Raw genomic sequence first — 125,496 nt, 5'->3', positions numbered from 1 at the left:
GTACTTTCTTTGTGCAATTAGGAGTTGTATATCAGCTCCCATAATCTTTTGCTTAGTAAGGCTCTCTGGGCATTACATAATTCCAAACAATGTTGCAGAGCGATAGATGAAAAATAAATGTTTATAGGATTAACACAAGTTGATTATAAATGGATGGCAAATCCACAATAATCAGCTTCCTAAATGCTGAATAATTATTACATTAGGAGTGTTTTTTATTGAAGGAAAATATGCAGAGAGCATTTCAATATACACAAAATTAAACCGCTACTATGAGTGCCCTGCACACTATACAGATTTAAAATCAAATTTATTTGAACATCAGCATGACTTAACAACAGCATCTTGTGGAAGTTTATATTGTAAAGACATTACAGTATTAGAGACAAGATAATTTGGTATGAGCAAGCGTTTGGTAACAGTGGAGAGGAAGAACTCCATTTTAACAGGAAGACTTCCACCAAAACCTTGCTCAGGGAGGCGCAGCCATCCGCCATAACCGGTTGGAGGTAACAGGAAAGAGAAGACACAAAAGAGGAGTGTGTAAAGAGACCAGAAAAAACAAACAGGACCAAAAAACTATGGGTGAAAGAAGACAAAGGTTATTGACATGCAATTAATGGTATACATACATATATGGAGCATGAAAAAAGGGGTGTGGAGAAGAAGCAAAAAATAAATCATGGGAAGTCTTCCAGCAGTCTGAGCCTGTAGTAGCATTAAGCAGTGGTTTAGGGTCACATGACCAAGCCCTGAGTATTATCTTTTTTCAAAAGGAAAAATTTTAAGTCTAATATTAAAAGTAGAGATGGTGTCTGTCTCATGAACTTAAAAAAGGAGCTGGTTCCACAGGAGAGGATACTGATAGCTGAAGGCTCTGCCTCCCATTCTACTTTTAGAAACTCAGGAACTATAAGTAAGCTGCAGTCTGAGAGCAAAGTGCTCTATTGGTTTGATGAGGTCTTTAAGATATGATGGGGCATGATCACTCAAAACTTTGTGTGCGACTTTGCACATGCCTAAGGGAAGCATATATAAGAAGTACCAGCCCTAGCACAGAACTTTGTGGCATGCTGTGCTTATATCAGATAGATACAATTCAAACCAATGCACTGCTTTTCCACTAATTCCAGTGGTATGTCCTTGTCTCACTAGTAATTTGCTGCACTTAGATTTTGCAGGACAAATACAGGTCTAAGTCCAGTATCTGAGGCTATGAGGAAATTAGTAGTAGTGCTTCATGCAGTGAAAATAATCACATTGTTTCTTTCCAACAACATCTTTTGAGACATTTGGAAATAAAATGAGGGTTGTGAATCGGTCTGTAATTGTCTAAAAGATCTAAACAGTATATAAGAGGTCTTAAATATGTACTGAGAAAACAGTCAGCACCTTTTTGGGGGGTGCAGCTTGAAGGTTAAATTGCTGTATCATGCAGCATGTTAATTATTTGAATAGTTTGTCCTTGGTTAGTGTCTAAAGCCAACCTTGATGAAATAATTACCCCCACCCTTACTTTTTGGTATGTAAATTATGCACTGGTGTCATATGTCTCTGTGCAAAGCTGGCTAATCACATATTTTACACCTGAGAAACCACCACTGAGAAGGAAGTGGCAGTTTCAGTGCACATAAAACATGTCTGTGTGAGGTGTGGGGAGCGAAGGGAAACGAAAGGTCCATCATCAGCATATCCAAATAGGAAGGAGCCACGACATGGAACTCTTTAAATGGAAGCTTTGACAGAAGCCTGCAATCCTTTCTCACCACACTGCCCCTGCTAATCCCCTCCATTCAACCACATCACTATGGAAACTGTCTGGATGTTTCACCCTTGCCGCCTAACTTGTGCCATGCAGCCATGTCGGCCACTGACATGGAGGTTGTGCAGCAAAATGCTGGCTGTTCACTGTTTCCCTACACGCCACAGGTCTCTATGTGACATTACATGCTGCTAGACTTATAGTGATTTTTTTTTTACCCAGGAAAAAGAAAAATGCTCAAGAAGAGACAGCAAATGCAAGTTCAAAGCAGCGCAAGAATAAGCACTTCAGCCTTTAAGAGAAAGACAAAAAAACCTTGGCTGTATGGTGCAGAGTTCAAGGTGGTTGGAGCAAATTTTCATATTGCTTGCTCCCGATACCTATTTCATTTCTTTGACTTCCTCTGGCAAAATTGCAGGAGAATATTTGTCATGGTTTTAAAAGGTTTATCAGCTTCAAAGCTGAGGGAGCTGGTCGTCCAACCCATCAGCGAGACTACGCAATCCTTCCAGCGCTGACAAGAATGGGTTAGAGCATGTGGACAAAATTTCCCTGCTAAGCCCCCAATTCAGAGCTTTTACATAAAGCTAGAAGAAGCACATTTGCATTTGCCATTGACGTCAGCTTTAATCCATCCCAAACCACTTCTCCAGCCCCCTCAACATCTCGGAGAAGAGCTTCGGTAATTGCTAATTACAGGAAAAAAGACGGTTATAATCACAAGCACCAACGGTCTGGTCAGTGCCAACGCCTGTGACCTAAAATCTGCTGAAATCAGCTGTAACATAGAGCTCATAGGTGAGCACAATCTTAAACATAGGGAAGTATGGTTAAGGCTGTGCTTCTTGTTTAGTTAAAGCAGCAATTCAGCTAAATCTCACATTCATGTATCTTGTGTGTTGCTGTCTTCTTACCTCTTTTTATAAAAGTGCCAAAAGCATACCCCGGACATGAATTACCTGCTTGGGTGATTTTATTTTTCCCCTGAGCAGTCGCTGATGGTATAGCACAGCATTGCATGGTATTTAATTGGATGCTTTTCTGGCATCTTATCAGGGCTACACTGTTTTTTATGTATTCATCATTTATTAATGATATATAAAACCTACAATGTCTATGTGTAATCTAAGTATAAATTTAAATTGTCTGTTTTGTCAAACCTGACTCTCCTTTAGGAGAAACGGATCCAGCTGGCACTGCTATCAAGCTTTAAGTGATGTCAGATTTTTAAAAAGGTATTTGACAAGTTTTGACACCCTATCTATGATATCTAAATACAAATCAATTATTCCCTATGATATATAAAGACTATAGACATACTTACTTGGCAGTACTTAATCTGAATTTTTCCTAACATTTTCATTTAAATGCTTTTTAGCAATAAACCTATTGGAATAAATGTACAATCTGTACAATCAAACAAGAAAAAATGTAAAGCCATATTTTCTTTTCTTTTTTTTATCACTTTCCACAAATTCATTGTCTTGTGTGTAGCGCTTCAGTATATTGTGAACTACACAATGAATAAGTGATGTACTTACTAAATCATTTATAGATCATTTGGTCTTACGAGTTCATGTCTACCATTGCCATAACCTGCAACGTTTCAAAATTCACGAGGGTGTATTATGATTAAGTCATTTGTTGTTAAAACACATGTTGTCTCAGTTTTGTCACAGAGAAGAGATCATGCTGGAGCTAAAACAATTGCAACAATACAGTTTCTTTGCACCCCCTCCCCCCTTACACCACCCGATCAGTGTGTTGATATTCCGCAGATTAAAGTACATCTTTGTACTGCTGGGGGTACTAGATGAAAGTCAGGTAACACACTAATGTTTGGTCATATCTGACTGTATATAAAAGATGGCTGCAGCCCCATCGGTAAAATGAAGCCAGAAGTTTCTGAGTTCTTTATGATCATTAGGAGGGGGCGACATGTCTGGTTGCAAAAAGATTTGCAGTTGTATCGAAGTCTATGGGTAAAGGACTTGATAGATGACCTCACAAAACACTTTCATGATTAGTTTATGGTCTCATTTGATAGTTTCAGCAACTATAACTTTATAACAAACTGTGTGCTGCTGTGCACAAACATAGCTTAATCAAGAACAACTGGGCTTTCCAATATTTCTAATGTTTGTTCTTTTACGTCATTGTCTACAAATATCTTGGAAACCTATGCACCTGGCTGTGCAACCAGGCTAGTCGGCCAGCAAAATATGCCCCCTAAGTGATGCGGGAGACTCACATTTTAGCCTTTGCCAATGATGCTGTGTGGATTGTGATTGATCAAAGAAGTTGTTTTGCAATCCCAGTGGAATTTTATTTTATCAGTTATTTAATAATTTAATAATATGCTATAAGTGACTTTTTATATGCATAATTTGTAATCCACCATAATTAAACTAATAGAGACAGTTAGACATAGAAATGAACCAAACCAATACAGATTAATGAACTCCATATTCTTTCATGCAGAACTACCTTTTGATTGACTAATAACTTTTATATAAGTGAGCAGTGTCCTTGATTTTCCCAGCCAGATCCAACACTTGCGCCAAAGACTAACCAACCACCCACCATTGCTAACCATAAAACTAATACTAAGTCCCTCTCCTCTGATTATACTGTAAGGTGCATTTCTGCGCCACTTGAAACCCCCAGTGTACTGCCTGTCTCTCAGTAGAGATGTTACCTGCCTTTATTTGGAAGTTTGACATGACAGATTACTTTAAAGCTTTGTGCACAAATCCCAGACTTGTTAGATTCATCACCACTCAGCTTACACAGAGGGAGAGCCACAATCTGCCAGTCTTGCTCGTGTGCTTTGGCCGATAGTTTTGTTACTTATTTCCTCCCTGATTTCCCATATCTCCCCAAGGCACGGTAAACTGAACAAAGTAAACCACATTTTATTCAGAGAGACCAGTTGCACACTGAAAAATGGATTTTAATTTGCCCAGTGAATTTGTGCGATGAGTGTTTTAGGACATGGGAGGGATATTTCATTAGTGGCTTTTCCACTGGGGCGTTGGAGAGTTTCAGGGGTTTTGGACACACATAGGCACTTATTTCCTTTTTACTTTAAAACATCTACTAGTTACGGTGTTGTATTTCTTTGCAGCAGACTACCTGATATTCCACTTTCCTTTGCAGATTTTTGAACACTGTGTTCCTATTTTTTGTCTGATGATGCAAGATATTTTTGTGGTACTAGAACTTTCCACACAGGTACTCATTCATTAACAGTAAGAGGCACAAAAAGATGTAACACCATGTTAGGAGAGACATGCAAATTCACAGAAAAGCTGATTTTCATTCTTTTATATAATGGTTTAAGTTTAAATGAGGTTATTTAACCTTTTGCACAGAGCTGGTATAAAGGCGTTGCATCATAATTTGCTTTATCAGAGAAGCTGTGGAGACGTGTTAATATACTGCTGTCACTTTCACAGATGACATGCATGAGGACGCGTATGTGTGTGTGTGTGCATGCTTTTTGTGTGTACTGCCAGAAATGTATGTAGAAATGATTGTAGTGGTGTCTGCACAAAATGATGCAGCAACTCAAATGTATCCATCTCCTAAAATGGGAGAAATGCATGAGCAAGAGATGAAGTCACTTAATTTAGTTGTTGGCAATGGCATCAGAAAACATTGACCTTTCGTTGGTTCCTTGAGGCCATTAAATGAGTCACATGACAGCTGGATATTTACAGTGCCTCTCGTCACTGGCCTTGTCAAATCACAGCACACTTCACTGAAGCCTAGGAGGCCCTAGGCTGGACTTCAGCTATGCAGACAGACATAGGTGTTTTTTACCCTTCTTTTAGCTCAAGCTCATGGCAATTCCATGAAACACCAAAGAACACAAGGGCGTGAGGGTATGTGTGTGTTTGTGAGCTTGTTCGAGTGTTGCTGCTAAAAAACAGGAAGGAGAGAGTGAGACATACATACAGAAGCACAGACAGTCTGCAAGACCAATGAATTTCAGGCCAATTTATCTTATGAATGAGCCTCTGGAGGGCATTCACTCCCAGACAGTTCCATGAATTGTACAACAAATAAAACTGTACTTCTGGACCCATATCTCACAGGAGACAAACTGAGTCTTTTTTTTCTGTAGCTGTTTCATTTGAACCAAGAAATAAACAGATCAAATCTATAATGTTTCAATGTTGTGATGAATTTCACTCCTTTTTAAAAAAATTCTAATATTAACATCTGTGTAAAGCTTCTGTGCTTTAGCCTTGTCTCAATCTTATATATACATGCCTCATGTAGCAGCCTGACATGCTTGCAAGCAAGGCTCAACTACACAGTTGTCAGTTATGCTTCCAATACCAGTGTAAGGAGCTGTAAAACCAAGAATTTTTATGTCCTCTTCTAGCAAAAGTAATGTCCAAATGTCCAAAAAAAAGAAAGAAAGGGAAAGGAAAGAAAAGGTAAAAAGTAAAACTGCTGATTTGACAGGTGCTATTGTCTGTTACATCCCTGCATAGTGATGTAGTGAAGTGGAGCCATAGCTCAGGTAGAGTGGTCTACTACCTGTCTACAAAATGCAGGGTTGTCAGGTTGATCCCTGGCACATCCATGTGTTACAGTGTCTCAGGCAAGGCATTGAATCACTGGTTGGTCCCAATCACAGCTCCACCGCCACCAGTGTAGAGGAATGTGTATGTAAATGGGTAAATAGGAAAGTACAGTGTTATGTGGTTTGTAGAATCTAGCACAATGTCCTACAGATAGATAGATAGATAGATAGATAGATAGATAGATAGATAGATAGATAGATAGATAGATAGATAGATAGATAGATAGATAGATAGATAGATAGATAGATAGATAGATAGATAGATAGATAGATAGATTCATAAATGTAAGACTCAAAGAGCCACCACATGCCCTAATTATACTGAAACATCCCATTGTACCTAAAAACATTCCTTTAGTTTGTGATTTTTACCTCCTCAGAACAGAAACCTTTCAAAGATTTGCACTACACAAATATATATTTTGTTTTAATCCCACCCAGCCTGTTAATGCTGCCTAGTAGTCAAGCAGGCCTGTAAAAATAAATAAATAAATAAAAATAAAAACATTTCTTGTCCTGCAGTCTGGTAATTCAAAACCGTACAATGGAAAAGAATATACTGATTATAAATCTCCATTATGGGATTTTTGTATTCTCTTTTTCACATTGCAGTAATGATAACAAGTGAGACTACAACATGCGTTCGACTCTACACAGTAAACAAAGCAAAAGCATGCAGGATGTTAAAAATGTGTAACTCCTTACAATTTGGTTACACTTTTTAAAATGTTATTTCATTGGATCTGGGTTTAAATATCAAGTAAAAGCAGTTGTCACATTATAGATACAATATGCATGCAATGAACTTCACTCTAACCATCAGCTGGTTTTAAAAAGTGCAATAAATGTTACATGCGGCAATTATGATGTTTACAATTATTCCATTGAAAAGCAATACATTTATAATATTGTTTTTTTGCTATTTAGGTCTTTTCATCCACAATCGCCAGCATTTCACTGCATATCTATGGTGCTCGAGCTGACAGTCTAAAAGCAGGGTGATAACAACTTGGAATAGTAGAAATTGTGACCCGCTTTGCCTCAATACATTCTCATTGGAGCTAACTTTTAGATTTAATAATGCCGAGGTTACACCGCTGTCCATTTTACTTAGAAATGTTTGAAACATTGTCAGAAACCCTGAGGGCCCTTGGATTCCATTTCAGAGAGCAGCTATTTGAGGCGAAGGGTAGAAGGCAGTGACACTGACAAATCCAAAATGGGTGTGTGTGTCTGCACACAGTGAGCATTTCTACAAAGACAGGCAACTCGTTTGATTTGCTACATTTATAAAGGCTCATAAATAAGTTTTGCTGGATTCATTTATTGTATTTACGCCACACATTTAGCCCTTGTGTTTAACCCAGAATTACAATCAGACAGTTAATGTGTTGCAAGGAATTTGACTTTGTATTTGGTATTTTCTGTTTGTTGAAGCCAGCTCTTGTTATTTGGAGTTCAACAGCATAAAAAGTGGTAAACTCTAGTCATTTATACAAATCAAAGGAAAGGCAGCTGTATTTAAGCTAAGGTATTTACTACACATAAAATTTAACAGATAAAAACTTTACTTTGCATTATTAATATTTCACTCGACAGATCTGCCATTTATTTATTATTTTTTTTCACCATTGCCAGAGTGGAGCTTGTTCGATGATTTATTTCGAGACAAAATTCTGAAAACACATTTTGTCCTTTCCTTGAAGGGAACTTCATGTGCCATATATCTCACATGAAATCTTTTCTGGGTGCCTCCTACGTTATAGAGGTTAGGAGGGGAAGCGCGGGGTATGAAGAGTGGTAGGAGGCGCCGTGGTGGTCCAGTGGACTGGAAAACGCTGCCCCCTGGCAGAAAGTTAGTGTGTGGCTGTATCTGTGGTGGAGCTAATATGGCCACTGGTTCATTAGAGCGCTGATGTAAGGAGTACTACGTGACACCAAGTTTCTAAGCGCAAAGACTTTCAGAAAGGAACCACTGAATGCAGTGAAGCAAAGTGAAGACTTCCCTCTCTCCTGCATCAACCGAAGAGAAATCCCTCCATTTGGGTTCAAATGAGAAACTGATGAGAAATTGAGCAGCTTCTTAAACACTGGGCAGGACAGACAGAAATGCTTTCATACAGAAAAAAGAAGGCTGTGCACCTCATTCACTCACATGCAGAGCATCCACTTTCTACCACAACAGGAGCTGCTGACAGGTTGGTCATCAATGAAAGGGGGCAGAGAGAGCGGGGGGGAAAATAGACACAGAGGAAGGCAGGAAATAATAGAGAGAAAGAAAGAGATGCTGACAGGCTCAGCTCCCCTCCTCCTCTTGACAATCTGGGAGGCGAGGACACACAGACAAGAAGGAGAGAGCACAGGACCCATGCTTCAAGCTCAGCTGCACGTCAACCCAATCATTATGTCGAATGACTATTTAAACTCACATGAAGTATGCTATGTATAGTAGTAGCTCCAGCTGATTCAGAACTGCCAGCGCAAGATGTCACACCATGTCCACTTCAACATATTGCACACTGGAAATCTTCAATGTTGTTCTGCTGTAAGAGATTTTGGTTGAGTCTCAAAAAAGCCAGTGAGATGACTATTATTATGTTAAGTAGGATTCACAAGTCCACTGTGCATGTTTGAATCTTTAAAACATGTCTTAAACCTGCTTAAATACAAATATAAATGGAAGGGAAGCATTGCATTCCACTCTTAATCCACAGACATGAAACACAATCATTTGGAATTACCAAATTTGCATGAATGAATGGTTCCCGTGCACAAGTTGCGACTGTTTACCCTAATTGTGACACGGCGCATGTATATGCAGTTTTGCTGTGTTCATGTATGCAAATAGAAGCCAAGGAATAGAAAAATAAAATAGTCGCTCTGAGGACAAAATGTGGTGGCAGGGAGGCAGAGAGGAAGGTGGTGGTGGGGGGAAATAGCCCCGCTCATCTCCTCTCATTTTCTGCCCGCTACTACCCAGCAGAGTTTCTATGGCAACCCCTCAAAAAGCGGTGTGCGCTGAATTGTGGATTTGAGATGCGCTGTCTGATTGCGCTGTGTGGAGGAGATGGCTGGCTCTTTCGTCAGTCTTCCTCTGTAAGAGGAAATTGGTGGAGAGCTCCAATGAAACAGCACTCCATATGCTTTCTTTGATGTGCGTGCCAGCCTTTGGTCCTAGAGCATGTGTGTGTGTGTGTGTGTGGGTGTGCGTGTGCGTGCACGCTCAAGGAAGCTTTACATTAGAAGCTAGTGCCCCCTGCAGAGCTGCTCGTCACTCTTGGCACCCACCAGGCTGCACTCAGCTTTCCAAATGAATCTGTCTGGCTGACCATGTAGACTCATCAGTATGCTTTGGGTTTCAGCTGATTGACTCGATGCCACTGATGACGGTTCATTTCTGTTCTGAGTTCCAACAGCCGTGTACGACACAGTGCACGGCGTCTTGATTATGAAATTTTGACGTACACACACAGAATGTGTTTTGCCACATGCCTCCTCCCAAACCTCCACACCTCCTCCCCACCCACCCTGCCTTTCTTATTAAATAAAAGCTCAAACTTTTCCGTGTGGCTGGCTTTCACTGACGTTAGGAGAGCTGTGTCTTTATCCATGTTAAGAGTGGGACATGTATGCTGTGCGATGTGAGCTCTCTCTCTCCCTCTCTCCATCTGAGTATCTGTATGATGCTTGCAAGCTGTGCCAGTCTCCATTAGCATCCCATTATAAACCAGCATGATCACTCGTCACTTAGAATGCCTGCCACAGCGTGCTCTGTGTATGTGTGTGTGAGAGAGTGTGAGAGAGTGTGAGAGAGAGCTTGTTGTGAGGGCACGTGTGTGAACGTGTGTAAATCACACAGTCAAGTGATTGAGATGGCCTTGTTTCAAAAGAACACAGGGGGAAAAAAGCTTCCAAAGACTTGTGCCGCAAACATTTCAATTTAAATGTGTCTGAATGTGTCTGGTTTGTTTGACCCAGATTTCTCACCTACCCCTCTATTGATAAATTGGATATCTGGAGGCAGCCTTGTGCTACAATTTAATTTAGTTGATATGTAGTGAACAGCACCCTCTGCTGACTTAATCTGTAAGCTAAAAATTGGTTAGTGCTTACAACTGAGCATCTTGAAGAACTCATCAGAAATTATGCCTTAAAGCATAATATAATGAGCAATAAAGCAGCAAATGAACGTTTTACTTTTCCATAAATAACAAAGTTAGTGAGTATTTTCTTTTCAGAGAGGTTAGCAAACCTGTTTGTGTCTGATTGTAATGCGGTCAAACAAAAATGTGCACACATAAATCACAACTGGCTAAATTGTACTTCAAACAATGGCCTATACGCTGCATAATAAATACAAGCATATTGCAAGTGGTCAAATATGCGGAGGTTGTGATTAACATTGAAAATTTGCTTCAGACAGAATCCAACAGATAGTCTTTTTTCACTTTAATGTGTATGGAGATAATGCTTAAAATATTCAGAGCTGTCAAAATAATGTTCTGTACCTTTAACCCAACACAGCAGGCGTGAATGCAATTTTGTTTCTGGCGCTTACATCGCTGAAAATGTGGCATTTAATTTAACAATGTTGTATCAAATTCTTTTTCTAGGCACAATGATCCTTTTATTCTGGCTAATCCACGCAGGACACTGTCAACAGTTTAACTGGGGATTTTTTTTCTTCAAGAAAGTAGTTCCAGTTGAGCCTTTTTACATTAATGTCAGACAGAGAGAGAGATTAAAGAGAAACAGGGACACCGTTTCTGGAAAGAGACGTGGTCATTGAAGTTTTTAATGTCATCTTCAGTCTTGTGAACATCAGAAACAAGATCCCAGTCACTTTGATTGTATTTTGATGGAGGCAGAAACCCAAAGACCTCCAGAAATGATAGAATTCTCTTTTCTTCACAGGGAAAATACAGCCTTTAATTTTTCCTGCTAACATTAAAAGTTCTTCCTATCTTCAGCATAAAAGGTTATTCGTCTTAACCACTGGTACAACCAATGATTGCTATCCTTTTGGGGACTCCAGGTCCACCTTCATAGTGTTGCACAATAGAATAGCTTCCTAGAAGTTGGTGCTTTAAATTATGTATCTATTTCCCGTTACTTTTTAAAACTACAACAACTCAAATTGTCCACTGTTGAAAAACAAAAGGATTATCTATGGTCAGGACTTTAAGAAACACAAGAACACCCCTTTGACCTTGGTCTTCTCTGACTTCTTAGAACTGCCTTCTTTCTCTTCTTGTTACCTCCTTGGTCTTCTGATTGTAGATGTTTCCCAGCTTGGCTTTCCTCCATGCACACACGCAGACACATACACACATATATATTCTGTGGTCCAGGTCTAGAGGAATGTTGAGTGTCCCTACAGCCCCCCCCCCCCCCCTCTCAGGAGATTAGGCTTCACCACACTTGCCCCCCTCACTTCATTCCATTCCAAAGTGTGCCCCCTAAGAGCTGCCACATTTTTATCTGAGCCTGGTGATTGTGACAGATTTGCCAAATGACACACATACACAAACACACACATTTATGGACACACAAGGGGACACAAACAGAGGGGAGGTTGCTCTGCCCAGGGAGGGACCAGAGAGCGCTGGACTCCAGCTATAAAACCCTCGGAGGATGAGGCCAGAGTCCTGCCCTGAACTGGACAGTACTTCCTTCCTTTGTGCCAGGACGCTGTCAGGACAGGCAGCAAGAGAGCCTCTGACATGAACGACATCTACAAGGCAGCGGTATGATCCCACTCAAAACACAGCTGAAAGAGTGCAGTTGACTTCCTCTGGTGAAGTATTTTGATTTGTTGGGTGCTCACCAGAACACTGTGAGAACTAATCTAGTGTGGGAGTGATGTTTTTATGGATGTAAAACCATTATCCTTAACATTTCTTAATAGTGCTAAATGTAATCAGTAGTTAAGAGTGAAAGAGTGTAATTTCCCCATTTAAAGCTGCACTTTAATGTTTATTTGTTGCATGAAAAAATGCCACCCATCATTTTTTAAGCCTTTTTAAGCTCACATTATTAAAATAGTTGTAAAATACCTATGTTGCCTTCATTAGTGCTACATCGTCTCGGGGGAGCCTTAACACCAAGTATGTCTCTAGATTTCCTCCTACTTCAGCCCTATCAGAACTGATAAGAGCCACTCATAAGGTCACTGACAGGACATGTCCCTGGACCACAATCTGCTGCTTCATTCATGACTTCAAATGGAACGGTCTCACTTCACGTGGCTAATTTTGGCCAGTTGCTCAGATGCTTCTGTTTCAGTGGTTCTCTGGTGCCAGAGAAGAGCTTCAGGTTTAGATAAACCGCCCCATGGCTGAATTCCAGCATTATCTGTGAGCCTGAGAGCCGTGTGGCTATTTATCCACCTTTGCACAGATAGTCCTCTGGCTCTCCTATTTGCTCACAGTCCAACGGGGAGATAATAAAAACACACTGGAATGTATATTACATCTGTTTCAGGTTTTTTTTTTCTTTTGCAGTATCATCAGCAGTGGAATTTAAATGTGAAAGTCTGTATACTGTATGTATGTGGTTAATTTACAGTGGACAACAGTCAATAACTCTTACATAAGCAGCTGTCTCCCTCTTTCATTCTTGGTAGCTTTTCCAGGATTACTGTTCCATTGTTGGGACAGATCCACAGCTATGCTAATTTAGAGCACTGTGTATTGTGTCCTTTATCTGTCGTTCCTGAGCCTCTCTTCTGACTGTTTATTTTTAACTCCTCCTCTTACCAGCTCTCATGTATGATATGTAGGTGCTGTGTAATGTCAGGGATGTCCCGGAGCTTTGTTAACTGAAAAGTTATCAAAACAAACAGAAATAATCTAGTCTAGATTTCCAGATATCTTAACCGAGATATATTTGGAGCTTTGGAAAATGCAATCAAACCCATAAATATGTTGTTACAGAGAAATTCCAGAATATATCCCAGAAAGCTGATGTTTTCTCTCTCAATTCCTTCTCTTTGGCAGGTTGAGCAGCTGACAGATGAACAGAAAAATGGTGCGTGAAACGATTTTCAACTGAAGGCGTAAAGGCTTTGAGCATGCCATCGAGTCCCTTTAAAAGATGATTTAGTTATAGTTGTTGGTAGAAAAAATCTATACCTCAACAGGACTGCAACTATTAGTTGCACCAACACTTAAGACAAATAGCCTTTTGTGCTGATGCCCAGGAATTAATCTTAACCCTGTCCTAAACCAGACGTGCTTCAGTAGATATTTTTGTGTGTGTGCTGCTTTGTTGCTGCAGAGTTTAAGGCCGCCTTTGACATCTTCGTACAGGATGCAGAGGACGGCTGCATCAGCACCAAAGAGCTGGGGAAGGTAATGAGGATGTTAGGTCAGAACCCCACACCGGAGGAGCTGCAGGAGATGATTGACGAGGTGGATGAAGATGGTAAATCGAAACCGCTACTGGGCTATGGATAAGAAAAAAAAAAGAACAAAATAATTGGTTGTGTTTGACTCTCATTCTCACAGGTCAGCTGCCAAATGCATCACAAGCATGTTATGCAGACAAGCATTGTTCGAGCCCTCTGACCTTAAATGCTAGTCAGGGATCTTAAATACAACTTGATGTGTCAGGTTGAATTAAAGGGAAATGTGTGTCAGATGTTGCACTTGTCATCTTGGATTTTCCATGTGATTTAATGTTGAAATATGAAAACAGCATCTTGGTTTTGTTTGATAAAGCTAAAGCTGATAATTGAGTTCTGTATAGTTAGACCACACACACTTTAATTCACAGGTATGCCTGTTATAAATATAATAAATAAGACAATTATAGGCTTCAAATCAAATACATTTGTAACATCAGTTGAGATGCTATAACATCACTGCAGTGATCCATTGGTGAACAGACTGTACTTTTAAGCTGATCATCTGGTTAAACTGGGATAATATAAAATCCCAGTTTAAGGATGTGATGAAGTGTGTTGTGTGTGCAGGGAGTGGCACGGTGGACTTTGATGAGTTCTTAGTCATGATGGTGAGATGCATGAAGGACGACAGCAAAGGGAAGTCAGAGGAAGAACTGGCAGAGCTGTTTCGGATGTTTGACAAGTACGTTTCATATTTAAACCTGTAGCTACTTTATCCTGCACTCAGAGCGGTTTATTAGCAAAATCTCACCACAAAAGAAATACTGTGCTACATGCTTACTGACAGACTTGGGGGGGGGGGGGGGGGGGGGGGGGGGGAATATCTATGGCAAGAGGATGCTATCATTGGAGCATTTCCACAGTCTATTGAACAAATTGCTCTTCTTCATTGTGTGGTTCCAGCAAAGTATGCTTCCAATGTGCAATTATGAGTACTGACAAAATGCCAAGCAGCTCTGCAGAGTACAGCATGTAGTTTGCTCCATAATCCTTTTTGACAGCTCCGAATATTTTAAACACCCACTCGATGTAAGCCAGACACCTCGTCTGAGCATCAAAGAACAAACTCGCTGTGCTTTTTTTCCCTTTCTCACCGTGGTGGTTCCCAGACACTTAAATTCTAGATATGACCAGTCACACATCAAATACAAGTTTGCTTCTTCCCCCAATGCCAGCTGTAAAGCTTAATTAAAGTTTGTTACGCATTAACGACATTTCACACCTTTGATTCTACAGAAACACAGATGGTTATATTGACCTGGATGAGCTGAAAATGATGCTGGAGTCCACGGGAGAGGCCATTACAGAGGATGACATCGAGGAATTGATGAAGGATGGGGACAAAAATAACGATGGCAAAATTGACTACGATGGTGAGGACTTTGGACCAGTTGTGTTTACTTTTTAAGACACATTCACAATGAGACATTTGCTTGATAAAGACATGTTCTGGTTTCGTAGTAGTTTGTCTGAAGCTCAGCTGTTTGTAACACTGACTTCTTTTTTGCAGAGTTCTTGGAGTTCATGAAAGGAGTGGAGTAAGCCTGTAGACGAGAGGGTGGTGTTTTTGTATTTTTTTGCAACTCCTCTGCCATCTTGTGAAGCTGGAAGCCAAATTGGATGTAGTTGATAAAAACAATTGGACGACTTTGTAAGATTAAGTCAAATATCATCTTTAAAACTTTCTGTATTTTTCTATCATGTCTCTTGCATTGTTATAAATGCAGTTGTGACTTTTGGTGCCCATGTATACCGATTTTTTTGTAAATGTATCCAAATTACTTGTGTCTTTGGGTTTTTTTTTTTTTTTACAGAGGCCAGATACCACCCTCCTTTTGGCTGTGTGAAATATGAATGCCATGTTTGTCTCCAGCTAAATTCTTTATCTCGAAAGTGCCCCATTGAGCTTACAAATCCTTTTACTAAGAGGCTACTGTTTACTTGGGCAGAAAATATGCAAAAAAGCAAAACATATCTCTGAGTAAACACAGTTTTATAGCAATCTCTGCTAGACCAATCATATTATAAAAATAATGTGCTGGGTACAGCTCATTTCATGGATACATTTCTGGATGTGGAAAATGTCTTCAGGACTTTTTATTCCCTTATATTACCCCTGGAACATCTGCAAGGTCGGCTTGAAATTTGCACTCATATAATAAACAAGATGTATTTGTCAGTATGGTCAATTCGTCAGTTTCTCTCTTTGAATAAATTCATTCAGTCTTATCTGTACTCACTTTAAGGACATGGTCTACATACTTCAGTCAGTGCTTTTGCTGTTTGTTGAGTGTTTCTAGCGTGCTAGACAGAGTTACACCGGTTATACTGGGGGACAAAGCACTGTTATTTATACCATTTTGCCTAAATGTACTCCAGATTTTACAGGCTGATCACATGCTTGCCTCTCTGGCCTGCTCTGCTTTTCACAGATGAACAAGTAAAAACAAGCAAAGGAGGCCTGAAATGTTACTTGTCTTACCAAGATAACAGTGGATTTTGTGTGAGACTGTCTATCATAAATTTTGAGTTATCTGTTACATTTTTACTCCATAGTGGTTCGTGCCTCTGGTATGCAAACTATCCACATGGTCGCTTTGGAGGTATCTAGTTACACAGACTATTGAGACAGGAGCTATTTATGTCTAATCATGTTAGTGCCCATGTTAGGGGACGTGCATTGACAGACACCAGTTGACAATCAAATGCCTGTGACCATAAAAAGCATGCTGTTAGACTACAAAGAGATAACAGATCTTTTAAAAATCCAGCTTGATTTCTTGAAATATCGGAAATAATAAAGCCCAGAGATTAATTTTACATAATAAAGAATTCTTTTTTTCCTTCTTTTTTTCCTTTCCATTTTTATTTATGTTAGTAATTTTCAATTTCAGCTTCAGCCAGGTTCTGTGGATCTCACCAAGCATTCCTTAAAAATGGCCATTGTCTAGCGTTTTAAACCATCCAGTCCACAAAAGCAGGACACAGGCTTAGCAGCACAGGAGTCATGTAGTTATCACTGTGGCCACTTGATGTCAGCAGGAAAACACATTCTTATCTTTTTGCTTGGCTCAGATACAGCAAGCTAAAGATGAGAGATTTCACGGCACAGCAACAGCCTTCCCAAAGTAAGATAATGGTTGACCGTTGATGGAATCCGCAGACCGATTTGTTTGGTTATAAAATAGGGTTAGCATCCAGAGTAAACTGCTTCGTGTTTCTAGTGGTTGAAATTGTAATGTCAAAAATAAAAACAGTATTCACATAGCAGTAGGTTACTACAAGATCTGAAAAAATGTTCTTGTGTTTTGATACCAACTGATAAGTAAAATGTTCATTTGATCTATGTCCAAAATCAATATGTTGCATTTTTATTCATTTTTTGCCTATGAAAGAGACCTTTTCTATAATTTGGATTTTGGAAATGGGATCAAGTGCATTTTGTGCGAGCGCGTGACGTCAGTGGCCTGATTGATGACAGCCCTCCTACCTCCCTCTGTCTCTTTCTGCTTCCCTGGGGGTCCTGTTAACTCCATTCTGCCCCCCCCCCCCCATGGTCGTGTGATACTTATCGGATTATAAACCCCAACCAACAGCAAACCGCAACTGCCCTTCTAGATCAGTGTCAACAGCCTGACAAAGACACGGAATAATCTACAGTTTTATACATTCCTGCTGCACTGGCCAAAAAAATACTGCATTAAAACTAAAGCGATGATCTCGAGTGAAAAGATGTCACGTTAAAATCTGAGGTGCTACTTTTTGATCACACTGATTAGGCTGCTCTGCGGCCTGAGCATTTTCGTTTAAACTGACATTTGCAGCGTGGAAAAGATGAGTAGTGCACTCTTCGGCATCAATGGGAGGCTGGGCAGCAGCAGAGCAGTGTGTGAATGAATCTGGGGTGTGGTGCACTGTAGCAGTAAGCTGGGTGGAGAAGAGAAGCACTTACGTAAGACAGGCCTGATGATGACTCATGCCTGCTTTTATTAACACACACTGCAGTTATGAACTACCTTTGTTATTGTCGCCACATAAGCCATCTCTGTTTCCTCATTGGTGAAATATCGAAACACCTGTAAGAACGACTATTGAATGTGACTGAGACGGAGGATTTGCATAGGTAATGGTAAGCTTAGTTTATTATATAACTGACTTCATTCATTCATAGAAAACAAAGTGGGTTTATTCCATTGCCTGAGAGTGAGTCAGACAGTCAGACACAAAGCTTTATATAGTAAATTCTCAGGGAAACACGCTGCTTTGCTGTTTTACTGATTTATAAAAACAGTTCTTCAAACCATTAGATCACATAAAAGTAATACTTCACCAGGAAAATGCCCTAAAATGGCAATACCAAGCTATACCAACTTAGCTCACTGTGATTAATACATGTACAAACTGTCCGGAAGAGCGAGCAATACCCCGGACACAGTTAACGTGCTGTCTTCCTGATACCCACACATGTAGACCTCATTTAAAGCCAGCAGGCGTTTGGGTTTAGGATTCCTGTTTTTCTTGCTTGTCTACATCACATGGCCTTGGAAGCTGTCCAGTGCCAAATATTAAAGATTAATCTCTGGAAATTTCTGTTATTCACCATTCACAATAGCAGAAAATACATGAATATAAGCTCCCAGATTCTCTGACCCATTTCCAGCCGTTGTTCCTTTTTAGGTCATGTGACAGTGACTTTTTGTTTGTTTGTTTTGGCCGTGTAAAATGACGTGCTCGTTGTAAATGATTACATAAATACGATAAATACATAAAGACAGTTTTAAATGAATGTCAGTATGAGAGCGAATGCTAGGTTGTTTTCGTTGCCATAAATACACAATGAGGAAGTGGAACACTTTAGACAAAGAGAGAGTGGAGAATGGAAGGACTGCAAATCAAACTGGAACAGACGGAATATTGTATCATGACGCTCCATCCCACTTCTGGTGCTGAGAACACTAAAGTACTGTTTCTGGACTGCCTTGCCATAATGGCCCATAGAACAGCAAGACTACAAGACACAGAATTCTCAGATTCCACAATAACTATTCATGGAATCAAATGAATAACAGCTATTGTTTTGTTTTAATGCACCACTGGAGGGTTTATCTATTTTTACTTCTAGTTATGCATGTAAAATGAAGAATACACACTGCACACTTAAGTTATAGAGCTGAACAACAATACTGAAATTCTCCAAGTCCTGCAATAAAATGTTAGCCTAGATAACTTGAATTATTGCTTATTTATTAGCATTTTAAAACTTAATTTAATTACTTATGCTATTGACAGTGTATTTGACAAAAAAAGTGCATGAAGTAAGTTTTAAAAGCTGATCACAAAGGTGAGCCTGCATTTGGCACTATGGCATCATGTTTAATATACACTCGCCAGTCACTTCATTAGTTACACCTTGCAGGTACTGTGTTGGACCCCTTGCCTTCAGAACTGCCTTCAACACAGTGCTGGAAACCAGACAGATGATTTGAGCTTTGTGACATGAAGCAGTAATCACAAGGTGTGTACACTGTGATCATAAAGGGACAGGCATGGTCAGCAACAATACTCAGGTAGGCTGTGGTGGTTAAATAGTGCTCATTTGGTACTAACGGACCCAAAGTGTGCCAAGAAAATATCCCCCACACCATTACATCACCACCACCATCCTGATCTGTTGATACAAAGCTGGGTGGATCCATGTTTTCATGTTGTTTTTGTGCCAGATTCTGACCCTACCATTCAAATGTGGCAGGAGAAATTGAGACTCGTGGGACCAGGGAAGGTTTTTCAAATTCAATTCAAAGGTTTTTCTGTTTTCAAAATTTTCCTGAACCTGTATGAACTATTTACTCATTTCCCTGTTCTTAGCTGATAGAAGAGCCATCCAGTGTGTTTGTCTGCGGCTTCGAGCTTCATGTGGTGTTTGTTTTCAGAGATGCTCTTCTGCATGGCCACAAGCAGTGTGGTCATTCTCCTCTGACTTCATCAGCAAAGCATTTTCAACCAGACAGCGTTAGCTTACTGGATATTTTCCCTTTTCAGACCATCCTTCTTAAACTCTAGAGATGGTTGTGTGGGAAAATTCCAGTGGATCAGAAGTTTCTGAAATACTCGGACCAGCCCGCCTGGCACCAGAAACCATGACACATTCAAAGTCATTTAAATCACCTTTTTCCTCATTCCGATGTTCGTTTTAAACCTCAGCCATGTCTACATGCCAAAATGCATTGAGATGCTTTTGCCTTGCTTACCCAATAAAGCTGCCATTTACTGTACTAACTATGTAGTAAAGTAAGAAGCTGCAATATTTAGTACATGGATGGCAGCTTTAAGCTCCTCTTGGCTTGGTGCTGTTAGCTGTTAGTGTGGGGTTTTTTTTGTGAAAACAGTTTTCTCTTACAGCTAAAGGCAACTCAAGAAGACGTGTGAGACTAAATCAAAGAGGAAAATTGTGGGCAGGGAAATTAGAGAGCTGAATGGGTCAAAACCTGTGCAGAGCGTTCTCATTTACATATTATATAATTTGAGTCATTGTTCATTTTAAAATATTAATCAAAACTGCTTCAAGGCTGGTGCTTGAGTAATATGCGTTTTTTAAGTTTTGCTACAGTGTAAATAGTTCAGTTGGAGATGTTTAAAGGGGCTTACTTTTGTTGGTTTGTTTGTGGGTTTGTTTTGAGTGACACGTGGAGATTCCTGCTATTGGCACTACGACATCAATATTTCAGGCACCGATGACGTAGAAGTACATCCCGTAGCACAGACATGCTTTTCATCTCACTCAGCAGTCCCGTACTATGAGCAACATATGGCCTTGTATGAATGGCATACCAGACAGCAAGACATTTCCAGCACGGCCTCCCGTGTAGCTCCTGAACGGGGGCGCAAAATAGACAGATGACCTTTACTTTGTGTTAGGTCTGCACAAGGAATGTTTTCTTTCACTGACTTAGCTGCAGATTAAAACTGCAAATAACTATCACTCTGTTCTTGTGCTTGGTGAGCGCAGGCTACTGTATATTACTGGATGGTGAATTTGGCTATGAAATGAGAGACTTCTGGTGTTAACAGATGGCCGCTTCGGCCTGCCACTCGGATTCCGTGGGGCTCTGCTTTACACATGACCCAGTATTCTCTTGGCCAAAACTTACACTTCTCTTCCTCCTCAGATAACATACATGTCTCCCAGAACAGACTGATGTGACTTAGAAAGGTTTTGAGTTCAAATTAAGTTTACCGAACCATAATATTTGTTTTGATTTTGTCGTTATGTTGTTAATTTTTGCAATATGGTAACAAATCACAAAGTTGAGCTTTTTGGCATCTTAAATCTAACTTTAAAAATCTTTTTTCCCTTGAAAACAAATGTGGGAAAATAGGAAGGATTAAAAATGGCTTTGCTGTGACTCCAAGTATCTGGGAATCAAATGGCAATCTCCCAAACGGGAAATTGGCATGATAACACATACCATTCCTCTGTAGTTATACATGGCAATAGGAAATTTCCATGTTTCAGTGCACTTATGAACTGACTAAGAAGAATTAAACACTTCTATGATCATCATGAGTGCTGGTAAAAAACAAACAAACAAAAGAATAGCAGGTATTCGTATCATAAAATATGACACAACCTTTTAGATATAACAAAGACAGCAAGGCTCAAGGGACAGAGCAGAACTGCATCTATGATGTCATCACCTACTCAGGGACAGCATTCGCCCAAATACTGAGATTAGGATTATTCTCATTTCCTCTGAACATCTGCTGTACACAAACAGAATGAGACCAGCAGGAGTAAAAATCCCTGCACTAACGATGGCAGTTATTTAGATAAGAATGGCTTTTATAGCAGGAGGGCCAAACACTCATAGGATCGTGGTCACCCCTTTCGCAATGTACGAATGAACTCTTATTTTATGGAAATAGCGTAAATAGTCCTCTGTGAATACCGTGGCTCTGTGTTCAGTGAGGGTGAACTGAATAAATGAGCTAATGCTGTTAGTGTGCATCAGAAGCAGAAGCAGCTGTGAAATTATTGTCAGTCATGCAGTATGTTAAGTATGTTCTTATAACCACAGCAGGTGTGAACCAGCTCTGGCTGGCTTTTGCTTAGCCCCAGCAGCAGAGGCACACACACACACACACACACACACACACACACACACACACACACACACACACACACACACACACACACACACACACACAAATACAACATAAGCATAAGCTTGCAAACAGGCATAGGCCCCTTCCAACCCCCACCCAGAGCTAAAATCAAGTCAGTCTCATGCACATCTGCTTCACCAGCAGTGGCTGCTGAGTAAGCACTACATTAGCCTCTGCTTCCCTTCATAAATGATCATAACAGGACAGAAAAAGTCCCCTTATATCTCACAAAAAATTAAAAACAAAAAACTACTTGGTGGGAAAAAAAAAGAAAGAAAATGACATGCACGGGCATCCATTTCCTGTAAATGGAAGTCAATCACCTTTCTTTATCAAAGGTTTGCTTAAAAAGTTCTGCCAGACTTCAGAATGAACTCTGTAATTTCACATGTTTCTTGAGTGAGCAAGTGATGGGGAATACACCGTCTGCTCAGACCTCACACCCAGCTTTGAAGCTGGCAGCAAAACACAAAGTGATTCATAACTGCAGAATGCAAAAAGCTATTTTTAAATCTCAGGTGAGGCATTCCACAAATAACAGGTGTCAGGAGTGCTGAATGGTAGATGCATGGGAATCTCACTTCTGAACACCAGTTTGTACATTCTACCTGAAGATAAGTGTTTGATAGACACTAGTGTGCGATGGCAATAAAATCAGGTATTTAAAGGTGTGTAACCATTTACATCACTCTTCTTCACTTGTGTAGAGCACTGACGATACGTTGTGGGTCTACGGTGCCGTTTACAGATAAGTTCACTATGATTGTTCTCACTCCATTATCCCCAGGCACCGAACACTAGTTTTCCAATGCGCTGCAGCAACCCATTACCTTTGCCTTAGAGTGGGTGTCTTTTCAGACCTAATCATAGCTTTAGCCTGCAGGTATGTGGCTTGCCAGGTTCAGTCATCCTGGAAAACCCATCATTCAACAACTTTTATCGTCACAACTGCGAGGTGTTGCTAGGCACGTCTTTTCATGTGCTATATTGCTGCTCAGAGAGCTGTAAGGTTTTATATCTAACCCGCCAAAATATTCTCATTTGTCTTTGTCTCAAAGCTGGAACTAAAAGAGTTTTAATGTAGTATTTAATTCATTAAATGCCATACGGTGACAGTTATTGGACAATGAACGGCTGTATGGATAGGGGGGCAATACAAAGCATTTCCCCCCATCTCTACTTTTTTTGTCTGACTTAGAAAGCTTGGCTTTGGTTCGTGAAACAATTTCTTTGGGAATTTATTACACCATCTTTCTGTCATCTGGAAAAGAACATTTGAATAAATCTCCCTGACAAGGTAGAAACAATACGAGACCTACTGAGCATTCAGGGAGCTGTAATGACACATCAAACGGAGAAAACAAAGAACTGCTTACCAATTCAGAAACTTCCAGACAAAACTCAAGACGTCTAATTATTGTTTTAAGGGATATGAGATAGAGTATATTGTTTGCATGGTATTATGAAATATACTTAATGTACTTTCTTTTCTTTTTTTTTTACCAGAAAGTAAACACTTTCTTGTAAACTTTGTGTGTGAATGACTTCTTTTTAATTGGTAGCGTGAGAAAAGCAAAATGACGTGTTAATTTCCCTCTAAATGGTAGCAAGAGTGTTAAAGAGTTCTCAGTTCTTCTTTGTAAATAAACAAATTTCATTAATGGCTTTATAGGATATTGCCCTTTCCTCACCCCCTTCAGGAAATGTGCAAATCTTAATAAACAACAAACAAAAAAAGGTAATTTCACTAGGAATAACAGCTATTGTGCAGCACTGTTATTAAATTTTATCACTCTAGAGGAGTGAAGTTGCAGAGGGGAGCTGTCCGAAGTCTTGTATCTGTGGTGGAGTACATGCTGTGTCATCTTCCTCTTCCTTTAAGCAATATATGAGTGACTGGTGGGTGTGCCTGCACTGTGGTATTGACAGATCTGGCCCTGTCACTTGTCTTGTGTCAAGAAAGCCTGTGGGAGACAGGAAGTCGGGCTTCAGAGTGGACAGAAAACAGACATCTGACCACAGTGGCAACCTTGATCCCAGAAAACACTGAACAACTGCTTGCAACTCTCTCTGGATCTCTTAGAGCCCTGTTTGTTACTGACTCAACCACGTAACCACCTTTGTTTTGAATGTTATTGACTCTCAGTAAAAAGAAAGCAAAAGTCTAAGCAAAGACAAACAAATCGTATTCAAGTAAAAATATACAATATATTTGAACTATAAACTTTTACAGAATGTCTTGGACATTTAGCTTTACACATACTATACATAAGGGTCCAACAAGGGTCACTTTCATATTCTTGTTGATTTAAAAAAAAAATGTTCCCATGGCAACCACATTTTATGTACATCTTTATAAACATACCAAACAAAACAGCCCTTGGGAGCACTTTAAGAGGCCATGATGAGATACAGATGCCTTGTATAAAAATCCCTGAAAATGTCTCACTGTGAGGTAAGAATACACTGGTCAATCTCATTTCCTTTTATGCCCTTTCATTCATCAAACTCATTCATTTGTTCTGAGATGAGACAGGCGACAAAGCACAGCTAATTACACGTCATCTTTCTCGAAACATTACGTTTTCGTCAGAAGTAGCTGCAGACTGAAGAAGGTTGGATTAAAAAACAAGGTGGACGTGTACTTGTTCATAAACTGAATACTTACATACTTGTTCCTTTCAACTGACTAAAAGGATACTCCTACACGTTATACCTATAATTTCATGTTAAGGTATGGTCAAGGCCTCACCAACAACAGGTTATATGATGTAAAGGTTACAAGAAAAAACCTTGATAGAACAAAGTCCCATGCAAATAATGCAGCTTTGAGCAACAAGACGTACAGGGAGCGTTTTTGAAGGATAACATATTCAAACTTTGATATTTTGCGATAAAAAATATCACAGTTAAAATATATATATACACAGAACAGGCTGCCAGAACTTACGTGTAAAGTCTAATAATGTTTAGCAGAAATTTGTGAAAGTGGAAGAAGAAAATATTTATAATGTATTTAAATACTTATATAAGAAAAACTGGACAGTAATTCAAGGTGGGATTGCCGCAGTAGCCATTTCCCCCCCCATCAGCTTAGGTAACCCCCCAAAATATCTCATATCGGTTCAAAGAAAACATTCTAATTGGCCAAAGACTTTTTTTTTAGACCATCAAGGCAATATTGATGACTGATACAAATACAGGAACATCCATTGTACAGCTGGTGAATAGCAAATAACAGTCAAAGAGCAATGCTAGAGAAATGTCCTGTTATTATGGCTGTACATGACCATTCATTAATACCATGTATGTCACATACCAAAAGTCATCATTGTGTTAGATATTAAGGCATTGAGACTGGATCTAACAGAGTATGTTTTCTGCATATAGGAGTAGTTCCTTTTGGTGCAGAAAAACTGTAACTGACGTACTATAAATATCAGCCATCTGAAAGGCTCAGAAACCTCAGAGTCACCTCAGGAAACCACAAAAAAAAGGCTGTTCTATCACATCTCATGTCGACTCCAGCGTATCTAGCTGAAAGACATTGTGATTGGTTGGTGTGGTGAAAAAGAGCTGCTCCTGGTTGGTAGAACAGTTGTCACAGGGACTGTGCAGCCCCAGAGTTCTCTCAAAGTCCAAGAGCTGACCCATGAAGTTGAAGTTTGGCGAAATGTTAGACTTCTTCCTCTTGACAAAGTCGTAAGCATCATTCAGAGAGAGGTGGAGTCTCTGCATCAGGTAGGCCACAGTGACGGTGACTGAGCGGCTGATGCCGGCCAGGCAGTGGACCAGGATGCCACATTGCTTTGACCTAGCCTCGTCTGTGAGAGAAAAGGTAGACTAAGGTCAGCATAACTCTTTGGTTATTTTAGTTATCAATGCCGTGTCTGCTTTTAACAAAACAAACACAGCATACCTAAGACCCGGTTACTTGCCAAAATTAGCAAGCAACCTCAATCTAAACAACACAACAAAGCTTGGCAACCCAGCAACCTGAAATCCAGACAAAGCGTGTAATAGACACGCCGGTCCACTGTATCCAATTCATGCTTTGCCTCTCCAAAAACTGAAATGTAGTTGTCGCAATCTGCAGTAACAGCAGAGGCAGATATTTTATATCAAGCCAACATGAAAATAATCACCAGAAAATGTTTAGACAGACATTAATAACACATTAACATCCATATAGATATTAGCTTAAACGACTCTAAAGATTAAGGGAATGTACTTGATACGTTTTTTGCTCACTAACTAAATATATTATCTCCCCCAACTGGTAATGCAATGTCTACATGTAGTAATGCAACTTCTGCCATTGTCTCAATTTCATGTTTTGGAAAGGCAAAGCGTGAAATTGACACGATGTCTGTTTTACACATTGGCATGATACTGGGTTGAACCCTTTCATCAAACACAGGACAGGGTGGAAACAACTTTTCCTTCCTCATTCTGGTTCATGATGCAGAACCGCAGCCACCAAACAAACAAGCGAAAAGCTGCGGTTTCAGGTGCAGTGACGGGAAGAGACGCAAAAGCAAAATTAAAACAGCGTTGTGATGCTGCTAGAAACAAAACAAAAAAAGGAGGACGTTCTCTTCCAAGGTTGCTATCCTGTATAAATGTGATAATACTGTCTAACACCTGAGAGCATCATCTTTAATCACCCACTAAACTCCCACCTGTCCAACAAGCACATTTGAGAACCAACTGAGCTAACTAATGGCTCATTTGTTATTTTATTATTAATAATAAAAGAAACAAAAGAAATAAAAGTAAATCCCTCATTTGTTTGTGTTTAATCCCACGAACAAAAGCTGCCAAGCCTACTTGAACTTACAACCTACTCTCACATGACACGCCTTGTAGCAAAACAAACTAAACTTTCTGAAAAGTGAGTCTCCGAGTTTTTTTTTCCAACAAAACCAATATCTGAGTTACTCACCTATAAATGATATTGCCTCTGGAAAGAACTGGGACAGGTTCTGACTCCAGTGGTCCGAAATGGGGATCTGTTTGTACCTGAAGTGTCCATCATGCTCAAACATGTTGGGGAGATTGGGTGTGACATTCAAGATGTACTTGATGTTGTACTGGCCCAGCACATCTAGGTTAGTGGAGTCTTTGGCACAGCCCAGAAAAAGGTAGGGTAGGATTTGGACAGGGAAGGCAGGCTGATTACTCGGAATGGGGCTCTCCTCGGACTCTGTGGCACTGGTAGGCTCGCGATCAGACTCCCCGTCAGAACAATCGGAGCTGATTCTGAGATTTCCGAAGCCCAGAACAGACACTGGTGGTGAGGAGCTGGGACAGGAGCTGTCCAAGAGGGTCTCACAGTGCTCTGGGTACTCCGTGTGGAACTTTACAAACCCACCTGGACAAGAGCCAAAGACACAAACAAGTCACATATACACATTTAAATCATTTTTTTTTCTTAAAGTGCAACCTTATATAAAAGTTTATTTAAACCACATATCAATGGAAAATCGCTGCAGGGTGTTGAGACTGGCAGTACTGTAAAGACCCCCCAAAGAGGCCATTCATGAAATGCATGCCTGTTCCTGCTAGAGCAAAACATGGCGCAGCCATTTTGGAATTTTAATTGAGAATCTCAGTAGTGACACACAAACTTCTGAACAAGCTTCAAACCGCAAACACACAGCACAGGATGAACATCTGCGCAGGACTAACATTTACGTTTGTATAGCGCAATAAACATTTACAGTTTCGTTTTAAACCCCAGAAGCTAAAAAAGGAAACCTCACAGTTAAAAAAAAACCTCACAGTGTCCCAACTTCTGCTCCACCGAGGGAAAAAAATCATTTCTTTGCCTTTACCTCTTATAATAAAGTTTTGCTACTGTTGGGCCAAATCTTACTTTACAAATTTACCTTAAAGGAAACTTATGCGCCGTGAGGCATTTTTTATCCTTATGAACTCAATTACAAGTACAGAACATTTGCATACACAGTTCTCTGTTTGTTGTTTGTTTATTTTAACGGCAAAACTATTTACCTTCCAGATAATACGCTGTACAGCCGTCTTCCCACAGTTTCTGAAGAAGCAGACCCAGAACCGACGTCGGAGTCCCGCTGTCCTGCCAGCCCACGGAGCACTCATCGTACAGAAGGACCGTGCCCGTCTTGCACCGTCTCATGAACTTCTCCTTATCCTCGTGGTTGGGAATGATAGCCCGGATAGGTATGTTTCCCTTTCTGAACCTCCGGAGCATCAGCCCCGGAATGGCCAGGTTTATGGCGGTCTCTATATGGGATGATTCATAAAGCTCATGTGAACGGCAGTCCAGCAGGAGGAGAGAAGTGCCCCCGGACTCTAACTCGAGTTGCAGCCATTCCACGCTTTTACTCGGCGTCACATTAGACATATCGGAGTCAATAGCATACTACTCGCAAGTGCAAACACTAACTACATAGTCCACCGATCGACGAAAAAAAACAAAAACAAACAAAAAACAAAATAAAAGAATAGAAAAAAAGCCCTACATATCACCCGGAAAAAAAGACGTTAAATGTTGCCCCGCCAGTTCGTGGTGCTTCTGCTTGAGCGAAGAGATTTCCCCTTTTTCCTCTTCTCTATTTCCATCAGTCAGTGAGTCTGGTCTGCCCCCAACAAAGCAAAGACTCATTGGAGACCTATTTGCACTTTAATTTACGAGACACACGTTTAAATGTGGACGCTTTGTGGCCAATAATTTCTTCATCAACTTCAACTGCTCCACATCGTATCCGGGGCATCCATGCGCATTCTCTTCTTACCATTCCGATGCATGCATGGGAGGTTGTTTTTTTTTTAGTTGACAGTAGAGCAACTCAAGAGGGAGGAGTTTTATCCTTACGATTTAAAGTCATAGCGGAAATATAGCAAAGTTTGTTACGACCAAGTCTCAATGAAACCACTTTTTATCAATCGCCGTATCATGAGCGAAACATTTCTTTGCGATTTTGTAACATTATAGCGAGTTTTTATTTAGAAGGGAGCTGTTGGCACTCGGTATTATTACATTTTAGTAACACTGGGCGATTTTTATTATTTTCTAAAGTATATTTCCCCCCACCCTTTGAGAACATGTAGGTTAGTATAACAGATATATTTGCGCATTTGTACCTTGAGGTCTAACTTATCCTTTGAGATGCTTAGAACTGAGGTGGAACTGCAGTGGTCCATATAATGCATTATTATTGTAGCATTATCTCTTGGTCACAGCCACGTTCCCCTGACCAGTGTGGAATTTTCTGTGGGACCTTCATGATACCCCTTTGAAACCGAAATCCAATGATATACTGCACTGTAGCTGTCACTATGCAGTACAGTCCAGTTCATTACATAGACTGTAGTGTGTGGTGCAGTATTTAAGATTAAAATCACACCCTTCAGGAGGAAAAAAACAAAAATGAGATTAATTCAGACACTTTTAGCTGGTGATTCATGTAGTTACATAATATTTGTGTTATCTTTCATGATGATAATATTCATAATCAGATTGGACACACCCCTGAAGGTGGAAATAGAAAAAAATTCACACCTCTTCCCTTTAAACTAATTTCCTTAAATTTAAATATCACGGGGACTGCTAAGTGTGCTGTCGTGCTTTACTAAAAAGCACAACAGCACGGTCCTCCAAGACATTGCCATAGTACATCACTGGTGTATAATAATGCAGGCGGATTGGGAGAAATAAGAGAAGGGAAAGGAGAGAGGGAGAGGGTGATGCGTGCAGTGGGAACCCAGCCATGCAGCTCATCCGTCTGCACACGTGAGTGGGGGGACACACAGATGTGCAGGGCATCGGGATTAACACAGTATGAGAAATGGAGCTAAATACACTCACATTCACACACAAACGCTCGCAGCCACAAACTGATCAGACACTCCGCAGCACGTATCGTATCACTGCCATTCTACACCTTACTGCCGTTTCAGCACCTGCAGCCAGCAGCAAACTTCCTCATCATTTCAAGGGGTCTGAAAACCAACGCGCACACACACACACACACACACACACACACACACACACACACACACACACACACACACACACACACACACACTGCCTGTGGGCCTTCATGCCAGCATGATTTCTGCTCCAGTTCAGCTATCTTACAGGAAGTGTAGAAAAGTTGGACCTCCCCTAAAACTTTCCAATAAGGAACTGAACAGCCCGTATCTACAAAGAACAGTGATGGGAAGGGAAGTAATGTGTGATAATGAGGTCAAACAATGCACAAGACCCTAAATGCCAAATTATAGCCTCTGTATCATACGTCTCGTGTGATAATATCTATGCGTAATGTAATAAATCAAACTCTACTAAGTCAACTCAATGCATAACAAGGATGTGTGCTCTGAGCTAGCAAGACTTGCATCATATTGGTGGTCTACTCCACTTCCACCGACACGGTTACATAACGGGCTCTAAACGTGAGCTCATGGTAATTCTCCCAGAGCAAAGAGGGGAAACGTCTCTGCTGCAGAATCCCACGTCTTTCATGTCAAGTGCTGCTTCAAGGGCTTCCACGCAAACACGGTGGATGCACAAGCACCCTCCTTTAATGTCCGGATGCAGTTAGATGAATTAAGAAATGAGCAATAAAGCAAGTGCTTCCTCTTCATTGATTTCTGTCTTTGCGTTGGAGTATGTTAAGCATAGAGCACCACTATCATGTAAGAAAAAAATACTGATAATACTGCTGTTACAGTTATAGCAGATTAAGTCAGTAGTTCATTTAATTGAAATTAGTATCTAAAATCTCTGATTTTACAGTTGTGCCATGCTGTGAGCTGTGTGGAAGTGTGTTTGTCGGATTTTAATACAACCAATGTGATCTCACGTGTTATCTAGATGGGAAACACAATATCCTGTTTTCTGCTGATACCCTCTAGTGGTTCATTACAAAAGCTGCTGCACCAGTTATGAGTCATCTGCAAAGGGAGGTGGTGTCTGATGTCACTGCCTCACAGCTGCAAAGAGAAGGCCCAGTGTGCCTCCATGTGGTGAAGCCATGAATGTCACAAAGGGCATTTCATGAATGAAAAACCAGATGACCACAAATCTGCCCTTAAGATCATTTTGCATGCAGAAGACTACTAAATTGAACATCTGTATCTGTTGTTTCATATGTTTCGCATTAAAAATGAAAACAGAAGAATATTTTAACAGTAAACATTTTTTTGCTTATGCTATTTATTTTATTTCCTAATCTGTAAAACGGAATTGCAATCACCCTTTAGCATGCCTTAGTTGCAACAGATATATCTCTGTCAGGAGTAAAGCATGTAATAAAATTCCTCATATATCAGTACAGCACATATGCACCACAGATACCCTAACTGTCATATAAATGTATGAAAATAAAACTGGATGAGCCCACGAAGACATAAAACAGGATCTGATCGGAGATCATTTTGGGCTGCTGGATAACTGTGTATCAGAGTTCAGGATATTTCATACCATGGGGTTGATATATGTAACAAACCCAGCACCAGCACACAGCAACCTTACTTACTGGAATAAATGAAAAATGAAAATGTGAGCCTTTGGAAATATGGAACAATACAGAAGACCATTAGTAGGCTACTGAATTTAAGCTGAAACAGAAGGTCAGCCACAGTAAAAGAAGATGTGTTAGAAAGCATAGTGGCCACCTTGGATTAAAAAAAGTCACACCATGCACAATTTGTGTTGGAAATTGTGCATACCTTGCACTGAAAGCAGACGTATGCTTTTTGTTTAGCACAAGAGGCTGAATGTCTGAAGAACACAGTATGAAGTAGTCCTTTGAATACAATGTCCAAGAAAAACAATGATTTTTAAATGGCACAAAATTATAAGATTAAACGTAACCAAAGAAAAAGATTTGAAGCTTGAGAAATATCGGCAGCAAATCATTGGCCAGATAAAATGAAAACAAATTTGTTAGGATGACATGAGATTGACATGGCCATGGACTACACTGCCTGCATACAGCTGAATCTGATGTGCACAATGTATGTATGAGTGAAAACAGTAGATGGAAGTAGGGGTAAAGGTTTCTACACTCCAAGAATGACAGAAGATTTGAAAACTATGGCCTGGTCATAATTGGATTCACAGTTCAAGACTGAAGTGAAAGGTAGAGTAACAAAACTCTTCCAACAAACAGCAGCTGAAAAGATTAATCTGAGAAGAACGCAAGAACATCTGTCCACATATTTGTCCACTGCTGTCATCCTTTTCCCAGAATACTCAAATATATTATTAAAAAAGAAATACAATTAAAAATATTAGAAAATCAAAGAAATCCAGTAGACTAGGAACACGGATCATTTATTTAAATATATGTGAACATAAAAACCTCTGATGGAAACTATGTTCAGTATTTTTAAAGTTTAAGTTCAGTACCTCTGAAACAAAAAAAAGGACATTTTGCACATACATGTAACAGCTAATTCATGTAAAAGCTGTAGTTTTTAAAAAATGTAAAAGAGTTCATTCATGCTTTAACCACACACAGACCGCATGTTTATTTAAAATAAAATAAAAACCCAATACAGCTTTAATATCATGAGAATTCAGTGCTTTTGGTGATGTCAGGCAACTGCTGATATCATGGGACTGAGGCCTTTGCAGTAAGACTTCTCTCTCACACTCATCTTTCAAAGTGAACAAGTTGCTGGCAGAAGTTGCACTCTGCTAAGGCGGGCGACCTCAGGTCCAAACCCACTTCCTTTCATGTTTCATCAGCCGATCTGTGAAGACAAAGCAACACAACAGATGCACTGACGACTGAGAATTACAGATGTTGGATAACCTTAACGGCTTAAATACTGACCAAATAATCCTATCATAAGCGAGTTTTTTAAACCATTAGCTGGTTCACTATCTGATGAAGCTATAAAGTAATGCCTTTCATCATCTTTGTTACTTAATGGCCAGGCATATTATTGAGCATAAAAGTCAACTTTTCTGCATTTTACACTTCAATATGGTGAGGAGAACTCAACAAAAACAGGATTGGCAACTGAATTGTTAAACTGACACTAAAAAAGTAGTCCATCATCTGGGGAGTGTGGTCTGGCAATGCGCAGCAGCTCCTCTCCTTTACCCACGGCGGGGTAGTCAATCGCCTGAACGTTGATGTTGTCACAAGACATCATAGTGTCACAAACCACAGTGTTCTTCTCTGCATTTCCCACAGTCTTAGTCTCAAATTGAATTTTGAGTGTAAGATGGAACTCATTCTATAAGAGAGATTTACAGAATCTCTCATGGCCCGTTTATTAGGTACACCTTTTGAACTACTTGTAAATGCAAATATGAAATATAATCATATAAGTATAAAAAAAAAATCAAAAGCGAGTCCAACTTGTTACTAGCAAAGTGGGCCTAAGTGTTTAGTGAGTATACGGTAAAAAAACATTATCCAGGCATCAAATGCCTGTTTCAGAACCAACTGTCCTGTCAGCTAAAGATTCCAACAGCATAATGTGCATGAATTTTCTTACTTGGACAAGAATAATGTGGTTTGGACAGTGAACCACAGGAAAGCCAGAATCCATCAGCATCTGTCGAAGCAGCTTGACAGTCGTCTGATGTTTCCTTCTGAGCATCTGGCCTTCTTCACTTTTCAGGATCTTAATGTATTCCCCTGCCAACAGCATGAGGGGCAGAGACTTGGTAGAGAAGAAACCTGCAGCACAACAGGGCACTGTGTCCACCAGGGGCTGGTGCTGGCAATATAGCCACCTAAACAGCTGATTGCCATAGCTGGATATTAAATCCTCTATAAAACCTATGCAGCAGTTGTCAGAAAATGTTTGCTCTCACTGATGAAGTGTCCACTTACAAAGTGTACCAGAGATGATATCCATTTTTTTCATGACTTTATCTGTCTTCAATCCCTCCTCCTCTGGGGCCTTATAATCCTCTAGCATGCAATTCATCCACAAATGTAATAGCACCAAACTTGTGAGCAACGTTGCACATCCCTTCAAGTAGGCACACCGCTCCTGCAGAGAGCACGGCATTGAAAATTAAAATATTTTTATTCATACAAATCAACAGTTTGCATTTATTTATTCATTGCTGACCCTGACGTGTATTAGATGTGTGATTTCACTGAATCCACTTACACAGAGAGTAATAGAAACTTCTAGAAATCCTGTACATTCTAATTAAAAAGAATAGCTGAACATTTTAAAAGCCCAATTAAAGACATTCACACTAAAAGGAGGACCACGTACTTACCATCCATTGAACGGATGGCAACGATTTTTGAAGTGGAGGAGTCCGATTTCTCAAGTAGCTCTTGTAGGCAGTTGGCGTCATTGTGACGATATAAACTTTTTAGCCCAGCTGTTTCTTAAACCCTGAATCACTGACGCATGGTTTCCGGCTTTCGAGTAAATTTCACAACCTTGCAGAATAAACAAAAGAAAGAAAAAAATCTCTCCAATACATTTCAATCAAAATAAGAAAACGTGTAACCATTCAAAGACATTCAACTTTAGGTCACTTATTACATTAGTTTAAGCCAAAATTGAAGCAGCTGGTAGCATCTTTGACAGGGTAAACTATGTAGAGTCATTGGCTACAAAGCAGAGAGTGAACAGCTCTGCTACATCCTTCCAAGGGAGGTCAGGTAGTACATAATGAAGATCCACATGGAAGTTGCTTGTTATTGAAATGTTTGGTGCTCCTCCTGCACTAGCACCATGCTTTTGTACAGCATATCTTCAGAACAGAAGCAGAGAGAGTTTACTGTCCTGAACCCTGAATTATTTTTCTCCATCATATTTGGTCTAAACAAAATTAACAAGAGCTACAGATGATCAGCGTGAATACTCACATGATAGCCTTGATGATTTTGGGGTGATGGCTCATGCCTAGGTAGTTGTTGCTGCACCACACAGGAACATCTCTCTTTGTGTGAAAAAACTTTGAGTAGTTTTCTGCTATAGGAAACGAGGAGGGAGATCAGTTCATCTTCTTAAAAACTCTATATGTGTGGTCTGGTTTTTTTTGCTTTATATCTTCTTTTTAAAAAACTTGTCATACTGGAATGCAACAGGCGAAAACAAATTGTGGAAGAAGGGTTTTAAACTTCAGATCAGTTTTATTCCCTTTGAAAATAATTGTGCAATAGAAGAATCAGCTTACATCCAGGTAGTGTCAGGTGTGACACTGGAAGATAATGGTTTTTCTGGCTCCACTGCATTGGCCTTGTGTGCCCTGATAAGATCCACAACTGATAACTTCATGTTCGTTTTTATTATTCAAGTATGGCCCATTCAGCAGTCTTCAAATGCATGACATTCCTCAGGTATGCACATGAACTGTCACTAAACTGTGCATACTCAAAACAATGACCTTTCACCTATTGTTTTTCTGCACCATCTCTGCAGTCAGAAAAGGGTATTTAGAGCCCACAGCCTGAACAGCTGGGGGAGTAAAGTGTCCTGTGGGCAACTTCAATTTACATTTCGGATCTGGAGTCAAAATTTTTTATTACAATCAGATCACTGAACACACACAAAGCTGAAGAGGGCAAGGCTCTGGACAGAGGACTGGAGGCCATGTCAGTCATCACTGGGCACTTTAGTGCATAACTCACCAGTGATGACCTCCCACACAAGTAGAAGATACAAAAAAAAAATGTTCATGCCTTTTTAATTTGTCATTTATTAAATTTTCATGGCACATTCTGCACCACATCTCTGTGCGTTCATCATTTGTTTGAAGCCAGCTCACCTCCTGCAACTACCTTTTCGAGAATACGCGCTTCTTTTGTGGTTCGCACTCCTGACATTTCTTTGGAGGTGGAGGAACATCACAGTAATTGCTTAAAGGAGCTTGCTTCTTCGACATCTTTAAGAGTTCTAAACAAATGTCTGTCCTCCTCCTGAAAATCTTATGTACGCAAACACTCGTTGCAACTTCTTATCTTGTGCGCGTTTTTTATTTTGACAGCGAATGCGCACCTGCGGACCACTTATGTGCACCCCTGGTTATATAGCTCGTCATATTGCAGCCACAGAAATTCTTTTGTCCATGAAACCATAAAGCTGCACTTTCTTTTTGCCTTTCAGTCTGATTTGTCATAACGTTTTGTGGTAAGCTTTTCTTTGGCTGTCACTTCTTCACCCTGACCTGTCTTATTTGGCTCAGCAGAACTAAAATATATATCCTGCTGATTTTACACACACACACATAACGGTCAGCGATTCTCTGCGCGATCAACCTCTCACATGTTTAAGCTTGCTGCGGGAGATTTCACTTGTCATGTTTGCATAGTAAGCTAACGATTGATAAGACCATGTCAGAGGAATTGGTGCGCAAATTATCATCACTCACAGATCAGTGCTGTCGCTCTCTATACACAGTTCGCGCGATTGCAAAGTGAAAGCAAAAAACAAGCGCAAATTCAAACGCGATTTCAATATGTCACATATTGACAGTGGCTCATCGATGCCAATGACATAATTACCCAGCTACATTTCTGAAAGAATGCAAAAGCATTGACATATATTTTGATTCCTACAATAGCCCGACGGGCAGGGCAGAGATAGATTTTGGTAGCCCGACTGGAAAAATCGCTAGCCCCGGGACGTCGGGCTAGCGATTTTGCGAGCCCTGCGAGGAATCACTCATCTTTGGAAAAGAGAGTTTATTACAGAGAAATGGCTCTTTCCAAAATAAAAGCTATACTATACGCTTCTTCTGGGCTATATTCTCAGCAGCATATTGTAGCGGGTCAGGGCTGTTCGGGGTTCTGTTTGTACAGTTATGTTTTGTTTATGTTGCCATAGTGATGGGTGACGCCCTCTCGCTGCGAAGTGTGTCCTTCCGGGGTCAGAGGGCGCACTGTGTGTTGTTGCTGTGCGGTTGCCGCGCTGAGCAGTTAGCTAGCCAGTGTTGTTCTGCAGATGTCAATAAACGGCTGTGCTCCCTGGCTAGCTCACGGGAAGCAAGACCAAACGACACCTCCGTCTCCTCCTTGTCTGAGCTCGCCACATTGGTGTCAGAAGTGGGATGATGGTGGCACCCCATGTTCTGACCCGAGTGACTTTTCCCCCGCCGGTCGTGACCGGCCGATGCGCCAAAAGAAGGCACCTGGACATTTGCAGGACTTTGTGTGGGGTAATGGGGTTGTCGGGGACGACTGACCCCTTAGGTGGGGGCTATGTAGAGGGTCAGGGCTGTTCGGGGTTCTGTTTGTACAGTTATGTTTTGTTTATGTTGCCATAGTGATGGGTGACGCCCTCTCGCTGCGAGGTGTGTCCTTCCGGGGTCAGAGGGCGCACTGTGTGTTGTTGCTGTGCGGTTGCCGCGCTGAGCAGTTAGCTAGCGGCAGTGTTCTTCTGCAGATGTCAATAAACGGCTGTGCTCCCTGGCTAGCTCACGGGAAGCAAGCCCAAACGACACCTCCGTCTCCTCCTTGTCTGAGCTCGCCACAATATTAAACATATTAGGTCCCCATAAGGAGAATCATGTGCTAACGGCTGTCTAAATGACTCGGGTAAAGTTTGTAGCATGCATGTTAGTTGTATTTGTCTACTTCCACTTGTCTTTGCACTAGGATGATGTCGGCGTAAATGTGCAGTCATATTCGTTGTGTTCCCACTAGTGCTGTCAGCGTTAATATCGTTGAAATGACGTTAACGCCACAACACGGCAAATCTCCGTTAACGAGCTACCCCTGATCGCGCCGTGCGTGGGGCTAGACGGCCAACACGTTAACGAGCTAACTGCGCTAACACACTAGTTCCCACACATGTAATTGAGCATTGCGTGGCACATCCAACATACTGTTTTACTTTAGTCCATGACGCGCTTACCTTCAGGGTTATATCGTTATCGGGACAATATAACGATATATTGTTCAGATGAATGCAGATACATATCTGCAACAGCCGGAGTTTCCCACAAAACAGGGTCAAGGCAGGGTCTTTCATATTGTAAGAGCCATAAAAGGCTCTAGGCTTTAGGCAAATTTTAAAGTTGACTAAAACTGAAAGTAGCTACTGATAAAAACTCCCGTTATCCCACCTTTCAGTTACTTTGATCTTACAAAAATCTGGTTTATCCTGTTGAATTAAAATGGTGTTCTACCAAAATCCAACCACTGACATTACAGGTTAGGTAGCTACAGTGTGTGTGTGGCAAAAGCATGCCCTCTAACAGTCACTCAACAAGTGGAAGATAGTCCTGCAGCCCAATCAGAGGACGTTACGTTTACTGACGTTTTTTTTTAAAGAACGAATAATAGCACACCACAAAAAAACGTGGAAAATAATTACGAAAAAATAAGGCAACAGTGTAATATATTCAGAAGAGTTTCAGATATTTTGCTATTTACATTTCTTAACGACAGCACATAGACGCAGCCATATTGGTGCTGGAAAGTCTTGTCTCTAGATGGCCTGGGAATGCAAAGACAGGATTCCATGTGTTATTAAAGCACTCATAATATTTTCATCTGTTTGGTTCGTTTAACAGAACACTTTGTAGGCACTATGAATGATACTTTGTCAAATTAAAAATATGTTCATTACAAAATATGTACGTATCTTTATTTTTTGTTAATTGCTTTTTTTTTCTATTGGTCTAACATAAGACTATACTTGTTTTAGTAAACTAGTATAATATTTTGTTTAAATTTGTGGAAATAGAGAGCTGAATACATACACACATGACTGTAACGAACACCAAAAACCACATAAAACTTTAGGAAGTCTCGCGGTTCCACATTTCAAGCAAAATCGCCTCGTTGCTTGCACTGAACGTAGATCAGCAGTTGTAAAAATCACACACATACGTCAGCAGAATTACATCAGCAGCTGCGCATGTAAATATAAACAAATACTCCAGATTTTGTACAGTATGTATTAGCATAACGGAAAATAATGTTTGCCACTTCATGAAACCTGCAACACTGTGCAGGCTAGAAATATTATTTCTAATTGTCGAAATTAAAACACAGACGGTTAAATATTGTAAGATAAGTACCTACATGATAAATGTTACCGTCTCTGGTCATCCAGTTTGAATTTGCTCAGAAACACCGCTGCAATATGGCGGCGACGAACTCGCGTCTCATAAGGGTGTAGTGATTCGTAGTGCCAGCAGGTGGGGCTATTGCCTTTGGCTTCAATTTACGTCTGTTAAACCAAACGCACTTTTACTAGATTTTGGGTATGAATACTTTTTGTGTGCCTTGAATTAATGTCGTCCTTGAATTCTCACATTTTTCTTTTTTTATATTTTATTTTATTTTGTCATAACCCTAATAATTTTGAGTTTATGCAAATATGACACACTTCTATGTATCAATCTAAATGTACACAAAGTTACTGTTAGACACAGACCTCACCAAATGGTGTTTCTCTATACGAGATACTCTGCCAGGTCTTTACTGCTGCTTGTTTCGCAGTCTTGCTGTGTTCACTTTGTGTCTTCAATAACTGAAATGCATCCTTTGTTAGGTTGAGATGAAGTGACTGACTTGGTCATTTAAAAACATCACACTTCTTTGGTAGCTTTTGGGTTTCTTTTGTAGTATGCTTCGGATCATTATCTGTTTGCACTGCTCACAGGGTCAGTGTGATCAGCTTTGCAGCATTCGACTGAATCTGAACAGAGTAAAGCCGTGAACAATTGAGAATTCATGCCGCTCCTATCAGCGGTCACATCATCAATAAACAGTGTAGGCCCAATTCTATCACCAGCCATGCCATAAAACTGTCCACCACAGCAAACGTATGATATGGTATGCTTCAGATCTCTTCTAATCATTCGTAGTTGGTTTCATCTATTCACTTTTTTTCCCCAAACTGCAGTTTCTTTTAGTGTCTTTTTTTCCTGGTAAAATCTATTCTGGCCTTGTTTTTGAGTGGAGCCATGAGTTTGCACCTTGTTGTAAACCATTTTTATTTACATTCATGAAGGTCTCTCTCGTAGACATCAACAATGGCTCGGCTACATCCTCATTAGCGTCACTTGGCAAAATGCTGTGACGTTGTTTTTCTTAACCAAGCAAATGATTCAGGGTCATCCACTTTAGTTTTTTTCTGTGGCACTTTTTTTGTTGTTGTGGAGTTCGTCAGTCCATTCATTTTTAATGCATCAGATTGGTCCGCCCTGCATTTTACTTGTATTTAACTTTGTGCTTTTTCAGTTTCATGATTCACATAGATCAACATGTCTTTGAATCTAAGTTCTAGTGAACAGCTACCAAATGAGAGTTCAACCCTTGGAAAAAAAATATCCAGACCTTTTATCTGATAAATTTGCCAGTGGATAATGAAAACAAACAGGCCTTGCCTGGCTGTGAAACTGCTCACCAGTTAATTTTCTAATTACCCTGAAAACAGGGGACTATGTATAAAAGATGGCTGTAATCCATAAACAGCTAATGCATTGCTGTTTTTGAACATCATGAATTAAAGTCTGCACTTTAATCACATCTTGATGGTTAAAAGTCACTGTATTGGTGTAGAGGGAAAGTTACAAAAATAACAATGTTATTGACCACTTACAGAGCTAACTACCAGTTACTACCTCTCAGCAAGAAATCATATCCTTCACAAAAAAAAAAAGAAGAAAAGAAAAGTAGTGTGTCTGTGAAACTGATTGACCAAAGTCAAGCAGAGAACTGCAAGTTTATTTACATCTTCTTTCTCTGGTGAAGCTCATGACATGAGTGGATTTGAATTTTAATGCACACCATCTACAACAGCTGGAAAGCAGATTATAGGGCAGCAGCATGATTTGCTGTGCCTTTATGAATGAACATCCTCAGATACTGTGCTGCAATTACAAACCACCAAATTGTTTTGAGCACACTTGTTGTTTTTGCATCAGAAGCCTAAGACGTCAGTGGCTATGACGTCCGCAAAGCCTTGCTGGAGGGAGGAGGGGGGGGGGGGGAATCTACTGTACCACAGTGTGGTTTCACTTTGGAAGTACACACAAACATCTTGGGAATATCAGCAATGCTAATGAAGACAAAGTGGAAACACTCATCAGTGGGATCATGGAGGTTTTAATTACACTTCTCAAACAACTGCATCCAATATACACAAAGAAAGGTGAATAACTATCCAAACACTACAAACTAACAAACTGAAGTTAATACTTTCATTTGTCTGACAATTTACATCTAATACCACTCTTCAGGCTTCAAAGCAACTTCAGCAGTTCACTTACTCATCCACTAAGTGGCAGCATTGAGCTCATATCCAGCCTCCATAGCGCAGCTTGTTGGGCAGGTAGATTTGTGTGAGGAAGTCAGGAGCTATAGCTGTCAAAGACTGTATTTCAGCCTTTACTTTACTTTGCTGCATCAGTTTCATCTACAAAAACAGCAACACACAGTTTTAGTGGGATCAGACAGGAAGCTGTGCAAACAGACAAATCATAGATGCATAACAGACACTCAGCAATGGAAAATAGCTGTTACAAACTTCCAGGAAGCTAACAGTCCTCTCACAAACATTCCTCTACTGTGCGGCACAATATCAAAATGTTCAGTGCGACAGGTTTGCTCTGTGCTTATGGAGAAAATTCAAGGCCTGACCTTTTTATTTATTTATTTTTTAAATTAACAAGTTATATTCATTCATCCAATCAACTTTTTTCTTATTGCTACAACAGAACTGCCAAAAAACATCTCACAGGGTTGGATGAATGTACTGAGGGAGACAAGAGGCAAAGCTTTGAGTTTTGTGGTCAAAGTGGGACAATTTTGTTTGACCAGATCCGGATTCTTGCTCACCAAATTCCGCTTTGCCCTGTCAAAGTTAATCTTTGGTAAGTTGGCTTTCCAAGGTTGAGTTCCACTTAAATTTGCTAGTGTATTTTTTTTTTTTTTTTTTACACACACACACACACACACACACACACACACACACACACACACACACACACACACACACACAGTTATAAGTTGGATGCTGTAGGATCCTAAGGCCATGGGCACTGATCTGAACACTTGGAAAGTTGTAGTATCACAACAATCAGCTTATAGAAACTTCAGCTCATAAAAGCATCCAAATGTGTGCAAAGAATTTCAGGAGAAAGATCTCAACAGTTGCAGAGACCAGCGTCAGACTACACTTGGGTTCACAGTGAGAAAGACCGCCACTCCCGTATCTGCCTGTCCAGTTGCAGTACCGCCACAAAGAGTGCAGCTCCACAGTCTCGCAAGACACACAGCGATAACAAACCTGTATTGTGCTCAACTGCTTCTTATTTGTTATGTTTTTATTTTTTTTTTTTGTTGCTCATTTTGTTGTCTGATAAAATAATCAGGCTGCCCACGTGCTCAGTGACCTTGTGGTTTCCCTTAAATGTTTGGGCTCAGTAACACGTAGAGGATCTTGTGGGAATTGTAAGGTGCCATTACGTAAATGCTCATTTGGATAAACAGCTTTTTTTTTTTCTCCATTCAGCTAATCAACATGTGGAATTCCTTAGCTGCAGAACTCAAACAGGAACCCTAAAACTGAAGCAGTTATTTAAAAGTATATCAGTCCTGCAGTCACGAAGAATTGTCTGCTTCTTGTCTTACAGTGCTTTATTGTTCTAAAATTGATTACTTTTTAGTTTAACTCTCATGCATGTGTTGCTCAGTATTCTGTGTTTTAAAGAGCGTTTTAGGGACGGGGATTGCAAATTAACTTAACTATAAATGCTGTGGTGTGTGGCATGGTTCATGTTACATTCTTTCAAATAAACAATAAGCAAACTAAACCCAGAGACTGTAACTAACTGCACCGAAATGTTGTTCTAATTGGGAGAGGAAATGTTTCAGACTTTGGACTGCTTCAGCTTGCTTCTCCCACAAATTAGACCTCTCATTCCTCCAGATTCCTCCAGTCTAAAAATGAGATTTTGTAATATTTTTTTATTTAATGTCATTAATTCTTTTAGTAGTACCATGAGCTTTGGAAGCTTTTGTATATTTGGCTCTTGACAGGCAAGAAACCCCCCCCCTAGAAAAAACTGGTTTCTTAAAGAGAATAAAATGTATTGGATGTCACACAGGACCATATCTAGATAGAAAAATCCTTCAAAGCTCAGTACCTTTCAGATACCTTTCCTTCCCATCCCACAAATTTCTACAAACAGTTTCATCTATCCTCCTACATAAACTGCAGCACTTTCCTCTTTGGCGTCCTCTTTCACTCACCTCTTTCTGCCACTCTGGTTGGCTGGTTAAATACGGCCTTTCAAGGAGGCTGCAGAGTTTGCTTTCATCTCTCTTGGTAAGTGGGATCAGAGCGTCCTTGGGAACCCGCAACCTAAAAAATAAAATTTAGATTTAAAAACATATATATATATATATAAGAGACTTCAGTTCATGGATGTTATCCCTGAAGAATGTTTCGTTCCCTTTTTTTAAACAGACTCCCAGAAAGGAGGTTATGTGTAGGTTCAGCCAAGTAAAAAAAAGAAGAAAACAAAAAGAAAGAAAAACCGAATAGACTACAATTTAATGTATGTCAGAAATTTTCTTTCGGCCCAAATTTGTTCAAGGGGGTGTATACTTAAAACTCAATATGTTTTTGCAAAGAGCTCCATGAAGGGGGGAAAAAAAAGTGATGGCAACAGCAACAGAAACCAAAACAAACATCTAAACTTCCCCAGAATATAATCCCAATTAGAGGCAGGAGGAGGAAGTAGGAAGTAGCGAATGCTCAGTCCAAACCTCTGTAGGTCAGAGGGGAGGAGGCCTAGCCACATAACGCTGGGGACGGTCAGACTGTGGGCCTCAAACGACATTGCCTGCGGATAAACCGACGCATACACACCCAGTCACATACACACACATCAAATACACATAGCATGCTTATACAGAAAACAAACACACTGTTAATCAGTGCTGTACTCTCATACCACAGCAAACCCCAACACATGTTTACAATGAAGTTAATGAAACAAGAATGACTACAAAAGCCTCACAAAGGTCAAAAGTGATGCGATTGTCACACAATCGCATAACAGTTTCACTTCATAGCGTGTCTGTTTAATTTTCTAACATGCATGACTGATTCTTTTTATGTAAAGAGGTGCATGATTATAATGTGCTAACACAGAGACACTCAACAGGCTACAGTGGATAATGCAGAGTACAGGAATAACGGCATAACAGGACTCACCACTGATCCATACTTGTAGATGCACATGATTTCAATGCCTGGGAAAATCAGAGGGAGGGACAGAGAGACGCTGCAATCACTTGCATACCAGAGCAATTATCCTCTGTGATGTGATCTTAGAACAAAGTAAAGCATTACATATGTGTCTCGCCACGCAGCGCCAAAAAACTTAGTGGTATGGAGGCTGATGGAAACCGAGCCAACTCCCCCTGGACGACATCACACCAACGGGAATAATAGCTAGACTAGGCACCATGACACAGTGGACAGGTGCTAACTTTTGTTGGCTTAGCGAGACATGCAACCCAGCTGTGTGTGTGTCTGTGTGTGGATCTGAAATGCTGTTAAATGTGTGGGAAAATGCAAAGTATGTCTGACAGCTTAAGTATTCAAGCAGATGAATTATACCATGAGGATCAGCATCCACGAGGGCAAAGATGGGGATGTGCAGCTCATCCCAAAGCCTTTTCACCATCAGCCTGCTGTTCACATCTGGCACACCTTTACCCTGATTCACACAAACACAATGATTAAGTACACAGATTACTAAGACTGCTCTTTCTGAAAGAAGACAACATTCAGATCAAAAGCAGACACAGAAAAATACTGTGATAATGATGCAAGGGGAGATCTTTGTGCAGAAGTCATCATCCAGAAGTCTCTGGAACGTCGCATCCTTCTCGATGATCATGACAAATTTTGCAGATGATACAATATCTGAAAAAGGACAAGGATGACAGCTGCAATGATAGACTTACAATCATGGGACAAAACATGAAAGTAGATTCTTAAATAGATTACAAAGCATACTTTTAATTCCACTGATGTTCGATGAAACTGAGACAGCCTGAAAGCAAAAAAAAAGATAAAAAAGAAAATAAATAAATAAAAAAAATTGCACTACTACATGGCATTTAAAAAAAAAAAGTTTGAGTTTTTCCCCTGCAAAGCAGTCTAAGTGCTTTGTATTGCTAGCTGAATTTACTGTTCATCTTTTTCTTGGAAGAAAACGGTTGTCGTTATGCTGTCTACAATGAAAATTAACCCTTTGGATCTACTGATGGGAATCACATACAGGTTATCTATATTATGGATTTATATTTAGAATTTATTTTAGATTAAATCTTTTAATACTAATAAATGCTAGACAGTGATGTGCAACACTGGGCTTCAGTAGATCAGCTGAAATGTTTTTTTGTGGGACAATGGTTGCCTGTGCCTCTGTGATGCCCATCTCTCATTCAGTGACATTATTGACATAGTGGCTCTAGCTGCTCACAACCCTAGCAGAATAGCGGCAAACAAAGTGTTGACTATCAGTCTGTGGTGCACGTGGCAGGCTTGAGTCATTACTCAATGAGATAATTTCCTGTAATTACTGGCTTTACATTCTATCACTGTAATAAAAAGTTTTAACCCAGTGAGCACGAGGTCGTTAGGATGGCTTTGCTAAATAAGCCAAATGTTTCTCACATTTCCAAAGCTGTAACGTCGAACTAAGCATAGTCCATTTCATGCCTGTCCATCGAGCAACCAGAACCTCATCTTAGTCCTAGTTTAATGAAGGCTTTTAGCCGTATCAAGCATCTATGGCAACATTTCATCCTCGGAGGGCCAGACTATTTTAGAAAAAAGGAAGAGGCTACTATGATTAAATTACATTTTTCTTTGACACACAAATGCAAAGCATTACTGTACTAAATTCCGTAATCACATTACTCTTAAAATTATATTATTGCCTACATTATACAGCTTCTTCAATTATGTGCACAATGGGTGGATAGAAATTAAAACAATGATAGATCAATAAACATTTTTCCTGTGCACTGCAATCAGCTGAGATCAGTTATTAAGCAGAGAGGAGAAAAACAAAATTAAATACAGAGCAGAGAAGGACAGACATTTAGCCATCAGTAAAACAGTAAAAGTCTGTTTGCACGTACAGTATAAACTGAACGCCCTCTGTTGGAATCGACTTAAATAGCAGCTCAGATTTAGTACAGATTCATTAACATAATGCTGCCTTTTACTGACATTTGAGGGGTTATTTAGATTTCACTTTTAAGGGCTGGTTCTGTTCCCTGAGCTGTATTTTGACTATATTTGGTGTATGGTCAGATAATGTCAATATTTTAAAGGCCCCTGGAGAAATTTCATGTATGGTGGTATTAACCTATATAAATAAAAAAGGACGCCTGGCTTCCGTAGCTCAGACTTACAGTTACTTTCTTGGGGAGTACAGTAAACCAAAAATCCAGCTATAAATGATGTACTGTTTCTTGTTGCAGTGTCATTTAAAAACAAAAAAACAAAACTGTGGTGTGAATGGCTCAAATCGTAGGTTTGAGCCATTTTATTCAATATTTTATTCAATATTTGTCACACCACAACCCACCAACCCCTGAGTCCCCGTCTTTTTAACTAGGCGGGCGTGATTAAGGATGCCGTGCAGGTGCGTCCGCCCTCCCTGCACGGCACCACAGACCATGCCCCATGACAAAAACAAACACGAAATCAGGCGAAGAAGCATTAAAGTGGTGCTTACAGTTGAGCTGGAGTGGCAGTCAATCCTCGTGCCGTCCTCCTCCATATAACACAGGTCACCTGAGATCAATCCCTTGGATGTGGCCAACTAGCAACAAAGTTACAGATAAGTTACAGAATTTAGCACAAGCCCATATTATCACACACATACAAGGGACGAGCTATTTCAAGCACTGGGCCCTGAATTCAACTTTAATTTTATTTCTCTTTGATCAAAAGAGCTGTTTGTTTTCCACAGGTGTTTCCTGGGACAAGAAGCAGAACAAAAATAAAATACCATCCTAAACTAACATACTTCATCTGTGGGAGCTGAACTAATATCCAAAGGAATTTTTCTACAAGTTTTCAATATCAGGGGTTTGTATTTTCTACCACACAATCATATGAACCGCATCGCCTGCTAACGCAGACATGCACACTCACCACATGTAGTGATCTGCGAGGAACCTTTAGCATGCAGGAGATGTCATCTACGATACTATCAACAGCTTTCTGTGAACCAAAGAGCTTTGTGTTGTTGTAATAGATGTCTCTGTGGAGACAAACACTGTTATGTGAAAAAAAATAAATAAACTGAAATTCAAGCATTCCTATGAAAACCAAGGGTATCTATATGTTGGCTTTAGTAAAGTATGGATTATTTATAAAGAACCTTTTTGTAGCATATGAGTTGCTCTGGACAAGCCTGTAGATGACTGAGAGAATCTTGAGAATCTGGGCTTTGAAGAGAAACACAGATTTGGGGAAAAAAAAACAAACAACTAATTAAACCTTAAACACTACATCAACATATCAGAGATTTAAACAACACATTCTGTATCCATGCCGTAAAACTGATCCCAAAAAGGCAACATGTTACGTCTCTGCCAATTTGTCACCTAAAACTACCTCTGACTTTTACTGACATTTGTGCAGTTTATGCATATGTTCACAACGAATACAAATGAAATCCATATGCACCATACAACTGTGTTAAAGAACTTCAAAAACAGATGTTGCATAACAAATAAAATGAAAAAAACAAACAAACAAACATAACAGTTCATCTTCTCACCAAATTTAGTGACAGATGAAGGGCAGTCGGCCCTAATGGTGGTGACAGACTGTCTTGAACTCATCTGAAGCCCAATGGCACTGTCAAAGCTTCAGTGGGAAGCAATCAAAAAAAGATTTATGATTTCATGATGTAAACAAAGTAACAAAAGAGCCCATTTAAAAAAAAAAAAAAAAAGCATCTGCACAGACTGTGTGCTCCGTTTACAGTAAGTGCTTTCAAACATTAGCTCCCACCTGCAAATTATCTAAAATTCCCCACACCCCGAGGGCTACCTGTAGCACTGTTCCATTTAAAATGGCTGAGCCAGAATGTGATTTAAGCTGTAGCAAGGTTTGATCTATTTGAGATCAGACAGTCCTCTTTGTTCTAAGCATAAGGTCTCCCCATCCTAGTCACATTAAAGCCTCTTGACAAATGCTGTGCTTTTCAATTCCTTATCAGTGTGTCATCTTTTTAGCAGCAGGAAGTTCTTTTAGGTTTTCTCTGAATCAAAGCAGAAGATTTTCATTTCCACCACCTGGTTGACCCCATGGTCAGCTTGGAAAAACCCCATCTAAAAATTCAAACAGAGCAAAAGTCTGCGTTTATCTCTTTAAGGGAAATTAAATAACAATGAAATAATCCTGTGTGGCTTTACACACGATTCCTTTTGGCTTGTGCTATCTCCCAAAGGTCATGTGGCTTAAAATGAATGAGCAATTATATGTGTGGAGGGAAACTTGCCATGCTACAGCATGTTTAAATCAAAATACCTTATGTTGGCCCAGCTGGATCTGTTGGGCAGCGCCAGGACAGGGGCCTCAGCTTTGGACAGACTGGTGACTATTTCCAGGATTATGCTTTCAATTCGGTTTAAAATTTCCTGGCTGGAAATAGAAATACTAAATGAAGTTATAATATCACAAGAAAACTTTTTCCAAACAGACAACCAATTCTACAATTAATGTCAAAGACCAATTGTAATCTAGGACTGTGATTCTCTTTTATAATAATCTGCAACCAGCAGAATTTAGGAAAATCAAAGAAACTGTTTCTGATTTAAATAAATACCTAAATTAGAAGCTACATCACACTGCTGTCAAATGATATAATACCATCTGGCAATGCTGTTCATTGTGAGTACCCTTGGCACCCAGCTTTGAATCACTGTAATTTCTAACCAGATTATTCTAATTGTTACTTCAACCAACTGTGTGTTTAATAATAAATCTTTAGAGGCTAAAAATTCAACTTTCTAAATTCATCATTATTACAAAATTTTACCTATAATGTGAAATGGATAAAAGAAATGTATTTATAAATGGCTAACAAATTAGAGGATAAAGCAACTTAAATTGTCTTATAGAGCCCAATATATCAATGGGGTCGATATAATTACTAATATATTGATTTTGGAATTTTAAATGACCAACTAATAAAAATGTAAAAAGGAAAGAAGAGACAGGAGAAACACCCTTCAGCCATATTATTTCTGTTGATGTTACATATTTTGTTCACCAGAGGGCACTCAGCAGCCTCCCTATTGGCAAAAACTTGTTTGGAAAGAAACAAACCACCACCAGCTGTGCTGAGGAATTTTTGTGACAATAAAACAAGATTAATTTTAAAACACACTATCATTATTTTAGTAAGAACTATTATTATTATTATTAACTAGACATGACAACTGCTAGGAAAATCTGTTTGCTTTAAGTTTCTGAAAGGGGAAAAATATATACTTTTTTAAAATCACTAAATACCTTATTGGTGTTAAAAGTCCTCTAAAGTCCTTTTAAGTGCTTTGGCACTGATTCTATAACTGAACCATCATCGTAAAGTTATTCCCTCATTTGGTATTATGATGATGGTGCTGGAAATCACAATAAGCCAGATTGGTCTAAAATTTCTAGCTCTTCCATTAAGTTGAGCTCTTGTGACTGCAAAGGCCATAGTTAAGTTTGAAATCATTTTCATATTATCAAATCATTCACTGTCATTTTCAGGCTGTAAGAAACGACTCTTATCAAGATGGAAATGTTTCATCACAGGATAAAGGTGATCCCATGGGAGACTTTGGAGGCCATCCGAGTACAGAGAACTTATTGTCTTGTTCAAGCAACTAGTGTGAGATAACTGGAATGTTGTGAGATGGTGTGTTATCCTGCTCGAATCAGCCATTACAAGATAGGGACACTGTAGTCATAAAGGGATGCACATGGTCAGCAAAAATACACACTAAACATTGCTCAGTTGGTACTAACAGCCCTAAAATGTGCCAACAAGTTTTCTCCCACACTATTGCACAACCATCAGTCTGAACCACTGAAACAAGGCAAGAGGAGCGTGTGCCAGTAGCCCCAGCTTCCTCTTCTTAGCTGACAGGAGTGGCGCCCAATCTGGTCTTCTGCTGCTGTTGCCCATCAGCTTCAAGGTTGTGACATGTTGCATATACTGAGCTCCTCTTCTGCACACTTTGGTAGTAACAAGTAGTTAACTGAATTATCCCATTGGTTCAAAGCAGTTCAAAGGCTCTGACTTCTGGCATTAACAAGGTATTTACCCACAGAACTGCTGCTCACTGGATATTTACTTTTTTCAGCACCACTCTCTTTAAACCCTAAAGATGATTGTGTGAAAATATCTCAGACCTACAGACCAGCCTGTCTGACACCAACAACTACACCACATTTAAAGTCACATAATATTCTCTGCATATCCTGATGCTTGACCATGTCTCCGTGCACCACGTTGCTGCCATATCATTGGCCAACTACACATTTTCTTTAATTAGCAGTTGAACAGGTGCACCTAATAAAAGGGCAACTCAGTGTATGATTTTAATCTTGCTAGTTCAACATATTTTGTGCAAAATCTTTTTCTAACGACCACATTTTTAAATACTTCCCGGACACATAATTGTTTCTACAGTAAAGTGTTTCAAGTAGAGTACATGATAAAATCAAATTAACTAACACTACCCATGATTGGCAGACATTTTTACATGTGACTGATTACACTGGGATAATAACAGGGCATAATGACAGGCTATGGTGAATTGGTAAAGTACATAGCTAGCCAACTACGAAACACAATGTCGAGTAAACCCTAGATAAACTGCTCTTTGTGAATATATACACATCAATATGAGTTTAAATATTAAATAGAACCGCAATACCAGTTACATTAAACCGCTTTGGCTCCTCAAAACATCCACAGTCTCTGTGAATACTGTTGCACTACACAGAGAATAAGCTAACCTAGCGTAACTGGCTATTAGCCGGTTGGAGTAGATCGGTGTGAACTTACTGGTTGATTTCTTTTTCAGCACGCTGCCAGTCTGTCGTGACTCCCACGTTGATCAACAGTTTTGCATGGAGCTTATCAATTTCAGAACAAAAATGAGCCGCACGGGATTCCATCACGTTACCTGTTACTAGATGTCATTTTATCTACCTGCAAGAAATTCCCGCGTAAGGATGTTTTACGGAAATCTCGCGCGTTTTTGTGTCGATCACGCAGTTCAGACCTGTAGTATTTGTTTTGAATAAATTAATTTGCAACAATTATTCTGCCCTAAGAATTTCTACATGGTATTCAAGCAAAACCGAGCTAATAAATAGATACATTGCTTAAGTAGTAACAAATAGTAATGATAAAGTGATCAATAATAATAAAAGTTTTAAATTAATATGATTTTTGAAAGTAAAATAAAGAAAGAGGTGTCTCCTAACACTGTCACGCCGTTTTTAATGACCGATACTAAAGGTTAAATAAATAAATAAAAGTGGTGCTGCTTCAGACTAATGTGATTTTGATAAACAGGCAACACTAACATTCTTCAGACTTTTTTTAAAAAAAAGTTATTTTTAAAGTGGTCTTAAGCAATAGTTCCCCAGGCTTTCTGAAGGCCTGTTTTTTGTTAGGTCACTTAACAGTGACTTATGAATCATTCAAGCATAAAAACTCACTTATGTCAAGAGGTAGAACAGTGTTGTGCTGACACCTAACAGACATCTTGGCAAAGAGACAATTTTAAACTGTATCTTTAGACACTTTAGATACTTCACACATTGTGAAGTAAATACTTTTCAATTTCTTCTGTTACATTTAGGGAAAATCCAAAAGACAACACGGTTTGAGAGACAGAAAGTACCATTTTTGGACGAACAAGGTGATTTCCAAAGAGCTATTAACTGAAAACATAGAATATCTCAGTACTGCGCGCATTGTGACCTTAATAAATCTGAAGAAACTGGACAAGTGGTGGACAAAAGAAGTGGCAGATCTAAAAATGATCTAGAGCAGAGGAACGGCATGGAGCCATATTCTTAACAAATAGGAAGAAAATAAGATAAGATAAGTCACAGCAGGAGTGGACAGTGCAAAAGTTACATAGCAAAAATTAGAATACAATAAGAATAAAATACTGTACACAAATGTACAGAATAGAATAAAATAAAATACTATATACAGTAGAATAAATAGAATAAAATATACAATAGGATAAAAATAGAATACAAATGCTGTATACAAATGCTGTAGTAAAAATACAACTTTGTCAGTTTCAACTTCTGAAAACTAATGAATCCAATTTATTTATTTATTTTTTTAAAGATGGTTCAACTCATCATCAATATGTATGGAAGAGTTGAAGTCAGAGGTGCCACAGCACATGTCTGAAGCCATCTGCAAAACAAGGTGTTGGATATCCTGTCAAAATCAATGAAATTATGAATGCAGAAAAGTGTTGTGAGATGTTAATCAACAAGGTAATCTGATCTGGAAATTGCATGACACACAAGAACTTTCTTTTTTCCACATGGCAATGATCCCAAACACTGCCAATGCAGTAAAAGCATACCTGGATAGAGAAACACACAGTGGAACACTATGAGTCATGCATTGGCCTCCCCAGAGCCTGGACCTCATCATTATTGAAGCAGTGTGGAAAAAAGGCATCATTTTGATAGAGAACAGAGCAAAAGGCAGCCAACGACCAAAAGGAGCTTCAAGAAGGTCCGTCAAGAAGCCAGAGAACTATTCCTGAATACTATAAATATCATAAGAAAGCTTGCCTAAGAGAGTTCAGGCTGTGTTGAAGAATAAAGGGGGTTGTACCAAATGTTGACTTTCACCTGGTTAGAATTGGGCAAACTGTTTTTGCTTTGTAAACTGTATCTCCGTATATGTTTGCACGTTTCAATTAATCCCTTCACCTGTTTCCCATTTTCCTGCCAAAACAAAAAGAAATGAGGGGTGGCTCAGGTCTTTTTGCACATCACTACATAAGCTTAAAACTTATTCCTACCAGTCTTCCCGTTGAAGATAAAGACCAGTGATCCAGTGTGTGTGGGCCAGTTAACACCTCAGTGGTGTAAATTAGGAGGCATATCCTGGTAATCTAGAAAAATCCACATCAGCACCCTATGTGACATTCATAAAGCCGTGTCGCTGAGCTTGCAGCTTTTTGTCCAAAGGTGTGTCGTGTGTGTTTCCGTAGGGTGGGTGCAAGTTTAATTGGTTGTGGTTAGCGTCTGTGAGAAGCCAAATATATATTGTTTCTGTTAGCCATGTGGAAGTGATTTTTAAATGTAATTTTGATGATGGCTGTGTGCGTAACGATAATACTGGCCAACATGTGTTTTAAGGCTCTCTTAAATGGTACAAATGCTGCTCATTCTTTTGTTAGGAGCTCAGTTTACTATATCAGACAGTTATTGCCTATTTGCAGCTGTTTTAAGCTACAAACATTAAAAAGACATTAAATAAATACGACACCCTGAGGAAATTACACATTTTGCTTCATAAACAACCTTTCAGAACCTGTTTCTGTCTCTTGGTTGCATTGTGCTGCAGTCAAGTCGCTTCATTAAAGCAGAAAAATGTGCTTGGATTTTACAACTATTAGGTCATCAAGAGTCCCCACCTTTCAGAATTGCTGGCAGGCATGCTGCGTGTGTTTGGAGAGGCGCTGTGGTCTTTTTTTTCCACAGTGTGAAGGCCTGCTCAGAGCGTGTGGGAGCCAGGATCTAAAGAGAAGAGGTCCGTGCCCCTGACCTGACCCTGAATATTTTCTAATGTGCAGCTTTACCAATGGTCCCTCTTTCCCCTGAGTGACTTTGACAAGCTGCTTCCGTAGTAATGTCTCTTAATTTCAAAGTAATTGCTATCTCTTAGTGATGAGGAACAACCCCTCACCCAAGCTGAAAAAATGTTAATATGTGGAAGACCACAGGTTGCCGTGGTCCTTTTTCTTCTGTTCCAGAAAGCCTGAGACCCCTGCTGTTCCTTTGGCCCAAGAGAGATTTGTGTCGAGTGTGAGGCCCTAACCTGAGGAGACAGAGTACAACGAGTCATGTGCTTGTCTCGGGATGAGTGTTTGTGCTGGGCAGGAGGGGGAACATGGGGGAAGTAAGGGGCTGCAGGATCAGAGGAAAGAAAGGGGGGGCGGCCGCTGCAGGTGAGGGGGATTAGCTGCAGCTAGAGGCCCAAAGAAACTAAATACAGATCTGTCAACCTAATCCTCACAAATAGAAAACAGAACCACCCTCCCTTCACAATCCACATTCAGCTCATCCACCTCTTGCTCTTCTACCCCCCACTACACGCCAATCCTCCCACCTCCCCTCCACTTACTACCTCAGGCTCTGCTGCTCCTCTGTTTCTCATCAATTTTTGGCCAGTCTGTCTATGCTGCCTGCTCTCTAATGGCTCCTCAGACCAGCATCCCCTAAAGAGGGGCTGACTGATCACCCAGGGTCCTCTCTGATTGACAGACCAACATAGCCTTACGGAGTGATGAAAGCAAGAGTCAAAGGGGCAAGGCCTCTCGCTACACAGACAGGAATCTTAATGGGACCTCTGTCGAGAGTTGCTGAAACTGGGTGGACATTTATCAGGCCCACACACCTCAGTAACGGATGCCGATAAGTGTGTGGCTGGATGAGGAAACCAGTGTCAAGCCTGGACTCTATGCTGATGACACAAGTGACAGGGCGCCTGAGTGATAACATCCTATAAAGGATAAGCTCTACTAAGCTGGGTGTTATAGAAGGCTTAACTAAAACGGTATCTCTGATTGTCAGCAACACCAACTATAACTGATGGGTCTGGCTGGACTGCTGAGAGCTATAAATCAGGTTCAAGCTGCTCTGGTGATCCCAAGTGTGATATCAGCTTGCAGACAAACATGGGGTGGCAGGACATACCAGGTTGAAAGAAAGCAGTGAGTGATGGAGAGGAAAGCTGCAAGGTGCACTATTTCAAATAAGATAATCACATATTCCTCAGTGGAAAATATCTGCAGATCATTTGGACGTGTCACAGTATCATGAAGCTCATTTATACCAAATTAAAGAACGACATAAGGGTTGGGTTGCAATTGCCAGTTCCAAAGTATATGTAACCTATTTGTTATTGCTCAAGTCTAATAAAAGTCCTCTTGAATTTTTATCGCCGTCCTTTTTCATGATTTTTGTACCTGGCAAAACATTACGTTTAGTTGTTAAACATTGAGTTTTGGTTCTTTGGTTGTTGAGCTTTACAATGTGAACTAGTTTGAAGCTGTTTCATATACCCACCCCCCTCTTTTCTTCTGCCTGTCTCACAGCTGTGTCTCATATGTTCATGAGGCCCCTGGAAGTGTGAGACACCAGAAGGGGAACATTTGCAATAGCTCAGCTCCACCTGGTTAGGCTGTTTTAACAGGCCGTCGGTTTGTGCAGCGCACACAGTGGGGTTACGCCAAAAACATAGACGAAGGAGGACAGGACCAGCAGAAGAGGGAGGGGGCATGAGCAAAAAATGTGCCTCCGCCCTCTTGTGTCCTGGCACCCCAGCCCTACACTTCTTTATTTGAAGGTCAGTTTATCTTGAAAAAAAGTTTTACTGTATCGTCTGTTGGTCAACTTGGTCAGACCCCGCCCCTCTTCCACCAAACCTCATCCGCCTCACTGCATGCACAAGTCTTCAAAGGACTACTGCCTGCTGCTCTCTGAGGCAACACATGAAATAAATATTAATCTGACCTCTGACCGCATGCTTTGAGCTCCTAAGCAGTGTTAACCGGGCAGACAGAAAGAGCATCAACTCTTGTCATAGCTAAAAAGAAGTAAAAAGAAAGAAGCACAATATTTTGAAGTGTTACCTGGATGTGAAAGCATTTCCAGGTATATTTCAGTGCACCGCTGTGTGGTCTTCTTTGGAGCTTTGCATCATGCTCCAACCTGTTGGAGTGTAGTGGGGAGGTGTTTATTTGCTCAGATCCCCAAAGATCATAATGGAAAGAGCGCATGTGTGTGCAGTCAAAATGCTCCAGGCCAAATGCTGGGTTTTAAAAGAAAAGACCTTTTGAGTTTACCATTATGAGCTCTAATAGAATAAGCCTTGTCATCATGGCTGCACAGCTGTTCAACTCAGCAGAGTTTTCTTCCTGAAAAGACTTACTCAGGTACACTGCATGTCTACGTTTTTCAGCAGCTAAGCAGAAATAATCTGTGTATGTTTTATTTTATTCATTTATTTTTAACATTTTCTTTTACAGGCCCAAACAGATTGTCTCACCATTTGTCCGGCTTGTGTATTTTAGCCAAAATATTCAATTTAGTGGGACACACTTGAGACAAGTTGTGGCTATTCTTTTGGAAGTTTGTATGTGTGTGTGCATTACTGACAGGATATTCAAACACTGTTTGTTCTACTTTTCTACTAGTCCCCCTTGTCAAAGGCCCCTTAGTGCAGCTTACCCTGCCTGGCCTCTGCCTGTGCCCACTGTTTACTGGGACTGTCACCAGACTCATGGAGGCCGAAACAAAGGGGGGTCTGTTCTTATTGTCCTGTCCAGGATTGTCAGCCCTTCTCTGGGCACAAACCGAACTGAGGGCTGGGGGTTGTTTGAAGAGCACTGGGGGCATCTGACCTCACCAGACTTACAGAAAGGGCATGAGAATGAGACAATGAGAAAGTCAAAAGAAAGTGAGAAAGAGAGGAAGATGTATAGCTATAACCCAGAACCTTTCAAGTCCTCTGTCGGAAACTGCTGTTATGTAAACACCTGCAGCCATTAGCTGATTCTATCTGAGGCACCGGATAGAAATGTTTATATGTTACATACTACTGAAAGGCGAGTTAAAAGCAAATAGAGTATTAGATATACAAAATGAGTAGTGGCAGGGTATGTAAGCTTTAATGCTTTAAGCAATGTTGAATTGTCATTGGAAAAAAGAGGAGTGGAACGCCTTTGAAGACAAGAACAACCACATTAAATGGGCAGGAAGGTGAGCTAAGACCCCAAGACATGCTCTACCTCCTTTCCTCCCTTTCCTCTGTTTGCAATCATAGCTTAAGCTGTCTGGCAGCCTCTCTTGCTGTGCCATTGAAGTCTAATTTTATTGTCATAAAAATCACCTGGCAGGCTGTAGCCTGAAGACCCTTTGAAACTCCTCTCTCTGTGCAGTGAGTACTCTCTAGATAAAGCAGTCATTCTCGGGCCATCTGAAGTCCCTCCGCCTGTGTCAGTGAGAGCAAAGCGCACATGAGGGTCAGGAGCGTTCTATTAAAGTGTGGTGTTTAAGAGGTGCTGGTGCCAGGGGGGCAGATGGAGGAATGAAGCAGCTGCCGAACATCTGCACCCCTCCTTTGCAGTCTGAGCCCTGTGCACTGCTGCTTTTGTCACAAACTTCCTGCTCTAGCTTTGGGGATGGAAAACTAGGATATCTTCAGAAATGCAGCGTGAAATGGCAGTTGTGAGGCTGCAGTACAGCCTCTTTGACATCAAAAGATAACAGGCTTTAGAGTCTCAGAGCCACATGACCCAAGGCATTCAGAGAGTGCACCTGCGGATCAGCCAATTAACTATTGTAATGGCAGGACTGCAACTACATGTTGCGACCTCTCCTACAGTACTGAAGTACTCACTTGCAAAGTCAAATAAGAACTCAATGATTTGAAATCAGCCTTCCATATGTACACTCACCATGAACGGTCTGTTGTGGTTGTCTTAACATCAGTCGTTAGTGAATTATCACGAGCCTACAGGTACTAGGAAATGTGGAAAGCATTGACGAAATGTGGTGTATAATAAACTGAAGCGTCATAATACAAACCCAGTCCTAATCCTTTTCTTATTTGCACATGTAGCCTCAAGGCGTTCTCCTACTGGCAACAAAGCCAGGCTAGCTCTGCTCAATAAGGCAACCATAACATTCTCGCTCTCTCTCCCCCTCCCTCTCTCTCTCTCCCTCTACTCCTCTTTGCAAATAGCGCCTCCTCAAAACTTGTTCTCGTCTCTCCTAGTGAAACCTGTCTGCCTGCAGCCTTCTCTCTGCAGTTGCAGGCTGCACTACAGCTGGTAGAGCTTGACCGCAGGTTGCGCATGAGGTCCACGCGTCCAGGAAAGCAGTCAATAAAAGGACTTTGAAGTGAAGTTGATGTTTCACTCGGCAGCACGTCCCTCAACATGAGGGACCGTAACTGATTTTGGATATTAAACACAGAGTGTCTGCTGCTAAAAGTTTACTAACCATTTTTTTTTAGAGTTTCAGTGATCCGAATTGGGCGCAATTACGCACTGCGAGCATTATGGCACAGATTTTGGATAAGCGTGCTCCCGTTTTGCTCTTGGTTTGGAGCTACTGCGTCCTGGCAAACACTGCCTTTACGAACTTTACGTTGGACAACGAGTTTCACTCCAGTTTCATCCACCGTCGGCTGAAGAGCCAGGAGCGCAGAGAGATGCAGCGGGAGATCCTGTCGATCTTGGGGCTGCCGCACCGGCCGCGACCCCACCTCCATGGAAAACACAATGCTGCCCCGATGTTCATGCTGGACTTATACAACGCCATGTCTACAGACGGAGACGAGGACAGATACTCCTATCCTTACAAACCCGTCTTCACCACACAGGGTCCACCGATAGCCAGCCTGCAAGACAACAACTTCTTAAACGATGCAGACATGGTCATGAGCTTTGTGAATTTAGGTAGGCACTTTATTTTCTTAAGTCTCCCATCACATTCAATTTTATATAAATCCCCTCCCAGAAAAACAAGACGGTGGAGAATAATAAACACGTCGAAATATTATCAATGTAATCGTTGCTATGCGCGTCACAATAACCCAGGTCTTTTATTTGATTATTAAAATGTAGTACTAGTATGACTGTCTTTATATATTAATTATCAAACACATAGCAAGGACTTTGAAAAAAAGCTTTTTTTAAGGACACATATCTTTGGCTTGACGATTATAAGTGTTGAGAATTTTCATATGTTAATTCGCGTCGGTGTTCTTTTTTTAACAAGGAGATTTAGCACTTTTATTATTGCACTCTGCTTACATCTTACACATTGTTTTTGGGACAAATCAGGCTTTTAGTCATATGATATGTAAGTGTCAAAGGTGGAAGAGCAGAATGACTGTGGTGGTATTTTATCTTCTTACAGCGCTTCACGTAAAGAAACAGCACAAGTATTTTTCTGATGGTACACCTGTGTCCACACAAAGGAGACCAGCACAATAACCACGTTTACATACTGCAGTTATCTAGCTAATACCAGGAGTGGCACATTCCAGTGTCCCTCTCTGTTAAACAGCTGTGCAACCAGCTAATGTTCAGGTGCTGTTCTGTGGATGATGGACCAGCAGCAGCTAACTTGTCAGCCATGTGTTATCTAAAGAATGAGTAAGTCAACAGCAGAATGAGTTCAAAGTGCACTGGGTCCTCCCTTAACTCTAATCTGGAGACATCCCTCACATCACAAATAATGCCAGCCAGTGATGTTAGTGTAGTCACAGTGTGGTTTAATTAGATTCAGTTGTTCACAAAGTGAATAACAATCGCACAGGACATACTTCACATCAATAAAACTGCTTTGTTGAAAGTTGTTTTCTGGCCCAATGTGCTTATCTAATCAAATATGTTTATTGACCTTTTATTGCTGCCAGCAACAGTCAGAGGTTGTAAAGTGTAAATAATCAAAACATTAGCATGTGTTATCAGATTTATGGATTGATAAAAGCATCATTATTATTCAATTTACTTAACAAATTATGTAGTCACAGCAACAGCTCCATTTAGGTTCCAGAAGAGTAGCTTTTACATATCAATCTGGTACCAGACAGACATAGAAATAAATCAAATCTGTAGCAGGCATACGGGTGGTTACGGTTTTTGTCAGCCAATAGATTTTGTTTCTTGACTTTCTGCAAGCAGTGAGACATTTACATTCAATCCTGGAAAGCTCATTGTTGGAGTGTCTTGGCAAGAGAGAGGGAGGTGACACTGGCTCCTCCACTGCACTGTGTAATTACTGTGGGAGCTGCTGCATTGTGACTATTTTTGACAGGCTGTGACACAGATGGATCTGACCACAGAGACTCAAGACACAAGTCAAGGGCCTCACAAAGTCAAGGGCCAAGACGGCACTAAGATGGCGAAAAAGGAGGGAGAAGGGAGCCTTTGGCAGAGTGATAAAGTTGGTCTGTCTATTTTGCAAACATCTTTTTAGCAAAAACCTTTTGCAAGATGGCTTACATCAACTAGGGAGAACTTTTTTTATTTCCTATGTTAACAACAACAAAGTCACACTGCCCTCTTGAAATCTTGTGGCTAATGTAATCACTAATGGCATCTGCTCAGGTTGAGTCTTCCTCACAGCACATATTTAGTGTTCCCTCAAATGACACTCATTTGGATATAAACAGCGCATTCGTGATTTAATCTGCCACGTGTTAAATCTATCAGTAGGGCCTATTGTTAGGCTGGTTCCGTACTCTCATGTGATACCATCAAATAGACATCCTGGTGGCTTTATTCAAAACAGCAGATAATATGCAATTTCGTTACCCTTTACACGAGAGGGAGGGAGGGAGGGAGAGGGAATTCACAGAGAAGAAAGTGATGGCTTTCAAATGGATTGACTATTTCCTCTCCAAATTCCTTCCTTTCCACATTTGCTCGTTGTGGTTTTTGTTTTCTTATTTAGGTTGTCTGAGAGCAAAATGAGTGTAGCTTTTATTTAAAAATTGTCCCTCAAAACTGCATGTCTCCATAGCTACTGAGCCAAGGTACATTAGTCAGACTTTGTACCCTAGGCGCTGCTTCCTGAAAGGCCCGTTTTCATGCACTGTTTGCATTTAAATTTAAGGTCAAATATGTGAAAATGGATCTGATTTTAGAATTGCCATCAAAATCAAAGATCCCTGAGCCACTAGAATAGTCCATATTATGTAGAATGTAAAATAATTGTTCTAGCTCTCGCTCTTCCTTACTGATTGCCACTCAACAGAGCTGATACACTTTGTTGTCAGCTTGTTTGAGTATATGCAGAGACCAATGCAGCCAGCTAGGGTGGGTGTGGGCTTTGGGACAGACCTCAGGCCAGGGAAGTCCTCTCTCTGAGTCACTTCAGTTTAAAAGGCCAGCTGTGTAAATGACTTACAGCATGCATTCAGAATGCATACTGCTGCATGGAGCGCAGCTCACCCAGGTCCTGGGTGTGTGCCGCATATGTACATGTAGCACACCAGAAAATTAGCACACTCACACTGCTGTCATAGCTAAGTAACAATAATGAATTTTACCTGAAATGCCCATTTTCACATTCCCAACCACAGGAAAGGGCCATGACTTGGCTGTCTGCTATTTGCATCCTGGATGACTTAAAGAGAAGCAACATCGTCACCTGTGCTGTGTGTGTGCGCGTGTGTATGTGTGTGTGTGTGAAGAGGGAGGTGAGGGCATAGTCTATTACTGCAAGATGTTTTCATGAGGTGTGTTAGTCACAGCGTTTTTCCTGTTCTCATGCAATCACGGATTAATGTATTCTTATGGGGCTGTGAGTCAATCACAGTGCTACACTAAGGCAATCATTTAGTGGAAGCTACATTTAGCAAATTCATAAGGTTATGATATGGTAGTGTCATGTTATTACTCCAAGTTAAGACCAATTTTATCCTTTGTTTTTCTAATTGCCAGCAATTCTTAAAGTTCTGGCATGTCTCACTGAAATAGGATTTTTTGTTTCACATTTAATAGGTTATGTACCGATACCCTTGAGCTCCACACTATTAACGGGCCATAATCCTTTAATGACTACTTGAAGCCACAGATGGCGCTGTTACCATTTTACAGTTGAAGTTGCGGTAAAAGTTCCTATAATCCTTTTTTGTTTCTGCCTGTAGGGCCTCCCTTTCTCTGATCACATTTTGTTTTCCTCTACCTTCTCTTGCTCTCTCATCCCGGTCCTGTGGATCTGAGACACTTCTGCGACACCTCAGGCTTCGGAGCGGCAGCGGACAGATCTGACGGCTCGCATTAGCCCAAGTGCCTGTTCGGCACCCTCACACCCCTCAGTCCTGCTTTGCGCGCTTCCGCTACTCTGCAGGGGGTATCTCACCCCGGCACCACTCTCCCTAGAGTTAACTACCACTATTTGCACCTCCTTTAGATCCCTATAGAGCTCATTAACTCTAATAACACACCTGGTACCTAAAACCAGATATGCGTAGTCAGTCAAAAGGGGCTGAACAAACAAGACTGGAACACTGCACTAAATTATACAAATTGATACCCTGTAATGATCTGTCTTTTTCTTTATTTTTCGGTTGCTCTCACTCTAACAGTGTTTTAAACACAGAACTGGGAACAAGTAAGTCATACTTTCCGTATGCTAAAAGGAGACTGGTGATGAAAAGTGGAGTGCAAGGGAAGTGTAGCTTGCTCAAGATGTTTATCCTATAAAGAGCAAAGAGAGTTTGATCTCTTGGGTACAGAGTGACTATCCACAGTAGAGCGATTACCACGTTAGGAAACATCCTGCCCACTGGCAGCTACTGATGACATCATGCCTGCGTGATGCATTTATACTGCTGTAGGGTCTGACAGCACTGACTCTCTGGGAAAGGGTCAGCAAAGTTTCATGCTATAACTTACTCACACTTAACGATCATTAACTTGCCACAGCAGGAGTGTGTGCACGGTCACGAACACATGCCTTTGAGCCTTTGCACAAGAAGAAACAGTAACCACAGGAAGAAGAGTCTTTACATTTAAGACTTGTGGTCAAACCAGACGTCTTTTGCTTGAAGGCCATGGAGAGGTTTGAGATTATACTAACAGCAGCTTTGCTGACCTCTTACTCTCACTGCAGCCATAAAACATGTTTGCCCTCTGCACCCATAAACCTTACTTCTGGGTTCTACCTCATGCTTCACTGAGGATCACAAATCTGAGATTTATACAGAATATGTGAGAACCTCGAAGAAACACTGACTGTAAAGACTTTCTTGGTATCTTGATGCATGCTCAATCATCCAGGTAAGACAATCCCAAAAAGCCGAAGCACTACAAAGTGATAAAGTCAGTCTCCAAAGAGGCCGAAGAAGTCACTTGGATGAGTGACGAAACAGTTCTCTCACTGAAAACGTTGCGACCCATTTCCGCCAGAATAAAGTTTTTGGGACTTTCTTGGTACAGTCATTCTCACTTGCTTCTGCTGGTATAGAGCCATGCAGATGTTTTTGTTTTAAAGCAATAATTTGGCTGTTCAGTGAACATGCTTTATCACTTTGTAGTGGACTGTTGGGTAAAAAGATCAATAGCTCGCTGTGAAACATGAAGCAGCAGGGCAGCTGAGACTTGCACTAATTACACCCTGTTTGTTTAATTAATGAAAACAGTGAAGTGTAAAAGCAACATTTTGCCGAGGTTTATTTGCCAATCTATTTCTTCATTGCTCCAGTAGCTTACTGTATACTGTCATCCTCTATCTGACACAACTCCTCCTTAAAACCCTAAAGCTGTCATTTTTACATTTCTGTTTTTGTATGAATAAAACAGCTGGTGAACTTCAGAGATGCTTGTAGTTTTGATGTAGCCAGGCTAAGATGCTGCCCCGTGCTTTAAATCTTTGTACAAAGCTAATTTAGCTCTGCCATGGATGTATTTTTTTGATCTTTTTATCAAAATAAAGATGAGACAGCAAACAAATCCAGTTTTAAAAAAAAAGATTCCTTCAATTTGGCTTTGAAATACCCTATATTGAGATTTTTTTTCTGTATGATGTATAATAGAGGTTAACTGAAATCTTTTTATGTTGCTCACTACATCAAATCACAGTTCATTTTTCAACTACTCATTAACTAAGGAGTGAATCTGAAGAACCTACTCGACAGTGACGGTTCTGAATATTGGAACGTGCAACTTGCATCAGCTCCCTTGTCAAAGGCAATCAGACATTATTGAAAGGTGACTGTGACTATAAAGCAGCCACATCCTAAATCTACAGCAGTCTTTGTTTTGATATAATGTGCTGGAAGACAGGGATAAACTGTAGGGATTAACTATAGGATAAAACAACTCAGAGATGTGGAATTGCAGCCATTCAGTTTCCCCCACTCACCCACTCTTCCCCTCATCCCCCTGTTTTTATGTTCTCTAATTTTGTGACCACAGGAGCCACACCCTCCTCATCCAGCCAAGCCACCCCTTATTATAGACCTCAGGAAAATTCACATACAATACTCATGTTGGCAGAAGGAGAAACTTCTTAAAATTGTCTCCTGCATCACAGTGCAGTGTCTTACGCACGTGCGATGGCCACATTGACACCCTGTTTTTATCAGCTTGTTGTTCATTTGGTGGAATCACAGCCCATTCCTTCTTGAAATAAATAAAATAGCTGTGAGGAAACTCAAGGGAAACTCAGCTGCTTGCCTGAAGAAATAGAAACCTGTGACAGCCAGTTCATGTTCCATGCTTCACAGGCACAATATTTCAGCACTTATCATAAAACCACTTGCGTACATTTGTTGCTTGGCTTTTACAAGCTTTGATTTGGCTGTCGGAGCCTGGTGAGGAATCTGGTCAGTATTATGGGCTTCCGCTAACGCAATCTTCTGCTAGGAGAACTAACACACATTACACAATGCAGCTGGTGACTGGGCAGGGTAGGTGGCTCTAAAATAGTGTTTGAGTTCGCACTCCCGTCACGGCTCCAACATGAAAATTCACAAGCACAAGATGTTCACACAAGGAAAGACAATAAGGAATGAAATGTGTGGCATCTATTTGCGATCAGCCTTTATCCTCATGTTTCTTCTTTCATTTCATTCCTTCTCTCTCTTTCTCTCCCCTCTGCCCTGTCAGTGCCTCAGTGCCATGCAAAGAGCGGTGCATTTGTTTTTGCATCAACAGAGCTATTGGTCCCAGGATCTTTGACTTTGCTCTCGCCCCATCTGCCCTCTCAGCTTCACTGTTTGGTACCTGCTGTCATGGAAGTGCAGGGGAGTGCAGATGCTGCTGCGCACTGATAAGGCAAGGCCAAAGTAACGCAGACGATAGAAAAGTAGGAAAATGTGTGGAAATATTTTTTATTCAGTGGATCCGGTTTTTGCATTTCAATATGCATATTGGGGTTTTAGCCAAAAAGCAAATTATTTCAGTTACTGCAGAATTAGAGCCACATATGGACAAAAGAAATATGCAAGGAAGGAGAGTAAAATTATTAGAAACACTAAAATGAGTGCAGCATTCCTGGCAATGAAGGAGGTCCGTCTATCATTGAGGCAGAGCTAGAACGCCCGCTGCTTAGTACATCTGGGCTTTTTGACCACTCGCCACATCGTCCCACCCGCAGATTGTTTCATCATCTCTCTCAGCGAGTGCCTTAGCCTGGCCAAATGCACAGAGGTTCTGTTATGTACATCCAGATATCATTTCGGACTCCTGGGTTCAACAGGTGAATTTCTTAGATAAGACATTGGGAAAAAAACATAATCTTCCTTGATCTTGTCAGCTGTGTACTCTGTGAAGCTGTTGGAAGCTTATGAGAAAAGAGATTAATTGTCTCCATTTGTGGTATTTATTTACACACTAGACCTTGGTGCAGTACATCAAATTGTGGAGTACATTAAGAGAAATTACCTGAGAGGAAGGCCGGGCTATCTGTACTAGCTATTACATTCCTTTGCTTCTGCTCACTCCCTGTCCAGCAGAAGGCAATAAAACGTGCACTCAATAACACTAATTAGCTCCAGAAACATTCTTTCTGAGCAGGAAAGTGAGCATACGTTGCTCTCCACACTTGTACACATGAAAGTAGATAAATATGCATGTACTTTTTCATTCACTGGGAGTGTACACAGAAGCGATTACATAAATCTAGAGGAGGAAGAAAGATGTGTTACAGTCACAGTGTCAAGGACAGGCTGCATGCAAAGAGGAAAGACTGGCCTTCAACGCATACTTTGTAGGCCAGACTTTATTCTGGCCCACATGTGAGAAGCCTCCTCAAACACAGCTGGGGAAGAAGCTGTAATAAAGAAAGACAGCGACAAACAAATTCAGCAACTCAAGAATAGATGAAAGGTGGAAATCTCTCTGCTTCTCTCTGCTGTGTTTAATAGAAAAGCATGGAGAAATTAAGGGAAGAGGAAGGGAATGCTATGTTTTGCATTCAGAGAAAGTGTGTGGATGTGTGTGAAAGAGAGATGGGGAGTAGAAAAACATACAAAAGAACTTGAGAAAGTGTTGAAATGTTTTATGTCTGGGAGCACAGGAGGCCTAAACCTCTGGAGATGAGGGGCAGAGTATGAGTTTGGAGACTAAATACCACGCAGCACCTCTGGGACCATAAAACAACAAGTTAATTAATACTAGGAGGCCAGTGGTGATAATCAATACTGTTGATTCAGGAGAATAGGCAGGGAAATTTGGTATCATATGGCCCTGTGTGTAGGACATACTAAAAACTGGGCCAGACGTGATGGTGGAGGTTTAGTTCAGGGGACTTGTTGGACGCCGAAAAGATAAAGTTTCTCTGCACAGCTGCTTTGGCCTGCAGACAGCGGGAAACATCTGTATTAGCCTCAGCACCACGGGCAGCCCACTGTGAAGAGGAATGCAAGGAGCAATAGAGAGAAGGGCGGGGAGGGAATGAATGTGACATATGAGTGTGTATTTAAAAAAGAAATATTGGAGTTCTTCACTTGCTATTACCTGACTTGGCTACTAGCTATAAAACTAGAGCTGCGTGCCTCTGGTGTGACTATAGCGTGACACAACTGCTTCTGAGCGCACAAGTGTGTGACACAGTGTTGTCTGCAAGCCAGAGCCTCTTATATGTCTAAACTAATTCACCAGTTAGTCATTCCTTCCCTTCTCTGGTCTCCATTATCTTGCTCTTAACACACAATATGTGGAGAAGGAACTGTGGCAGCTCCTATGGGAACAGACAGAGGGGCATGAATGGTGCAGGGCCCGGTGGTCCCATATCAAGTCATCGAGGCAACACAGAGGAATATGTACATGGAAGTGCAGGTCTGTGTGGTACTTCTCCATCTCCACAATGAGAGAAAAATTTGTTCGTTTAGTTCTTTTCACATCTGTTTAGTGAGATGTATCACATCTGGTGCTGATTAGCAGCACTAGAGCACTTAAAAATTAATATAATTTTTCATTGGCTTGGTATTTATTCACTTTGTAGATGTTTTTGCTACAGCCTCCCTTGTGACTTAGAATAAGAGCTGATTACCATTACTGCTGCTGCTTACATGTCCCGTGATCTATCAGGTTTAGTTCCCACAAAAGCAAGAGAAGAACCCAGCTAATCATATATAAGCATAAAGAATAGGACACAAGTACAGAGAAGGAAGGACAACATACACTCTAGACCTGTGTATTACTGTTCATCTCCATAATATGATAATAACAAGAGAGGTCTGAGAGTACATATTTGCACCCAGGCTGAAAATTCCCTCCACATCATGCATGAGATCAGTCCCCGGATCCAGAGATGTATCTGGATCCAGATTAGTTTATAATACTTTCTTGAGAACAAAAACAAGACAGTATTTCCCACATTTTCTTCAGTTTCATATGTACTATTTGTTGAAATATGATGCAACATGTCCTGTTTTGCAAAGAACAAAACAAACAAACAAAAAAGGATCTGAATGAAATTCAATCATTGCTAAATCTTTGGCAAAAAAATTCCAGGCAAATTTATTTATTATATTTGAGTAATCCTACTAACAATCAGACAAGGCTAAACTCTTTATTTGTGTTGAAAAGTAACTTTTGTGTATTAATCTTTGACTTATTAATGGACATATGTGGGTTACCCATTTTTAATGGTCAATAAATACTCCTAGTAAGCCAGTTAATATTACTTCCTAATTCAGTTGCATGAGTGCCAGGTTGACATCAGTGCTGAGCTCTCACTATTCAGACTTAAAGCAAGCCAAAGATTTACTCTTGTCCTGCCTCTTGCACAAGACTTTTCCCCCCTGCTTAGAGTTCTTAGTCAGCGTCCTCTTTGGTCTTCTTCAAGCTGTCACAAAGCTCATATTTGGTGGTTTGTGACATAGTGCCTTTGAGCAGTAAGCAGCATGCTTCTTGTGGAAAAATTGTGTCCAATCAGGCAAAGTTACGTAATGCATTTGAGGCCAGAGTGGAAATGAAAAGGGGAGTCACTCTCTTTGACATGTGTTAATGTGGCAGGTACTCATTTTGAAATTGTTATTTTATGGTTAAAAAAGTTATTGAAGTGTAAATCAACAGTGGTCGTGTCTGTTTTTGCTGTTATTAAATATGTAGGTTTTAAATGTGAGTGGGCTTTTTTAAATCCCTTTTTTCTAATGGATAAAAGTCCTTGAGCCCTATGATTTCACAGAGCAGTAATTTACTCAAATGTTAGTCTAACACAAGTAAATTAGTGAGTAAGTGCACTTTCTGGGGACTATTTCAGTTTGATTTATTTATGCAACCAGAAAGGTGTATGTGACATTAAAGCCGTGGCTTTATACAAAGTGCTGAAATAACATATTGTCCTTTTCTTGTGAGCTGGTGGTGGTGGTGGTGGTAGGGGGGCATGTAAATCTATCTCAAAAAGTGTTATAGGAGTCTATGTCTATACACACAATATCTGTTTTAACACAAAGACATGTTGGATTTTTTTTGGTTTTTTTGATAATTCAAAAAATGTGTTCAGAATGATCCTTTTTTACATTTGATTCTTCTCTCGAGAAAGAATTGCGGTTTTGGCTTAGCACGGGCTAAGATGCTAATACAGTGTTCATGAAAAACCTTCTGGCTGCCAGGTGCATGGTAAACTGAGAGGATGGAGGACTCACTGTCCCTCTGATATCTGTGATGTGTGCTGCTGTGCACGTGTGTGGCCTGCTCTTGTTTCTTGTTAAATGATATGGGATAACCATGCATCATCAGCGTTTTTAGAAAAAGCAATCAGACGTCTTAAGACCAAATGATAAAAGCAGCTCGCTGTGTAAGAGTAAGTGCTTGTGTGTGTGTGTTTGCCTCTTTGCATTTGTGTGTTGTTGCGTCTCTAATTATGGATTACAAAAACCCATAATGATTGTGTTACCGTGCTGTGACGCACAAGACTGTTCACTTCACAGGCAATACTTTGTGATAGTTGTGCGTGTGCAATGGACTATTTTTCTGTTTGTGTGTGTGTGTGTGTCCGTGTTAAGGACTCCGACTGATTTGGACGTTGAAAACTCTGAATGAAGGGTTCACATGGCATCAGAGGGTGTGTTCGCCATGTTTGTGGTGTGTGTTTTTGCGACACAGGTGGGGTGAAGGCTACTCACTTCCTCCCAGAGGAAGTCATAAATGCACTCACTTGGCTTTAACTGTGCCTTGTCCCCTCATCTGACGACTGCTTCCTTTGGAGAGAATTAAAAGAGAGAAAACGGAAGAATTATAGCAGAGGCCTTAGCTGCACTCTGTACGCTGCGTTATATTTTTTTACACAAATTACACAAATACCAGCACTGAAGAGTGGACATTTGATGTGAGAGGAAAATATTTAGTGTGGGAGTTTTACAGCAGCAGCATCCAACTGCTCTCATAAGCAAAGATAAAGAGCTTTTACAGTAAAGGGGCGGGGTGGCTGCTCAGGGGGGGCTCAAGAACAGGTCTGGCTTTCTCCCCAGAGGGACTGCACCTGCACTGGGCTACAGAAGGAGGGAGAGTTCCCTGGGACAGTAGAAGAATAGGCAGGCTCTAAAATTGTGTGAGAAGGTTCCAGGGTAAATTAGTAACAAGAAGTAATTGTTTCCTGGAATAATAACATTAAAGTGGTAGTCCTTACTTGTTGCATTCCTCATAATATTGCGGGCATGTCCTGTTGTGTGGGGATGTGTCCTAGAAGGTCCTGGAAGATGATACATGATAGTGATGTAGGAATATGAAAGAGAATATATATTTCTTTTTCACACTTCTTTAGAGTTACATAGGAGTCTTTGAACCTCAAATGATCAGAAATGTTAAATTCTTTTACAGCATATGCCTGCAACAAAGGCCCCAAACAGACAGACTTTGCTTTAAGTGGTCAGAGGCCAAAAGTGAGCCATCACTGTGCTGTTATCCAGTGTGCAGTAGAGTCTGAGCTTGAGGTGACCTGCAGGTGGAGAGGTATAAGCAAGCTTGTATGCATGCATGTATTGTCAAAACACAGTATAATGTTGTAATGTTTGACTTCAGGGTGGGAGCTCAATGAAGGCTCTGATGAGAAGAGATAATAAACAAGTGGCACTGCCTAGATCCACTGGTGTTGAATTGATAAAAGCATGTGGTGAAATCCACAAAACCTTGAATTTAAAAAGCTGTACAGCTTTTGAAACCAGTTCAGTGTGTGCCCATAGATGGAGAACAATGGGAGCCTAAAGCTGTGCCTCACTGAAGAGTAATTAGATCCTTTCTTATACCGAATCATCTCACAGTGCTGCCATTGTACGTTGTCCTTCAGCAACAGGGTTTAATAAAGATAGAAATGAAAGGGGATGTAGGAAAGAGATCCTTGTACTTGTATTATCTATATCGACAGTGTTGGGAAGGTTATTTTTAAAATGTGTTCCACTACAGATTACAGAATACATGCCCCCAAATGTATTTTATAACGTATTCCGTTACGTTACTCAATGAGAGTAACGTATTCTGAATACTTTGGATTACTTAATATATTGTCATGCTTTTTACAGCTACATGAATGTACTATTGCTGTGTGATTTATTGAGGGTTACTCGCCATACCAATACCAACTGGATGTTTAAATCTTAATATAAAATGAGTAACAGTAGGGTGGACATTAGGTAAGGCTGCACTTTTTTGCAGCGATCTCGTATAGAAAACTATTCCGCGTGTATATAAAACAGGTCCGTGGCTCCGAACCGAGGTAAACGGACCTCTGACCAATACGTCGGGTTCCGTGTTGGGCTCGTAGCCAAAAACTAGCTTTACTTTGTTGTGTGGGTTAACTTTGCTAGCAAGAGACAGAGAGAGGTGTTGAAAGGCTGCAGTGGTTATTATTATTATATTTACATGCTTCTAGAGAGAGCATAGCCTAACATATGAAACAGGAAAAGACCGCCGTGTAATCCCTTTATTTCAACAACGTAACTGTATTCTGAATATCACCTTTTTAAACGGTAACTGTAACGGAATACAGTTACTCATATTTTGTATTTTAAATACGTAACGTCGGTACATGTACTCCGTTATGCCCCAACACTATCTATCTATCTATCTATCTATCTATCTATCTATCTATCTATCTATCTATCTATCTATCTATCTATCTATCTATCTATCTATCTATCTATCTATCTATCTATCTATCTATCTATCTATCTATCTATCTACATACTTGTGTATGTTACTTGTGACTTGTATAAGATTTTGGGCACCTTTCTGCTTTGTTGGCTGGAATAGCTGCCTAAAATTCTTGTGAGAAACTTACAGTTTTTCTCAGTCGCTTTGGTGCGTTTCTCAGAACACCATTAACATTTGCACAGCAGTTAGTGCATTTCCCAAAACAATTAGTGCAAACTGCAAAACCTAGTGGATAGCCTGCAAAAGCACGTCACATGCACAGAATTGATTATCCATACCTCAAAAGCAAGTATCCATGTCAATGAAACTGTCAGTGCCATCAAAATGAAAAGTCTTGACACCATCTTTATGAACAAGATAGTCAAATGGCATTGTCATGTTTCCACTATGACAGTTTATAATTTCAGTGTTTCCCATTGCAAAAACAATTGGTGACACCTGAAAATGCTGACAACAGCACTATGGCCTACCTGTACAGCCATCTGAAATGTGCAGTAAAGTCACTGTAGATGTTATGGGAGTCTTGGGAGTAACTAAGACACTGAATACGTACGTTTCACATTTCCATTGTGTAGAAGTGTTTGTAATCCTACAGAATTGTGCAAAAGAAAAATATGCTACAGTCACTTGTTCACTGTAGAATACATGTAAACATAAAATCACCCATTTGGTAGAGCCTCCTCATGAGTGACAGCTGTAATTCACCTGAGATCAATTGTTCAATTTCGGAGACATTTCCAAGAACAATGATACAGAAAGGTATAGGATTTGCTTGACAGATGGCCAATATTTGGCATGTGATAACTAGTTCAACAATTTTGTGTGTGATGACTTAAGCAATGGATGTATGACTATTAGTTTTATTGGGAATGACTATTCAGCATCCATAGGTATGATTACTTTTGACTGACATGACATAAGCAAATGGAAATGTCAGAAAGCAGCAGGGAAATGTATGGAAGCAACTGATTCATGTCCAAAATCATTTGCAGTTTGTTCAGAGAGAGGAGAAATTGCTACTATGATGTGCACAAATGACTGAGTGTTGTGGAGGTTGAACTAATAGTTATGAGAATTTCAATTCTGATCTGAGAAACGCACCAAAGCGACTGAGAAAAACTGTAATCCTAACCCTATATTTGAACTTTTGTTAACTATAGGTGACTGACCAAGGGGATACCTGTGTTCTACAAATCAATTTCTCCAAATGTAATGAAGTAATGTACTTAAAGGGGGTCTGTTGAAGCCTATAACAACACATATGAGCTGTTGGAAATTTATCTAACACATAAGTCATCAGAAGAAAGTGTCATTTCACCCACAATCCCACTTTATATCTCGACAGATGAGGACAAATCCTATAACTATGGCGATCCACTGACATTTCCTGTCACCCTCCTCTTTCATTTAAATTAAACACAAGCAAAAAAAAAGCTTTTTTAAAAAAAAAAGTTTCAATATCACTTGAGCCTGACTCAATAATGTATATTTATTATTTTCTTTGATTTCTTTTTGTACATTTGAGTGCATATTTTATATTTGTGTGTATATGCATACATACTTATATGGGTGGGGAACCTGTCTATCAGCTAATAAAGACAAAAGTGGCGGGTGCCTCAGGAGATGATGAGATAAGAAAGGCACTGACCCCTGGGATTTCCTGCTGGGACATGAGATGAGCAAGGTCAGGGAGGTACAGGAGGGGTTGGAAAGCTGGGATGTGAGGATGAGAGAGAACAAGGGGTGGGGAAGGGGTACACCGAACATCAAGCTCCAACTCATGAGAACCAGATGAAGGGCAGACTGGATGACTCTCTGGGGCTATGAAGGGAAGAGAGGGGGAAGAAAGAGGCTCATAAAGCTGTCAGAGTCCGCCCGCATCTCTCTATCACGGCTCAGTGTGTGCCAGATGCATTGCTTTTAGTGCTAGTTCTCATGAATGTTTCAATCATAAGCCAACATGTGTATTGAATAGCTATAGATGTGTTTAATTTGGGGCTGACCCCGAGTCTGACAAGCTATGTCATCTCCTCGCTAATAACTGAGGATGATGGATGGTTTAGGAAAAATGAATTGTAGAAAGTCTGAGCGTAAAAGACATTTGTTGTCTTCCTACTTTGCAAGCATATGTTTTGTTTCCCTGGAAGATGCAACTCAATACCACACGAAAAGCTTTTAAGTTTCATAAAAAAAGTCACATTAGCTCTTTGTGTCTGCCTGTAAAAATTTTGTATCACTGCTAAAGGGGAGAATGCAACATAACTCATGTGAATGGGAAACATTCTTTGAATACATACAGCCTCTTTAAAGATACATTTTTCATATTTTTTTTATGTTTATGTTTTGCAGTGGAGCACGATAAAGAATTCCTACCGGTGCGGCGGCATCATCGAGAGTTCAAATTCGATCTATCACGAATCCCTGAGGGTGAGGCAGTCACTGCTGCCGAATTCCGTATATATAAAGACTTCATCCATGAACGGTATGATAATGAGACCTTCCGTATCAGCATCTACCAGGTGTTGGAGGAACACTCAGACAGGTGAGCATTGGTTTGTGGCTATGTGTTTCAAAAGATTAGTTGGATGCTGAAAAGACAGTTTCAGGGGCTGGACCACACCTCACTTACTAACCTGCCGGTTGTACATTTATAAGCGTCTTCTCCCTACATGCTAGTATATTCTTGTTTCCTTGCCTCACCTTTTCTTTTCTTTTTATTAGTTCTCACCTCCTAGTCCATACAAGGGTTACCTACCCAGGCTTTACTGCTATTCTCTGTCATTGTCTCATCATAACTGGGGTGGGGTCCTTGCCAGTGGAAAAAAAACGACATGGCATCATGATATGTTAATATTTAGTTCAAATCGCTCATCTTCCCAAGAACAGACTTTTAGTCTGACGTTATTTATCAGTAAGAAATGCTTCCTTTTGTTGTAATGTATGTTTCCTGTAGCAAACACTTTGACTGATCTGGAAAAAAAATACAAATAGCAAGAACTATCGCCCTGTCTTATACAAATGTCCCAGTAAGTAACAGCTTAACAGAGGGGTAGGCCCAGAACCTGAAAACAAATTCAATAAATTCAAGGAAGTCTAGTCATCAATCATTTTATGTCATAGATCTATGCTTTTTCTATTGAGACATGGAAAAACTACCTAAAATTTATAAATGAATTAAAGTTTTAACAACTTATCTTGAAGGCTTTGATACACCTACCAGTAGTTATACATGTAACCCTGGAATGGCCCATATCCAGCTATCTTCAGCCCCTCCTAAAGGTTTCTATTATCCAAAGGGAACAACACCGTCATTTATCCCTTTGCCAAAGACAGGCCCAGGTACATGAATGAACCAGAGCTCTGTGACACATTATCTTCCCAGTCAGAAAATAGGTCGGGATACATGAATGGCCACATGAAGAACAAGGGATTTAGTCTCCAATGGTGAAAGGGCAGAAAGGGTCAGAGTTTACTGCTGAACAATAGGACCGACTTGGATATGCACTGTTTCTCTTTTCACACATTCTTGTCCTCTCTCACAGCTGTACTTTTTGCTCCCTTTCTCTCTTTGGCTTTTTGGCTCTCCCACAAAATTCCAGCCAGTGATGGACCGTGTGTAGTGTATGAAAGGACCCGTCGTTTATAAAGCCATTATTGTCAATTAAGAAAATGAAGTGTTCCCCTGGGCCTCACCAGCTGGAGCCCTCCCCGCCTCCCTTGCCTTACTGTCTGTCTTGCTTCATCTCTCTCTTTGGTTGACTCTGTCACACTCCCTCTCTCCCCTCAACAGCTCTGCTTTGGTCACTTAGCTGCACACGCTGCCACCTTGTCTCTACCTTTAAAAAAAAAAATAGTGCAAGTCAATATCTAATTTTAAGTGAGTTTTCTTGTCCCTTTCAGGGAGTCAGACCTATTTCTGCTGGACTCGAGAGTGATCTGGGCAGCGGAGGAGGGCTGGTTGGTGTTTGATGTAACAGCCACCAGTAACCACTGGGTCCTGAACCCTGGCAGAAATCTGGGTCTACAGCTGGCTCTGGACAGCACAAATGGTCAGGGCAATGAATGTCACAGAAATACACAGAGTGTGATCAAAATGTTTAGTGACTTGGCCCATAAAGAGCAAAAACCTGTCCAGCTTTAAATTTGGCAGCTTTTTCCTTGTGCGCTTGCACTGCTTCCAGTGCTCCTGCTACATTTGGCTCATTCCCCGGAAGTCCTGTTCTGTTCACTGCGAAACTCAAAATTGCGCAAAGAGCTAATATTGAACTTTTGTGTCATACTGACCCAGTCATTACTGGTAAGGAGACTTCAGTGCCTGGCTATGACTGAGAAACTACACAGCGGTCGAAGGGTTTTTTCAAGACGTTCACAGGATGTCATGAATGAGTTTTCCTGAGTCAGAATCTCAACTCAGAGTTTTACTGTAAAGTCCTGAGGTGACTGAGGAAGAACAAAAAACTGCCAATAGTATGAACTGTGGCATGAATCATTATCAGTCACCATAAAATGGAGTGAAAAAGCTGAGTTCAGAAAGAATAGTGTATCTGTTTTAATTTTCTAGAAAGAAAACGAGTTCAAGGGTCACTGATTTAACACAAAGAAAGAGATTCAGTTCAGTGGAAGCCATCAGTCCTGATACGTGCTTGTTCTGACACGTATCAGGACCACTTTAAGTGGTCCATGGATGTGCCCATAAAAAAACAAATGGGCAGGAAAAAATATTTTGATTGTAACTATATTTACTGTCTGATGGGTATGTGCCAGGTAACTGAGCTAGTGTACTTGTGTAATGTGATTTCCACAGAAATTAATAGCTGTCACTCACAAATTGCTACAGAAAAGGACATGAACAAAGGTACAGAGGCTAGCCAATAAAAAAAATATAAAAAATACTAGACTCTGTATATGCAAACTGTAAGATTTGCAAGGGTAAGATGGGTAAGTTTTCATTTATTTGGTCATTAACGCAAATGTCTACTTAGCCAACCACATGGCAGCAACTCAGTGCATTTAGGCATGCATCAGAATTTCCATGGGTCAATGGAAATTCAAATCAAGTATCAGAAGGGAGAAGTAAGGTGATTTAAGTAAGACTTTGAAAATGGCACGTCATTTGTGCCAGACACGCTGGTGTGAGTGTTTCAGAAACCTTTGAGCTACTGGAATTTTCCGCACAACCACCTCTACAGTTTACAGAGAATGAGAAAATACCTTTTTTTATGTCAGATGTCAGAGGTAACAGTAAATAACAGCTCAATACAACCAAAGTATGCAGAAGAACAGCTCTGAACACATAAACACATCAAAATTTGAAGCAGATGAACTACTACAGCAGAAGAGGGTGCACCTTAAAATGTCTTCAGAATACAGGTTTCTAATGCAAAAGAGTTTCAGCTATATTTAAGGGTAAACGTTACAAAATAACAAGCTTGCGTGAATAAACAGCATGAATCACAGTACTGTGCAGATGATTAAGGTAAGATGTTGAACACAAATGAAGGTCGGCATTGTATTGCAACAGACAAAGGCCTCCATCATCGCTGTAAAGGTTACAGTCAGATGATTTCTTCCTTGTGCGTGGAAAGATAAATCAAACCCTGCTTCTCATCATTCATCACCACTATCATCCGCCATACCCTCAGCATCATTAGCAGACATGCGGAAAATACAGTGTGCTAACCAAAGGATAACATCTCAGCAGGAGTTTGTCATCGAGAGCCTTAAATGTTTGTCAGCGAAAACTTTATCAACAAACAGTCAGCAGGGAGTGTTTGAGAATATCATCCATCAAAGGATGGCAGGATGTTACATGTTAGGCGAGGAAAACAGACACTATGTAGCCTTCGAGGCGTGCAGTGGGTGTGCTGGTGAGGCCATATCTATGAGTGTGTGTTTGTGTGTTGGATCAGGTATGAAGGGGTTATGGATGAGCGTGTACAGACAGGTTCCTGCGACTTCTCGTCGCCAGCAGCGGCCAGAAGCCTTGATTTACCACTGAACAGTGATCAGACACACATTCTTCCATGCGGGAACCAGATAGACACTACTGCAGTGCTTGTACACCCGCAAGCACAAACACACCCACGCAAACACAAGAAGGGAGGCTTTGATGTTCAGCGCTGCGTTTGTTCTTGCTATTTCAGAGGTGGAGAAGGGAGAGGAATTCAGAGAAGAAAGTCACATGTGTAAAACCAAATGCAGCGAAAGTGGTTTCAGTAAGAGCAGTTTATATGCAAAATAAAAACTTAAAAACAGCCACACTAAGCAGGGACATATTTATTTAAATTCAGGAGCTCAGCTTTTCTCATTTGCACACTGATCTGTCTGAACACCTGTTCCACTGTCCTCTCTGTCACCCCCTACAGGAGAGAGTATCAGTCCTCGTACGGCAGGCCTGGTTGGTCGCAGTGGGCCTCAGAATAAACAGCCCTTCATGGTGGCCTTCTTCAAAGCCACTGAGGTGCACCTGCGAAGCATCCGCTCAGCTACAGGAGGGGGCAAACAGCGTAACCCCAACCGCTCGAAAGGGGCAAAAAGCCAAGAGGCGCTTAGAGTGGCCAATGTTGCAGGTAAACACAAAATGTGTTTGTGTTTTATAAACATTCAGCTATGATTTACTCTGGCGTGTTGGGATAACCCCCGGATCCATTTGTCTTTTGTATCCTTAGTGAAGAATTCATGGAATGGGAAATAAATAACTGGTACTCTACAGTTTCATAATAAAAGGGCCAACTCATGCAGCATGCTTATTGAGGCGCTAACACACACACAAGCACGTGCATGTACCGAAATGCAAAAGTACATCCCTTTAATGGATGTGATTCCTGCGATGAATATTCAAGGCCTTTGTTTTGAAGGTGTGAGAGGGCTGTGTTTATGTGAAGCACTGAAACATTAGACTGTAATGCCTGAGCTTCAAATATGCCTCTGCTGTCTTTGTTTATTTACACAAGCATTACAGAGTACTTGGGGCCAAGTTCCCTGCATGGAGGTAAGGCAGCACGGGCTTTTATGGAAGAACACATCTGCAGCTTGCTGTGGGGCAACCCGGGCCACGACACATGGGCTAAATGGGCCTGTTTAGAACTCTGAATAGCAGTGGTCTTTAACTAGATGATGAGAACCAGTCGCTCATCATCATTTCCAATGTGAACCGCTTTCAGGAACTAATGCACCGCAGAGCCCCAGAGGTCACCAGGAGAAGCGAGAGATAGCATTTGATCGAAAACAGACTATTCTTTTCAACACATGGACCGAGTAAAAAGGAAAAAAAAAAACACATGTTGAAATAAGCGGGAGAAAGGGGAGAGAGAATAAATAAAGTCAAGAGTTGTGAAAATGTGGCTCGGCTACTCTGCGTGCACATCTGCTTCATCCAGTAGAAACTCAAAGCCCGACACAGTGACCTCTGTGCAGCATAGCCCATTCATTTAAGTCAATTAACCAAACTGCTGCTCTAGATGGAGGTGGTTTCTTTTAGTCGTTGTACAAGTGTTGATGTTTTGCATGAGAACATGGTGGCATGTTTAGGTCTGCTCTTTATCATTGCTGCCTAATTGGGGTCTGACGACAGCAAATAGTTACTCGTCTAGCTGAGAAGGATAAAAGCACTTGTGCTGAAGTATAAACTCTCTATTTTTCTTCCTGTTCTATAGAAAACAGCAGTACTGATCAGAAGCAGGCATGCAAGAAGCATGAGCTCTACGTCAGTTTCAGAGACTTGGGGTGGCAGGTACGGAAACCATTCCTCTTTCTTCGGTCGCCAGAATTGCTTGGCCCAACAGAAACCTAAACCAGACACTGCTGTTTGCTGCTCCTATCCCAGAATCTTAATCAGTGACACAATAAAAGCCCAGAAATACCTTTGTTAGATGAAGTTACTGCTTTATTTGTGTTCTCCCAACACATAGTACAAGATATGGCATAATTAGGCCATATGAAGACAATACTGAAGGGTAACAGAAAACACATTAAACTCCTGTATGCCTTTTATAGAAACAAAGGGTGAAAATATCCAACATATCGAAACAGTATAGCCAAACAAACCTGAATTTCTCCTCCACTCTCAGGACTGGATCATTGCTCCAGAAGGATATGCAGCATACTATTGCGAGGGAGAGTGTGCCTTCCCGTTGAACTCCTACATGAACGCCACAAACCATGCCATTGTGCAAACACTTGTGAGTAACCATAGAACGAGGGGAAAAAATGCAGCAGTCATGTTAAGAGTCTAATCATCTCATCAAATGTCAAGACAATGTAGCCACTGTTGGAACAACTGTGTTTAATTATCCAAAAAGGGCATCATTTTCAGCAGTATCCACGCAAATACCTTTTTTTTCTTCTTCTTCACAACTTCTTTTCCTCCTCCTCTTCCCAGGTTCATTTCATTAACCCAGAGACAGTTCCTAAACCCTGCTGTGCCCCCACGCAGCTCAATGCCATCTCTGTGCTCTACTTCGACGACAGCTCGAACGTCATTCTCAAGAAATACCGCAACATGGTGGTCAGAGCTTGTGGCTGCCACTAGACCATCACCATCCTCGCATGGACACATGCGTACGCACACACTCTTGGGAAAAAAAGGGCTTCCCCCTTGCTGTAATTTAAACATGTTGAGAGTTGGTTACAAAATATACTATGTGCTTTTTTTTTTTTTTTGAAGACTCTCTGTCATTCTCAGATGAACAGATAAACACACACACTCATGTTTGTGCTTTCTACTGTGTATACGATACATTTAAAACAGTGATTGTAATGTATATTCATTCACACCCAACAATCTTTTGTTTATTTCAGTAATTATTCTAATTATTGTAGTTTATACTTTTACTGAGCGAGGGAGGATGAATCTATATTTTTCTTCTATGTACAATACCATGTAAATATTTTGTTTTTTCAAAAACAAAGCAAGTGTATTTATTTTCTGTCACTTGGATTTGTGTTTTTTTTTCTTCCTTTATGTAAAGCTGCCTACTTCCTTTGTCAGTATGAGTGCACACAAACTCTGAAGAAATGAAAAGAAAACTACTTTTGGCATTAGCATTGAGTTCAAATACGGCACACGGCGCTCTGCCTCAGAAGCATGACACATTTATTTTGTAACAACAATCAGCTGAGCTGTCAGAGAGATGGGGGGAGGAAGAGAGTGGGATCTTTGTATGAAGCATCTTGTTCTGTGTGCTCGACATTTTCAGGTTTATATTTTTCTGCTGTAATACAATCTGTCATATTTAAAAGGTCTATTTATTGAGAGCCGGCTAAGTAACCATGTGCTCCAATGTCTCGACTATGTTTCACTGCTGAACTGGTACAACAATAAAGAGGAGAAAAGCAACAAAGCCACTTTGAGATTTATTGTTTAATCTGGACGGAGAGCAGAACTGTGTCCAAGTCTGAGGAGGACACACGCTGGTATTGAACTGTCTTACACGTTCCTGCACAAATATTTGCCCGGATTGTAGCCTCACCCTTCACCTGCTGACCTGAGATCTGTAAGAAGTTTTTTCCACATTCAAAAGCAAACTAAGAATTTCTCAGGCTTAGTTACTACGTGTGTGTGGGTTTGCATGCCTGTGTCTGTGGTTTACGTATATGAGGTGGATGTGGGTTGTTTTCTGTCGGCGAGTGTGCGTCGATGCTCCCACATGCATTCAAGTACAAAGCACACTGGGTTTACGTGTAAATATTTTGCAGTGGTTGCTGACAGAGGATTTGGGGAAAATGCAGAACGCTTGTGCGCATCGGTGTCAAGCACGCTGCACCGACTTTTACATTTAAACGATGCGATCCGTGACACGAGCTTTTGTTTTCAGATTTCAGATTCAGATTCATTAGGACAGCTGTTCATTTAACTACACAGCAGTTTCTGTTTCCAAAGCATTGGAGCTCTTACAGTATATTGAGAACTTTTACTGAAAGGGCTGATGAAAACAAATAAAGAGTTACGTTATGTGCAATTCCCTGCACACCTGAATGAGTGGAGGAAAATTGTTAAAAACAGCTGAGTGGAACTTCTGCACACTTGGTTAAGTGCTGGGTACTTTAAAGAAGTGTAAGGTGATTGTTATAACCCCAGTAGTAATCTGGCTGGATAACTGTATTATGGGATGGTTGAGGTAGCTTTTGTGTGTTCACATAACTACCTGCTGAAGGCTGGACAGTCTGGAAATTTCAGCTTATAATTCCGATATTTCATCTGTGAGAAATATTCTGTAAAATTGTGAATTTGTGTTGACAAGTAAAAATTCTAAAATTCATAAAGTATGTATAACTACAAATACTAACTTGCTGTGCTGGATTGGCTTCCTATTGGTGCAATTATCATCAAGGGTCAGTTCCTGCAGAGATGGTCAGAATGAGACAGACTTCTGGCTGTTTTCCTGTCAGACACATACCAGTAAGGAGAGTGTTAGGAGCCATATTATCAGCACAAGTTTGATTAAGATTTACTACATGTTTTTAAAAGCTGCATGCCCTCATATATTGCCAATTGATATCATGTTAATGTCTCCATTTGTCTTGGTGTTACCCCTTTGATGTGGAAATCTGAACAAACACTTAGGTACATCTTGCTAGTTCTGGGTTGGACCCGATTTGACTTTCAGAGTAAGGTCCTGGAAACATTCCGCAGAGATTTTAGTCCATACTGGCATGAAAGCATCTCATATTTGATGCAGATTTAATGTGAATCTCCTGTTCCAGCCTATGCCCAAGGTACTCTATTGACTGGGATCCAGTGGCTGTGGAGGGCTTTTTTTCCAGAGTATCTGTGATCGCATTTTCATGTTTACTAAACCAGTTTGACATAACTGGAGCTTCGTAACTGGAGGCATAATGTGTTCAGCTGGAAGCAGCCATAGGGGTTCATTCTAAAGGTATGGACATGGTCAACAACAATACTCCGGTAGGCTATGTTGTTTAAATGATGCTCACTTGGAAATACGGGTCCACCGTGTGCTAAGAAAATATCCCCTAAGCAATGTTTTTTCCCCATCTTCTCAGACAACTAAAATCAGTTTCCTGGTCTTAGCTGCCCAGTGTGATCTTCTGCTGTAGCCCGTCCTCTTCAAAGATTGCCCATCCTCTTCTGATGTATTTTCACACAAAGAACTTTTCGTGACTGGGTATTTTCACATATTTTAAACCATTTTCCCCCATACAGTCATCCAGGGGATGACTGTATGGGGGAAAATCCCAGCAGATCAGCAGTTACTGAAATACTCAAACCAGCCTGTCTGGCACCACCAACAATGCCATAAGACAGGTAACTTACCTTTCTTCCTCATTCTGCTGCTTATTTTGAACTTCAGCTGAACTTAATGCTGAAATGCACTTAGATATTTGTGTTAATGACCAACTGAACATGTATACCTAATGAAGTGGCAGGTAAGTGTTACCCCCCTCCCCTCTGCTATGCTTAGCTTAATAACTGTCAACCAATTTTCAAACTGTCCTGTCTTGCCAGGATCCTGAATTATATATATATTAGTTAATAAACATCTCATATCATTCCTCGGAAGACATTCTGTGTCAAGGTCACATCATCACATGGTTTCAGAGCCACTTCTACAACACTGCACTTCATATCTGCTCTTACAAAGGGGGAAGTATTGTGCTGAACTTTTTTTAACATAAAAATGTGACACTTTTAATCCTGCTTCGCTCCCATATGAACAAATTCTTGTGAATTAAATCTCACCAAGATCATAAGTCCACAAATGATTCACAACAGATTAGATCCTCTTACTGATAGAACTTTAGTGTCTTAGCTCTAGGCATTATAACTGCTTTTCATATACCCATCTTTATAGACCATAGTCATATTAATTTACTATGGCACAATCGTTTGGTTGATCAGGTTCACTCGAAGTTCACGTTGTCGGAACAGGCATTAACCAAGGTTTACAGTGCCCCCTGCTGGGCAAACTAAACAGTGCGTTTGCAAAACGGTGCCAAAAGTCTTCTTTAAAACACCTACGCACCTCACCTTTCATCCAAGTGAACTTTGAATTTTTAGTCTCCGCCCACTCAGTGTCGTTACCCGATGTGAAATAATATCGGTCTTAAGTAAGGAGCATTAAACCCCACATAATAGAGGAGGAGCTTCTGGTGAAAAGAAAAAAAATCCTTACGCCCACATGCTTTCATTTTCACAAGAACGTTTCGGTATGACGGGTACAAGTGTTTGTTAGTATCTCTCTCTCTCTCTCTCTCTCTCTCTCTCTCTCTCTCTCTCTGTGTGTGTGTGTGTGTGTGTGTGGTTATTACTCATGTTGTGAGGACCTAAATCCGTTTATACAGTCACATTGTGGCGACTTTTTATAGGGATAAAAGGAAGGCTTAGAGGTCCGACTGGGCTTCATGGGCGGTTATGAGTAAGGTTGGAGTGTATTTCCAATGTAATGTGTTTTAAAACCATGAAAGACACAGCTGTGTCTGTGTTCATTCCCCATTTAGACTCGGTTCTACACAAGTGCTCATTCAGATTCTCCCAGCTAATTAATGAACACCTGTAACTTTTTTTTAGTAGTTTTCTGGTTCTAGTTAGCTGTTTTTACACAATAATGTGTCCTTGGTTGGAGTTTTGTGATCAAACGCATATTTAAATAGTTTACTTTAAACGGTGACTACATATTGACTTCAAAAAGCGGTTTTAAATTTTTACAGTTTTACATTTAAGTCTTTTCCTGAATGCCGTCCGCGTGGCACAGTGAATTCACTCTCTTTCATTCACCTTCCTTTGAAACGAATCTACCTTCGTGGCAGCTCTGCAAGCGAGGGGGGAAACCGAAAGTATCAAATGAGTTAAAGCTTTCGCTTTCGCTTCCAAGAGCCCACTTAATTTTAGTTGCGACTTCTTCATTTAAGCTTGCGGTGAGATCCGTTTGTGTTAAATTGATAAACTTTTAGTCTGTTTTTGGTCTATTGTGCCGTACTTAACATCACATAAGAAGCTCGGACGGCAGCGAGATAAAAAATACTGGTATTTTTCCAGTTTGCAAGGTGGGAACGTGATTAAACTGTGCTGGGTCAACTGTGCACATGTCTCTGACATTTGAAAGTGGAATTTTGTTCTTCTAAGACACAGTATGTTCTGAAGATGGATGACGGGGCTAAGTTGCACCTGAAAGAGTGGCTCATAGTCCAGATAGAGAGTGGGGAATATGAAGGACTTTGCTGGGAGGATGAGAACAAAACTATGTTCAGGATACCGTGGAAGCACGCAGCCAAGAAGGACTACAAACAGACGGAAGATGCGGCGTTGTTCAAGGTCAACATTTTCTAAACTTTTATTTTCCAAAAATGTAAACGTAAAATTTGCCGAAAATACTGTTTGGGGGTGTTTTAAACTGCATAAATAATCGGATCCCAATTTGCCATTGCGTTGAAGTAATTTGGACGATACCCTTATTTCCTGCACTGGTTTGTTGTCATAAGAACTTAAACCATAGCAGATGCAAAGGAAATGAGAAAAGATTCATTTCACTGAACATTAGAAGTGGAGGGTGTTTATTTTCGCCAGATTGTTGGACGGTTGCAGATGGTCGCATTAATGAACTGCAAGTCTTTGTTAGGAAGTGTTTTTTTAAATTATTTTTTTTATTTATTTAACTTTAACTATGTGAGAGAAAAAAATTAGTCTACTGATAAAATCCGTTACTTTGCTGTGTTGGCCAGGCCACTATTAGGCCTGGCCAACACAGCAAAGTGCTTTTTAATGGTCACTAGGAGGCAGCCAAGTTTGACTGAACAGAGGCGATATGGACTAAGGTTATATAAACTAGAACTAGGTATAAAATAAATAACTGGAAAAAACAATAAAAAAAATCACTGAATAAAACTAAAACATAATTTTCAAGAAAGAGAAAAAACCAAGAAACGAAACCTAGTTTCTCACTAAAATACAAATATTCAGTAAAAGTTTGTGTTGAACCATTTTGTAATACAAAATATCCATGTTAAAATCTCAATAAACTAACAGTGTTTGTAACACAAAGTAAACAAAAACTCACAATTTTCAAAAATTAAAAACTGAAACTCAGCTTTGGAAGCAAAATGAAACTGAACAGATTTAAAAGCAAAAGCTGAAAACATAATGAAAAAGAAAAAACGATATTAATACAAAGCTATAATAACTAGACTATATAAGATAACGGTGACTTCACTGGATTTATTCATCTGAAAGTATGTGGTAAACAATATATTTTTATTTACGTATTTATAGCACATAAATAATTATTTTATATCTGTTTCAATAGATGTTTGGTTTATCACTTTATTAATGCAAGTCAACTCAAATTTATTTATATAGCACCAAATCACAACAGCAGTTGCCTCAAGGTGCTTTATATTGTAAGTTAGAGAGAGAGAGAAAATTGCAACAATCCAAGCCCTCCTATGAGCAAGAGCTCTGGCAACAGTGGAAAGGAAAAACTTCCTTTCAACAGGAAGAAACCTCCAGCTTACCCCGATTAAGGGACGGATGGCCATCTGCTGCGATGGGTTGGGGATCAGGGGAAGAAGATCGGAAAGACACGCTGTGGAAGAATGCCAGAGGTTAATAATAACTCATGATTAATTGCAGAGTGGTGTATTAACACATAGAGAGTAAAAAAGGTGAGTGAAAAAGAAAAATTGTGCATCATGGGAAGCTCCCAGTAGCCTAGACTTATTGCAATGCAACTAAGGGGGGATTCAGAGTCCCCTGATCCAGTCCTTACTATATTCTTTGTCAAAAAGGAAGGTTTTAAGTATTTTAAGCATATTTATGAAATAATAAACCCAAAAGTCTAAAACTGCTATTTGAAAATATCCCTACTTGTTTTTAAAGCAATTCATTTCAATTTTTCCTCAATGATGGTTTGATGAATTCACACTTTTAATAATTTAATGATAGAAAAGAAGATTAATCAGACACTTGCAGATGATGAAGTGCATCAAAACATGCTTTAAATATGTTGAAGTTTAGAGTTACATTCAGTTTTCTTTCATGCGACCACTTCTAAACATAGATTGTCTCATATTTTAATCTTTGTATTCAGGCTTGGGCTGTGTACAAGGGCAAATATAGGGAGGGCAGGGACAGAGCTGATCCCACCATGTGGAAGACTCGTCTACGCTGTGCACTTAACAAAAGCACAGACTTCCAGGAAGTCCCTGAACGCAACCAGCTAGATATCACGGAGCCATACAAGGTCTATCGCATCCAACATGATAACAGCCAATCCAGGCCAGCAGGTAAAAACCGAGTGTAAGAGTTTCTTATATATATCTTTGATCTATCTACAGTTTTTGAGCTTTTTTTAAAAATAAAAATTATCTTTACTTTACAGGGTATTGCTTTAACTATATAGTACAGTATATGTGAGTATTTTATTTGTGCTAACTTTATCTACTTGTTGCTCTTCTCAGAGTCTATTCAAATAAAGGATCAAGTGATGCACCATGCCAAGAGGTCTCCAAGGACCCCCGCTTATCTGGACAAATTGGTAAACTAACCCATACAGCCAATAATCCCTGGATTAGCAAAATATCTGATAGTGGATTATGCAGTGGACACACTGTAATAATCCTAAAGAAATGAAGAAAAAATCACTTTGCTTTTAAATGGGAATATTACTTCTATTATTTCTTGTTGGCACTTCATTGCAATCGAGTTTTGAACGGAGTTTAAAGAGTTATCGATTATACTATTTTGGATCTTTCCATTTATATTCTTTGCATGATTACGAGTTTAAAATAATCCTCATTTAATTAATCCGGGGTGTTGGTACAGGTACTCAATTTATCTCTGCAAGCTGTTTTATCTTATCTCCTTGTATGTGAACTTTCTTCTGATTGGTTGTCCCTCATAAACAGAAGGTGTGAAGAACACATGTAGGTGTTCTTTGCTCAAAGCCAGAACTGTGTGCTTGAGATAAGTCAGTGAAATATCTGCTTTCACTGACATAATACAGAGCAGTCAAACTGTCTGAAACCAAGAATTTAGAGCAATCTGAAACCTGATGACTACTGCATATGCTGGTCAACTTAATATAAGAAACATCCATGAATATAAATAGATAAAAATGTAAAAAAAAAAGTCCCCTTTAAATGTGTATGTGTTCACCACGGTACACAACAGTGTGCACCTCCAATAAGAAGCTTTTGCTGTTATGTTAAAAATGTTACTTACAGTGGGGCAAAAAAGTATTTAGTCAGCCACCGATTGTGCAAGTTCCCCCACTTAAAATGATGACAGAGGTCAGTAATTTGCACCAGAGGTACACTTCAACTGTGAGAGACAGAATGTGAAAAAAAAAATCCATGAATCCACATGGTAGGATTTGTAAAGAATTTATTCGTAAATCAGGGTGGAAAATAAGTATTTGGTCAATAACAAAAATACAACTCAATACTTTGTAACATAACCTTTGTTGGCAATAACAGAGGTCAAACGTTTACTATAGGTCTTTACCAGGTTTGCACACACAGTAGCTGGTATTTTGGCCCATTCCTCCATGCAGATCTTCTCGAGAGCAGTGATGTTTTGGGGCTGTCGCCGAGCAACACGGACTTTCAACTCCCGCCACAGATTTTCTATGGGGTTGAGGTCTGGAGACTGGCTAGGCCACTCCAGGACTTTCAAATGCTTCTTCGGAGCCACTCCTTTGTTGCCCGGGCGGTGTGTTTTGGATCATTGTCATGTTGGAAGACCCAGCCTCGTTTCATCTTCAAAGTTCTCACTGATGGAAGGAGGTTTTGGCTCAAAATCTCACGATACATGGCCCCATTCATTCTGTCCTTAACACGGATCAGTCGTCCTGTCCCCTTGGCAGAAAAACAGCCCCATAGCATGATGTTTCCATCCCCATGCTTCACAGTAGGTATGGTGTTCTTGGGATGCAACCCTCCAAACACGACGAGTTGAGTTTATACCAAAAAGTTCTACTTTGGTTTCATCTGACCACATGACATTCTCCCAATCCTCTGCTGTATCATCCATGTGCTCTCTGGCAAACTTCAGACGGGCCTGGACATGCACTGGCTTCAGCAGCGGAACACGTCTGGCACTGCGGGATTTGATTCCCTGCCGTTGTAGTGTGTTACTGATGGTGACCTTTGTTACTTTGGTCCCAGCTCTCTGCAGGTCATTCACCAGGTCCCCCCGTGTGGTTCTGGGATCTTTGCTCACCGTTCTCATGATCATTTTGACCCCACGGGATGAGATCTTGCGTGGAGCCCCAGATCGAGGGAGATTTTCAGTGGTCTTATATGTCTTCCATTTTCTGATGATTGCTCCCACAGTTGATTTTTTCACACCAAGCTGCTTGCCTATTGTAGATTCACTCTTCCCAGTCTGGTGCAGGTCTACAATACTTTTCCTGGTGTCCTTCGAAAGCTCTTTGGTCTTGGCCATGGCGGAGTTTGGAGTCTGACTGTTTGAGGCTGTGGACAGGTGTCTTTTATACAGATGATGAGTTCAAACAGGTGCCATTCATACAGGTAACGAGTGGGGGACAGAAAAGCTTCTTACAGAAGACGTTACAGGTCTGTGAGAGCCAGAGATTTTCCTTGTTTGAGGTGACCAAATACTTATTTTCCACCCTGATTTACGAATAAATTCTTTACAAATCCTACCATGTGAATTCATGGATTTTTTTTCACATTCTGACTCTCACAGTTGAAGTGTACCTCTGGTGCAAATTACTGACCTCTGTCATCATTTTAAGTGGGGGAACTTGCACAATCGGTGGCTGACTAAATACTTTTTTGCCCCACTGTATAAGCCTCATGCAATGTTTATCTAACCTCGGTTTCTTTTTTTGTAGCCCCCAAATAAAGAAGAATCCTTTCAAGGAGACAAAGAAGAAAAAATATTAACAGGTAAGACTTACATACACAAACTGGTACATCACTATAGAACCATTAAGGATAATCATGACCACAAAGATCAAACGTTTTTTGTAAAAGTGTGCATTTATCCTTGCTAGGTTTCACACGTGGGCATGAGATTGTTATGGCATTTGGTCACCTTTGAGCTATTTGAGTGCTTGTTCATTTTCCTATATATGAGTTGACTGCAGTGATACGTTGTCCATGGCCCCATATTGGCCCTTTTCTGTGTTCCCAAATGGTTTGTGAGATGCCGATTGGGTAAACATATGATTTGGGTGAGAAGCTGGCTTACATTGGGATACTGATGCTGTTAACACAGTTATATTTTTGCTGAAGGGGTTCCTGCTGGCTGCAAAAAAAAAGACGAAGCTCCATAAATCAGTCATTCTCTAAACTTCTTTAGACAGAATTAAATTCCATTTTGAACAGTTTTTTTTTTTGTAGTGCCAGAAGGAGTCTCATATTTCTTTTTGTCAGTGAAGTTGATCAACAACTGTTAGTTAGATTGCTGTCAAATAGTTTTTTCTTTATTTTTGGTCAAACTGGATTGGTAAGATAGTCACTCTTATGTCAAACTGTTTGTTGACATGGGAAAACTGTCTGTTGCAATCAGATGGTTTGATATGCCAACCCTTCTCAGAATTTTACTCAGCTTAAAAATAAAAGCAGCAACGTCGTTTTATGTGTGTTTTTTCTGCTTTAGAAAACCTGATGAGGGAGCACATGTACTGTGAGTTAGTGGAAAAACATCAAAACCCGGCCCCTGCACCTATAGCCTTCTTTCCTACACTTGCTATATCAGGTAAGAGCATTTTTAGGATTATGCACAGACAGGTGAACGTGTTGTTGGCTTTTTCAGCATATGGTCTGGAACACATACTATCTTTTGTGTGTATTTTTTAAAATAGAACTATTTTGTTATATTTTGTAACTCTGTAATTTGTTGTATTATTTAGTTTACTCTAGTTATTGTTCTGGCTTTCTTGGAGCAACTGTGACCACAGAATTTCCTCTGGGATTAATAAAGTATTCTGATTCTTATTCTTATCTTAAAGACTTCCGTATGCAGGTGATGTTGGTGTATCAGGGCCAGATAGTGACGAAAGTGACCACCAGGAGTCCAGATGGGTGTTTTATCCTGCAGGGACATGTTCCTTTGGGAAATGAGAAGATTTACGGACCCTGCACTGCCCAACAGCTTTCTTTCCCTTCCCCGGGCTCTGTATGCCAGCCACCCACTATGGCTGAAGCAATGAATCGCCTTCTTTGTCACCTGGAAAGAGGTGTTCTATTATGGGTGGCCCCAGATGGAGTGTTTATCAAGAGATTCTGCCAGGGCAGAGTGTACTGGAACGGCCCCATGGCCCAACACACCGACAAACCCAACAAACTGGAGCGAGAAAAAACCTTCAAACTGCTTGATATACCCACATTTCTCAATGGTAAGGCAGCTCATGCATACATCACAAATCTTTCCTCCATGCAAACAGGTGTTGTGTTTTTATCATCGATCTGAATATACCAATTATCATCTGCGCAGGTCTCCAGAACTGTCTACAGGGGAGGGGGCCTACACCCTCTTATGAGATTGAGCTCTGCTTTGGAGAGGAATATCCAGACCCCAATGTACCTAAAACCAAGAAGCTGATCATGGCTCAGGTGGGTGGAAAAACTTTACAGATTTACTTACACATTGTCACTGTTTAGCATCTGGTTGTAAATAAAATATCAAATATCCTTTTAATTTTTATTTGATTTGCTCATAAAAACAGGGGATTTAATTAAAAAACGGTTTTCAGTTTCAAATTAAGATTCATATTCTATAAATCTTCTACGCTATGAGTTAAAATGGTGGTCAAATGGCTCCTCCTGTCCATGTGTTGAATCATCCTTGGTCAAGGTATCAAACACCAAGTTACCCCCAGTGCATCCATCAGAGCATAAATGTTAGATAAAAGCACTGGATGAATGAGACTCATAGTGAAAAAGTGCTACTCTATATAAATACCAGTCCAATCCAATCTATGTTCCTTTTACAGTTCAGTGATATGTGACAGTGCATCTGATTGGCTGTCATCACCTTGTATGTTTTTAAAATACCCCACCTGGTAAATATTAACTAAATTTTATGTCAAGCTGAAAAGTCTTTTCCCTTCCAAAGTCAAATCAGGACTTTGGAACATGAAAGCCCGCCATGCAGCAATAGTAATGTCAACCAGCAGAGGTCCCCATAAGCATATTAATTGTGTATCACAATGTCCTGTTGGTCAGGTGGTTCCCTTGTTTGCAGTGGAGCTATTGCAGAGGTTCAATTTGGCAGAAACTGAAGAGAAGCCTCTGACCATCACCTCCAACACAGCGGGAGAGAAGATGTAGGAGGATGAGGAAAGCTACCGTGCTTCAGGGTAGGCTTGGACAGTGTACAAGTGGATTACTGAAGGTGTGTTTCTTCCCTGTAAAGACACCCGCAGAGCATTACAGTGTTGTCAGCAGAGATGGAGATGTGTTTAAGAAACATATCATTGCAACACTGACCTGTTTGTAATGCATCAAAGTAATTTGCTTTTTATTTCTACCTTTTGTTGACTGTAAAGTGTTACCAAGTGCTCTGCAAACATATTGTTTAACCCAATAAAATGTGCTTCCAAAATACTGTAACATTAAATCTTTATCATGTATCCAATATTGATCTCATATATTTAGAGTAGTACTGCTAAGTAATTTAAATTCATAATGCTTTACAACAAATGGCATGAATAAAGTGACACTTGTAAATAAATCTATAAAGCTTTTTTTCCCTTTATTTCTAGCCAACATCATATAACATTCACAATTTTTAAAAATATACATTTTTTTGTAGCTATAACATTTAAAAAGAAAAATCAAATTTTTGAAAATAAAAAAAAACCACAAACTAAAGTGAGAGAGTGTGCTGAATCAGAGAATACCCGTATCTGAGTTTAAAATACTTTCATCATTTTCCCTGCCTTCAAACATATACAGTACATAAAAAATGAGATGGGAACAAAAGCGTACAGTACACAGGGGTCAAGAGTATTCACAAAGCATCATGTTCCAACGTGTTATTAGCACCATTACTCTTCAGCCATACTGCACTTTTTTACTCTTTCCATCATTCAGTTTTTAATGGAAAAACACCATGAGTGTCGAGGCGATGTGGCACAGACCTGTCTGTGTGGGTGGGATTGTCTGTTACGCAGTTTTCATTAGTGTTCTCCCTTTCTCAGAGATAATGTTAAGAACATATTGGAGAGTAATGCCTTGACGAACAACCGTTTGAAATGACTCCCAGTGATGAGAATAAAAAAAGGCTAAGAGTTGCTCGTACATTCACCTTGCCTGCCCAGGCCGACCCGTAGGCATCGGCTCAGAAGCAAGAAAAGAAGAAGAAAAAGAAAAGAAAAATGCATTGCAAAATTGACGGAGAGATTGCATTAAATCTGTTTAGCATATTTACTGTATATAACACCTGTAATGCAATATATATATAGTCAATTTTTGTTCATGTATATCTGCAATTCTTCAGTAGCATTAACTTTCATAACACTGATTGAAAATACCCTGCAGCAAACACTTTCGGTAAGTAGGTGTGGGGGACAACAACCATTACAAAAACAGAGTGAACACACAAGTGCTTGATTGTCTCACTAAATGTCATCAGTGTTTGTAAGCAGCCATCCAGAGAATCTTCAGCTGCTGCTCCTTTCAGGGCTGTGCTAAGTTAAATATGAGGGATGGAAAGGAAAGGAAAGGGAAGGGAAAAAGGGTAATGAAAGGAAAGAATGGTGGAGGAAGGGGCCTTAATAGAGTTGACTATCATTTGGGCAGCAGTATGGACACCTGCAAACTGTGTTTTCTGTTGTTTATATATATATATGTATTTTTTAAATTTCCTTCCCTGCAACCCTGCCTTGAGGTCTCTCCATTGTTTGTCTTCGTTGGTGCAACAGAGACAAGGAGGGTGTGTATGTGTGCCTGTGTATGTGTAAGTATGCATGTGAGTTCTACTGCCACTTCATTAGCTTGGAGCCATGAGGTAAATCCAGGAGGCTTTCATCAGTTCTGGTTGAGGGAAGGGTGTCTGGGGCAGACCAGCGCCGTTTGCGTGGGCGCTGCTGGTCCTTAGCCAAGGGCTCTCGGGCCAGAGCGCTTGGAGGGGCCGGCACGGTTGGGTGTGGGTGTTGAGGCAGAGGGGGAGGAGGAGGTGGTGGTGGCATCTCCTCCCTGTGCGAACTGCTGGATTCTGCTGCAGCCCTCGAGGGTAGTTGCGTGCGATGGGTCCTGGAGCTGGTACGAGTGTGTGTCCGATGGGTCGGGGTGGGGGTGAGGGCCAAGCAGACATCACCCTCTGTGAGCTGGCGGCAGGGCAGGCTGTACAGCTGTGTGGTTCTCTGGGGACAGCAAGAAGACCAGCCTCTGTCTTGCACAAAGAACGGATACTCCACCAAGACCTTCAGTAACTCCTACACAAAACCACAACATTGTTATAAACTCAAAGAAAAGACAGTGCATGTCTGGCACTTATTATCAATACAGTGACACGTTGGTGTTTAGCGAAATGTATAAACCAACCTATAAAATGCAGCTTTTGACCAGGGAATATCAAAGAAATAGCAACCTACACTATGAATAATCACTAAGTTTGTCCTTTAATATTTTGGCTATCTACTTGAGGATTTATATCTATCAATGTGTGTGTGTGTGTGTGTGTGTGTGTGTGTGTGTGTGTGTGTGTGTGTGTGTAAGAACATATGTCAAAGCAAAGCTGACCTGAGTGTTGCGGTCTGTGAGATGGACATGCAGGTGACTGAAGCCTTGTGTACTACTGGGGGAAATCTGCAGGACGGTGCAGGTGCTGAGGTGGAATTCTGGGGAGCTATCTGCACTCCTCAGGAAGTCCTCAGTCCTCAGCTCCTCCACCCGCTTCAGTCGCCCGCTGGCTAGCTCAATCAAAGAACCCTTGGTGAAGTGAGGTAGGAGTGCAGGGGGAGATGGGTGATGATGGGAAGGAGACAAATCTCTCCCTCTGTCTCTTTCTCTGTCCCGTTGTCTCTCACGCTCACTGTCTCTTTCTTGGTCTTTGTCATACTGTGATTGCTTCTGTTTTTCTTTATCTGTACTGCGCTCCCTCTCCCTTTGTGTGACCTTGTCTCTTTCTTGGTCTCTGTCCTGGTCTCTTTGTGGCCTGTCATGGCTGTTAGGTAGACCCAGTGGTGAGTGTGGTGAGTTCCTATAGTTGTGCTGTCTGGGGCCTGGCTCCCTGTGCAGGCTGTAAAGACTTGTTCCTGAGGAGCTGTAGAGTGGATAGGTTTGAGCCTGAGGGCTGGAGGGACATGCCGATCCCAAGGAGTAGATGATTTGGGTTTCAGCTGGTGTGGCCCCTAGGTGATCCAATAGTCCCCCTCTACTTGCCCTGGAGTCTGGTCCAAGAGGATGGGGACTGAGAGAAAGCAAATTGGAGCTGGTCTTAACTATTCCAGGCAGATGTCTATCCTGCAGTGAGGAATGTGGCTCAGCGGCCCCCTGAGCTTGAGAGTCTGACAAAAATGGCCCTCCAGAATGGATACGTGTTGTTAGATCCTCCTGCTGTCGCCGTCCACCATTGGCATGGGAGCTGTGTGGACTAATATCAAGCTGGGCTCTGCTGCTATCATTCCCATAGTCTCCTGTGAGCAGAGGCCTAGAGGCTGAGGCAGTCCTGCTGCCTGACCCATCCAGGCCATTGGGCCGCTTTCCCAAGTACCTGGGTCTCACTTCAACTAAGCTTGGTTCTTGGGAGTAGAGAGGGTGGTGGCCAAACAGGTATGATGGGGAAAAGAGAGAGGAGCTATAGTCCCGCCGACCGCTGTTAATATAGGACCACATCTCTCTGGGACTGGCTGGGAAGGGAGTCTTAAAGGATGAAGTAGAGGAGGATGATGGAGAAGGTGGCAGAGAAAGGGGAACCTCCCCTCTGAGCCACCTGGAGTGATGGGGCAGGGATGAGGAAAGAGGATCATCTCTCCAAGCGGGTGATCCTGAGCCCCTCCTTTCGCTGACCTGCCCTGTGAAGAGCGGAAGAGAAACAGTGGGTGAATAGCTTAGGGTCCATGGTATGGGCACAGGGAGGCCTGGTATTGGAGCAGGAAGGGGTGGTGGAGTATGTAGGAGATGCGGGTTCGGATTTGCCTGGACACGGTCCCTTTCACTGGCTTCTCCTCTCCCTATACTGGACCGACTCCGCAGAGGTACAGGGGGTTTAAACTCATCCAGGGGGATGTGGTGTTCTGCTGATCCTTGGCGAGACTCCCTCTTCTTCGGAGGGAGGCACTCTTTGCCGCGGTCAGGGCTGGGATTCATGGGTGGGCTCCAGCGGCAGTGGGGGCCCCCTGTTTATGGGTGTAGGCTAGGTCACATGGGCCTCACGGGAGAAAGAGGGGTGCAGACAGAGGGGAAAGCTGACACACAGCATCACTGTCAGATCACTGTGGATTCTCTTGTGCTGAAGCACCACTCACCTACAGAGAGGATAAAAGAGGACAGAAAACAGAGATAGGTGGGTAAACTTGAGGGAGGGGACCGAGACAGAAGTAAGAGAGATTAAGTGTGAACACTGAAGAGGAACAGTCTGTTAGGTCCTGGCATCAGTTGTAGTTAAGACTTAGCTGTCAGTCTGGTCAGACATACAAACAAACATTCTGCTGTATCAGGCAGATGGAGAGAAATCAGTTGGTGACTCCCTCTTCCAAACTACTTTAAAGAGGTTAGAAACTCCAAGCTTTTCTGATTGCTGTAGCTAATTAGTCATTACCTTTGCAGTGCGGTGGGACTGAAACCACCCAACTTACTCGATTCATTCAAACACATTACTCCCACATGTGGGCTAAAAATACATTTTGCAGCCAGTGAAGTTCAGAGGCAGTGCAGTATGTATGTGTATGAGTGCGCAAAAACACACACGTAGAGCACTCACAGCAGGAGAGTTTTCATCTCTGACTCTCAGGGGATGATTGGAATATGCAGATACGTTTTTGTACCACTTTCATGAACCACCCCCTCGACACCCTCGGGTGCTCTCTTTATTCTATATAAGCCTTACTACTAACACCCCTCCAACCCTTCTCTCTGAGACAAGCACATGGACAGCAACAGACACACAAATACTCCCCTCAGGCAGCTGTACTTACTCCCCCAGTGAAAGGCAAAGCTGGTCACCACCCACCCAAAGCTGACAGAAGCACTGTTGATATTACCACCAGTTGTTGTGGATACAGGGTATATGTCTTTGCATATTAATTATGTGTCACAGCAGGGAATGCAGGGGGAAAATGCGCGTCTGTTTGCGTCCCTGCACGCACGTATGCGATGTTTGTTTGCGTGCATGTGTTATTTTTCTTTTTTCCCTGGAAAAATATGTGAATGTGTTTATTTGTTTAGGTCTTTGTGTGCGTGTGTGTTTGTGTTTGAGTCCTCAAATGTGTCAGAGATTTTGCAGCCTTGTTTCATTCAGTGAGAAGTGCGGGGGAGCTCCTTCAATTCTTCTCCAAATGCTTTAAATGAGCTCTTTTGAAATGATGGCTGCCACGCTCTGAGTCCAGCTGTTCCCTCCGCCGCCACCGCCATCGTTGTTCCCGCCGCACCAGCCCCGAACTCACCCGCAAGTCTGTCTCAACTGCCTACCGACTCCCTGCCGTCTCACCATCCGCCACACTGTCACCATGGCAACTGTATCCACACACACTCACACATCCAGCTGGTTAGAGAGGTTAGATAGGGATACTCCATAGAGAGGCGGGAACACTGTTGCTCATCAAGTGACTTGGTCCAAAAACAGAATAAGTGTTAGAGTGGAGCAAGCTGTTTGTGTATCTGAGTTGAAAACTGAAAACTGGGCAGTGAGAGGAGGGGCTTTCTTTCGTCCCGGATGCCGGCAAGAAAGGTGAAGAAAATTCGTAAATGTTTATAATGCACAATAATTAGGTTAGTAGATGAAGCAGATGATGAGGGTCAATGTTAAGTGACTTCTTTTAAGTTATGCTGAAAGCTGGGGGCTAAAAAAAGGCCTTGTGTTTCAAAAAAGATATATTCTGGATATGGGGCCTTAATCAGACGTTACGTAATCTACAGACATTTTCAATGTGCGTTCATCTGAGCTGTTAATATTTATGTTCACAATAATTTGTTAAATTCATTGACTTAAAGTTTTATTGGTTTCTTCAATATGCCAAAAAAGCCTTTTTAGAAAGCAATAAAATAAACCTAAAAACAAACATCAAAATCAACAAAGTATTCAAAGGCTTTCTTATGTTTTTTTTTTCTATAGCAGAATTTCATTAAACAAGCACTTGTCTAGAATCCAGATGTCTTAAATAATAAAAAAAAAAAATTGGCTTCAGCTTTTGTCCTCATATGACTCTTATACTCTCGCCATCTTGACAGTCATTATGAAAAAGGTTGTCAAAATAGACCGAATATAAACTTGCCAAAAAAAAGTACAAGAAAACAAAGAACACAATTGTACATGTGGAGGAGTTTGCAGAGAAATGTCAGGTTCTAACAGAATACTCCTACACTGTGCAGACATGCACACAGAGAGTTGGAATTTAGCTGGAGCTACTGTTGTTGTAACATTTAAATATATCAAAAGCGTCCGATCAAAGCCATAATGATGTTACATGTTCCTTCCAATTAGGGATTCCTCAGTTTTTTGCATGGCTTTGTAACAATATATGCAATTAATAAATGCAAGTGTGTCTCATTTTCACTACAACTTATAAAATAATCCATAAATGTTCTTTTTATTACATTGAAATGCAAAATGCTTACATTTTCAACTTCTGAACAACTTCAAAATTTGACATGTACATTTGCAGTGCTCTTCCTCGTCCCGCCTTTTCTCTTCACACATTACTCAGGAGTAATGTCCAACATCAGAAAAACAGAACTGCTAAATTTTGGTTGCTACTTTTGCCTACTTTGATATTTCGCCTATTTTTTTTTAAATAAAGAAACATCAAACAATAGTTCCATCATTCTAACTGCAACAAAAACACATGTAATAGGTGCTCTTATCCAAGGAGAAGACAGACAAGTTGATGGAGTTGCAAGTTGTTGTGACTTGATGTCACACTGACCTTACAGCAGGCTAAGCAGACATCCCGGAGTTGGCAGTCATTCATATTGTAGTCCTCCCAGAGGGTCAACCCACTCCTCAGCTCCTTACTGTGCTACACTGCTTCTCCAAAGCACTACAGCCAGTTACAACACCCGCAGATATCAGCAGCTTCCAGCTACACACTGCCTCTGATCTCTGTACGCATGAAATAGCACCAGCGAGCCCACCAAACTGAGGGAAAAAACTGAGAGCCTGCTATCCGTCTGTGTCTGTTGTGTATATGAGTACGTGTGTGTCAAGTGAGTGTGTATATGCTTGTGTGTGCAAAGGGCTGAGGAAATGAGTAATATCTAGCAGTGAGAAACATGTCTGCTATGCAGAGCCACACAGGCAGACCAGTTGCTGCTGCCGCCCACTTGCTTTAATCACTGTGAGGGATACAAACATGCATACACTTATATACACACACGCATACACATATATGTATACATTGTATACATATTTATATTTATATATGTGTGTGTACACTTATATAAATATATATATGCACACACAATCGAGGATGCAGCCCATATAGATTATATACTGCACACCCAATCTTAAATGCATAAAATAAAATAAAATAAATCAGTAATGAAAATCATTCATCTATACGTGTGAACATATTTCAGAAGACATACTGCCACATTAAAGTAAGGGAGGGATAAAGGGGAGGCAGAGACTGTTGAGAGACAGGGAGGGACGTGGTAGGAGGCTCATCCTACACACACTCTCAGACTTAGGCTTTTGCTGCTGCTTCTGACTCAAAACTAAACCTCACATCCATCAAGCGCGCACACACAAATACACACACACAGACACACACACACAATACTTGTTCTTTTTTGTTTATCTGTAGTTTCATCTGAATTTGTGTCCTTTGTTCTCATCAAAGCACTTTATGGCGAACCTGCTTGTTCAAAGAGCTTTTATGAATACATTTGATTTGACTTCATATGTATGCACACACACACACACACACACACACACACACACACACACACACACACACACACACACACACACACACACACACACTCATACTCAAGCTCGTACGCTAACAGGAGCACTGCAGGAGAGCTCTGAATGATTTGCTTCAGTGATTCAGTCGATACAAGTGAAGTGTGTTGTTATAGCGGGTATGGCTTATTAGGACTGTATCGGCGCGAGCAGTGTATTTCATTCACAGCGAGAAATCAAAAACCTGTCAGTGATAAAGCCTTCTGAAAAATAATAAACAGGCCCTGCACTGAAAACGCAATACTATGCAAATAACCCTGTCTGATTCTCGTCAAAGAAACAGGGCCAAACCTCATCTCAAACAAGCTTATGTTAATTATCAGCACAAAATTGCGATTCAGAAACAAGAACATAAAGTGGAGCACAAGAGAAAAAAGGATTTAATGAAGCAATCAAATCATTATTCACGGTTAAGTGAAAAAAAGAAATCTTTCTGTTCCTTTACAGTTCTATAAGCAAACCATTTGTACCCACCAACAGCACATCAGAAGTTAATCTTGTCTAACTTCTCATCTTCAAAGAAATGGAAAGCTAATCAGACAAGTAGGTGTGTGTTCAAAAATCAGCCTAAAGGCCACATTAAAACAATCTCAGAGTCAGGCGGCAACTGCCAAGTGCATCTCCTCTGACATTTAGAAAACATTACTTGTATTTTTTTTTCAAAGTGAAAATGATGTGCATCGAGGTTGTGTGGGCATGAGTGCTGTCTGCTAAAGCAATTGTTAAATTTATGTGGGTTATTTGAGTATCACAATCATATCACAAGAGACTGTAGGTAAATTCATGAGGCGGTGCAGATTAAGAACAACACGGCATATATTAGGACTTTAAATGAAACAAAATTTTACATTAAAAATAAAATAGAAAAAAATATTTTGAAGGTAATTAGATTTTTTTTTATTAGGTAGACTGCTCCACTAGGCCATAATGAATAAAGATAAAATATACCAAGTATAGTAGGAACAAAGGTAGTTCACAAACAGAACATAATTTGCAGTTGTTAAAAAAAGCTGTATTACATTATGTTTATTTTATAATTGTTTCTCACTTGTCTTGCATTTCTTTCCAACCCATTTTTATGACAGCGGGAGCAGTAATTATAACAAGAGCTATGAAGAAATACTCAAAATCCATAGTTTATCTTGCAAAACTATATTTATGGTGATGGACATGGACATAAAATCTGAATCACAAGTCCCTGTGTCGCTGTTTACATAAAAGAAACTTAAATGTAGCTGTGCATTTGCACTTTTTTCTGATCTAGAGCAATAATTAAATATGCACTTTTTTTCTATGGTGTATCACTTTCAACAGTGCAAAGTTACACATTACTGTATGTGGGAGATTGACTGGAATGGATTCGCACTTACGCCTTTACCGCTTGCACTGTAACTTGTTGGCCAATCATTGCAATAGAAAAGAAAGAAAAGAAAAAAGATGAAACGGTTTTATGGCACTGCATATCACAAAGAAGAAGAAAAAAAAAACCCATCGTGGCAGATGCCTGCAGAGGCAGGATAACACATTCCAAAAGATTTGGTTTTTTTCGGCAATGCATTGCAAGGGGACGTATCTGTTGTGATTTGGATGAGAGGCTGTAGCCCGACAGACAGAAATGACAGAAGGCGTATAAAAATCGCTCTGTAATTTACCATAAAGCACTGCACGAACATTTCCACTTATTTTTACATTTTTTAAATATATATTTCCTTTGTGCTAGTCAGTACCGTTGAAGAGTGTGGTATTTCTTGTATGTGTAGCAAAGACATAATAAAAAAAAAGAAAAGAAAAAATAAAATGTACGGAAAATAAGTCTCACAGATTTTGAAAACTGGTTCAATTATTTTGCAAAGTAGACTTATTCATTATACTTTACTAATACTACTATAGGTTGCTAATAATTACACATACCATATTACATATAAGTGACATATGTAAGTGACTGACAAGATAGCAAGCAGCAGGCAGTTGTAAATAATGATTTACAAGGGTGTGCCAAGGCCCTTCTAATCAGTTAAAAGAGTGACAAATTGCCTTTCTGATGTGACGAGACGAGATGTGGAGGCTGAACGAATAGTTTTGAAAATTTCAACTTTGAAAAATACACAAAAGCAACCAATTTCTAAAACAATGGCTGATTTACTGTACCTTTATTTCATATATATATTTTTTTTATTTCAATAAATTGGATGATTATGCAAGATAACTTGCCGCTTAAATAAAAGATTTTAAACTAAAATCAACAAAGCCAGGTCAGTTAGCAGATGCAATACTTTCATATTGGGAAAAAAAAAAGGAAATAATTTAAATGTTCAGGTGTAAATAAAATCATATGAACACAGTCAGCTTTTATATGAAACACTATTCAGTATTTGATAGACATTTACACGTAATAGCCCAGTCATAGTGAAAGAAATAGGACTGGGTTCATCACTGGGTATTTACTATGACAGAGGTATAGAAATGACTGTTGTCTTCTACTTATGTAGCACGCTTTGAAATTCAAGCAAATTCAAACGTATATATACAAATATTAACACAACAAACACACTGCGTGTTAATCATTTATGGTGCTATGATAGCACTAAGGCGTTTGGTGTACTCTTCCTCAGTCTCTTCTGTTTCTGCTTGTCTCACTCTCTAGCTTTGCACTATTTAATCTGTCCATCTCACACACACACACCTACACACACACACACACACACACACACACACACACACACACACACACACACACACACACACACACACACACACACACACGGGGTCAGGCCAAGACGAGAAAGGTCAGATGAGTCAGACTACATCCAACAAACCGTAGCAGGAGTGTAAAGTACCATGAGGGGTTAAAGACCTCTACAGTTGAGGATTTAGAGAGCATGGGACATTTTACTTTTTTTTACATTTTTTTTAAGAAAATGACATTTAGTGTGGGGGTTCCCCACCCCCAACCAACCCCCACCTCTCCCTCATCCTCATGTGTAGCCTTGTATTAAGTATCCGATCACGTTTCAGGCTGGGTAGAAGATCTATGATGGACGTCTGATGCAGCAGAAATTTGTTGCTGAATGTAACAGATCAGAACAAAGGGAAGAGAAGAGGAGACAAGAGAAGAAGATGTGGGGGGGAGAGGAAGAGAGAGAGAGAGAGAGAGAGCGAGAGAGAGAGACTTTATATTTATATAAACTTTGTTTTGATTTGCACCCACCATTCCCTTTAAGTCAAGCACTGGACAGGCAATGGGATGGTTTTTAATGGATTAAAACCACACCATCACATCGCAACTGATCCACTGGATCCCCTTTGCTGTAGGGGTCAAGCGTCTTGATTAATTTGTAGACCAGTTAGCAAACATTCTCATTCGTTATAATTTTCTCATTTATTAGGATGAGCTGTGGTGGTAGAGTAAGGTTGAGGTGTGGGATGGGAGGGGTGGGTTGTGGGGGGGAGTACTACTAGCTTTGTGCAGCAGATTACTCTACAAAAAGCCAGGCTAAGCTGATAAAAGGACACGGTGATACGGGCTTGTTGGGCAAAACGCCAGGTCAGCCTTCAGGGCACTGACCCATTCTTCAGCAGGATGAGCCAGCAGCCCTGCCCGCAGCAGGTTCATCATAATGAAGATCAGATTATGGCTCAGGAGTTACTATTAACACCCCTACACACACACACACACACACACACACACACACACACACACACACACACACACACACACACGCACACACGGCAGGCTCCATGTACACAAAAACGTGCATGCAAAGAGTCATAAGACTGATTCTTTGTTCACTTATGACAGCTGTGTACACCTCATAGCTGCATAAAGTAATAAATATATTGCTATTTTTTTTTTTGTATGAATAAGATCAACAGTCCAGCAAAAATAAACATCACATATAAACTCCTAAACATGACAACTGAAAATACAACTGCTGAAGATTGCAAGAGCAGAGTTAATAGGAGGAGAGTATGGCAGACTACAATGTGAAGTCTGTAATGTATTGCTGAGTTAATCCCTGTGAATCCTAACTGGTACGGCCTAAGGCAGGCTTAGTATAGTTCTGGGAGGAAATCCCCCTATGTAGTGGTACAGGCCATTAGCCCCTAGGGTATAAATAGGGCAGCTATTGCTCCTTAAGCTGGCTTTTACGCAATATCAGTTAAAAATATGACTTGACTAATTACATGCAGGTCAGCCAGTCAGCAGAAGCAAAAAATTCTCCACCTCATGCTCCTCTTTCTTTGACCGTGGTGGCCTGCTGCTGTCTGTCTCTCTTTACTTCTGTAAATACTTCAGTGTGCACTTCACATACAAGTGTGCACACATGGGTCAGCGCGAAACAACTTGACAGGTATTCTGCAAATCTTGTGGCTGACATTCTCTGGGGCGGGTGTCATGCAATTGTCATTCATTGACATTTAAAGCGTCTGCTGATGGAAGTTTCATTTTTGCATTTTTCCATTGTCTCAGTGTGATCATTTGCCTATAATGTAGCATCTACACCACATATGCTTTCAACCACCAAGTACTTAGTTTGGTTTCAATTTCTAGGCATCAAATAGTTCACAAAGATATAAAAACACACAAAACAAACACCAACTGACTAGTGTTTGTCAGATGAAAACAATTCTTATGCAATAGCAGTGATGTCACGCATTGCAGATGCACAGTCATGCTTTGGTATTTTCCATCATGGGCCTCACAGGCTCCTTTTTCTTTTAACTTAGATCTCCAACTTCTTATGTACATTCTCTCACAGGTAGAACAGTCAGAGTTTTGGAATTTGTGAATTAGTGACATGATTAACCCGACTCAGAGCCCTTCATCCAAGCCGTACTCTCACACTATGAAATCATCAGCTTACGAGTGGGGTGGAGGCGGGAGAATAGGGGAAAGCCAAAGGGAGGGTGATGAAGTCTGATGGGGTGAAAAGAGCTTGAAAGGGAGAGGACAAGTGTCTGTGTGTGTGCGTGTGTGTGGCTGAAGAGGAGGGGGATTACTTTTCATTCCAAAGTTTTGTTGTTTTTGGCATTGTCCCCTGGCGACTGCCACTCAAACTGGGTTTCTGTTGGTTGTCTGGTTTAGCAGCAAAAATGTCAGCAAGCTGTAAGCAAACATAGTGATGACATCTCCATGGAGAGAGCATGGCCAGGTCTCCTGTTGGTAGCTTAAGTGCCATTCATTTTCAGAGAGACTGTCTAGACTGGCTTCACATATACTGTCTAGAGTACCTTTATCCCTGCTGGTATTCAAGGCAACATTGCTATACACTGCCATTATTGCTATTGCTGTACAACCCCTCCCACACCAAATCTGCCAACCAGCCACACACGGTCACAGTCATTTACTCAACACATGCTTATTCAGTTTGTTATAGAGGGTGCTGCAAATTATATCGAAATATGATTGAGTGGGCTTAATGCTTCGTTTCAAAATGAATACAAGGAAAGTCCCAAATCCACTTGAGAGAGAACCTTTATCACCCATCAATTTGATGATGTCTGCTCATAAAAAGAAGATAAATTAAATTAGTGAAAGATGCTTTGATGAGTTATTTTAATATTCTCCAAGACCAAAGGGGGGAAAAAAGAGACGAAATGAGTAGGAAGAGTGCTCGGATAGAAAAGGTAATATACATCCCACTTTCGGATAGGGTTTAAGGTCACTATTGATACAGGATGTATCAGATGTTACACCTTCAGTACAGTGACACCAAAGCCAATACTGTGCATTCTATTGTTTGTGCACACCGGGTCTGTCTGAGGGAGCAATTTTACTTGCACGGGCTTCAGCAGGCAGAACGGCAGGCTTGGCTAAAAAACTGTGGGTGTTAGTGGTGGGTGGCCCGGTTGAAAGGTCACTGACCCCTATTGTAGATGAAGTGTGGAGGAGTAGGAGAACATACTGCTTGATCATACACAAGGGTTAGCATGTCAAGGCCAAGGAAAACGATCTGTATATATACAAAGAGCAAGAACAGACTTGGATAACCGGCAGATTAAATATGTAAGTTTGCTTTTGACCACACACATACACTGGTTTATAAGCATATACATATCTTCAGTTAACATAAAAAATAAGCAGATTCAAATGGAGATTCATCGATGAAATGCCACTCCCTGCACCTTCATCTCTTAGGACACACTGATCAACAGGTGTGCTGTCACCTTAAAGCAGTCTGGCACAGTGTCAACTGTATTCAAACACTTGCCTGTGTTTGGGATTATTCATCACACACTCCTGGCTCCTCTGCTGAGCTCCCAAGCCAATTCTCATACCATTCCAATTGTGGGAGTGCTGATCTTGGAACAGCAGACATGCAAGTCCCTTTGACTGACTAAAAATGGCACAAATGAAGAACTACTTCATAATGAAATAAAGTTCACAGAATAATTACCTAATGTCGCAGCTTCTCTTTTCACTATGCCTCCTAAATTAGACGCTGTATGAGTTTATAGTAGGACAGCACTAAGGTGACTCCCTGTCCATTCCTTGAGAGGACATGCAAGACTGGCAAAGACACGCAAGCTTTTGTATGCCAATAGGTGTGACTTGGAGTGACAATGAGGGTGATTATTCCTCACACATCGTGCCTGAATGTTTTCTTGCCTTCTAAGTTCCTGAAAATAAACTTGTTAAACAAAATTAAAAAGAAAATGAACGCATAAATGAGGTTACGTGGAGTTAGGTAAACTCAGACACTTGCTAAAATACTGCATCCACGATGCGCTTCACTGTGTTCAAGACAGAATTTTCCCCTTTTAAATTCAGCCTTAAAAGTGACTCGTATATATGAGCAACATATGATTTCTTTAATCATGTCTCTGCATGAATTTACACTTCATTCTGTAAGTTTTCCCTTTTTGTGCCTTTCACTTTCAGTCTCCTTACCCCACCCACTCTATGTCTTCCTCTCCGTCTTTCCCTCTCACTCATCTGGGTAGCTGTTTGAGAGCATACACTCAACGTGGGTGGGAGTGCTAGAGTAGAGTATATGACTGTTAACACAAGGTGCAGGGTGTGTGTGTGTGTCTGCCTGTCTGCGTGGTGCTGTAGGTGGAGAGGCACAGCAGGGCGTGAAGGAGCGCTGTGATAATGACAGGCCATGCATTATATAATATTCAGATTGCATAAGGAGAAGATTATTTTGGGTCCAGATATTGAGGATGTATAAGTAATTTTTTTCTTTTTTACGTGGGTGTATAGCACTATGCGCACCTCTAAGTGCACGGATGTGCGTTTGTGTTGAAATGTTCTGAAATGTACTCACTTTTGTGGTTTCTTTCGAGGAGTGTGTGGGTGTTAAGTAAACTAAAGTGTATTATGTGTTTGTAAGAAGGGGGCATGAATGTTTTCAGATTTCTTTCATAGCTATCTGCATATCAAAACAAGTATGTGGGAATGTTGGCACATTTGTGTACAGTGTGCATAAGGGTGTCTTTATTGCAAGCTCCCACTCATTATCACTTTTAGACTTCAGAGAGATCCACTTGGAGGAAAAAAAAAGGGTTGAGTCTCCCTGTTGGGTGAAAACCTTGTAACTTCCAGTTTTGATGATTTTCGTGTTTGAGCTTGTGTTAAAAGAACACGCGCTCCTCTGTGGACTGCACAAGTTTTATGACTCTCTCACAGTCACTCAGTCACAAGGTTATGGTCCTGCAGGATGTGCTGTTTGGAGTCACAGAAGTGAGGCAGCACAGATACAGTCTCCGTGTGCCACTGCCTCGTCTGTGCGCCTCGCTCCATGCATGAGTGTGCCCCTGTAAAAATAGACCTCTTAAAGGGCCAGCAGCCACTCAACCCTCTCCCACAAGAGGCCTGTTCTCCTCTGCATGGTGACAGTACTCTAAGAAACATGGCATGGGAGAACATGCTGTATTTCTAATTCAGCCCACAGAGAAAAGTTGTATTTCTCTTTCCCAAAATATATATAGAACCATCGCTACATTCAGTTTGCCTTTACATCATTCATAAGGGCACATCTCTGTACACTGGAGTATATCATAGAGCCGTAGGCTTTGACTTGTTAAGTTGCTATAACACAAAATAAACACGGGAGATCTGGGTTTTGAAAACACCCATTTACAACTAGAGCCCTGCTCTGGCATGAACCTGCACTGATACACCAGAGGATCCCTGCTTCAAATTGCAAATGACAAATTCAAAGCAACGATTGCACCTTGTAGATGAAACTCACGTTCCTTTCAGAAACAAGCATCTCTCAAAGCAATCACACTGAGACATAAGACTTCCTGTACACTCCAGCAAATCACCCTCATAATTGAAGTAAGTAAATTAAGTCGATGGGGACAAATGTTATATGCTTCCCTTCAATCACATCTGTAGCTGAGAATTGTTTGAACCTGTGAAATGTTCCTTTATGCAGCATATGGGATGTCACCACAACAGAAGGACAGTGCTTGATGTAGCAGAAATAGATACACAGAAATGATAACTGTGCACACTGGTGGAGTATGAGTCTCCCTCTATCTCTATCTCGAATGGGAAAGAAATGAGGAGGGAGCAGTCAATAATGGAACTACAAACTGGCTCACATGTTCTGTGCTTTCAAGAGTATAACACAGAAACAGAAAAAATCGAAGTCTTTGACTAAGTAGACTTTTGAAGTTAATTAAAAAAAATAAAAGGGACTTTATAAGTTCTTCCAGTGAATAATTATAAAGCATCTCTTACACTGCTTGAATAGGAACTTAGATCACAGATGCCTAATGCACCTGCCTTTGATTGCATGAGCTCTTTCCTAGACTTGTCCCCAACATCTGCAAATCGTTTCCCCCCTCTACTCCTCCTCCATCATTCCCTTTCTAAATTTTCCCCCACATGGGCTAACCCCACCCTCACCAATATTATACCCATCCCTCCCAATTTAAGTGGGCTCCTCGAGGGCCCCCTTGCTATCTCTGGACCAAGGCTATTTAAGCCCACTGCTCTAATTCTGAAAGCCCTGATCTGCCGTCTGAGGCTGAGTGATGAACCTCCACCTCTCTCACTCTGTCTGACTCCATCTTTCTCACACACTCCTCTCTGGATCAGTCACACTCTCCCTCTTGTTCACACGCTCTCTGTTATTCTCTTCCACGCACACAAACACCCACACACATAGGTGCTGACTTACATGAGTCTGTACAACATGCTCATTCACATGCACGCACACACAAACAATTGAAACACATTTTCTAGCTATAATCAGATTAGCTTACTCTCAGAATACATGCACCTACAGTAACTCATGAACCAGTTTTTTCGGGGCAATCGAATCACACAGCCCAGTCTGTTTATCCTGTCACTCGAAGTTGCCAACACACCTGTGCTCTCTCTCTCATACACACACGCGCGCACTCAGAGGAGGAAGCAGTGTGGTCACATACCTTGCCGGGTGCCTTTGCGTAGCAGGTATCAGAGAGTTTACTCATTGGATCAGGCGGCAGCAGGCACGTAGGAATATCCAGTTTTGACACTGCGAGTCTCTTCCTCCTCTCTACTGCTCAGCCTTCCCTCCCTTCATCCTATTCCTGCCTCTCCTCCTTCTCACTTTCTAAACGCCTCTTTGCTCTCTCTCTCTCTCTCTGAGTGAGTGTGCTCTCTGTCTCTCTCTTGCTTGATCTCTCCAACCCCCTCCTTCCCTCTCTCTCTCCTTCTCTCTTTCTATCTCCTTGCTAGCACACACCTTGTATATATCTCACTGTTATAACTTCAGTCTACAGTCATCCCCTCAGTAAGTCTCTCTGACACACAGCAACATTTAATAACTTTTTCTTTCCCCTGCCTAACATGCTCTCTGTCACTCTCTCCCTCGCTGGGAGTGTATAATTAGACAGAGCTCAGTGGTAATACAGTCAGGCTCATTGTGGGAGCCTTAGCGTTGCTGCTCATGTTTGGCTGATAGCCCAGTGGCTTCACTCATTAACCTCCCTCGAGCTGCAGAATGGACCGGCCCACAAGCTGTGCTATTTGCTGCAACACCTCAGCCTCTTAGCCCATCAGCCAATCACAGTCAGCGTGGACAATAGAAAAGGTGTGCTTGCTGGGCACACAGTACTTGTAGGTGAGACAGCTAAACATAATCACTAAGTATTGACATGCTGTGACAGATGAAGTGTAATACCAGCTGTCCAGATCTGACACACTGAGAGTTTCGTCATAGTCATAACAAGTCAGTTCTCTTTTTAGCGTAATCACTTGTTCATGATCTGCGTGCAGTGCCATCATGTGCTTTTCTTTCAAGCGTGAAACCACAAAAGACCACTCACACGTCTTATTGCAAAATCACTGAGGTATGGGAATGTCCTGTGTGATGTAGCAATAAGTCATATGCTTTTCTTTACTGTACTGTGTGCTCCACTTCCCATAACATATGACTTGGCATAAGTCCTTGAAGGGTGGTTTCTTTAACACAATGTGACAGCTGTGTAGGATCAACATCAGCAGTTTCCCATCAATTGAATGCCAGTAAAATCACGAGATCTTTGGTTCAAACAGAACTAATAACTAAACATTTCCCTATAGAAACTTTAAGGTAGTTCAAACAATTGCCGTTCCAACTCTTTTCTTTAATCATTAAATTACATTTTGCACTCTAAGGACAACTAAACAAGGTTTGGGAGCATAGGTTTGTGTTGACTGACATTCTGGTGGGAAGCTTCTTGTTATGAGGTTAATTTCTGTTAACTCTTGACTGCGCTGAATGATTAAATACAACTTAAGAGTTCTAATGTATGATCTGCATGCTTTTATTTAACAGTGAAAGTAAACAGAGCTCAAGACTCACTTATTTGTGATCACAAGCTTCCCTGATTGATCAATAATGCATAGTTTCTGTTTAGATTACAGACTGTGTTCTATTTGTGTTATTGTCTTTTCTTCTGTCACGTCTATAATGACCCTGGCCATCGAAAATGATGAATAATCATTGTTGATTATGATCTTATGATTGCTTCCCAGAGGCACTATAACAGCTGCAGAGAAGCTCATACACCTAAAAGTTAGATACCTAAAAGTTTTTCTCGAAAATAATAACTTAATTTGTGGATATACTGAATACATTGCATTTTTGTTAACCACACCACCAATCACTCTTTCCTGCTGATCATATGATGACCTCTTAAAACAAAAAAAAGCAGAACAGCACAGAGAGGCTGGGTATCCGACAGGCAAAACGATCTCCCTTGTAAATGGTGAATGACTAACATTCAGCTCTGTAAAGGGCCTTTAGAAAAGTGCAGCCATCTTTAAAACTATCAACATGTTTCAAGAAGAAATTTTAGGCAAAGATAAGATAAACCATCTCACCCCCACAAAATTACAGCTACATCACAGTGTTATAACCCCCGTAGATAAAATTCTAGGCTATATCCTTCACCTTTAGGTTTTGAATACCATCAAACGCAACCTTTGAATATCAACTGACGTAAAAATGTCTACATATGCTCGAAGCGATTTATTTTTGTTCTGTCAGCTGAACATCTCCACTGAACATAAAAATTGAATATCTAAGTTATTTCAGCAAAGGTCATCAGTGATTTCATGTCGAGCAAGCATTATCTCTTGAAAGTTTCTGTTTGACTGGAGCCCAGGAGTAGGAGGGAGATTGTGATCAAACAACCAGAGAGAGTGGGAGGGTGTGACTACAGCACTAATCGAGAGATCACATGGCTTGTGTGTGTCTGTGTGCTCATAATCGTGCATGTATCTTTCGCTCTTGTGATCATTAGGCACTGTGTCAGTAAAACGTCTTAGTATCGTTTCCTCTCTCCTTCTCTCTCTCCCAGTCTCACTTCTGCATTTACAATACAACATCCTTTAAGCACTGGTGTAAATAGAACTGGGAAAAAACACTAGTCTTATCACTGAGTCAACATTCAAAAATGAAGGTTACGAAAAAAGCCAACAACTCCATTTTGGCTTGAACTTGAATATATGCTCTGTTAAAACATCAGTTCATTGACAAAAATGCTGACTCAGAACGACAGTAATGACAAATCACTTTAAGAGCACAGAAAATAATGTAGCCACATTGAATTTGTAGTGTTAAAGTGTTCAAGTGCATTAATAAACAAATGACTAATTTGTGAGGTGTGGTGGTGTTACGTGTAAAGTGCAGTCAATGTGATGTAGGGCGTTTCACAATGTGTTAAAGGGATTAACTTCCTAGAGCGTAAACAGACAAGCACAAATGCCAATACACTGATCAGAGGCTGTCACAAAGTCAAATATACCTCGAGAAGCCCATAATAGCAAGGGAATAGGTTTCTGGGTGAAATCTGACCCGTCTACCCTTAAATCAGGCAAATCGATTTAGCACTTTGCCATATAACAGTCTTTGATTGTAACCGGGCCCACAGATCTCTGTGGAGAAACTGCAAAGGATTACAAAAGGCTAAGCCATTAAGAAAAAAAGGAGGTTTTTATAAGTGAGGCAGTACCTTAAACCAGTAATGGGGGAATCTTTTACAGTAATTTGGAATCAAACCAACAGTGAAGCAGCCAATCACATGGCAGTGAGACACAATCTTGCGAGTCTTGACTACACACTCAGTGGTGACAAAGCCATAGTGAGACAATTTCACAACTCTGCGTTTTTGTGACATGCTACAGTTTTGGGTACTGTATGCATGTGTGTGCTTGTAAGTCTATAGTTTGCATGAGCACACCCCATGTTTGCGTGTGTGTGTGTGTGTGTGTGTGTGTGTGTGTGTGAGAGAAAGTGACTCACCCCGTGTCAGTTACTCCTCTACTAAAGTGTCCTTTCCTTTTTTACTTCACACCTCTCCAGTTCGCTATTTTTGGGCCACGTTAGCAGAACTAGTAGTATACAGAATCTCTCTCTTTCTCTCATACACACACACACACACACACACACACACACACACACACACACACACACACACACACACACACACACAGAAATAGATACACTCACACTACAACATGCAAAACCCATTGGGAGTGTTTTGGAAGAGTGAGAGGAGACGTGCATCTTTTATGGTGAGCTGCAATAATAGCTGATTCGGTAGAGCCGACAAAAATATCCAGGGTTACTCGCAAAGTGAAAAATATCGTATTGCATAAGATGCTGAAAGGACCTGACCACGTAAATGCAACAGTAGCTCTCTCCCTCAAAGGCACGCACACCCATTCTTTTATACACACACAAGCATGGGCTCACATAGACACTCACAAATGCACACAATGATGTCCTAATAGTGTCCTGCAGGCAGGCGGGCAGAGGAGGGCCGGGATAGAGAAACTGGAGCTGAGGCAGAGTGCTGACTCAGGGAACAAACCAGTGAGAGAGAGAGAGAGAAAGTGTGTAGGCTATGTGTGTGTGTGTGTATGTTCGTGTGTGTAAGAGAGACAGAGACAGAGAGGAGGACATTGTGCTACATAACGGCCTCTCGACTTGTGTATGCAAACCAGATTGTCCCGACCACCGCTCTTCTCACTATAAATTGTTTTACCAACCACTTTGAGGTTAAGGCCAAGGCTCCTGACTGCCGTGATAGCAGAACCCAGAAAACCAAAGTCTTACACTTGTAAGAATTCCATTGAGAAAAAAAGGAGAAGTAAAAAAGAAGAAGTTTTAGTCTCTGTCCCTTTAGTTGTATTATATCACTCCTGGTTTTGTCTGCTGAGTAAATGCTACGAGAAGTTTCCACTATGCTTTATTCACAACTTCAAGGAAAATTTGCTTCGACTTGGACTTTTTATTCCTACATTTAGCTTTTATTTCATTAGTTAACCATCTGGGCAATCTGGCATTACAGTCGTATAAATTGCAAGTCAGATGATCAGACGATCAGGTGGTTAGACACATTTTCATCAAAGTATAAATAAACACAAGAAATCAAAAGCAGTCACTTAATTAACTAAAACTGTATATTAAACAGCAGAAAAGATTACATTAACTGGTGGTTCATTTTGCTGTACATTTATTACAACATACATGACTTGAGTTTTCATAAGTAAGAAGGATTTTTAACTTTTTTAGAAGCAATTGCACATATTTAGATCCATATGTGTGTGTGCGTGCACACGTGTGTGTGTGCATATGACCATGAGGTATGTGTGGTTATGCGAGTGTGCATGTGTAATGCAATGTAGATAGACTGCTCTAAACACAAGAGTAGCAAGTCAGCAACATCCAGGTGGTTTTGGTTTACCCTCAGATTTCACTCCCCCATTGCTCTCTCTCTCTCTCTCTCTCACTTACCCACTCTTTCTTCCTTTGCTTTCTCGCTTTCTCCTTCCCTCACTTCCCTTGTTGTCTACCATTTGTCTTTCCTGCTTGATTATTTGTCCTTTCACTCTGGCTAAAAATATTTCCTGCTCTGTCACTATAACAAATCACCTTAGAGGAAATTTGCTTCCAGCAGTTTGATACAGCAGCAATGCCATCAGCTCCACCCCCACCCCCTCTACGCACACATGCCATACGCATTGGAGCATAATGGTGTCAGTGGATTAGTATTTGTGACTGAGGCCTGATATAAAAAGTATGTTGGTGTGCTTGTTAGGCAAACAGGTGTGGGAACCTCGAGAGGCTGACTGAGCTGTTAGAGGGTTGACAATGTAGGTGCAATAGTTACACTGGGTCACAGCAGTTGGAGAGCTGAAGTAACAAATACCGTCTCACTTGCGCACACACAGACAGGGTTGCACCTGTGCTTTGCTGTTCCAGATAGCAGGAATATATATTGTGTGAGAGAACCACGGAGTGGAGTGATGCAGACAAAGAAAATATGTGAGAGCAAACATCCACAAGGGTACGTGTGAAAATAGGTTTCTACATAGGAGAGAGAAAGAAAAAGAGGGAGTGTGAAAAAGAGTGGGGTTGACTGGCCACTCTTGTGACTCGTAAGAAAATTAAATAAACAACAACTTCTCACTCCTGCTTTCACACTTGATGTGCAACTCAACCGAGTCTGTCGGAGACGAAGTAAGGTGTCACTGTTTGGTGCTCAGGAGAAATTTCCTTCTTGTTTCCCGTTCCCATGGCAACTGTGTGGTGACCCACGGTGACCTCCGACAGCTGGAGAGGGACGGAGGTGAAGCTGTCATTTAGCACAAGTCAGTGAAAGAATATTACTGCATTCATCTCCCTGATGAAGTCAATAACCAGCCTTGATAATAAAGATACATTGTTTCTCTACAGATCAAGTGATCAGAGAACAAAGCACATGAACCTCTAGACTATAACTCATGAGTCACTTAGTGGGTATGCCTGCAAATGTGATCAGTACATTATTTTACTTTAAATATTTATTTTTTCTCAGTGTGTTTGTTACATTCATGCGTTAAGATTTCTTGTCTGTTTGTCCAGCAAAGGGAGGGGGTGAAAGCCTATCCACTTTCAAGGTTTGACATCCGATTGTTCAGTCTGACGCCACTAGCCGTGTCTGGGTCTTAACTCCGCTGCAGGTCCATATATCAAACGATCACTATGGCATTACTGAGAGTTGAAAAACTGTCTAAAGTCTTTCATCTTTAATAAAATGATCAGCGTTCTGCTCTACCGGGTGTAACAATTGAGTTTAACATCCAGGCATCCATGAAAACGGAATTTATGACATTTAACAGAGTTAGAAGTTAGCAGGGAGTTAGCTCGCTAGCTTCTATCTAAATACAATATAGCATGTCCTGACTGCGGGGTTTTGGAAACAAATTAAAACGTACAGCTCTGCTATCACTTCCAGCATAAATGAAGACAGAAAACTAAACAGCAGTGACGTTTGTAGGGTTACTGAAGTTGGGCTAGCTGGTATATAATGATGTGCTACGTGACCGCTAGCGACACAGCTATGTTAGCATAATATAAACAAGCTAACTTTTTTCCACTCGATAAAAGTTAACGTGAGTGTTCTCGGTGGTCAGGAACGAATGTAATCGCATGGCAGGATGCTGTAAAAGGACCAAACTTCAGCCAGGAGAACAACTGAGATAATCCATCCACAATACGATGTTAGTCATTCATATACTGCTGCATGGGCTGGGCTGTAGTTACATCCTAAGGTTTTAAAAACTGAGCTTAAATAAATGATTAGCGGTAATAAAAGCAGAGGGAGGTCAACAGGGATCACTGACTGTTTTAGGAGCTTTTTGAGATCAAACAGAAGAAAATACATAACATTAAACATGTTAACAACACAAAAGCCATATTAAACGCAGACTACTTTAGACCCGGAAGTAGGATTCGTCACGTCATCACTGAACAACCGGATAGTTAGTCATTCCAGGGCCCAAATACCACTTTTAGTACCCACCCAGTGAACAGGGTTAAAACAGTAGTATGATGGTAAACATCTGCCAACAGATGTTTTTCTAAAATACAACAGAGATCCAATGAGACAAAACTAGAACTATTATTTGGAATATTGCTATAAAATAACTAATTTGTGTACTAAACTGTTGTGAACATATACATACTAACTTTATCCAAAGATGTCCTATGCCAGCTAATTCATATTGAACAAACTCCTCAAGCTTTGTGTGGTTTTTCTTTGTAGCTTTCTGCACCATCATTTCAGCATTCTTATACTGATAACTGCACTGTTTTTGTGCTACAAGAGAAATAATTTCTGTTACTCAAAAAAGTGTCTTCACAAATTCACAACTCATAAATAACTCATGTTGTAGAGGGTATAGCAGCCACGGCAGTTGTCTGACTTGAACATTATATATAATATTATATAATATTACATATTTGGATTTTTTTTCAAAATGTATAACATTTTATATATACCATTTAATATTTCAAAATAATGTTTTGACTTTTTTCTCAAAATGATCAGTAATATTTTTTCTAAATGTCATTGTAATACTTTGTCATACATTGATCAATATAGTCATTATAGACAAAGCACAGTATCTAGATATCCATGAAAAGAGGATTTTCAGGGCTGAAAGGCGTAATAGTATCAATGAACTAATTAGTTACAGTAGACATCTAAAAGTGATATTCTGTGCTCTTGTTGAGTTAGTTCTAACATGGCCGTCCGACTGCGGTCTGGAGTGTGGGGCCTCCCTGCTACTGCGGAGTCGGGGCGGTCTGCCTCTCCCCACCGCAGGGAAAAGGGTAACACCACCTGGGTCTGGGTGCAGTTCCCCCCTCCAGGGGCAAGGGTACCTAGACCCGGTTCGTAGAGTACGCTTGGGGAGTGTGATCGTGTGTACAGCGTCTCTTTATGTCTGTCTCCACGTTGGTTGAGTGTGGAGTAAGTGCATATGAGAGCATGAGGGTGGGAATGGATGTTTGTTTCTGTGTGTGCCTGTATGTCTGTGTCTATATGTCAGGTTGGGTATCAGACGCCACCTCTCTGGGGACATCTCAGGCCCTCCAAGGTTTGGAGGCCTATCTCCCCCCACCACCACTTCCCCTGCCAGTGGCGGACTCCCTCAGGTGTCGGTGCGTTGGTGGTTCTTTGTGTCTGGGGATGGGCGTCCAGGTACACACCGGCTCACTCCTTGGCGGCCGCTTATCGGGGCCTGGAGCCTGGGGCTCGCTCGGGCCACTTCGGAGGTGGGGTGCCCCCGGCCTCTCGGCCTGGGGCTCGGTCACTCAGGCGCAGCTGGCTGCCGGCGGAGCTCACGGGCGCGTCACTGCAACTCCCCCTGGCTTCTGCTCCGCGGCTGCTGAGTGAGCCCTCATCTGGGACTCTCCTCAGCTCTTTCTGGGACAGTGGCGCGGCTGCCCCTCTGTTGGTCTTCCTTGGTCTCTTGTGTTCTGAGGGCCTCTGGATGTCTGGAGTTTTGATCTCCTCCATACCTGCTTCACGCCCTGGAGGACGGGGCTGTGGCCGCCCCACACCCTCTAGCAGATCATTACATGAAGGAACCTTTTAAAAAAACAAGCGCGTCCATGCTCACAGGTGTACACACGGGTGATCACACACACAAACTACACCCTTTTTGGCTCCTACCTCAAAGCACACTGTGTTCTGTTGATCTTATGTGCTGCACAATAATGTTTAATATTTAGTATTTACTGTCATATTCCCATATATCATTGTGATGTTGTTTATTCTATTACTCTTGTTCTCTTCTGCTTGTTTTCTTTTTTCTTTCTCAACAGGTGATCCAGGTGATCGATATATGCATTTTCTTTTTCTTTTTTCTTTTTTTTTTCTTTTTCTGCCCATTCTGTTGGTTTTTGGTTTTTGCCCTTCTCCCCCGTCCCTCTTCTCAGCTGTTTCTCTTTCTTTCTCCCCTTCTTTCCCCCAGTCAAGTCTGTCCCGTATTCAGCAAGTGAAAATAAAATAAACAATAAAAGGTGAATCAAATGGACCATTATGGCAAGGCTGGGATGGTCAATTTGGTAAAGTAAATCCGTTGGGCATCTTTCTTTGCCTTTAGACAATAATTCTGATGGTAAAAGAGCCAAACGGGACAGGCAAAAAAAAAAAAAAAAGAGTTAGTTCTAACAAATTATCTAAAAATGTGCATGGGGTTCAAACAAAACTGAAGTTTGCTACCTGCCTAACATTTGCCTTAAAACTCTGCTTGCTAGCTTAGTTGCTATCCAAAGAGTTATTCAAATTACAGATGCATTTGAGAAGTTTCAACATACAGGTTAAAATGTTCTGAACAACAGTACATGTTGAGGATTTATCAGTGAGGTAAAGCACGAACAAGTTACAGATGGGCAGAGGCAAGTGGCATAATATGACAGAAAGAAGACAGAAAACAAAACTGCAGCTAATGTGTTAGCCAACCACAACAAGATTAGCAGTTATTATTTGCTGCTCTAAGCCTACTGTAATCTTTAAGATGAAACAAACTAACTAACTCTATGAAGTCCTCTGAAAAACTAACTGGTGCTTCCATACAAATTAACAAAAGTAGCAGCCAGGTGCTACTCAAGAGCCACATCTCAAACTCTACAACACATGCAAAAAAAGACTGAACAAGTATGACTTGTTTTGAAGGACTGCTTTGCAAAGTTGCAGCTGAACAAAACAGAAAATCTATAACCTATTCAGTGGTCTAATAATCCAACAGTATAACAACGTCCTTTGTATACACAAAACCAAGGTGATGATTCTGGTCACATTTGGTGAAAGCCAAACACAGCATATCAGCATAAACTTATCATAACAATTGCTAAGCACAGTGTGTAGCAGGGTGATGATTTGAGTTTGTTTTGCAGCTATAGGACACGTACACCTTGTAGTCATCGAGTCAACCATGAGCTCCCCTCTATGTCAAAGTATTAAAGAGTCAAATGTGAGGCCATCTATCTAACAGCTACATGGCTGAAAATGGGTCATGACCAATGTTCCCTCTAAGCTGCGCACATGCTGGCACGGTCTCTGCGCACAAAAAATCTGCATTGCGCACAACGATGCCACCTTCTCCCATAGTCCAGCCAATAATACCATTCACATTCATATATATGCAGCTAATCAACGTCATTGACAGGCTATGACAGTGTCCTTATGTGCCAATACCAGTGTTTTAGCTAGCAAAGCGGCGTGGCTGATGTGGAGTTAAGCCACGTTAATGACAACGTGTACAACTATTGGAGATGTTAGCAGGACAGACGGAAGAATTGACGGAAAAAGTGTGGACTTTATACAAGTTTTTAAATTGTGTTGATAGGCAACGTAAAACCAGAGTTATGATAAAAAAAATATGCAATGTTTGGTTTTCTTCCTGAATACTATCGTTTTTTGTATTTACTGCGGGAAGAAACGGTAAAAACGGCGTTTTACAAGGAAAACGCTTGAAAGCACTCTCTGCATGTGAGCAAAAACAAAACCAAAAAACCCCCACCCTTTCCTATTGGTCGAAAAATGTACCATGTCGACCAATCAAAAAATGATATGGCAGCATGGCATTTAGTTGTTTAGGGACGGGGAAGTTTTAGGAGTGAGGGCGGTGTTTTGAGATGTGAGAGATTTGCAATGTTTAGCGCAAATCTTGTGTAGTTAGTGTGCAGTGTAGTCAATATTTTTGTTGTGTGTGTCAGAACAGGCGACTACTGTCAGTGCGCCCCAGGGCGGCTGTGGCTACATTGTAACTTGCCATCACCAGTGTGTGAATGTGTGTGTTAATGGGTGGATGACTGAACGTGTAAAGCGCTTTGGGGTCCTTAGGGACTAAGTAAAGCGCTATACAAATACAGGCAATTTATCAATTACTGAATGTTACAGGTGTTACAGGAGTGATACATCTCCTGTTGTCAGGCCTGCAGGTATCAGGCTGTTGTTCTTCTTTATCTCATAGTGGACAGAAATTATTTTTTGAAGTGGCACAAATAATTTGTGTGGCATCAGATTTGATGCAAAACAGCTGATTGTTCTGTAGATAGTTTGAAATGTTTATTTTAAAAAAAACGCCTTGGCTGCACTTTTAGGTAAACAGCTGCAAAAAACTTTGTTGTTTGCAAAACTCTGTTACTTTTTTGAAGAAGTAACTATATAATTAATTGCCCATTGGTCATTATATACTGTATTTTGCAGACAGAGAGTTACAGGACTTGCTCCAAGACCACAGACTCATACTCATAATACAAGTCAGAGCTTTATATAAAAAAAAAAAAAAAAAAAAAAAAAGAGAAGAGAAGAAGAAGAAAGTTTTGTTTTCAAATTTGGAGTTCAAGTTATTTTTACTTCCAATAGTGTTAACATGCTACACAGGTCATGAACAAGATTTTTTTTACATTTTCATTGTAAGTGGGCTAAAGCAGTTAATTAAAAGTAGTCTAACATAAATGTAAATGCTGTAATTTGATTATTTTAATAAACCATGTAACTTAGATGGATTCGATGCTGGCGTGACCACAGTGCACACGTCTGCTGTTGCTCACAGTGGTCGCTCAGGGAGTTTGTGTGTTCGCTCAGACACATGAAAAATTAGAGGGAACATTGATCATGACCCTAAAAACATAAAATCAATTCTAAAAGAGAATGGCTGGGAAAAAAAAAAATCAAGGTGTTGGACTTGTCCAGTCAAAGCCCAGGCCTCCACCTGACTGACATACTGAGATGGCTGTTAAGAGTGTTGTTCATAAACAAACAACCCCAAACCTGAAAATTCCTCTTCTGTGATTTTAGAGATTGATAAACTGATGCAGAAAATGTTTACTTCAAGTTACTGCTGCTAAAGGCGGTTCTACAAACTACCAAATTATGGGGTGAACTTAGTTTTTCACAGGAATGTATAGAGCCTTGTAAAAACATTCAGTAAAAAGCAGGTGCCAGCAAACTCTGTAGAGCCTTGAACCTAGAAATTATGTCACTATATTATTACTTAACCAGTGGACACCACCAGACACTGGGCTAAACCGAGGATACAATCAGGTTGCAGAAAATCAGACAATAATTGATGGTCCCATCAACACCTTAGGTAAATATATAATCACCAGAAAACCTAATATGAGTGTTACTGAACTTTGGAGGAAACCAGCACAAACCCTTATGGGCACATGGAAACATTTAAGCTCCATCCTACCAGCAGCTTTAAACTCAGAACCTTCTTGGTATTGGCAGCTCCAGTGTTTTAAAGTATCTGCCTGTATGAAGTAAATTTAGGAAACGTGTGATATGTAGCAGCTGTGATTGCAAAGCTGATATAGTTTTCATCTTGTGGGTCTATAGAGTATGTCTCTGTCATCTACTGTAGCAGACAAACATTCATGTCTTTGTGCCTGTGGACAGATCTTTTTTTCAACACTGTCTCTTCAAGATTTGTTGCTTGAAAATTTACTGTTGCCGTGGCTGTTGTAATCCCATTGCAATGGTCTCTAATTTTTCACTTAATTTCTTTGAGTGTATGTGTGTGTGTATAAAAGGGCAAACCACAGCCCTGCTACCTGTATTTCAGCAGGCCCTGTTGTCTCATTATCAGAGTGACATTTGCGCAGTCCTATGGAGCCATCTGGATGCGTCCCACACACATGTGAGAGAAACCAGCCTGGGTTTGGATCTGACTCACATCAAACAGCCTCTCTGCCCACACACACACACACACACACAAAGAGAAACACACACACTAACACACACACTAAGACACAGACACCAAATACAGACGGCACAAACAGAGCTGTTTCCAGAAGCTAATATCTGACATTTAACGACTAGTGAGGCCACGGAGTGATGCTTTGCGCTTACTTTTCAAACATAGCACTGAAAGCTCGCTGAAAACATCTGTATATAAAACTACGGACAGCTACGAAGAGAAGACAGTACTTCTCCTCTTAATTGCACTGAAATCACATTGAATGTGATTTCAAATGTGTATCTGCGTATGCATTTCTATGTGTGGGACAGTCCCGTGGATTTAAACTGAATAAAAGTGCCACAGGTTGGAGTTGTGAAACTATCAAAGACTAAATGGCACAGAAAAAAAATGCACAGAGGTAATGTGCGGCTTGATTGTCCAGGAAAGCCCCGGTACCTGAATTTGATCAAAGCTATTGCTTTACTTTTAGTTTCTACATGACAAAAAATACTGAATGTCAGAGACTATGGTATCGATGAAAGCAACACATCAAAGAGTTCTGAAAATGTATTCACAAATAATTTCTGCCAGCAGCTACAATCAGCCCCAGTTCGTTATAATACAAATGTAGTTTTTGTGTTAATGTTTTTAAAATTCTAAATTCCTAGAATCACAACTAAATTTATCTCAGAAAATCTGTTTGTGGTCTGCTATGTGTAACATACACTGTAGTAACTAGGAGTAACAAGGATAGACAAAATGCAGTGTGACTCAAACACAGAAAAGACCGGAGAGCGTGTGTGAACTCTAAAATGCTGCATCTTAACCAATTTTATATCCTGGTTTCATAGCGAGCTGTAACCTACCGAGGGAACGCTATTACTGTTGCTCGACATTTGTGAAAAGGCACAATGCAGTTTCGCTATGACTGTGTCAGTGCAATGAGCCATAGAAAAACACAAGTGCACACACGAGTGAACCAAGACGCTGTAAAAGTTCGTGTTTGGAGTTGTTATTGAATCAAATGCTACTGGTTTAGTGTTTGAGGTTCATGCACATTGAAGGATTTTCTGTCCAGTGTTCTCTGTGCAGTCCTAGGCCTCCAAACTCCATTACCTGAGCAGCTATGTGCATGCAGGTTGCAGAATACCACTGTGATATTCAATGATGTGCTAAAGCTCTGCCGCATGCGAGGTAGGCCCCTTTCTTCCCCTTCATCTTTCTCTCTCTCTTTCCATCCTACCTTCTCTCATCTATAATTGATTGCTCCCACCGTACCAACTTCATTTGCTGGCTGTGAAAAATGAATGAGACAAGGACTGGAGACTCTTTTTTTTCCTCTCTGCTGGTTTGATACCCGATTAGCCATTTACAGTGTACGTGTGCCTTCCGTGACCAGGCTCGGGATTCCCAACCTGTACCAAATACTGATGAGATTCTGCCAAGAAAGCTGCTCTGCCGCAAGCAAAATAAATAAACACGTGAAGTTAGCCTGCTAAATATCATTATTCAATACAAACATCATTTCTCATCAAGCGAGAGATATATAGTAAATGGAAAATCATGATTTTTCAGAACATGATTAAAGCATATGAGGTGTGAATTATTGAGCTGTTGCATGGAGATTAACCTTGTGACTTATGGTGAATGCATAATTCTCAGTATAGCAATCTCACGTTTTCAAAGCACTTTTCACGCATACAAACACACGACATACAGTACCTTGCACACATTTAGACACTTTCAAATACACATGCAAACCCTCACGCACAAACTGTTCTCTGGCACAGCGAGATGTGCTCCTCTGAGGTGCACACCATGTGATGCACATTCTGCTTACCTCCTCTACACAGCTCAATGGACTTTCAAGCTGTGTCCAACACACACTCGCTCACCCAACCAGGATTATTAATAGCGTGTTTCACTTCCACAATGCGCCAGAGAATTTCAAATGAAGCAGTTCAGAGCTGAGGAGCCGAAGATGACATTACTGTGATGTGAGGGGTAAAGTTACAAGAGGAGCTGGCATGAATGGCATGCCCTCCCCGCTGAACCTTCCCACCTACTATCCCAAGCACATTCCCACACACATATCCTCATTCATGAAAAAAAAATTGGCCTGCGCAGACGCGCACAAAAACAGAGCCACATTTTACCAGTCTGCTAATGGTGAAAGTTGCATTGGACAGAAGGGGCTTGGTGTGGGCAGCAGAGGGCTGACAACACAGCAGCTGTTCGACTTTCTGCAACCTGATGGAGTGAGTGCATGTTTGTTTTTGGGAGTGATGATGATGATAGTTATGGCGGCACTGAGATAATGTGGATGTGCAGGCAGACGGCGATGAAGAGAAGGTGGAGGTTGAGAATGAGGAGCTCTATTGTCATTCAATCTTCAGTCTGGCGCTTAAATGTCTGAAAATCAGAAAAATCATTCTCTATGCATTTACATCTCTCACTCCGCTCACCTCTCTGTCTGTTTCTTTCTATGGCCACAAATCTACACATTAAAAGGGACAACCCTAACACAGCCTAACCCTGAGTGTCTGTCTGAACCTTATAAAGGCAGAGACTGTCTGAGTCTGAATAAGTCTTGATCTGCAGAGGTAGATACACAGTGTAGAGGTACAGTTATAAAGAGAGATGGAGGACGGTTCGCGAGAGAAAAGCCTAAGAACACAAGAGAGCGAGAGTGCGTGAGAATGAGAGATGTACTGTAGGGAGCTGGAGGGAGATGGAGAGAGAAAGTAGGAGAGACGGAGGGAGAATAGATGAGCATGAGAGTGTGTGAGAGAGATAAATAGAGACAGAGTGAGCAGGAGGAGGGGGAGAGTGTAAACAGCAGAAGGTTCACTGGGTTCAGTGTGCAGTAGAAGAGCTGAAAGATGGGCGTCAGAACTCGAAGCCCAGGGGGCTGGATAGTGGTGCGTGACTCACATACTCATGCATACATTCACACACTCACATACATGCACATGTATGCAGACAAGTGTTCTGTGATAAGAAATCTCCACTAGCTTGTTTTTATTTTCAAATCAGTCATTCGACACACCACTGACACCAACTTTCTATGGCCCAAAAAAATTCTAATTCACTTGTTTGCAATAAATAAGTGTGAATATTTTAAGAATATTTTTCTGCTATTATTCAGAATTCACAAATGTAATCTGCTTTCTAATCTAGGCATCACAAAACTGGCAGACTATACCGTTGATTGTTTTTGTCCATATATGTGTGTGTTTTGACTTACAACATGCATAATATCACACAAATATGGTCTGACATTTCCACAGATGAAAAACACTAAATACAATTGGCCTTTATACTCACAGGTCATCCAAACCACTTTACTGTGCAGCATTCCTTTTTTATCTTGCAATGAGTAATGTCCTCAAGAAAATACTAAGTTCACTGTTGTATATCGGTGGCAAGGATCAGAATGATGAGTCAATCCGATACTGTCAGTCACCCAGTCCAAGTTACTGGTTTTCTCCACATGAGTCACAACATCTCATTTAGACACTGAAAAAAACATGGCATGCCCTTGCAAAACTACACCACTACACATTTTAAACTTAACTGAGTAAACTAGAGCTTAAATACATGCCCCGAGCTGTGGAGAGTCAAAGCACAACTAAGGAATGTGATATTATATTAAGCTGGCGGCTGTCAGGAAGTTTTAATGACATAACAGGTAAATATACTGCATCTGTCAGATCTCCTGCTGGCAAGGACAGAGGGTATTGAGTGCTGTGGTTGTATATATAATGCATTGCTGCTTTCAAAGAAGCTGTCACTCACTGTATTGCATTCATCGCAAAGTCTGGCAAGACAAAGCTGTTTCACACAAAAGGTTGTGCATCTCACAGCTGAAGCAAGTTCAATCCTAACGACTGTCTCGTCTCACAATGGCTAATTAACACCTTGACAGAGCTGCGTGCTTCTCTTTCTGAGAACAAAGGCACTGCTACTGTCGCCTCTGTCCTGTCACATGTAGCAAACAGCACCTAGATAATGTCTAACAGCGAGGCTCCGAGGCACAAGTTGGAACACTGGCAGGCAGGTGTGCACATTCGTGGATGTGGCACTTGGATGTCTGTTGCCATGGTGACCCCCAGAATATCCCCACACAGCACAATGTGATATTTTTAATAAAGTTTGAGGCCTTTGCCTTTACTGTCTGG

General features: G+C 40.8%; 7 protein-coding genes across 15 annotated transcripts; 3 read left to right on the top strand and 4 right to left on the bottom strand.

Moving 5' to 3' along the window:
• The first annotated feature begins 11,969 nt into the window (after positions 1-11,969).
• Positions 11,970-15,951, top strand: tnnc1a (troponin C type 1a (slow)). The gene is made up of 6 exons (XM_085259778.1): positions 11,970-12,106; positions 13,358-13,388; positions 13,638-13,784; positions 14,335-14,449; positions 15,004-15,140; positions 15,278-15,951. The coding sequence occupies exons 1-6, from the start codon at positions 12,083-12,085 to the stop codon at positions 15,307-15,309; spliced, it is 486 nt and encodes a 161-aa protein (XP_085115904.1). The 5' UTR covers positions 11,970-12,082; the 3' UTR covers positions 15,310-15,951.
• Positions 15,952-24,118: 8,167 nt separating this feature from the next.
• On the bottom strand, positions 24,119-28,738 carry LOC146550826 (dual specificity protein phosphatase 7-like). The gene is made up of 3 exons (XM_085259762.1): positions 27,946-28,738; positions 26,876-27,304; positions 24,119-25,754 (listed from the first exon to the last, which is right to left on the bottom strand). The coding sequence occupies exons 1-3, from the start codon at positions 28,313-28,315 to the stop codon at positions 25,444-25,446; spliced, it is 1,110 nt and encodes a 369-aa protein (XP_085115888.1). The 5' UTR covers positions 28,316-28,738; the 3' UTR covers positions 24,119-25,443.
• Positions 28,739-32,233: 3,495 nt separating this feature from the next.
• On the bottom strand, positions 32,234-39,020 carry LOC146550825 (5-aminolevulinate synthase, non-specific, mitochondrial-like). 7 transcript variants are annotated; one of them, XM_085259767.1, is made up of 8 exons: positions 37,976-38,398; positions 37,765-37,830; positions 34,776-34,881; positions 34,175-34,343; positions 33,774-33,936; positions 33,433-33,617; positions 32,967-33,054; positions 32,234-32,676 (listed from the first exon to the last, which is right to left on the bottom strand). In XM_085259767.1, exons 4-7 carry the CDS (start codon positions 34,253-34,255, stop codon positions 32,968-32,970), a joined length of 516 nt encoding a protein of 171 aa, XP_085115893.1. In that variant the 5' UTR covers positions 34,256-34,343; positions 34,776-34,881; positions 37,765-37,830; positions 37,976-38,398; the 3' UTR covers positions 32,234-32,676; position 32,967. The 7 variants fall into 7 exon arrangements, with proteins under 7 accessions (XP_085115893.1, XP_085115895.1, XP_085115894.1 ...); XM_085259769.1 differs by lacking the exons at positions 37,765-37,830; positions 37,976-38,398 and adding an exon at positions 38,940-39,020; XM_085259768.1 differs by lacking the exons at positions 37,765-37,830; positions 37,976-38,398 and adding an exon at positions 38,940-38,980 and having other exon boundaries at positions 34,776-34,878.
• Positions 39,021-40,958: 1,938 nt separating this feature from the next.
• Positions 40,959-51,159, bottom strand: spo11 (SPO11 initiator of meiotic double stranded breaks). Of its 2 annotated transcripts, none has more exons than XM_085259760.1 (13): positions 50,975-51,159; positions 48,442-48,555; positions 47,687-47,775; positions 47,285-47,351; positions 47,056-47,179; positions 46,634-46,720; positions 44,899-44,935; positions 44,696-44,805; positions 44,497-44,596; positions 44,089-44,126; positions 43,638-43,714; positions 43,119-43,230; positions 40,959-41,280 (listed from the first exon to the last, which is right to left on the bottom strand). In XM_085259760.1, exons 1-13 carry the CDS (start codon positions 51,085-51,087, stop codon positions 41,161-41,163), a joined length of 1,188 nt encoding a protein of 395 aa, XP_085115886.1. In that variant the 5' UTR covers positions 51,088-51,159; the 3' UTR covers positions 40,959-41,160. The 2 variants fall into 2 exon arrangements, with proteins under 2 accessions (XP_085115886.1, XP_085115887.1); XM_085259761.1 differs by having other exon boundaries at positions 47,056-47,164.
• A 6,847-nt stretch (positions 51,160-58,006) lies between these two features.
• On the top strand, positions 58,007-80,635 carry bmp7b (bone morphogenetic protein 7b). Its single transcript, XM_085259758.1, has 7 exons — positions 58,007-58,646; positions 73,653-73,845; positions 75,204-75,352; positions 77,669-77,872; positions 78,959-79,035; positions 79,373-79,483; positions 79,684-80,635. The coding sequence occupies exons 1-7, from the start codon at positions 58,247-58,249 to the stop codon at positions 79,831-79,833; spliced, it is 1,284 nt and encodes a 427-aa protein (XP_085115884.1). The 5' UTR covers positions 58,007-58,246; the 3' UTR covers positions 79,834-80,635.
• Positions 80,636-84,109: 3,474 nt separating this feature from the next.
• Positions 84,110-91,965, top strand: irf10 (interferon regulatory factor 10). The gene is made up of 9 exons (XM_085259759.1): positions 84,110-84,308; positions 84,388-84,576; positions 86,348-86,543; positions 86,718-86,794; positions 89,117-89,171; positions 89,887-89,985; positions 90,239-90,625; positions 90,724-90,842; positions 91,455-91,965. The coding sequence occupies exons 2-9, from the start codon at positions 84,406-84,408 to the stop codon at positions 91,557-91,559; spliced, it is 1,209 nt and encodes a 402-aa protein (XP_085115885.1). The 5' UTR covers positions 84,110-84,308; positions 84,388-84,405; the 3' UTR covers positions 91,560-91,965.
• On the bottom strand, positions 91,962-109,241 carry LOC146550821 (uncharacterized). Of its 2 annotated transcripts, none has more exons than XM_085259748.1 (3): positions 108,748-109,241; positions 93,975-95,701; positions 91,962-93,667 (listed from the first exon to the last, which is right to left on the bottom strand). In XM_085259748.1, exons 2-3 carry the CDS (start codon positions 95,541-95,543, stop codon positions 93,209-93,211), a joined length of 2,028 nt encoding a protein of 675 aa, XP_085115874.1. In that variant the 5' UTR covers positions 95,544-95,701; positions 108,748-109,241; the 3' UTR covers positions 91,962-93,208. The 2 variants fall into 2 exon arrangements, with proteins under 2 accessions (XP_085115874.1, XP_085115875.1); XM_085259749.1 differs by lacking the exon at positions 108,748-109,241 and adding an exon at positions 98,318-98,689.
• Between the last annotated feature and the right edge of the window lie 16,255 nt (positions 109,242-125,496).

Source organism: Mchenga conophoros, linkage group LG20, assembly GCF_057382185.1.
Source record: "Mchenga conophoros isolate Kocher_MC1m ecotype Shallow Benthic linkage group LG20, M_conophoros_male_GT1.1, whole genome shotgun sequence".
NCBI classification, from domain to species: domain Eukaryota; kingdom Metazoa; phylum Chordata; class Actinopteri; order Cichliformes; family Cichlidae; genus Mchenga; species Mchenga conophoros.
This window is presented reverse-complemented; position numbering and strand designations above follow the sequence as displayed.

Excerpts from the sequence above, each read along its gene's own strand:
- tnnc1a (XM_085259778.1), top strand. The coding sequence starts at position 12,083 with ATGAACGACATCTACAAGGCAGCG. Across the intron at positions 12,107-13,357 it reads ACGACATCTACAAGGCAGCG|GTTGAGCAGCTGACAGATGA; the intron begins GTATGATCCCAC and ends TCTCTTTGGCAG. Across the intron at positions 13,389-13,637 it reads GACAGATGAACAGAAAAATG|AGTTTAAGGCCGCCTTTGAC; the intron begins GTGCGTGAAACG and ends TTGTTGCTGCAG.
- LOC146550826 (XM_085259762.1), bottom strand. The coding sequence starts at position 28,315 with ATGTCTAATGTGACGCCGAGTAAAAGCGTGGAATGGCTGCAACTCGAG. Across the intron at positions 27,305-27,945 it reads TACAGCGTATTATCTGGAAG|GTGGGTTTGTAAAGTTCCAC; the intron begins GTAAATAGTTTT and ends GCTCTTGTCCAG. Across the intron at positions 25,755-26,875 it reads AGAGGCAATATCATTTATAG|ACGAGGCTAGGTCAAAGCAA; the intron begins GTGAGTAACTCA and ends TTTCTCTCACAG.
- LOC146550825 (XM_085259769.1), bottom strand. The coding sequence starts at position 34,255 with ATGACGCCAACTGCCTACAAGAGCTACTTGAGAAATCGGACTCCTCCA. Across the intron at positions 33,618-33,773 it reads TATCATCTCTGGTACACTTT|GTTTCTTCTCTACCAAGTCT; the intron begins GTAAGTGGACAC and ends GTTGTGCTGCAG. Across the intron at positions 33,055-33,432 it reads ACCACATTATTCTTGTCCAA|GCGATTGACTACCCCGCCGT; the intron begins GTAAGAAAATTC and ends ATCAACGTTCAG.
- spo11 (XM_085259760.1), bottom strand. The coding sequence starts at position 51,087 with ATGGAATCCCGTGCGGCTCATTTTTGTTCTGAAATTGATAAGCTCCAT. Across the intron at positions 46,721-47,055 it reads CTCGCAGATCACTACATGTG|TTGGCCACATCCAAGGGATT; the intron begins GTGAGTGTGCAT and ends CTTTGTTGCTAG. Across the intron at positions 44,806-44,898 it reads GAACATCAGTGGAATTAAAA|ATATTGTATCATCTGCAAAA; the intron begins GTATGCTTTGTA and ends GTCCTTTTTCAG.
- bmp7b (XM_085259758.1), top strand. The coding sequence starts at position 58,247 with ATGGCACAGATTTTGGATAAGCGTGCTCCCGTTTTGCTCTTGGTTTGG. Across the intron at positions 58,647-73,652 it reads CATGAGCTTTGTGAATTTAG|TGGAGCACGATAAAGAATTC; the intron begins GTAGGCACTTTA and ends TATGTTTTGCAG. Across the intron at positions 79,484-79,683 it reads ATGCCATTGTGCAAACACTT|GTTCATTTCATTAACCCAGA; the intron begins GTGAGTAACCAT and ends TCCTCTTCCCAG.
- irf10 (XM_085259759.1), top strand. The coding sequence starts at position 84,406 with ATGGATGACGGGGCTAAGTTGCACCTGAAAGAGTGGCTCATAGTCCAG. Across the intron at positions 89,172-89,886 it reads AGAAGAAAAAATATTAACAG|AAAACCTGATGAGGGAGCAC; the intron begins GTAAGACTTACA and ends TTTCTGCTTTAG. Across the intron at positions 90,843-91,454 it reads AGAAGCTGATCATGGCTCAG|GTGGTTCCCTTGTTTGCAGT; the intron begins GTGGGTGGAAAA and ends CCTGTTGGTCAG.
- LOC146550821 (XM_085259748.1), bottom strand. The coding sequence starts at position 95,543 with ATGAATCCCAGCCCTGACCGCGGCAAAGAGTGCCTCCCTCCGAAGAAG. Across the intron at positions 93,668-93,974 it reads TCACAGACCGCAACACTCAG|GAGTTACTGAAGGTCTTGGT; the intron begins GTCAGCTTTGCT and ends GGTTTTGTGTAG.